The 138296-nt window shown below is 39.1% G+C and overlaps 5 protein-coding genes and 1 long non-coding RNA gene across 12 annotated transcripts; 5 read left to right on the plus strand and 1 right to left on the minus strand.

The window, feature by feature from the left end:
- Positions 1 to 32858: 32858 nt before the first annotated feature.
- On the plus strand, positions 32859 to 35098 carry LOC108888034 (guanylyl cyclase-activating protein 2). Its single transcript, XM_018683835.2, has 4 exons — positions 32859 to 33056; positions 33156 to 33305; positions 34383 to 34491; positions 34611 to 35098. The coding sequence occupies exons 1-4, from the start codon at positions 32859 to 32861 to the stop codon at positions 34736 to 34738; spliced, it is 585 nt and encodes a 194-aa protein (XP_018539351.1). The 3' UTR covers positions 34739 to 35098.
- Positions 35099 to 36236: 1138 nt separating this feature from the next.
- On the plus strand, positions 36237 to 37551 carry LOC108888044 (guanylyl cyclase-activating protein 2-like). Its single transcript, XM_018683841.2, has 4 exons — positions 36237 to 36523; positions 36679 to 36828; positions 37062 to 37173; positions 37285 to 37551. Exons 1-4 carry the CDS (start codon positions 36323 to 36325, stop codon positions 37425 to 37427), a joined length of 606 nt encoding a protein of 201 aa, XP_018539357.1. The 5' UTR covers positions 36237 to 36322; the 3' UTR covers positions 37428 to 37551.
- Positions 37552 to 38850: 1299 nt separating this feature from the next.
- Positions 38851 to 96568, plus strand: si:ch211-210p4.6 (mitogen-activated protein kinase 8 interacting protein 1b). 6 transcript variants are annotated; one of them, XM_051075318.1, is made up of 13 exons: positions 43522 to 43589; positions 46273 to 46450; positions 60655 to 60766; positions 71376 to 71633; positions 77444 to 77525; positions 79232 to 80374; positions 82777 to 82852; positions 84589 to 84761; positions 85567 to 85670; positions 88485 to 88601; positions 91729 to 91799; positions 92195 to 92293; positions 93203 to 96568. In XM_051075318.1, exons 2-13 carry the CDS (start codon positions 46374 to 46376, stop codon positions 93273 to 93275), a joined length of 2385 nt encoding a protein of 794 aa, XP_050931275.1. In that variant the 5' UTR covers positions 43522 to 43589; positions 46273 to 46373; the 3' UTR covers positions 93276 to 96568. The 6 variants fall into 6 exon arrangements, 5 of the variants coding, with proteins under 5 accessions (XP_018538846.1, XP_018538847.1, XP_050931275.1 ...); XM_018683334.2 differs by lacking the exon at positions 43522 to 43589 and adding an exon at positions 43721 to 44794; XM_018683335.2 differs by lacking the exons at positions 43522 to 43589; positions 46273 to 46450 and adding an exon at positions 53216 to 53356.
- Positions 84665 to 115971, minus strand: LOC127143217 (uncharacterized). Of its 2 annotated transcripts, none has more exons than XR_007814482.1 (6): positions 115813 to 115971; positions 115598 to 115723; positions 91708 to 91853; positions 88955 to 89018; positions 85203 to 85295; positions 84665 to 84753 (listed from the first exon to the last, which is right to left on the minus strand). It is a non-coding gene; the product is annotated as an uncharacterized LOC127143217 (long non-coding RNA). The 2 variants fall into 2 exon arrangements; XR_007814480.1 differs by having other exon boundaries at positions 115598 to 115726.
- On the plus strand, positions 87217 to 88290 carry LOC108887791 (uncharacterized). Its single transcript, XM_018683337.2, has one exon. The coding sequence runs from the start codon at positions 87225 to 87227 to the stop codon at positions 88080 to 88082; it is 858 nt and encodes a 285-aa protein (XP_018538853.1). The 5' UTR covers positions 87217 to 87224; the 3' UTR covers positions 88083 to 88290.
- On the plus strand, positions 99305 to 107264 carry LOC108887790 (N-acetyllactosaminide alpha-1,3-galactosyltransferase). The gene is made up of 6 exons (XM_018683336.2): positions 99305 to 99811; positions 102048 to 102105; positions 102723 to 102803; positions 102909 to 103004; positions 105369 to 105506; positions 105960 to 107264. The coding sequence occupies exons 2-6, from the start codon at positions 102101 to 102103 to the stop codon at positions 106642 to 106644; spliced, it is 1005 nt and encodes a 334-aa protein (XP_018538852.1). The 5' UTR covers positions 99305 to 99811; positions 102048 to 102100; the 3' UTR covers positions 106645 to 107264.
- Positions 115972 to 138296: the final 22325 nt, after the last annotated feature.

The raw sequence follows: 138296 nt of genomic DNA on the forward strand, positions 1-138296 counted from the left end.
CATGGTACAACAGGACTTGCTCTTTCTGATATTCTCCAGTTTGCAGTTAAAAGGAAGAAGCTCTGTGTACATGTGTCCAGGCATCCATGTGTGTTGTTGAGTCTCCACAGTCCCTCAAGGTTCTTCGAAAACCAAAGTTGGTCACTGATGTGGAAGTAAACAACTCTCCTGCACAAAGCTCCATGTTTCTATATCTGAAAACATTTAATAGAATCTAGTTCCAGCACTACAGTTTATTAGTCACCAGACTTTTGTGTTGCTGTCAAAGAAACACTATGGTGTCCTTGTTGTTGACTTGACCTTTTTGAAAGACCTTTCTGTTTATTCGTGGAAGGTTCCTATGAATTGCACCATCAGACCTGCTGTACTTCCCTCTCACTGTACAATTCTACATTGTGAAACTACTGCTTGTGGCCAGCTTTTGATTTTGTGTCCTCAAGCCAGCCAGGTTTCCTAGAGTTGTGTAAAGGCTCGGTTTATCTGAGGATTTGACTTCACAGTAAGAGTTGTCTCTGAGTCTTTTGGGGGGAAAAGGATGTTGTTGCAAATCAACTGGGAAAATAACATAAGCAAAATCATATCAGATGCATAAAGTTATTTATGCATCTGATCAGACCAGCAGCATATCTGCTATATGGTTGAATTCCATCTGTTAAAGGGTAGATGAACACACAGAGTGGGGATAAGTTGCAAGAGAATTTAGGCTGGTTCATCAGCAAGCCCCACGAATCACACTACAGAGAAATGTCTAAACCACATGTAAACTGGTTACAGGATAGTTCTTCTGTTGTGGTTTCATAAATGCTGAATTGAAATTCACACTTTCCTCACATCCTCTCAGCTTCATCACAGATTCCGTTGAGTGTATAGGGTTTTTTTTCTCTCTCTCTCTCCTCTGGGATTTGTTTTTGAAAAACACGCCTTCATCTTTTGATGGAACAATTATTCAGACATCCATTGCATCTGCACCATACCACCCTGAAGTTACAAAAAATGTGATACAGTGGCCAAGTAACCCTGAGGAAGTCCAGTAATGATGACAAAGTCAGCTTTGTTTTGTGTTATTTTTTGGGCTACTTACTCCTGATGTTTCATAAATACAGGCAGATAAGATGCAGCTCTTTGTGCATGTGTGTGTGTGTGTGTTTGTGTTTGTGCTTATTAATGCATGGTGGACAGAGTACACAGTTTGTCCTTTCTGTGTTTATAATCACAGTTCACCATGTTCTCTTTTGTGGTGTTTAAAACATTATGTTAATTTACTTGTTAATGCTGATTTTGGAAACAAACAGTAAAATGCCATGTAGGGAGGCCAACTAATTTCATGTGTGAAACTGTGTCTTTGTACTGATGAAACTCACTGCTTTCCAAGTTTCTGACCTTTACAAATGTCTTTGGGTCTTACTGTTGTGTTGTGTGTGTGCATGTGTGTGTGTGTGTGTGTGTGTGTGTGTGTGCGTATTACAAATATTCCATTAAATTTCATTAAGAGTTACTTTATTGGTACTCATGACTCATTTGGGGATAAAAGTCCGGTCTCTACAAGGTAACCCATTAACTTTTGATGTTTGGGGTTATAGTGAGAGTTATATTAGCATGGGTCCTGGGAGGAGTAAAAATGCAAACATGTTTCTACGTTTTTGGCGCCACTGACTTTACTACACCTGCTACATTTATTAATTACAAATTAGATTTGATGCAAATAATTCTGAACCAGTGCTGCAGTAATACACAAGTGAATATGTGCTCAGGTTGTATGATATTTTTACACATTCTGTTGTCTTCCCCACTGCTCATATTTTCTATATGTTATTGTTAATACCATGTTATTAGACACCTTACATGGCAAAAGACAGAAGAGAGGGCCTCCAATCCATGATCATTACACAGACCTGACCTCTGCTACTGCTAGCAAACACACACACACACACACACACAACTTACTTAGCTGACTTGTGTTTATAGTGTCATTTCCAAGAGAATTATTGCTGTTATTTATGCTATATAGATTCAAACAGTTTAGCTCAGACACCATCAGGTTTGACGAGTTGTCAGGAATCACAATGTGACAGCTGTCAGTATGTTTTTTTCTAATTCATGTCAACCATAGAGTGAGATGCTCAATTTGCTAATGACTTAGGACTATCATTGCCAGTCATATCATCCTTGAATCCAGCTCTAGCAGTGTCACATTTTTGTTATCAAGCTCTAGCTTGACATGGAAGCATGACATGTTTGGTCAAATTGTAAAATTGATACCTGAACTCATTAGCTGTGACTGGATTTGTGAGCTGAGAAATGTCACAAATTGTCTTCAATCAAACCAAAAATAGAGTTACAGCTGCTGTCACATGGCATGCAGTGCTTGTCAACACTTGCCCTCATTCAGAGGGACCTTGGCCTTCTGATAAGTTAGCATGTAAAGCTGTTGTCGGTCACCTCAGGCATGCAGTTGCCATTCAATATTCTGTTCTCATTTTGTCCCAAGTGCTGCATTTCAAAACAAGATGTCCATCTATGTGAAGTAAAGGCACAGAGGAGCCAGAACTCAAATCAAATTACCAGAGTATGCATTTAAATTTTGGCTGAACTTCAGACCAGAGAAATAATACCTCTTTTTTTAACATCCTGAGGGGAGTATTTCAGATCAGACAACCCCCAGCTAAAGGGAGAAGACAATGTCCTAATGTCAGTGTCCTAATAAAGGTGTCAGGTATTTTTATTTCAGTGATTCTGAAAATTTGCTGACTGCCCTCCATTAGGAGCAGAACAAATGTCATGTCACCACTATCACCCAAATAAATGGATTTTGTAGTAAAACCTAATAATGTAAGAGAAATTTGTAATAAAACTGCTGATGCTCAGCTGGTATAATAAAATATTCATGTGTTGGTATGCTAAGATTTGCTTGATTAGAATTCATGGCAATCTATCTATTAGATGTTAAGATATTTCAGGCTAAACCAAAGTAAGGGTCCAACAGACAAACAAACCAACCAAACTATCCCCAGAGCTAAGCCACTGGCAGGGCTAAAACCTCTCCTCACGTGTTAAAGCACTGGTGTCCAATTATGTGCAATTGGAGACAAAATAGTTGTCCTTCCCTTCTATTTACCATTATTTTGTTTCATTTTATTTTTTCATGCTGCCTTTGAATGTGATAAGATTGATTTATATCTAAGATACCAGATGAATATTAAAAACTTGTTTGAGGAACACCACAAGTTTAGGTCTGCACAGAGAGCCAAGGCTGTCAGTAAGGTCAAGTAATATAGTTGCCAAATATTTAATATAGCGTTCACTGTTGTCAATTTAACAAAACTTCACAGCTAACTGTTTAGCATCCTAATGCTACTTAATCTTCTCAATGCTGATATAGCTTCCTTTAAAAATATAACTCCAAACTCATTTTAGACTTGTGATTAGCTGTCACACAGTCCTCTGTCACAGTTTAATTTATTCCATTTAATTGCTTTTCTTTGTCAAAGTTACCTCATATGTTTTAAAGATTGATTCTTTAAGCTGTTATTACAGCAATGGCTGAAAAAACATAATCCCTCTGTAAAGTTGCAGACACTTTGCCACAGTCTGCTGTATCTCATAAACCCAGACAGTCTAGCATGAGCAAATTAAATGCATCTCTTGTAAATTTGTGCATTAAATGTCTCTTGACATCATGAGGTTTAAAGAAGTAATTTCTACCATCCTAGCCTTTATAAAGACTCTCCAGCCTACACAGTATTAAGCTGCCAAGCATTTGTGTCTATTATACAACTCCCTCTCATCCAAATAAAACAGTTTTACACTTTCAAATGTACATGCTGAAGTACTCCATTAGTAAGTCTGGAGACAGAGTGCGTCTTATTTGCACAGGGTTACTTGTAAGGAGAATGTTCATTTATAGCCATGCAATTTCTGACAATCTGACTCAGTGAGAAAGTGATTAACGTTTGCTAGCTAACTCATCTGCCAACATCAGCAAACCCAACCATTTGTTTGTGGTTCTGATTGATAACAGTAGCAGTTTAGTAATTACTGTATCAATTAACTCTGTTTATAGTTTCATTTTAGTTAAAGGATCAGTATTAATAGGCTAACTGCTTCATTTAGATTGTCCCACTCACGAATAAGAAACAGTTCTGAAATCTGCTAACCCAGGTTAACCTAGGTCAGCAGGATGGTGCTGGTGCACACCTGCGTGAAATTTTCAGTCAAAACATGCATGTTAGCCACGTTTGCTTAGAGTTAATGAGTAGTTAGTAACCTGCAGGGTTTCAGAAACTCCCATCAATGATGTGACTTCAACAATAGCTTTAACCAGTGCCTATTTGTCTTGGAGTAAACCTAAATGTAGCATTGCCCAGACAGAGAGGTCCACAAGTTTTAAACCACTGCTGTCAGGAAAGAAGAGGCACAGTGACATAGAATAACTGATGGAGAGGTCTGCAAAAAATTTTTGCAAGCTATCGCTAGGGACAATATAGTCTCATACAACACTGGTTTTCTTTAAAATTTCTGTCTGAGTAGATACTTCTCTGAGTTACTATAAAATTGACAAAGCAGCAGATCTTCAGTCCAGGAATACCACTTGAACAGCAGAGTTGTACAAACAGCATTTTCAGTATCCTGAAGATTATTTAGTCATCTCATAGTGGAGGTATCTGATTTCTCTTTCTCAGACCATGTATGTCACCTGGGGTTGCCTTGTCTCAGTGATGATTGATTTGAAGGTGATGTTTCCCTCATTTTTTAAATATATATCCATCATTTTGTTACTGCTGACTTGAATAGAACCTCTGTCAGTTTATCTAGGTAACAATGCCAGTGACCTTGTGAGGAAAACCTCGGGAGCAATTGAGCGAGTTGGAATCAAAACAAGACAATGAAATATGTAAGACAACAGGATATGGCAAATCACTATATTCTATGGAACCATGCAAGGTATTGGAAAATTTATGTTGATATGAATGATGTAGAAGTCTCTGCTGTATTATTTATAGATTGATTCTGATGTCTAAATCTTTAATGCCATGTCCCAAATTTTTATGCTGTTTACAGAGGTGATCACTTTGGATCTTCAAATCTTGATTGGCCCCCAGCCGTTAGCAGCTCTTTGCCAGTGCCTTCCCCCAGTCAATCTAGTATATCCTTGCTTTCATATCAAGACTAAGACAAACAAGATAATCTCTTTGCTGTTGCAAGTCATAGTATGAACATTTTCTCCTAAATCCCTGACAGTAAGAAGCCTCCAACTGCAACACAACAGCAAAATGGTTTAGCAAATTGGCAAATGAGATGAGAGAACATGAGCTGAATGCCATGAGATCACATTGTGTCACTATCTGCTGAAACATCCTCCACCATAACCAAACAGTTTTGCTAATCTGCAGAAAGATGGTTAACTTTTGGGAGGTGGCTGTAAAGTTCTTATGCACTCTTATTTGCAACACCTGGCACATTCCTTCAGGGATGGAAAGATGGAATCCAGCAGGCATCATCACACAAACACAAACTCTAAATTGGGACCTCCAGGATTGGTGGATTGTTGACATTATTAGGTAGCTTTTACACCAGACATAATTTACCAACAGTTGATTTTTAAATCCATTATAATGTTTTTTTGAGCAAAAAATACCCTTAGATGTTAAGAATACCATTCTTCAGTTACATTGGCTCATTTTTCTTTGGATTGACGAAGTCTCCTTGAACTTATTCCTCCAGTGGTTTAAAAATACCCTGGAGAATTGTGCTTTTTGCGCAGTTTCGTTTCCTGACAGCAGACTGCTGACTCAACACCCACTTTTGCCATGCCCTCATGTCAATAACACTGTCATGTCAACACTGCCTTGGGACTAAACACTCAGCCACTCAGAGTAAGACCTTCAGTCATATTTGTTCTGAAATGCTGACTCATGATTATTTAATGCTTTCTCATACTTGCAATTGTCACAAATGCCTGCACTGAAATGCAACACAGATCAAGTATATACATTCATTATGTATATCACAATTTCAATCAATAGTACAAATAATTCAGCATTTATCTATTTTATCTGAGCAGTTCTATATGCTTTAGGTGTAAATTTAGCTGCAAGAGTCCATGTGACATAGCCTATTCCAGTTGCTCACATCTGTGAGTTTGTGCGCACAAACAAATATTAAGATGTCTGTATGTGAATTTTAAAGTCTATATTAATTTTAAAGCCCATCTGTAACTGCCTCCCTCCACACCTTTCCAAAATCATAACTGAGGCCACTGTATCACAATTTTTGTAACTTGACATTGTAACTTGTAACTTGTAACTTTTGTAACTTCTGTCCATGACAGAAAATCCAATAAGCATGTCCACTTCAATGATTGGTGATACATGTGCATAGGTGGGAGAGTATGAAGGATTTTAACTTCCCTCTCAGGCACTCATTCTTTACTCTTCACGTAACTACCTCTGTCACATGTTGTGTGTACAACCAAAGCAACACTGAAAGTGTGTGCCCTTATCCCCATTTGCACAATTAATTGCCCAGGCTTCGCAACTTGCTTTCACCTTTGGCCATTTAGAAAAAGGACACAAAGGGTAAACACCTTTGTCAGTTATGGTTTGAGGCAGGAGGGTAGATATGGACTGGCCATGTTAATGGTCATGGTAGGAATCCCTTTTAATTGACAATGCTGAAGGGTGAAGACTCAGCCAGAAGCTATACTTAGCTCACCTCAGCTGATATTAGCTGTCTTTGGCCCTGTTGTTTAAATCATATTACACCTAAAGATAGAAAGCAGAGGAGAGGATTATGCTGCAGGAGTTTTTTGATAAGTTTATGTGGATACCACTGTGAAGAGTCCTTTGCACCCAAGCAAAATCTTGCTCCATGGTGTAGTGGCAAATAATAAACTAATAAACTAATCTTTCTTCTATCCTCTGTCTACAAGGGGTACTCAAGACCATGGTTGGAGGCTTTATATTGGCATGATGAGCAGTTACTTGGAGGAAAACAGAAAAACGAACTAAATGCCTTATGGATAAATAAAATATCAATGTGTCAATATCAAAGACTTACACCAGCTTCGCATCTGAGATCAGCTTGCATCATAGGTGTTTATATTGTACTTGCATAAAACTAAACTGGCCTAAAATGCAGGATTAAACGTATCCAAGATACACTGAAGTTAGCACACACAATAAAAGCAGGTGGAGGGCAGCTACAAACATGTTTGTAGAGTTGTAAATAGAAACTCATGAAATATGGATGGTCTGGATTATAGATGAGGAAAAAGCAACACCAGGTGTCATTAATTTGTTCTGATGAAAACTATCAATAATAATAACAGCAGCTGCATAAACTCCTCCCCTTAGCTTCTTCTCAGGGAGCTGCTGCCTCTGTTTTAGGGCAAGAAAGTTAAGTAGGACAAAACAGGTGGATACATGATGTAAATGACTTGGTTCAATATTATGAGAGCAAGTAAGCAATAAGGTCATGATATCTCCATGTTACACTTTTCAGGACATCATGCATAAGATTATATCTACATCAGAGAAGCAGTTACAACCTGCCTAGGGAAGGCTGTTTGGATTTTTTATTTTATAATTACTGAATGCCAGATCCCTTTTGGTATTGTTTGATTCAGCTGACATACCTGTTGCCAGACTGTGATATGCCTACTGACAACTTAAATTGATGATTTGGGTTTTGTTGAAGACAGACATGTTTTCATAAATGCAAGAGTACACACTATAAAATCCAATGAAAACTGGCGTGGCATACGATTAAATATCAAATATCTTATCTATTTAAGACAGCAGGCCTGACACTAGATTGTGATTACAAACACACACATCATTTGTGTGTGTAACTTCTACCTCCTGTCATTTTTGATGTTTTCCATTTTGTGGCCGTCTAAATATATCACATGTAATTTGAGTTTTCAAGTATTGTGTTGAAAGTGTTGTGCAAGGCCGCAAGAGTGCAGGACACACTAACATAATGCCAGTATCAAGTGGCAGTTAAAGATTATGCTTCATTATCCTCCAAAAATAGCAAGGTACAGGCTATTTTTTTTTTTTTTTTTTTACGATCACTACTTAACAAATAGAAAAAGAAGGTGAGAAGATGAACAGGTCAACAGTCAAAGCATCCCCAAAAAGTTTAATATAATTTATTTTGGATCTTTCCCCCACACTCATTAGTGTACCCACTGACCTCCTCCAATCACAGCCCAGCTTGCCTACATGTTTTTCTGACTCTGCTGCAGTTAGAATGTGCAGTCAAAGGATAATTGCAATCCATGGTGCAAATAAATCAAATCCACCATCAATTTTTATATTTACCTCCTTGAATTTTATGTTCCGTTCTAGGCACACCCATAAATACATATATATTACTGCAACATGAATGCAGCAGCATGCAAGGTATTTTTCCCTCTCTAAATATTGTGAAGAATACTAATCCTGGTGCATTTTTTAAATATTGAAACAACACATGCGTTAGGTTAATACAGTCAGAATTACACACAAGGAACTGCTGCACAAAAATGTTTATAAACGTTCAATATATCTAATGTTGACACACACACATTAATAGGAAGGGGGCTCATTTTTCACACTTGCAAATTAATGCAGAAAACATGATATCATTCTTCAGCTGATCTCATTAACACCTTCATTGACATACACTTCCCAGAATTCACTCTGAGAGAGGACAAAGTAGAGCTTACACAACGGTTCATCAAGTTTATGAAGCCATCTTGTGCATGTATTGTCTCTCTGACCAGTTACTGTGGGTTTGTATACCGTTTAACAGTCACATCTTGTCTCTGTAGTTGCACATACTCCACCACTATCTGTTTTTGTGCTTCTGTCACACCAGCAAGGCTGAATGTGCCACAATTCGAATTCTAATTCATCCTTTACTCTCTCTTTTAGTCCCAGTCTCTACAACGCCTTGAAAGACTCTTGGGGATCACTGACACTGTATCCAATAACAGCCAATTCCAGTATCAGAAGCTAATCAATATAAGCAGAACAGGATTGCTCAAAGGCTTGACACTACTCAAGAGATACTGAGGTGAGGTGTAATAACAAACTAAACATTAAATCGAAATGGCATATCTATTTCAATGTCATGGTTCACAATATGGATCTGGCAATCAGAGTCACTGCATAAATTCCCATCTATTTCCAGTATAAGGCTTTTTGGTGTGTGCCTCAAAGCTGCAATACCATAACAAATTGGCAGATGCCGACAGTCCATTTCCCCAATTTCCCTCATTGTTTAAAATCCCAAAGTTTGGATTTGTAAATGGGAAAATGTGTTTGTGTGGCATGACCACACTCAGCACGCACTACAAGGTGAGAGAGATGACACTGCAGGTGGAAATCAAAACCAATTACAGCTTTGGGGTATTGGTTTTAGGGGTTTCACAGGTGGCAGCAGTGAGTGGGGAAGAGATGGCAGAAAAAGAGGCTGGATGGAGGGAGCCAGTTATGATGTAGATGGCAGGGGAGGGAGTGAGCTCCTAGAAGCGCCTGTGAAAATCAGTGGCCCCCTGGGAGACCAGCTGAGCTCAATTACCAGGAGAATACAGTTGCAAAGGGAAGCCGAAAGGATACAGCATCGATCTGTCACACACTGACAGTGGGGAAGAGAGCGCAGGCAAAGAGGGAGGGGTGGGTGGTAGACTAGAAACAGAGTGAGAAAAGGAGATGAAATTGGAAAAGAGACCAAGCCAGAATAAATAGTGAAGTAAAAGAAGGTAGGCGTAAGTGAGAAAAACAAATTCTGCTGTATACAGGTGGATTATACTACTTATGTGTATATTTTTTGTCTTAGACAGTGAAGTTTATATTTTTCTCTCTAAAATAACTGAATGATGATCAAGTCAGACATCAGTCTTCATGATCATTGCAAAAAAGTACAGTCTAGATTAAGGTAAAAGAATCATATTTAACTTAGGTCGTAGGTTTCTCTTCTCTCTTCATGTGTAATTTCAAATAACAGTTCTCAGAGTGGACACAACAAATGATTAATGTCTCTACAATTTAGCAATTTTGCATTTACAATTCCGTGATTTTATTTTACTGTTTCATTGCATTTTAGTTTACTCACATTGCATATTTGGTTGCTGGTTGCAACCTTAAGTAACTCAATCGGTTTAACAAGCAATCTCTAAAACCAATTTATAAACTTCAGATTTTTTAATTCTTTGTTGGTTGCTGAATTTTGTAATTGACACCTGGCACTTTTGACATTTTGTAAAGTTTTCTTTTAAAGTGTTTTGCAATTAAAGCTAATTAGCATTTTTCCTGTTTATTGAAAATAATACAGAATTTCAATATATGCCAACAAAACTGTCCTACAGCACAGCAATGACATACTTCAAAGCAGGAAGCTTGTGGTATTTCCCTTTGCGTGTATATTGTGTAAATTATTTATTAAAGCCTAACACTGCTAATTATGAAATGTGCAATCTATTTTCCTTTTTATCCTTATCTAATCAAATGACTCTAACCATCTCATTAGCTCATCCTGCTTCATTGTCTTGCAGCTCTCCACTACTCCTCCACTAATCATGCAGCACCAATTATGTAATGACTTTTACATGACTATTAAAAAAAAACGAGGGAAAAGAAGTGTAAATGAAAATCATGAACCTGGAAATCTGGAAACTTTGCACCTGTCAGCAGGTGCTTCTCATGCACTAATGAGGCTGTGAAAGCAATTATAAGGACTGTAACCTCAATCACTGTAAATGTATCAAAGCATTCTTAATAACTGAACCAAACATGAGAAGTTTTTTTGCCATATTGAGATTAAAGTAACCTTTTAGGATGAAACTGTGGGATGATGTGCATGTGTGTGTCAGTTGACTCATTGTGCAGATAAACTCATTTAAGGTAATAAGGCTCATTATTGCATGAAAAAAAAAAACAGTTTGGCAAGATGGAGAACTGTTGAAACCTGGCACAGGTACAAGACATGGATGTATAAGCAAAGGTATATATCAAGCTCGAGTAAGATAAATACACTGTGGTGGTTGTATATGACCTTTATAACCAGATAAAGCGTTGATATTTGTGATATCTGATCTGTAAAAATGAAAGGAGGAGAAAATTGGTAGAGATAAATGTAACGTGGGAAGTGCGAGACAAAAATATAAAACAGAGATTTTTATGAATTATGTAATAGAGAAGCTAGATCTGAGCAAATCTGTTAAAATACAAGACTGGAGGGGTAAGGTATGGAGATACCACAGGCATCAGATCTGAAAACACAAATGTCAGAATCACAGATGTCAAAGTCATGGCGGTGCTAAAGGAAATACCAGGGAATCACCAAAGTCATTAGGATACATAATCTGGGTATCATTAATATCAGTACCACATTTCACAGCCATACATAGAATATTTGTCAAGGTATGTCATTAGACCTAAGGATGTCAATTGGGCTAGAGGAAAAGTCAGCGGATCACTAAAATCAGTAGGAGTCATTCTCTGGGAATTATGAATGTTTACAATCTCACAGCAATCCATTTAATAGTTACTGACATTTCATTTTCGACCAAAGTGGTGGACCAACCAACAGACATTGCCATCCATAGAGCATGACTAAAAGTATCAATGGGTTGTATTTTCATGAACCAAGTCATCTGGTATCGCAAAGAAATCAGTGTCTTTTATGAAGATTTAAAGAAAACATCACAAAGGTCTCTGTTCAGGATGTGATGCATTTGCACGACTCTTGCTGATGAATCAGAATGTCATGAGTTTGCTGTAAACCCTGAGGCGAAGGGAGCGGCAGCTCGCCAAGGATGATCTACCACTTCCTGATTTGCTGCTGCTATATGTACACTCAGTGGCCTCCAAGAGCTGCAGGATGCATATGACTTGTATTCTGCAGTAACCTGAGCATGATTAATCTTTTTAAAGCCTTAATTTTTGTCTGAAAGGATTCCAGCTAATACAAGATAAACACTGTCCAGGATACAAGGATACAAGCCTCATGTGTTAACAATAATAAGGACTCAAACAGATCTCTCAACTAGTTCAGCTGTCTTTTTGTTCATGAGCATTAGAGAGGCCACAATGATTGTACAATGTGCAAAAGAAATTAATTTTGCTATTTTAAAATAAATGGAGGTGTCGCAGCCGCAGGTGTTAGCTCAGGCTCATTTTCAGATGCAATTATTAGATTGGATCAGGAGGGTGTACGACTAATCATTTGTGGAAAATCAGTTTTCATAGGATTTTGATGGCACCCACAGTCTCAGCAGGCTAAAGCAGCAGATATTCAAATGTTGACTGGTGTGTTTGAGGAGGAGACAGTTACACTTGATTGGTGACTGATCCCCTGCAGCATGTTTTTCTGGCTCTAATGAGGTTGTCTTTTATGAAGGAAGCTGTCAAAACTGTCCCTATTTTTCAAGGATTAAAGAAGAAATGCAGACCCACAGTCAAAAGATCAGCACTAAAACACAATATTAAAAACTGATGAAAATGCACATACACTGCTCTGAGCCTTTGAACACATCTGTCTAGAAATTTAGAATTGAAACACTGAGGAACATGGATACAATGCTGTAACAAGAGGTCTTTTTTAAGCCTGGAGTTTGGGTTTGAATATTACATCCATCAGATGTTGGGTCACTGTTGGTTCTACAAAATTCAAGTTTCACTTGCTGGTCCTGCTACTGCTTTTCATAGGATTTAAAGTCCTGTTGTAGAGTGGGGCTTTAATATTGTAATCCGGACCCCAAAGTTTTGATATTTAAAGGGACACTCCACCGATCGTACATATGAAAGTCTGTTCATGTGGAAAGTACTACTGGTTATGTGTTTTACACCTAAAAAAAAAAAAACTATGGCAGATGTTTTAAAAATATGTTAGTATTAAGTTAATTGATTCTGGTCATTAAATGATCGGTTTGTGTTTGTTGGTCACAGCTAAAAGAAAAATCAGATTAATTAATGTAATGTATGTCAGTCCAATGAGAATGAGGTTCTTCAAAACGATGACTCTTATACGATGAGCAACTGCGCATGCTCCAATTCCAGCGTACACGGAAGTACTTCGTACAGGCGGGAGCGGACCTTAATGCTGCTCTTGTACTTTTACCTCATCTTTTGGGTAAGTAATTATTATACATCAACAGGAATGTATTTAGTTCTACATGATAAATGATAAATAGCAGTTATTAAACATTTCTGAGACATTTCTCAGTTTTCTCTCAGACATGAATTTTGTCATGCACGTTTGTCTCAGTTATGTTAAAGCTAGCTAAATGTTGCTATAGCTAGCCACTCAACCACATTGCAGAATATGAAACCTGTGAGCAGTAGTGACAGTTTAGTGCTTATATCACTGAAACGATTTTTAAGACACTGGCTTAGTGTAGAATCTGCACCTGTATTGTAGTCAGGCCACGTTGATGTTGTAGACACTATAGATATGACATTAGGTTAACATGTCTACAACTTTATACCATTACAGTTTAGCATCAAACTCGGAGAGACAAAACACATAGGAAGCTACAGAGCATTTTAAATAAGAAGAAACCAAAGCAGTCGTGTTGAAGAGTTTTGAGGCACCACGTTAATGTTTAGCCGTAGTGTGTGGGCTAACGGCTAATTAAGCTAGCGGAGTGAGTGAGTGGACGAGCGAGAGTGAGGGAGCGCCGTGTTGGGACAAACAGCTGATCTGTTCGAAGCACGGAGAAAAGTATAGACTATGGATGCAGCAGTGTTGGCTGGTCAGTATGAGGCAAAAATTATGATTTTATGACACTGGACTATCAGCTCCCGATACGAGATCTCTGAAGCTGCTGGGTCGGAGCTGCAATTCTGAAAAGACTAGCAAAAGACTGAAAAACTTTCTGCCTCACAGACGTGACTTACTCCACAGGTACAAAACATCATAGACCAATAAACAAAATATTTATAGGAAAATATGATGCTATGACAGCAGTTAAGCAGCTATGTTATCTTGATTGAGACAAGCAAACAAAATGTGCTTTTCTAATTTATTGCAGGCTGATGTGCATTGTATTACAAAGAAGCAAGTTAAAGCTGTTGTGTAAAATTGTATAAGTGCTTTTCTCTGCCTCTGTAGCATCACATTACTACTGGAAATCATATTTTGGCACTTCTCTTATCTATTATCTTTTTAATTAGGTGGAATATTGCATGTTGTGTTTCTGCTCTTGGATCCTCCACATTACAGTTGAGCAACAGTCATTTGCTTAGTGAATGTAATTATAGGTATTGTAATATTTATTAACAAGATTTATATTACTTCATCACAAACTAAAACAGTGTTCCCATGCTCTCTGACAGACTTAAATGTGAGGAATAAAAAAAGGACAATACCTCTGGTTCTGCTGCATTGTTTTTGATCATTCTTGTAACTGTCCCTCATGAGTCACAGGAATACAATGCTAAATCAATCATTTCAGTCCTGGCTGATAAGGTGATACCCATGGTTGCTGGTGGTAACAGCAAGTGCAGATTTTAACTTGAACCATACAAGAGGCAGATACTCAGGGTTTGTTTTCAGAGAGGTTACATGAGTCATTTTGGAGGGCTCTTACAAATGACTTATTTTATCATTAAAGTATGGCTTTTTTCTTGTCTGTGTTTTTTTTTTTTTTTTTTTTTTTTTAAGTGCACCTTAACACTAAATCCACTTTTTTGATTTGGTAAAATAGTGTGCATTCTAACATTAGTTATTTTCCAAAGAAAACAGATCTGTTAAAAACTCTGGCCAACTATAAATAAATACAAAGCAAAGAAGCATCAGCAATGCAATCAGTATGGGATAAGAAAAGATTGAGAGTGTACAGCTGAAAGGAGAAGTTGTAGAATTTGTAATGCCTCTCCAGTCCGCTCAACCATTTTTCATGTAGTAACCAGAATACTAAGCTATAGTAGTTTCTATGAAGTAGCGCTAAGAAGCAATTGATAGCAATGTATTTGGTTAAGGATGGAGTATCTCTTTCAAGATCTTTTAATTTTAAACATTGGCTGCACAAAACATACCAGATTTGTGAAGCTTATGATGACACCATTTTCAGAGTTCATCAGAGAGGCATCTCTTGTTCATTTTGAGTGTCATTGTAAATTTTATTAGTTTCACATATAGTGTTCTTCTCTGCATACTCAAAGCTAATTCTTTCTCTCTTTGCTTTTATCAGGAAAAATAGAACTGAAGCCCTTCAAAATAGCTTTTTTGATTTGAGAACAGAAGTACCATCCACACAAGGTAAGTTGCTCCCAGGTGTATAAATTTATTAGCTCTTGCTATATGTGTTTTTTTTTTCCAGAGCTCTGTGCTCTTCATCAGAACTTCCTTGGCATCCTAAAGTGAGTCAGATTACCTGGCCTCTCAGGGAAGTGATTTGGACATTCACTGGCACTATGGTATTCATTTGTCTTTTGTTTGATGATGAGCCTTGAGCTTGAAATATTGTGAAGGTGTTCATTCAGTGATATGCCTTGAGGGCAATTTCGAATGTGAAGACTTTACTTTTGTTATTCGTTCTGTATTCAGCACCTTGTTAGGTTTAGGATGTGCTTATTTTTTATTCTGCTGACTTCTCAGACTTTGACAATGATCCTGATTGGAAATGAAAACAGGCAGGTCTGATTCAAAGACACTGAGATTTTCTCCTTACAATTTGTTTCGATGTGACAAGTTTGACACCCTTTTCACTCCACTGTTTCTCTGGAGAACATCCAGCGTGCTCGTTATTTTTCATACCTCTGCTGAAGCAACTCAGCACTTCCCTCAAGGACATGTATGTTATTTTTGTTATTAAATTTTTAAGGTGTATGTATCTTTCATAGCCAAATGTCAACAAAAATAGTCAGCGACTGTTTAAAAAGGTCTGCTACTGACAGCAGCGGCTGGGCACAAATTAAGTGGGCAAATGGGCCTTTTAACTTCATTGCTCATTAAAGGGCTAATCTCCTATTGCATATTAAAATTTGAATTGTAGTTGTAAAACCTTTTTGTGCACAGATAGAATAGCTGCCAGAGACTGATGCACATTAATACAGAGCCACACACTAGACATTAATTTTTTTTCAATTCTAGAAGTTACAGGTAATTTGGTCTTTTACCTTTTATCATGAAAAACCCATCTCCTTAACTAGATAGCTTATATGGTTCTGATCATCTACAAGCCAGAGGTATCAAAAGCATAACTGTACATGTACCTCTTCATGCAATTATCTGATCAGCCAATCATGTGGCAGCAGTGCAATATGTAAAATCAGATACAGGTCAGAAGCTGCAATTAATGTTCACATTTTACAATAGAAAAATGTCAGTGACATCAACCAGTCAGCAGCAGTTCTGCAGACAGAAACACCTTGTTGATGAGAGAGGTCAGAGTAGAATGGCCCGACCTGTTGGAGCTGACAGAAAGGCTATGGTAACTCAGATCACCACTGGTGAGCAGAAAAACATCTCAACACGTCAAATCTCGAGGCAGATAGAACCACATTGGGTTCCACTCCTGTCAACCAAGAACAGAAATCTGAGGCTGTGGAGGCACAGGGCAGGGCCAGGTCAGGCCCAAACACAGAACTAATATGACATCTTCAGATAGGTTGTAAGACTTTGAAGACAGCATGTATTCATGCATGAATGGAACAAAGTTTAACTACTACAAAAGAACCCTAGCTTTTTTCTGATAACAAAGGCAGCAGTAAGTGGGAGGAGTTGCAGTATATTTGTTTCCCACAATTAGAACAGGAGATTAACCAGATTTAGAGTGTGTCACTAACAATCATAATACATAAATATCCTGAATACCGCAGTAGGAATGCGACAGGAGGCTCAAAAAAAAAAAAGATTTGCCAAGTCTGCCAGTGCACTGCACAAAGTGTGTTGCTGTGAGTACACCGCACAGCCAGTACTCCTCCTGCTTAGAATGAGTGTGTGTATTTTTGCGTGTGCAGTGCTTAGTCACTGAGTGTGTCTGTGTGTGTCACGCTGCTGTGGGCCCAGCAGACATCAGGTGATGTTTTGGGCATCCAGAGTGCTAAACAGAAAATGTTAGGTATGCTCGAGCACTGCTTATCACACATGGAGGGAAAATGAGTCCAAACCTGACCTGAAACACTTTTGACTTGAGATTTTTGCTAACTGATCTAACAGTATATATCACAGCATATACATAAATCTTTCAAAATAATGTGTGTGTGTGTGTGTGTGTGTGTGTGTGTATATATATATATATAGATAGATAGATATATACACACACTTACACTTGTTTGGTTTTTTTTTTTTATTGTTCATTTGTGGTTTGTGGTCTTTTCTCATCCTGAGAGCATTATGTTCTTAATCACAGTTCACCCATAAAAAATAATAATTGACTTGTACTGTAAAATAACAGTAATATTTGTAAACTACTGCATCTGAGCCAACAAAGAGACCTGATGGAAATGAAAAATATGGAAGAAACATGCATAACCTGTTCATAACCTGAAACACAGGCAAACAGGTGAAATATGCAGTATATTATGTTTTAATGGCTATATTTCTGTAGTCTTTTACTATAGGTCACTGAATGGCTCCACACTGATAATTAGGGAATACAGCATAAACAAGCGTTTGTCAAAGTGTACTTTTAAGCCACATTGCGGTGTGACTCTATGGGTGGCGATGTCAGTCTCAATCCACCACTTTGATCTTGACTGAAATATCTTTTGGGTAGATTGCTGTGAAATTTTGTACAGATGTTTATGATCCCCAGAAAATTAATCCTGCTGACCTTGGTTATTTTCCCTAAGGTTAGAATACCTCCATCATCATGGTTACAATAAATATACAGTTAAGGCTGTAGAACATGGAACATGGATCAAAAAAACATTACACCAGTCATCAGTCTCCTGTGTATGTCTTGTCTTTTATCAACCCATTCATCCATCCTATCTTTACATAGACTTTGTCATTCCATACTACATCGCATCATAATTGGTACAACTACTTAACAGTAGAATGTAACAATGAGTCATAATAACCTGCTTGCACAGCTGCATATTGGCTTGATTTTTACAGGAAGACAAACTCAAGATGCATTTGTTGACCCCATTTTCAGTTATGAATGGGGGGAACTAGCACATTAACAAAAAAGACATTTAAATTTATTCTATAAATTTCCGATATTCTTGTCTTGCGCTTTGTAGTTAGTACAAAGGTCATGGATCATCAATGTGCATAATGTGATCATTAACATTTAGCATAGCCATTTCATGATGAAACATTACCTAAGACATGTGTTTTTTTTTTTTGTTTTTTTTTTTCTCCATAGCTCAGGCAAACAAAGGGAAAAGAAAACTGAACTAATTTGAAGATCACTATTGGTGTTTCACTTTCTTTTTCTCTCCCATACTCTGTCAAGTATTGCTAAAGAGACACAGATGCACAGACTATACTTTCACTCAGTAGCAAAAATAAGATCTGTATCAGTTATTGTTTAGGGTTATGTTTTGCAAAGAGAAAAATAGGTGCAATGAAAGAACCATTTTCATCTCTGCATGTGAAATCACAAGCCCTCTAGCCTGTCTGCTTTTCATTGCCATTTTATCCCCCTCCCCACCCCTCAGCTCCTTCTGGACCAATTTCACATGGCAGTAATTACAAAAACAGAATGCTTTTGGAGCCACTAAGCTTCTGGACAGGGGCAGATAAGAGAAGGGTTCTGGACTGCATAATGGTCAGGATTAACCTCCCTTTCCCAAAAGCAAGACACTTGACATGAATAGAGTAGATTCCATTAAACAGTACATCACAAAAATCATTCATTATCAGCACAGTAAAACAGCAAATAGGCTCGTCTTGAAACCTCAATGACACCAAGATTCCTGAATATTTCTGCTGGTAATGAGGTAAATAAAATGCAGTTTATGAACAGTAAAATACACTTGATAAAAAGAAGCTAGTAAAGTCAGTAGAGACGATAATTATTGAGTCTCTCCACATCACACACAAAGCTTTTGTCTGAGATTGTTGACAAAATTATCAAAACATCTGAAAAAATATCAGTTAAGTATCCTTTTATCTTTAATATTTATTTTTACTTTTACTTTTCAAATATCATACTTTCAAATATAAAAATGTCAGTAAAAATATCTATAAATCATGTAAAATAAGATAAATAATCACATTCGGATATTCATAAAATATCTGAAAGAATCAATAGAATATATGACAAATATAACAATAATGATAATAATAAAAAAGATGAAAAATGTCAATGACTTTATAGAATATGTGGTGACAGGAATTGTTAGTTCTTGCAAGACACTACAGTGTTCTGCTATATACTGTACATTTCATGTAAAACGCCAAAGCTTTTACAACTGGAGAGATAAAAAGTAAATAAATAAATAAATAAAACATTTGACTCAGTGGAAACCATTGGGGAAGTACAGATGAGAGTTAAATCAATAAAGTCAATGTTCATTCATGCACACAGGTTATTGCTGAACACAGTAAAGATGAGACGCTAACCAGTCGTCCCTTTTCCCCAGGCTTTGTTTTTAAGTGAATCTCACTGTGGGACTGAATGGTCTGAAACAGAAACAGGACTTTGTCTGTGACCTTGGTCATTGACCCAGACTCTGTTTCTAGAGACAAAGGACATGATTTACAGAAAACCACCATGTACACACACACACACACACACACACACACACAGACAGAAGCACTACTGCCCACCCTGTCTGCTTAGCCATGTGGTCGATATTCACCGGTGCATGTCATTGTGTCTGGGGAAAGGAGACAAAGGTTAATGATGGGGTAAAGGGCAAAACCTCCCTCCCCTGTGTGCAGTTTGTGCCCATTCCAACTGGAGAGTAGAACAGGCAACAAACCACAGAGGGCTAAACAGGGATAATAATTGATGTACAGCAAGTGTTTGTGTGTGGATTTCCACAAAATGTCTGAGATAAACTGTAGCGTGGACTATACAATTTCTCATTAGGCAACCAGTATCTGGGTGTTTGACTTAACTGTCCTCTGTCTTATCTGCATTAAACTGGGAACACATAACACAGTTTAATACTTGTTTGGCTGCAGTGATTTTTCCTAGATTATGGAGTGTTTGCATTTGTCTTTGTTAATGGCATAACACAAAGCTTGTTCATGAGTGTAATCTGTGCAAGTCAGTCTTTATACTGGCCACACAAGGTTTTAAAGGGTAATTCTGGTTTATTACAACTCGGGTTATATTTTGGTAGTGGTTCCCATTATTCCTTTCTGTGATAATGTACTCTCCAAAGTTATTTCTGAGATAGAGCAAGTTACCTTACAAGTTACTCAGAAAAAGAAGCTTACTGCAATAAAGCTTTCACATTAAAATAACTGCTACTATGAAGAAATATTGTAAACAAATGTGCTCATTATATCAAAGTGTAATTTATCATACTGAATCAGGAGATAGGGAGGTGTAGGTGCAGATGTGAAGCTATTCTTTTGAAGAAAAAAAAATATGTGTCGCTTTAGATATTACATGACTTTGAAATAAGAGTAAAAAATGTTTTTATGTGCAAAAAAAGTTAGCAAGTTAGCTGGGAAGCCAGCCCAATGTTTACATCTAAAGGAGGATTCATCAAGTGTAATTTTGACACATTTCCTGCAGAGCAAAGTATTTCTAATTAATGTACAATGCCATGTACAATTACTGTAATTAAGTTGTAAATCACACTGGTATGGAAACAAATAAAATTGGATTGTTGACACAAAATAACTTTAGCCAGCTTTTGTCTGTCAACACAGTTGTTGACCATTCACATATTTTCCATGGTTGCTAAGCTTCAGAGGGCATTTTGAGCTGCTAATCATGTTTCTTGCAGTGTAAGTACTGGATAGGTAACAGATAGGTATAAAGAAACACCTACGTATAGTTTAGTTAGTTGTGATACCTCTGTTCTACATTAATGACTCCAGGGTTACAGTGAAAGCAGACTCCAGTTAGAAGCCCTGATGCCTTTAATCCTCTTTAACTGCACCCTGCCTCTCTCACTAAAGAGAAACTAGCAGCAGAAAATCATTTTTCTACTCCACATCCCATCAACAAAGGCTTACATTTGGCTCACGGCTTTGCGCAGTTTACTCATGGAGAGCGTGAATTAGCGAGATACAGTGACAGAGTGAGTTAGAGAGAAAATAACATATCAACAGCTGGTCACAGAAAAACAGGGTGGCATGGCCACTTAATGTCATAGTCACTAAGTCTTTTACTTACACGAATTCTTTGCTGTGTCTCTGTGTAACTTATTTTCTAATTAGCTGATGTTAACCTCAACATCCCTGTCCTCTGTGTCCCAGGGTGAAAATAATGATAGCAACAGTAACTGTTGTTGTTGTCTTAACTTTCAGATGACCAACTGTGAGGCAGATCTTAACACAGGCCTAAAAGGTCTTCTTTTGAGACTTTCACATTTTGACTTTTTTTTTTTTTTAACGTGTTTTGCCAGATGACACTAAATTGTGTTGTGGCATAAACTGAGCCAGATTCATTATTTTTGCAGGATGATGTGTTTTTTGGCTGCCGTCATCAGCCATCAATACAGTGGTTTCCCTGAAATTAATAAGTGGGCTGCATTTTTTTCACACAGTCCTAATATAGGTCTGAATATGGCCTAAGGGAATTAAACAGTTCAGTCTACTGTGGAGAGTGATGCCTATTAGGACTGAAGGATTTTGGGGATTTTAAAATTATCACTGCCCAGAAATAATTTACTCTCTTCCCAGGATTTTTGGGATCCCTTGTCATAAATGAAATGTAATTTTTATGGCTCATGAATTATAAAATGGTTTTTATTATAATTTTCTGATGTTTTTCCTTCCTTATTTATTAGTTTATGTAATAGGATCCCTTTCAACAAACTCCTCTTAGTACAACACCTTGTTGGAAAAAACACACTGCCAATCTGCTAATGTCCTGACAGCTTTGATGGCGCTTAAGACTCATCCTTAGGATTGCTGCAATGCAACAAATTATTTCTCAGTTTACATGTGTGGTGTTTAGAAAAGTACTGAATATTAATTACTCGGATCCTGACAGATCCTGATATATCAAAAAATTTTAATAATTAACAAAGTTACTGCTTCTGGACCAAATGTATATCTTTCATTTTGGATGCAGACATATGTGTCATGGCTGCAGGTTATTAGTAAACTCAAAGGACAGAATCTTCTCAGAATACAGGGCTACTGTTTTCTGTCTCCAGAGTTAAAAAGAAAGAAGTCAGCCAGCTACAGGGCCTTTTCCTAACCTGCCTATCTGTGCCTATCTCTCTCTTTCTCTCTCTATCCTCCAGTGTTGTCCTCCCTGTCCTCTATTTTCACGCTCTCTATGCTGGACCATCACCCATTCTGGGACCTCTCTTCCTCTCCTGACCGTTGGTACCTCATTCCAGATGTTTTGGCTCTGAATCTGGACCCACTCTCTTCCGTGCCTCTCTCTCAGAGGGCATGAGAGGGCATCTTTGTTTCAGTACAGTCTTCAGTACCCAAACATAGAGTTGCACATATGTATACTAAAAATCCAGCTTTCCAGTATGTAATTTTCCTTGAAAATGGGTGCAAATTCAATTACACATGCCATATAGTGACAGAGTAGGTCTGGCAGTGTGGTTCTGGTACCTTCAAATTGACAATTGCCTTAAGCTTTTTATTCACAAACTTTCAAGGGTTTTCAAAAACTGGGCTGATATCAAGTAGGATTTCAACTGGATCCCATGATGAGCTCTGACATTGTCAGAAAAGATCAAAAAAGTGCATCTCCAGTAGACTAAGGACGATCAAAATTGGACCGTTAAGGAATGAGGAAAAATGGATGGACTAAAAACAAAAAAAACAGCTAAATGTATCATATAAATGGGACATAAATGACAGCCACAAGACTTTCACTGTTCTTGTGGAGAATAAGGGGGGTACTTTTTATTACACCAACATCTCAGATTGTGCACTCACAGGAATATATACACTGAGAAGATATAGTATACACAGGAAACAGTTGCTGGCTTCTCCACCTTCCTTCCTTTAAGATATTTTCCACATTGATTTGTTGTTGTTTCTTAGTAAACTTTTAAACTCCCAGAGAATTATCTTGGGTTTGATTCTTAATTGTACATTTCCAGATTTAAGATTTACCTCTGGCAAGGAGGTTATGCTTCTAACCATTTAATTAGTCTCCAACTGTCAATATGATATCTCCAAAACACTTGAGCGTGTTTCAGTGAATTTTGGCAGACATACATACCTTGGGTGAGAAACAACTAATTAAAGTTTTGTGTAAAAATGGGATTACTGCCAGCTGATGAAACATATATATGACTAACAGTGAGTAACACAGATAAAGATGTGAGTCCAATTCCTGAAGGAGTGATTTAGGAGAAGCAATCAGTTGAACTCAAATGTAAAAGATGGAAATGTTGCCTTCAAGTGTAACAGCATGTTAGGATATTGTTCAGCACTGGCCAGTGTTTCTGCTCTGTTGCTTTTTAGTTTGATTTGTCTCTCTGTAGCCTCCTCCACGTACCTATGGGTGTTTTTCCTGTTTTAGCTCAGCAGTGCTGCTGGGATCAAACTGTATAAATGATTCAGAATTTCCTATAGCTCTCAACCCAAACTATGCCTGTAATCCGCACAATACCCCTCACACACACAAAAAAGCCAAACTAACACATTCCATGAACACACAACACCACTCCAAAATAACTGCATTCACAATTTAGAAGGTATCAAAGGTGCTTACTGCCTTTATAGAAAATGAAACAAATGAAAGCAGTTGTAAGGCAACAATGTGCAATAAACTTTGTAATCTTGATCTATTTTGTTGTTGTTTTGTCCACCTATAGAGTATTATTCTCATTAATGCCCCATGTGGAGAAATACATTGCTTGACAAGCCTGCCATGCCTAATTACTGTTGCTAAGCTATGACTGGGGGATCACTGTTAAGCAAATAGTTTTTTCTTTCTTTCTTTCTTTTTTGGTAACTTGGGTCAATGGTCCCTTTAAATACAAAATTATCAATGCAAAATGACCCAAACTTATGGTATGTTTTTAACCTAAACTCAGAGTCTTATAATCAGTAAGACCTTTCCTCTTCTACCACCTACCTGATCCATAACTCATACAGACACAAACCACGCTGTGCACATTCTCCCTTGAGAAAGAAACCCATTGATTTTTGTCCTTTCTGTCACATACCCGGATAATGTTGACAGTGAATGTAATGGCCAACTGGGGAGATTATTAGGCCTTGATAAAAGTCTATATTCTATTGGGTGCTTTTATGTAGGAGCTCTGCAATTCATACACTCAGATATTTTCTTTTTTAACCAGGGAAAGGTTGGAAATTTCATATTTAGTAGTAAATTACCCAGACTATCTCAGGAGAACATAGGTCTCCATAAAGTCTGAAGTTTATTAAGTATATTGTTCAATGTCACCCATTCTGACTGCTGTTCATTGCACATGAGAAATGGGGTTGTGTTAGAATGAAAGAAGGACCAAGGGACCTCTGTTGTAAAGCCAGCAAGAGAATTCATCCAACATGTCCTTGGGACACTTTAAACTGGTGTGTGTGTGTGTGTGTGTGTATGGTTGAGTGAGTGGGTATGCATGTGTCACCAAGAAAAGAATAAGTAAGCATTAGGATCATATGTTGACAGAGCGTTGTGCAGAGAGAAATTAAAAATCAATGTGTCCTCCTATCATCTGTGCTTTTCTTCTCTTTCATCACAAGCAGTGGTGACCGCTGACCTCCACAGACTGTTCATCATTTGATGCCAGGGGAAGAAAAAAGTCCCAAGAAACACTGCATCGACCTTGATCTTTTTTTTTTTTTTTTTTTTTTTTTTTTTTTTTGGTAAATGAATGATGACACTGGCCATTAACCGAGAAATCATTAATCATCAAACATCATCTCTATTGAAACCAAACCATAAAAATAATCAACAGTCTCATCCTTTAGATTTAAACACCTGTTCTTTGTAATTTCAGGATGTCCGTATCAAGGGCAATTCATATAAAAGGGATTATATCTCTCTTATGTAATACAGAATAGGATTTGGTTTGTCAGTGGAGCACTGCAACCTTTCTGACAGTACTGTATGATGATGCAGGCTAATTGGGGCAAAAGGAGTCCACAACAAACTGACACACACAAAGATCTGAAATATTATGGCTTTACAAAATTGTTATGAATGACATTTGGCCATTTAAACATCCAGCAGACCCAAAGCAACACAAGCACTCATTTCAACTCGTGTCTGGCCACCTGACAACTGCAAGTCCAGTAGTTGGCTAGTGCACTGAACTGGGAGATTTGATGGACATGTAGCAAAGCAGGACTATTGATCATCATGAACAAAGACCTCCAGGCTTTCAGGTGTTTCTCATCAAAGCATTAGAACACTTTCAGTCTCTTTTGGTATTTGCCAATTAAGCAAAACCAGTCATTCATTTATTTTGCCTGTTCTACATCTCTGTGTTATTTCCTTGAGTTATTTGGGCTTTACCCTCTGCTTTTGCTGTTATTTCTTTTTGAGTTACAATCACCAATTTGTTCTGAATTCATTAAGTTTAAGTGAACCCCTTGATATTGGTTTTGGGCAGGTTTGACTTTGACTTTTTAGTAGAGCATTTTACAACATTTGTATATGCATGTATGTAATATTAAATGTAATTTAAAGATTTTTCTTTTTCAGCAAAACTAGTGTCCTCTATGTTCACACTACTGCACTCTTGTTTCATTTTTCTGATTTACTAACATAAATAGTGAATGAGAGAGAGAGAGAGGAAGGTTGTTGAATGTGTTGACATGGCAGAGCATTTACATGCCATATATGGGACTTTAATGGCTGTTTATAGGCTTTCAGAAGTAGAGAATTTCAGGTTCTCTCTAGTTGGAGTATATCTGAAAAGGATGCCTCCATTCTGCGAATGCTGTCTCTCACACTGTGAAAGATATGAGCTCTGGGAAATATGAAAAGCCTCTCCAAATTTACAAAGAAACCTCCCTAAACACCTGTGACGCTGACCTTTTTCCAACCTTCCTGCACTGCTCCTTGAAATGAAAAATTTGATAAATAAGTAAGTGACTGTCGCTCTCCTGGTAGGGCAAGATCTGATAAGAAAAAGATAGGAATCAGATGCACCATATCAGAGGGGAACAAAAGGTGGCGAGACATAAATTTTACAACTGTACAGCATGTCTGCCAAGTTAGATATTATCCTCATAATTGATAGTTTTATCAAACAGATGGCTTCATCTCTGCCCAGCTCTTATGACACAAATCTCATGATAAAATACCTCTGACAATTTCATGATCTGCTAATTAAGCTCTGTTACTCAGTGAACAGGTTTGGCTCCGGAACATTATTGTGTGTGCTGTCGTCATGTTTAAGTCATTTTATATGTGTATATATATATATATATATATATATATGTGTGTGTGTGTGTGTATGTATGTATGTATGTATGTAGTGAATTGCTCTCTACAACATATTGAAAGCTTGCTGGTATCAAATAAAAATACAGCCCACTATTTGTCATTTGAACCTTTGGGGAAAAAGAAAGAATAGAGCTTCCCTCTATATTGACAGATGGTTACAGATGGAGGAAGTAACGCTAGCAAATGCAGAAAGCTCTTGCAGGATTTAAGTAATAGATGAAAAAGGTATGATTAATGGAGCTTTGATGCTCCCTCTGATGTGATCTTTTGTCACCACCCAGTGGAGCCCAGTGATTTAGATCTGCGGTCACCATCCAGAATTTACAGCATTATGCAAAAAGCCACCCAAGGGTTCAACTGAGTCTTTGGTGTCTATATACAACTCATTGTCACTTTATCACTGACATCCAGGCATGCTCTGAGTATTTTGACATTGTCTTCTGATCTATTTGCAAATGATTACTTCTCAACATGTAGTTCAAACACACAGTAATGATCATATTGGTTTTCATTCATCTGTCAATAAACCTGTCAGCCAACATCTCTGTTATGACAAGTCCCATACGTATGACACATGATGGCAACTGAGCAATCTCCATCTGCTGAGGGAAAAAAAAACTACAAGCTTCAGTAAAAAACTATTTGGTAGACACAGTTTGTTTTTTGCCATTTTAAATATTGAGTTAGTACACATAAAATTGACAGAAGATTTGAAATGCAAAAACTGGTCTTGGGCTTGGATGCAGCCCCTAATTGCAGTGTGTTACACACCAAGCATTGTATGTGATCTGAATTATCTCACACACACAAATCACAAACCATTTTAGTGCAAGCAGAAGGAGGACATGAATATTGCACTTTTTATACTTTTTGATACGATACATGTAAAAGGCTTATTGTTTTTTTTCAACAGCTGTCAACTAAAATAATGCAGTGAGACAGCAAAATCCTCTTCAGTAAATGTAACTTGTACAGTTCATTTGGAATTATAATGCTAAAATAACAGAATAGTATGTAATTTTTATGTGCAATAATGCTAGATAAATGCATCTTAGAGTATTATGATGTTAAATCAAACTGCACCCACAGAGTGGAGCCCAGAAGTTGCAAAACTGACCCAACATTACCATCTAGTGGACATAATCTAACAAGGTAAATATGCAATACATTTGCAGAGGTTAAATCTGAAACTTAAAACCTCAGTTGATCTTCATATCCCAACACAAAACATCATATGTCGATAAATATGATCCAGATATGTAGGGTGGCTTTCTTCATCAAGGATGTGGAGAAGACTTGTTGAGAAGAGTGAGCAAAGATTTTTCTGTCGATCAGTTCTTCATGAAGGCACTTTATTAGCAGTACTGGGTCAAATGCAATCTGCTCATGCATCCAGAAATACTGACAAGGAAACAGAAAATGTAGAGTACATATAGGCTCAGAAGTAACTCAGATAACACAGGAGTTGATAACCACAAGGCACATAGTTCTATAAGCAATGTGTTCTATGTCTGAACAATAGCTGGAAGACATGTCATACGATAATCAATATATAGGACTGCTGAGGCCCCCAGTCATCATGTACTTTGCTTAATGAATTGGCTATTTTACAGAATATGGAAACTAATAAAAAGCTCAACTTGCAGCCAGTTATAAAATTATACTATCAAAATAACATATATAAATGTCAGAAATAATAATGAGAACATAAAATCTCAAGGAAGGTCTTAATTTCTCTCTATAGTCTATCTGGCACTGAGCTGAAATATACAGTAATTACTAAATTTGGAATTGTAATCTCTTACACTGATTAACAAAGAAAAATAATCACATTACTGTAAGCAGGCTGTCAGGGGCCACTTTAACAGGTGTACAATTTAATGTACACCTCCATTAAGAGGTGTACATTAAATTGTATGTTTTACCACTGAAGTTTATATTGTTTTATATTCTAATATTCTCATTTATTTAAGTGGGAAGGACCAAAAATACAAATACTTCTCACTCTAATGTATTCCAATACAACACCACCTTTACTTAGGATCTCAGTGATAAAATATAATAAAATTAAACATTTGTGAGAATGTCACCAAAAACCCATTAGATTGATTAATAGAGTGTCCCAAATAAAGTGGCCACTGTGTAGTTACATAATGCATTTCTGCCCAGTGCTGATGCTATGAATGCTGCTGTACCCTAGTACATACCTATATAATGTTTGTCACATTCTACTACACATCCCACTCTCTTCCTTCATTTCTATCTGAGCAGTTTGTCTTTATATGTTTGTCAAAATGTTTTTCTGTTTTTTAATTAACATATGTACATGCTTTTCTGTGTCAGCAAGAGATAGAGGTTATATGACCTTAGAAACTATTCTGGTACAGAAAATGATGATGATGATGCAGCAAAGGTGAGCTTCACATTATTAATCAGTGGACAGATAAAAGACAGCAGAGGAAGTGGAGGTCAGACCTCTGTGAGTAGAATCCCTCCACCAAGAGCCTAATGCCTTTAGGCTTATTTGGCTCTGTCAGGTTAAACATAATTGAGGACGAGTACCAACAAATCATGAACCCAAACACAGACCTAACTGACCTCAAGGGGCGTGACCAGACTTCTTTTTTTTTTTTAATTGAAATATTTTATTGAAATATATTAAGTTTTCTTCTTTTTTCTTCATTTTTATTCTAATTAAAGAAACATTACCTTTGTCAAAAAAAAGGTTCGTTCTAACATTTATAGTGGGTTGATTTTTAATCAGTCTATGACCAAAGCACTGATGTATTGGTAATAGTATTATGCAAGTCTGTGGAAACTGTATTTTAAAGGCCAAACTAGGAATCAGCATTACAAACTAGCTTAGGATAAAAATGCTGTAATGTGTTACAGTAGTTCATTGGTTCTTGCTACGCTCTTGTCCTTGTCCAAAATAAACATTAAATATAGTTGTTGACACAATTAAACTATATCTACAGTGTTTTGTGGAAATATATAAGCATCACATTATCACAGAATTGTAATTACCTCATTTTCTTTTTCTTTCTTGCTGTCGTTTCTTTTCTTGGCAACTATACGACATGAATAGAATAACCCCTGATGCCTTTCACTAAATCCTCTTACAGACAGACTAAAACCTTCTCTAAACTTGGCCACAATGGTGTAGCCAATTTTAGATCCAAAGGTTGGTGGGTGATTTTGCTTTCTGACAGTTCAGAAAGTGCATAATGTTGCATGTAAAAAAATACATTTACTTTCCACTCAGTGGATATAGAGAATGATCATGTGCAGTACTTGTCAAATTTCTTCCAGTAAATGTAAATGATACAAAGTAATGCATACTATATAGGGCTGTAAAAGTCACTGACAAGTAATTCATTAACACATAACACTATATAGTTATGAGCTCACCAAAATACAGAGGTGAGAAAGGGTTGCAGTTGTTTTGCAAGTCTGGGATAAATCAATCATATGAAACATATTCTCCACTCATTTTGACTAAATATCTTTTTATATGACATCAGTACACATACAGTGAGTAAATATAGTATTCATAAACTTAGTAACAGTAAACATTATGCAAAATAACAAATTCTCTTTTAGGACATCATTCACAAAAGAACCATCAGGAGGAAGGTCACATACGAACTCTCAAATGAAGATCTGGGATTAAAGAGCAGGTCTTTCTTATTTATACAGCTTCACTTGCCAAACTTGTTACCAGGTCTTAAGAGATTCCTGACCTCAACCGCAATATCAAAGCTTCAGTTAATATCATTAACAAAACCACTCTGCCAGATAAACGTCAGCCAGAGCAGTTGCATGTGTCCTCATCTACATCTTTGTCCACACCAAGAGTCAGAGCTACAAGTTTTATTCACTCAATCCTTTATTCAAACAGGCAAACTTTGAGATTAAAATGTCTTATTCAAGCACATGAGAATATGTACAGTATGAGCACTGACACACACAATTAACATACACAGAACAGTGGTGACATATGAAAAAAAAATATTGCTTAAGTGAAAATCTATTAAAGTGTACAAAAGAAAAGATACATTTTAATTTCAATTAGTCTTTAAAACCACTTTTTCTGAACATGCAGCATAGATGTTCATCTACGGTTATATTAACATTATAATAACTGTATTTAGATGTAATTAGAGAGCAGAAATGATTTGGCAGTGGAACTAGATAAATAATATATAGTGTGTTTCCCTTCTGTCAGCCTAAGAGGGCCACCCAATATTTTCATACAAAACAGAGGAATTTATCACCTGTGATGAAAGTGGTGAATTATGCACTCAAAATATGTATAAAAGAACCAGTAGTATGATCCACTACTTAATTGCTAAAGGCTGTGCAGGTTGCTAACTACCATCAACCTTACACTGCATGGATATGCTGTCAAAGAATAAAGCAATTTAATATGTATCCATCATTGCAAATTCTGTAGTTTATATGTGAATATCAAAGCCATTAGCACAAAGAGCCAGATATACAATATAGCATCACCAAAGAGACATTTAGCTGTTGTTCAAATATATGTTATAGACATCATTCTAGTGGACCTCCTGTTGTGTGATAATCTTAGTAACCTCTAATCAACTCTCAGGGATTTCAATGTGGATCACACTGTTAATACAGCACCCCAAGTACACAACGACCAATGCAACAATGCTCAGTGACAAATGAGACTTAAGCATGAATGAAATCCCAAATTATTCATCTGGGATTATTAAACAGATCAGAGATTTTTAGTCCCAGCTCATCCTGATTGCTCGTGAACGGCGCTTTTGTGGGCAAGAAATCAGTGGTTGAACTATTTTTCAGTGTGACAGAGGCTGCAACATTTTAGCAGACCACTATACAACAACACATTTATTCCATTTATTTCCATTTTTTAAAAAATCTTTTGCATAACCACAAAGATTAAACAACCAGGAGAATCATTTGACACTACAGAATTACAAGGGTTTACCCTGATCCTTGCTGAAGGGCACTCTTGCAGTACCTATTATGAGAAAATATGACAATTTCCTTTCCTACATTCCCATGAAATGCGAATATAACTCAAGGTTTATTGAGTAGTCGTCTAACAAACAATAACAACAACACTTAGCGGTCTGTGTTAGCAGCAGGCACTGCATTCAACAAATCATCCGAAGTGTAAAACGGACTAAGATATTCTCAAAAAGCTGTTGGACATTAATGGTTAATTTGGACACACTGACGGATCCTCTCAATCCATACCTTCTATAGGATTTGTCTCCCTAGCCGATCCACCGAGCTAATGCAATCTAATTAAAAGAGATTGATATACCAATTCCAAATTAGCATGGCCTAGATCGTCTTATCTTCTTTTTTTCTGAACTGAAAAAAACAACACTGAGACTGATTAAGGACAGCAATAGACTTGGACATCAGCCATTTGGCAGATAAATTCAGCCATGTGTCTGTGCCTGCCCTGTGCTGCTTCAAAGTGTTGACTGAATAAAAAGCACTCAGTTAACAGGATGAGTCAGGACAGTTCTCTTGTTTTATTTTATCTGAATAATAGCAGGCTTGACAAAACTAAACAAAAGATTAATTATAAGTCAGGTTAAGCCCACAGCCAGGATAACTGCTCTGAGGCTGTATCTACCGGGGCACGGAATTGTTTTGAGCTAAATGCTAATGTCAACATGCGTATCTGCTTACACATTCTGATGCTAAGCAGGCATAATGTCACCATCTTTGTTTAGCATGTTAGCATTTTAATATTTTATTTATTCATTTATTTATTTATTTTGTTTGAACTGATGATAACTATATGCCCTATAATGATGAAAAACTGAAAAACGAGATCAGTAATGACATATTTCAAAATGGCTTTTTATCATGGATTAAATATTTTTCTGTACATGACCCCATAGAATCAGCACTCAACTCTGTAGCTCCACAGAGCACTTTAGCTTTATTTGGCTCTTTGTTTTGATTTTCTAATCAGCAGACTCCGGTCTCATTAATCAAATGTCCCGTAACAGCAAGCAGCAGTTGTCAGAAAAAAACCTGAATTTAAAAATATATACAAATATACTGTAGTCCACACTATTGAAATGCACATGCTTTAATGTACTTGCCACTCTTATGTGTTTGGCCTAGACCTACATTTAGCTATAAACCTAATTAACTCAGGGAGAGGAAACCCCACCAACATAATACCATAGTAATCTCAAGGCCACTCTAATCACCTGTCTCATACGTAAACTGGAGCTTTGGGATTCCACAGCGTCAGGCCTATAAAAAAACACCTAAGAGCATGAGGTGCCCAATTCAAGTCTGGCCACCCCAATGCAATATAGCGTATCCAAGGCTACAGGACTATGGACTGCTGAATTACAAGCCAGCCATGGGGCAGACACAGCAAACAGAGAACAATGAGGAAATTGATGTCAAAGCACTTCAGGATATGTATAAAAAGTTTGTCATGGAGTGCCCAAGTGGACTACTTTTTCTGCATGAGTTCAAGCGTTTCTTTGGTGTGGACCCAACAGGAGAAGCATCTGAATATGCAGAAAACATGTTTCGAGCTTTTGACAAAAATGGGGTGAGAGAGTAAAAGCTTTTACAGCCTGGCTTACTGTGCATCTTTACCAAAATGTGAAAATATGACCCAGTTTTTTTTCTCATTCAACCTGTTTTTCAGGACAATACAATTGATTTCCTTGAGTTTGTAGCAGCATTGAATCTTGTTTTCCGTGGAGACCTGGAGCATAAACTGCGCTGGTCATTCAAGGTGTATGACAAAGACAGCAATGGCTACGTGGATAGGAATGAACTACGGTCAATAATTGATGTAAGTCTGCCTAAAGGTCAACTAAAACAAAATAACACTGGGGTGTCAGTTTTAGTTAGAATACTAGATTAGAAAAAGGAGATTCTTCTTCATAGTAAGTTCCTCTTTTACAGAGTTGTATTTAGTTTCAAGTTCAGACTGAAGCACTCAATTAAGCAGCTCAGTGTATGATATTTGCAGCATCTACATCTAAGATACAGTGTTGTCTCCCACTGTGCCACTGTACCCACTGTCTCCCCACCTCTGCATAACCAGGCTGTGAACCCCCTCTAGTTGTCCCATATTCACTGTCGATATACCAAGACAAATTCCTTGTATGTGCAAACTTACTTGGCAATAAAGTCTGATTCTGATTTTGATTCTGAATTGTAGGTACGCAAAGCATTAAGGATAATTTTAATGGATGGAGATAATATAGAATGTTTTTACTGGTCATGCTTAAGTGTTGAATTTATGATGAGTATTGGTACTGGTATTCACTGTAGCTACACAATTCTGTCATCACTGTGGTAGCTAGTTGCAGGTCAGCAGATCTGAAAATGTGCTGGTGGACCAGCCATCTCAGGTTCAAGTCTGAACAGAAATATTTGTTTCTCCACTGGATTCCAAATCCTCATTTTACCATATATTTTTTATAGAGATAAAAAGAGCATATTAAAATATGTGAATGAGGGACCTGTACTCATTTTCTGAATGCCAGGTCACTCTTGTGTATTTTAACTGTTAGCATATGAATCTGCATCTTTTCTCTGGTGAATTATTTTTCATTTAAAGCAGTGTATAATAATATATGATGTACATCGACTAAACATATAACATCAGAGTGCTAAAGATGATCAGATATATTCCAGATTTATAGCTGAAAGAGATCAATAGATATGAAACCAAAGGAAACATAATGTTGCAGTACCAATGCTATGTTATTTAAATATATCACTAAATATACTTCAATATCAGTCATCGATTGAGTGTATCATGCAACAGTTTATGCTTAAATGTGGCTGATAAAAAAATTGTCTGTGATGATATGAAATACAACATTTTCTTCTCTTTTTCTCTTTCTTTTTCTCCACCTAGAGCATCTATCGGATAAAGAAAGGCACAAAAGCAGAGATGGGTGATCCACAGCTTACAGTAGATGAGGTTGTGGATCGAATATTAGAGGCTGTCGACAGTGATGGAGATGGTAAGCTTTTAGTTACATGTCACACTGACAATGTAGTGAAAGCACTTTCAATTCGATATTTTGTTGTATCATCAGAAAATATCAGTCCTTCTTCATTTTTTTTTTTTTTTGCTCCACAGGACATATTAACATGGAAGAGTTCATTAGAGGTGCACAACAGGACCCCTGGGTGCTCAATATGTTGAAGTTGGACATGAACCCTGCAGGGTGGGTACTAGAGCAGAGAAGAAGGAGTGCACACTTCTGAACTGTCAAAGCGCATAGGCCTGTCCCCTGTGGACAAAGGGAGAACAATCCAGGCTTTGAATTACATCTACAAAATGTATCAAACACACAGCCTATGCAGCTGCACATTCACAGACTGTGAGAGAAGAAGGAACACTAGCACTTACAATCTCAATAGGACTGTAATAAATGGCATGAATACAGGGGAAAATGTGTAATTATGACATTTTACTTTGTATACACTATTTACACTATTCTCCTTTCATAGTTACAACTATAATAATAATTAAGCATCACTTTAAAAAGAAATCTTAAAAAAACAAGTCACAGCCTTCTTATGCTCTTATGGTATCTTATAAAGTGTCAATATGTAAATAATGAATGATTATAATGTCTGCTTTTCTATTGCTGTGTGTGTATGTGTGTGTGTGTGTGTGTGTGTTTTGTTTTTTACTTTTTAATTTTACTTGGACATATTAATATCATTCTTGTGAATATTGAATTAAAGCCCATACTCTAATGTAATGTTGTTTTACCTGATTACTTCAGTGATAAATGAATCCCATTAAAAAATAAAAAATAAAAGATCTGTTTATGTCCCTCTAAAATAGACCTAACTTACACACTCGGGTCTTCATTAGAGGTGTTTTGCATCATTGTCCTGATCGAGAACCGACACCATTTGATGAACCACCATCAACCATAAACCCCTGGGAATGCCATCATGTCAGTTATGCTGTAGATTCTGTAGTAGGGCTCACTGACTCCATCTAAAGGCAAACTACAGTCTTGCCATCAAGTCATAATAAAACATGGTCAATACTCATAATAACAACATAAACAAAACAATTTGAAGTGTAATTTTCTTTTATGAGTCGAGCACTAATTCAATACTTATAGGGTATAAGTATCAACTCTTCCCATGCATACTCAGTAAAACACAGTAAAAAAACAAATAAGCTGTATATGCACATTAAGCAGAGAGAAAGATGCAAGCAATCAACCAAGTTAAGTACTTATTAATGTCTTTACTAAGCAAGACCAAGAAATACTTACTGTGCATCTGACAAAGTCTAAGACAGATAATTCAGGTTGTTTTAGATGTACAAGTGAGTCAAATCAATAGCTATTAGACAAGTAACCTGACAACCTTAACAGCTACACAGCAATTTACCTGCAGATTTGATTTATATTGTGGGTTACATACACTCTCACATAGGAAAAGGAAAGGGACCTCAAGTCACTATTATGAACTATCATCCCAGTAAGTAATAGACTTAAGTGTACTAATAACCGTGGGTCACCAGAGGCTCAAGATGAGATCAGGCATCAGGATTACTGTTTTAAACTCAGCTTGTTTAAGCCTTGGGCTAAAAATAACACTCTTGGTAGGGGTCAAGCATCACATGAATGAGTTATTACATTTGCCTCAGTTCTAGAGCCCTGAGCTGTTGAAGCAGCCATGAGGTGGACACTGAACTATTCATTGCAGGCAGTCTTCAGGATATTACTCTACTAAAGCATCTGCATTCATTTTGAATACAAAATAAGAAATTCATAGTTTTTACTGCAGTGGTAGAATACTTTGGAATAATTTGTATACAGCATGGGTCAAAATCAGCAAATACAGGCACAGGAAGAAGAACTGGAGTTAAACAGCATCCAGGATCTCTACAAGTCATTCATCATGGAGTGCCCGAGTGGATCTTTGTACCTGCATGAGTTCAAGAGGATGTTTGGAGTACAGAATGGTACACCTGAAGCACTCTACATGGATAGCATCTTCCGAGCATTTGACATGAATCATGTGAGTTACAAACTTGAATTTGAAGTAAAATGTTCAACAATTTGATACCTAGTTTGTGTTCCTTTCATCTTTCTGCACACACTCCTTCTCCCCAACCTAGCCAAGCATATTTTTTTAAGCTGGGGAGTTCAGTAATAATGTTTCCCTGTTTTCAGGACAACACAATGGATTTTATAGAATATGTGGCTGCACTTAATCTTGTTCTGCGTGGAAAACTTGAAGATAAGCTGCGCTGGTCTTTCAAGGTGTTTGACAGCGATGATAATGGTCGTCTAGACAGAAGTGAACTACAGAAGATTGTAAAGGTATGAAGTCTTGATTTCATGTAGTCACACAAACCAGTGTCTACCAGTAATACTATGTTTTATTGTTCACTGGTGTTTTTAATTTGGGCACTAGATGAAAAATGTATCCTCTTGGACCAACTAACCAACTGACAGGCACTGCCATCTGTAACACCATGCTGCATGGCCAAAAACATCAATAGCATTATCAGTACAAGATGATTATTGGTCTAACTCCTGGATTTGTCTTTCAGATAATCTACAAGATAAAGAAAGGTTCAGTGTCTAATGAAACAGGAACAGGAAGCCTCACTGCTGACCAGGTGTGTGATCAAATCTTTCAAGAGGTCGATGTGAATAGTGATGGTAAGTTGATTGCACACTTAAAACCAAAACATCCAAATCCATCAAGAAAAAAAGATTCTGCGATATTTATCTAAAAATATTTAAATCAAATCTAATCTGCTTGTGCTACAGGTCAGATTACACTGGATGAGTTTGTCGAGGGGGCTCAGAGGAGTCAGTGGCTGCAGAGCTTCCTTCATCTTGATGTCAATCCCAGCGGATGGGTCCAGAGGTACTTGTGTGACAAGAAACTCATGAGCACTAAAGCTTACTGAAGGAGCTCAGCATATTCAGACCAGACTGCCAAATGGGAAGGATTGGGAACTTTTGAGGAAAACATAAGTGCTTCGACAAGCAGTATGTGAGAGGACTTCTATTGCCATCTTTGTGGTACTGTGTAAAAAGAGCATAATGGTGACTACAGGATGGACACATTGAACATTTTGACATCTTGAGGAAAACACTTTTTCTGTTTTTTCAAGAATGTGATTTCAAAAGAAATTAAACATTATGTCAACAGAAGATCATTTCATCTGCGGCCTCATATTACTCTGAAAAGTTTGTTCATAACTTATTTTATAAATCATAAATGTTCTTTTTTCTTAAAAAAAATACTGAATGTAACTAGCTATTGATAACTTACGGTGTGGTATCTTTTTTTACTAAAACTACAATGGAGAGAAAGTACTTTCATGTTTGATTTTAATGTTTCATATAGAAACAAAACCAAGAAACATCATCCCTTAAGAAGTCATACAAGTTACCACTCAATTAAAATGGCCCCATCACAGTATGCAATATTTTAGGAATAAACAAACCTAAGGCAGCAGCAACATCTTGTGGGTAATAAAATATTTCAACAGAAACACAGATATTTAACTGCTGCTCAGTAATTTCTCATGTTAAGCATAGCTTACACTATTAACAAAATATTTCAATAGATAAAGTTCTATCCATCAATCCATTATCTATACTGCTTATCCATAAAGGTGGCATAAAGGGGGATGGAGCCTGAAAGTTACTGAGCAGCAGTTCCACCAGGAATGGTTTGTTGGACTGTTCCCCACCTGGCCTTACTGCTCAGAACAGGTGGGGAGCAGTCAATGCTCTCTGCTCAAAAAACATGAAGCCTGGCCTGGGCAGTGCATGCAGGTTTCAACAATAGACCACACCAGCACTCACACTCAGACAATCAGCAGAGAGGTAATATTAATAGTAAAATAAACTTCTGGACTTAACCATACATTTTGTAATTTGAGCTAAACCTGCAAAGACAGAGAAGGGAAATAGTTAACACAGTGAATATGCATGAATACAGTGACAGAAAGAACTACAATGTAAAGCACTTACAACTTTGGCGCCATCTGCTGCTAGCATCAAGAATGACACAGAGGGAACTTTATTAATGAATGGGCCAAGGAACTGCAACAATTATTTCATTTCCCACAAACAATAAGTTGCTATCTCAACATTAAGTAAGAAGCATTTAGTGAAAAATACATATAGTGAAAAACTAGTGTTTGGGCAGATGACTGATCTGAAGTTTTTAGAATAAAAAGTGCTGCACATCACGCGTGCCATTGAAGGCTTGAGTCATTCAGGACAAAGTGCTGTTGTATGGTGAGTTAACTGAGACTGCATATCTTACTTCCCTCTTTCTGTTCGGTAAACTGATGGTTTGCATTAATCATTCACTACTTGTGTAAGCAGCTGTGTCTGTTCCACCCTCAGCACACTTCCTCAAGATATCACCCAACAAGGAAAGTGCTGCAAATATCAATATCAATGAAGAAAATGGCCATGTTAAATGGTAAGCAACCTAACATGCACTTTATGTTAGAGGTCAGTCATTTCTGTTGGGAATGTTGACATGTCTGTGTAGGCCTTCTCTTCATCATGTAGATAATTTTTTGAAGTTATGTCATTTTTAACCATATATTCTGTTTTGTCAGACAAAAGGCTCAACCCAGAATTTATAACAACAACATTTCTAGCAAAAATGAATTCAATTGAATGTAATCATTGTAATGAGAGGATTCACTAGCAAAAGCACAATACATCGATGCAGAGCTTTTGAGCAGCCTTTAAGCACTGGTGAACTTTGAGGGAACAGAAACTGCAATGGAGGAAGCCATATCAGTAGTGGTGTTACACCACTGAATGTTTTGTATGTAACCCTGCGCTGAGTGTAAACTGCACCATAAAAGAGATGCAGCATTGTTTGCAGTTTAGCCAGATATATGCTTGATGCAAAAGGTGAACATGATTCCTACCACAGATACCTATGGTAAAGGATTTGATATATAACTCAGGATTTCAGCAAAGCCATGTCACCATCACAGTACTAGATAAATGTATTCTATGGGACCCAGCCATATTATGCTTTAATTATATTGATGACAGTAACTGTATTTCCATTACTGTGGGATACAAATGACAGTGGTTGTCTTGTTTCCTTTGAAGGTAACAGGTTTAGTGAGTTACCTAGATAACTTTGCTCAGTAAAACTCTCAGAGCCCTTAATCGTAGAGCATGGACTGATCTTATTTTTAACATACTGTAAATCTCTTCATTCACAACACAGTAAACAGTTGGGAGGAACATGACCTGTCAGGACAGAATCTGAAGTCCCTTCCTCGGGATCTCCTGACATATGTCAAAAGTCTGGATTTGCAGAGGAACAAACTGAAACGGGTCATTGGCATCTCCAGATTCACACACCTGACAGAGCTTAATCTCTCCAGGAACAAGATAATGGAGTTTTCTCAGGAAATGCAATACCTGCAGAGACTAGAGATACTCTACATGAACCAAAACAACATTAGATCCATTCCAGAGGGAATCTTCCCCCATTTCACAGTGTTAAAGTTTGTAAAACTCAGCAGCAATCGCTTGGTCAAGCTTCCTCCAGATATAAACCAGTGCACCAGTATCACTTACCTGGACCTTTCCAGGAACTGCCTACAAAACATCCAACCACTAATTGGTCTTACAAAACTGAAGGAGCTCTTGGTTGAGAAGAACCACCTGACAGAACTCCCACCCCAGCTCTTCCAGAGCAGTAACTGTGAGTTGACCGTGTGCAAGGCCACAGGCAACCCACTGAGGTGCCCACCAGAGGAGGTCTGTTCCGGAGGGGTCACAGACATTCAGAGTTATTTCCATCAAATGGAGAAGAACCCAAACACACGCAGTGCCTGGACAGTCAAGACCATGTTCCTGGGCTCTTCCATGGCAGGGAAGTCCACACTCTGCCGCAGCCTGAGAGAGGGGAAGCCTGTGGTGGTGGCAGTGAAGGACCGGACTGAGGGAATTGAGATCAGTCAGATGTACACAGAGGAGGTCCGTTTCCTCTTCTGGGACTTTGCAGGGCAGGAGGAGTACTACCTAACACACCATGTCTTCATCACACCACGAGCCCTTGTCATCCTGGCTACTGATTTAGCCAGGTGAGCAAGTGTAATGATTTTGATAAATCCTTTTTTAAAACAATGGTTCCCAATCATTTTGGCTTTTGATTCTGTAATGGTAATAGGGTAATGAATGAGATTACCATATTAGACTATCATATTTATCCAGATGGTTACTATACTGTCAAATTGCATTACCAAGATACCTAAAAAGAGGCATGTCAAACATATGTTGAACCATGAACAATCATTACTGAGTTTCTTGACATGCAAAGATCATTGGGTAAAAGTGCCAGGAGAAGAATGTCAGCAAACATGGTGCCCAAAGCATCATGAAGAATATTTACATTCTGATGTTAGCACTCTGGTACCACGATGCCCAATTACAGCCTCAGAGAGATGCTTCTATTGGTTGTAGACTCTTAGTAGTAACAAACGCTAATATGCAATGAACCTATGATGAAATTATCTGATTTATCTGATCTGATTATCTGATTTTCAATCAGTTACAGCATTGTAGACCCACAGTCTTTCAATGACCAACTGTGGTTCTGGATAAACAACATACAGTTGCGTGTGCCAGACTCAGTGGTCCTGCTCGTGGGAACACACTGTGACCAGTGCAGAGACCAGGAGGAGGTGATGGAGAAGAAGAAAGACATTGAGGAGAAGGTCAAAACCATGTTGGAAAACAGGAGGATGGTCTTAAAACAGCAGAAGAAAAATCTGGAAGAAAACACAGACCCCTCTCTCTTCACAGACCAGGTGGATGAGCTGGATTGCCTTTTGGAATACAATTTGAAGGTAATGATGAATTGATGGATACAATATCATGTTTTAAACATCTTACTTTTGCACAATATGTAACTTTATTTCTAAATTTAGTGTTGCCTCTGAATTTATTTTCATCTTTAAAATAAGTCATTCCAAGAAAAGCATTATGAAACCCCCCGGCTTGTGCTACTGTCTAATTTAACTTGTCTTGCCTTGCTTATACAGCCTTTCACAGATGCTTCTCCTTAACCTTCTCTTCAGGTCCTGGATCTTGTGACTCTTGACTGCACAAAGACTGAGGATATTGCAAAACTCAAATGCCATATTTTGATGTGCATTCAATCAGAAAGCATGCTTCTGTGTTCTGAGAGTATCTTACCGAAAAGCTATGAAGAAGTGGAGCAAGCCATTCACAAACTTGTTGCACTAGAACAAATTCCACAGCATGGTAAGTAACTCCAAGTACTGCACACTTAATCGTGCTTAATTTAAAGAAAATCTTCTGTTGATTTTACATCTCAGTTAAAATATATTCTGTTTTCTATACCAGGTATTGTTCTACTTGATGAACTGAGTGATTTAATTCTAAACCATGTTAGCCTGAGCAGAGAGAGTCTCCACTCCATCTTGCGATTCCTCTTGCGATACTTGCACCGAATTGGGGTGATCATCTGGTATGAAGACATCAATGTACTGAGTGACAGAGTGTTTATCCAACCTTCATTCCTCATCTCAATGTTCAAGGTCAGCAGTTGATTTTTATTTCCATTAGAGAAAATATACCCTTTACAGATGTATAACATCACTTGTAAATTACACTTTAACTCTGAATTTTTTTTTTTTTTTTTTTTTGGTGAATTTGTAAAACAATATCACAAAATGCATCTATATCCATTATCTTAACCCTGATTTAAGTGTATACTCCTGTTTTGTCTTCAGCTTGCATGTTGTGGTGTAGTATATGTGGAGTAGTATATGTTTCTCCAAATACAGAGCATTGTGAGACATGACCTGGTGCAGCAACTAGAGGAGGTCTCAAGAGACCTTCTCATGCAGGAGGGGGCACTGGTGAAACAAAAGTTCATCTGGGTGGATGACTTGAGGTGCAGAGGGACCCTACACAATGCAGCCATGCGCATCTTGGTCCGCAGAGAGTTAGAGAAACTGGTCGAGGATGATGATGATGATGATGATGACTTGATCAGAGAGGTGGTGGGAACCAAGAAGGAGGAAGGCATAATACTCACCCTACTTCAGTATTTTGAAGTCTGCCTTCCAACTCTTGTTGGAAGCCCCCTGAACCCCCAAGCAGCAGAGTTCATCCCCGGTGTGAAGCAGTGGGAGTCAGCCAGGGTGGCCAAAAGAGATCCGGATGGAGCCTGTCTCTTCCCCATGTACCTGAAGGATGACCTGATAGTGTCCAACAAGTGGGGTGAGAACAAGCAAGATGATCTCAGTGTTCACGTCTACATCCTTCCTGAGATTCCTCACGGCTTCTTCCACAGGTAACATAGCTTGGGACGCATTTTCATCATGTGTCATTTTCTGTACCACAGTCAGTGATTAAAGTTATAGCTGAAACCCACAATGATAGGTCATTTGATTACAATTGTATGTAAATATCAGATTGATCGTCAAGACATGCTCCCTGTATGCAACTCACTGGGTGGGGAAAGAGCAGAGTCTCTTCTGCTGTGGTAACAAGCTGGCTCTGGTGAGACAGAGGACTACAGATGGAGATCCATTCATAGAGATACGCTGCAGGAGACCTGAGAAGGATGAGGGTAAAAATCTATGATCTCTCTTTCACGATGAGACCAAATGCTCTGCATGGCTACAGCACAGACAGCTGTCTTCTCTCCTCAGAATTTCGGTCGCTGTGGGATCTGATCTTGGCGGTGATGTCCAAACTGTTTGTGCTGTCCAGGCAGTGGCCAGGACTCACTCAGCAGGTGCACACACCTTGTCCAGAGAGAGGGTGTCCACACTACTTCACCTGGAGGGACTGGCAGGAGCTCAGCGACACCAACTTATACAACCTGTAAGTAATCACATCGTGTTGTTTCTGTTGTCAGCAAAAGAAGCATGATTTGATTGAAGCTATCAGTGCAAATAGCTAAGTTCAGGTGGCTCTGACTGATATGTGTCCACTTTTAATATGTTATCTTTTGTCTTTTTAAAACAGCGTGAAGGAGGAGAAATTAGTTTGCCAGGGAGGCCATACACGGCGGACAGAACTGATTTTTCCAAAAGGTAAATGAATGTGTGAATATATAAGCTAAAGGGAAAAATTACAAAAAGATGTTTGCTTTGAGTTTTTGTTTTTAATTATTCAACAATGTGGTTTCACTTCAGTTCCCATTTTGCAGCAAGGAGTTTGATGAAATAATCTCAAAGGAGAGAAATACAGCTCCACTGAGATGACCGACTCCAAATGTTCATCTTTAATGGCTGAGATGTCACGTAACCACAGACATTTATGATGATGCCCTACCCATGAAATTTTACCTTGGCAGCAGGATTGCAATGATGACTATGACTGGCCTGATTTGATTTTGGAAAAAAAAAATTGAATGGATTCCAAAACTCTCTCATACACTAAATCACCTGTGGTAACTATACCTGTTACATGCAGACCAGTTATGCCAATTTCAGAAATAAATTAGGTCAGATAATTCAGATAAGTACAGTCTGATACCAACTGCTGGTGTTCACCTTGCTGCTACCTCTGTTTTTCTAGTCTGTGTTTTCCAAGCCCTCTCTTCTCTGTGGGAGCCCCTGCTGCCTTCAAGGTCTCTTCGTAAGGAAGAATAAGAAATGACTAATCGCTAGTGAGACACAGTAACAAAACAATTTTCATAGAGGAAGATGCTTTATTTTTCAAACTTCTATACTGTATGTCCAAAATGTTAGTTTATTGTGAACTAAGGAAAACAGCCTTGTTTTGAGTTTTGTTAAGATGCAAAATAATAATAATATAAAATAATATAGTGGGGTTTCAAAGGTCTATTATATTTTATTGACAAGCATTTAATCCCTTTACTTAAAACAAACAAAACCCACATTTAAATTTTGCACTCAGCCCATGAGGTGGGGCTGTTTGGCCATTAACTAATTTGAAAAGAATCATTACCAAAGTCATTTAGGAGGCTCAAAAGTTTTCCTAAAGTGTATTCAACAAACGGACAGCGCAAGATTATAACATAAAATGCGTCTAGAAAAATACAATTTACTGACCATGAATATTAAATTTCCCTGCTAGGCACTCTACACATCTGAACAAATTTTTTTAATCAGGCTGAAAAACAAGCAAGGCCAGGCTGTCTTTGTAAGTGCCTAAGTGGGGACCTCAGGTAGGGTATGGTTACCTACACTTGAGTGCCCCACACAGGCACTTGCAAAGACAGCCTGGCCATGTGTTTGGGTCCTTTATGCCAGACCAGGAAGTGCTACAATGGGTAAGAACAATGGCAAAATACAGAAAAAAAAAAAAAATAAGGAATGTATTTCTGCAACTTCTATAGACTTCTTATTTGATGGTAGGAAATATAGCTCAGGGGAATGTTAAGTGTTAAAATGTCAAGATTAACCTCTGCATACCTGGCTGATTTTAATCACCTGTGTCTTCAGACTTCCAGCATACAAGTTAAAACACAACTGGACATTGAATTCATGCCAAACTGCCTGTTAAAAATGCCAATCACAGTTTGTACATGTACTGGTTCAGATTAAACAACAAACATTTGTTTTTAATTCCAACAAAGATTGCAACTTTTGTGATTATCTTACCACTCAAAAACTTTGACCTAACAGACTCTAATATCACTGCATCCCTTTGTGGCATGTCAAATGTTGTTACAATCATTGGAAGAGATGGATCCTACTAAAAATGCTGAAATATAAGGTGTTAGGGGTAAAGAAAAACAAAACTAAGTGCCAACAACTGAGGACCAGGCCCAAAAAATTTTTTTTTTTTTAAACCATGTTTAAATCATGCTGTGTGGAGATTAATATGGAAATTATACACTATATTTGTGTGTTTCTGTCTGATGCAGCCTTCAGAAACATAGTACCTTGGTTAACATTTCACTCAGTTTAGCATCATAGGTATCATGCTGTGCATTAGAAACTTCTTCAAACCCACATGAAAATTTCCCCCACTATAAACATTATAGCATCAGTAAAGATCCAGAATCAAAACATATAATATTAAACCCTGTGAAAGAAACAATCATAGATGGATGGATGGATGGATAGATGGATAATAGATAGATAGATATGACAGTCATGACATGCAGAAGGATTGGTTTTCATACAAATAGAAAAAATACTGCACGGCCTACATTCACCCCTATTAGCAATGTTTAATATTTTTTTCAATGTAAACATGTTCTATGGGCTTTTTTAATATAGGTTAGGCAAATTAAAATGCAACCTGTTATCTTAACTATTTTTGTACAATCTGTAAGCGGCACTGTTGTTGATGTAGTGTCTGACGTTCCATATATGGTTTTTACTTTTTTGCAATGCCTGAAGCTCCATGTATGTCTTTCTATTCTTTGGGTTTATGTTTAGGTTAGTAGCCATGAACATATACATATAAGGAACAGGGAGAGGGCCTTTCCTCGTAAATCGTAAAGACGACTAACACACATATATATACTGATGTTGAGAGCTGTTGGGAGAGAGATCCATATTGGCTCGGATCCTCTCACAAGCTACTGCAGTGCTTGTTTTGATGCTGGACTTCTTTGCAATAAACTTCTATATGCAAGTAAGACAGTGTCAGCGGAGATCTTCTCTTCATCATCTTCACATCATCACCATCAAATATACCACATTGAGAAAGAACAATAAGCTACATTACATTTTCCAGGATACGAATATAATTTAATAATTTTTGAACAGTTCAGCTAAGTTGCCATTTTCCCCACAGTCCGCAAAGGCAGCACACTATCGCAGCATCGCCGGACTTCTCAGGTGTCTCTGCCGGGCGGCGGCACAGCGGAGCCAATGGAGGAATGACAAGGGGGCGGCATGGCGGATAGAGAGAAAAGGAAACCCAGCCCGCCGCCTGGCCGCAACATCCAGGTGAACACCCCGGCCAGCTTCAGGTAAGAGCTCCGGCTTTGGGATCACGGGGAGCGGGGTGGTATAGAACCGTCCGCCCGCCCGCCCGCTGGGCTGGAGCTTGTGAAAGAGCGATGAATCTTCGCGGCTCTGCAGAGCCGAAGGCGCTGATGCTGCTGGGTGACCGGAGCCGCTGCAGCTACGTTTGGCTCCGCTCCGCTTTGCGGATAAAAGTCGCAATGTTGTTGATGAGTGGCATGTTTTGTGTTTGGGCGTGTCTGGTCCCGAAGGACCGAGACGAACTGTGTCCTCCCAGTATGTACCAGAACCATGCATTTTTAAAAATGTCGCATACTTTTTGATAATGTGCTCCGATCAAAAAATGCTACTGTAAAGCGGCTTTAGGAGTTCCCGTTTCCAATAATGAGTTTACATCGGCCTTACTGCTTTATTGTGTTTTTCCCTTACATCAGTAACTGTACTTTTACTGAAGGATAGTTTCCCTCTACAGCTTCAGTATGAGCTCGATTTGTCACAAATATTCAGTTTTTTATTGTTGTGGTGTTCATACAGCTACTCGTTCCAGTCCAGCCTTTTATCTGGCGTGTTTGTGGCGCATATTAGTGGTTTTATTAACAGCACTCTAACAGCGTATTAATCTCCAGTCACTGCAATAGGCTATTAGAGGAACTTGGAGTTTCCAGCAGCCTTATCAGAGCTGTAGTAGTGCCCTGCCTCTTCACTACCTTGAAGCCTAGCACAAATCTCTGTATAGAATTAATCAGCTGCATATGGACATGATTGTTTCAGAAGGATAGTCAGTGCTGAAAATTGTGTTAAAGAGCAACAATATAGGTGACCCAGAGTTCATCAGGTAGCTGATTAGTCAGCTAATTTAACAGCTCTAATCAAATTGTAGTGATTTTACACACAAACACAAACACATACAGAGACCATTACAATGGTGCCTGAGGAGAAGCTGTGATTCTTCAGTGGTATTACTGAGTAGATGGAGACCTGTGATCAATATTCCCCAGTGAGACAGGAACAGACACACACACACACACACACACACACACACACACACACACACACACACACACACCCACCCTCAGGCTCAGTCTGTCCCAGTCTCACTAGCTGAGCTGCAAACAGGCTGATCCACAACCATCTTTCTTCAGATTTTCATCAGAGTCGCTGCAGCAGCATTTGATTTATCTGACAGATAAATATATAAATAAACTTTTAAAAAGTGCCTCAGAGTGACATGGAACAAAAATCAAACAGTCTGGGGTGGTAGCAGTTTCAGTAGCATGATGAATTAAAGATACGCCTGTGATCCAAATGTACACTAAAGTGTTGTATCATCACCAAAAACATGAAACCGTACAACTAGGACTATTTAATTAGAGTAATTGGAGACTGTACTGATTGATATTTCAGAGTTGTCTTTGACTAGATAAGGGAAGCCAGATAATCCACCACCTTGGCTTTGGCGTGGTCCCAGAGCAGCCATATGTTGGCATGTTTTCCTCCGTCACCCTCTCCGCCTGTGGTCAAATCCGATGCTCTCCCCAACCTGCTGCTGTTGGAGAACAGACAGTTGATCTGCTACGGTCTGTGTGTGAAGCTGTTTGTGTGGAAATATTCACTGACTAAGATACAGGAGCAGCTCGCCATCAAATCTAGTCCACGGTTTCTTTAGCTTTTTTAATGTGACCCCATTTTGAGGCATCTAAAATTTTCATGACTTGTCAGTAGAGACTTGTTGAGTTTGTGTACAGCATATTTCTGTATTTTAACAGCCTGAGCATAAGAAGAAAAGGAGATTTTTCAGAACCGATGATAAGAGTTTTTTTTTTTTTAAGTCTAAAGCAAAGCCATCTATATAACAAAGAAAGATATTAATATTGCCGTCACAGAAACCTTTGTTGACCTTGTTTGCATATGAAGCAAAATCTTCTCTGATTTAGGCATTGTCTTCTACTCAAACAAGCTCCACTGAATAAATTGTGCATATTAATGTTAGCAAAGATTCAATATACAGCTCTAAAAAGCTGAAAATAACAGATTTCTATTAACAGTACACGGGGATAAGACTGAGGGTTCATAACTAACTGGATGGGGGCTCCATGAAACACTGAACCCCTGTTTGACACAGCTATGATAGAACATGAACGCACCACAGCACAAAACAGCAGCCAGTTAATGTCTTTACACGCTGACAACAGCAGAGTTAAAAATACTGCTTTAATATCATTTCTCAGGTTTATCACCTGTGAAGTGCTGCTGTTGGCTGAAAATTGTGTTTGAACATCAGCGACGTGTGCTCACAGTATCAGCTGATGTTCAGTATTAAAGGGCTCAGATTATGATGGAAAAATAAAATCAATCAGGACATCCTTGCTGTATACTTTTCAGTGTAAGCGCAGTTTGAAAGCTACATTGCTGTGTTTTGGTTGCTAATTTCACTGGGGCTGAGCTTTACAGATGAAGGCTAAGTTTACTTACTTTATGAACTGTACCTTTAAATTCTCCCACACTGCATTGATCATCTGTGGCATGAGAGGGCATAGCAGGAGATTCTTTTTAGCACAGCATTTGTTTGTGCGTGTGTGTGTGTGTGTGCGCGTGTGTGCGTGCAATGCAGCATGTGTGGGGCAACAAGACAGTGTAGGATTGCAGTCCATCCTGTGGTGCATTATGGGGAGGAAAAATGGGGAACTCAGAGGTGAAACTGATCCTTCTCATGCACAATTCAATATTTGTCTCATTTTAAATGACAGTTATGGAATTGCCTGACACTCAAAATAGTAACACGTAATGAATTAATGAATAGATGGTTGAATTTATGAGAAGATAGTTTTTTGTTTGTGATTGCTCTATGTGAAGACATTATACTAATAATTTCACTATAAAATAAATTGGCAACTATATAAAAATAAAATGGTTTAAAAAAGTATAAAATAGATTATCTCATTCAACACTTGACTTGGGAGTGAAGATGTAAAATGTGTTTATTCTGCTGGTTTGTTGGTGGTATGATATATAATATAATGTGATCCTGTCACCTAGGAATTACATTAATAGACAACCAATTGACAAAAAATGAATATGTGATTTTTTTTTTTTATTATTATGTTTAGGCACTCACGGCACTTTGTTAATGTTGGGGAAAGCTGTAGGTCTTGGTTTGATAGAGAAAGTAGATCACAGTGACTTCAATCACAATACACAATGTGATTGTTGTGAACCCTGGACTCTGGAGTCAATCCTGAGCTCTGTATATGACTTATATCATTATGTTCAGAAATTAGATGAATGAAAATGAATCAGACTTATTAAGCATAGGCTGTTAGATGTACAAACCATCAAATGATTAAAATGAAAGCATAGAATTGTCCATGAGCTCTCTCCTCTTTCTTATTCTCTAAGTCACTGACTCTTAGTTTCCTCTCTTTCATCTTTTCACTGCAGCTTCCAAACTGACATGACTCTGCTGACAAGATCTGCTCTGGCAGATGGATTCACAGGGTGTGGGATGTGCAAGGGATGTGAGAAAGAGAGAGAGAGAGAGAGAGAGAGAGAGAGAGAGAGAGAGAGAGAAGGTGGGGGGAGGTTAAGGGGATTTTGAAGTGTCAGTTTGTCTGATTCACTGCGTCTGTCTTTCATTGACTTTGATGTTTTCTTGAAAAAAAAAAAACTTGACTTCAGGGCTTTTCAACAGGATTAGCTTGTAGTTTCATAGCTGACTTTTATCCTCGGAAAGAGAGTGAGGGAGAGAATTGAGCTGATTTGAATTTCACCCACAGTAGAAGCTGACAGAGTGGACAGTAATTGCTCTGGTTGCAGTCCCCCCCCCCCACGCTGATAATTTACTGCTGTCGCTCAGTTCTGCTGACAGGGCACGTTCCACCTGATGGCACCTCCCCTCTGTTTATACAGTAAGCTCTCTCTCTCGCTCTCTCTCTTTCTTTACAATTTTTTTACAGGCATAGCAGAATAATGTAAAACATGCTAAGAATAATTACATAACTTTGATGTATTTTATGAGATTGCTCTCATTTTAATTTGCTGGGGATGGTGTTGAGGGTGAACTAAACTTTTTTTTTTTTCAATTTCCAAAAGAGAATAAGACCATTTTTGGACATATTTGTGGAAGCTGCTTCTAAACCTAAACCCTTAAAGTGAGCAGTCACCAAGGCTGATGTTGCTACAGGAGATGCACAGTCAATTTCTTTTTCTTTTTTTTTCTTTCTATTAGTGTTAAGCTGCTATAAGTGAGTTTCAACACCTCCTACAGATTGCACGTCTCACATTAAAAGCTTATCAAGAATTATTCCCAATAACCTGCCAGGGTTTTAATATTAAACATCTGTGCAGGATATGTAGAATTTTGTTGACAGTAGCAGTTAGATGCAACTGCAATTAATTAGTGAGTGACAGTTATTTGTGTTGATAAGAAACCTAAAGCAGCATTGTGATGAGTCTGACTATGTTGTTATGGCATTAGTGGTGTGGAAAATTAATATTATGCTGAATCTAGACAACAGGTGAACATGGAAGAAGTTTTGAGTCAGCAAATATATCAGCACTGTATTGTGGGGTGTTTATAGAAGAAATAACAACATGTATCGAGATCTGTTTATTTGATTTGAGTGCTTTCTTGGCTTGCAGCAGATAATTACTTTTATTATCTACTGATATTTGTATTTTTTAATGAGTCAAACTGATTAGTGTTGAACTGAGCATGTTGTCCTGACCCTCATGGCTGTCACTGGGTTAATTTGCTGATGAGCTGTACAGGGATTAAGCGTCACACTCACAGTATGGGAGTGTCTCTGTCTTGCCCTCAAGACAAGCATGAATATTCCTGTTTCTCTCAGGATACAAAACAATTGATCTGTATTTGTGTTTTTACAGCAATTTTGCTCTTGTTCCTTAAGCCTGCAGAGTATTTTTTTTTTCTACACTGCGACGTCACGTGTGTAGGGGAAGTATGTGAAGCCAGTGTCATGGTTGTGTGTGTGTGAGCTCTATAGGTTCTGGCCAGTTGCCTCGGTCATGCTGTATGTCCATATGGCAGCATGCTGGTAGCTCAGAGTGTAGAAAAACAGGGATGTTTTAGTGTCTTTGACCTCTATTTAAAAAAAAAAAAAAGAAAAAGCCTGGAGTTTGGTTTTCCCAAATTACAACTTTTATTATTACGGGTACACCTGTGTCAGGTTGTAACAGGGACTCTGAGGCTGAATGAAATGCTTTTGCTGCTATTTTGAGCTTAATTAATAGATTATCTATCATAAGGGTCCAGAGAAACATGATATTGTGGCAGACAGCTGATACATTAGCTATGTTATAGTTTACATAGAACCAAATAATTACCTATTTACATGCACAGAATTATCTTATCAACACATAACGACACAGTCCATTATCCGCTCTGTTTTTTAGTTGTGGTTTGGTCCTCTCCTGCTGAGAAAACATCTGGCCCTTTTGCTGCTAAATGTTACACTTTCTTCACCAGCTAGCAGCTAACTTCATCTGCCTTCTATTTGGTGGAGGGCAGGTAGCACACAGTGGGATTATCACAGTTTGTTTGCTAAAAATTGCTGCTTGTTGCTGCTGAAAAGTTGATGCCAGCCCAAAAATCAAAACAAATTCCCTAACTGAATCAGATAGTGATCTGGGGAGTTTGGAGCCCAGGTCAACAGCTTTGGCCCTTTGTCGTGTTCCTTGAGACATTTCTGAACAGTTTTTTGGTGTGGTGGGAACATTAACCTTACGGGGGAAGGCCCCTGACATTGGGGAGTGTTGTTGCCATTGGAGGGGTGTGTGCTTGCTTTGTGACAATATTTAGGTGGGTGGTATGTGACAAAGTAACATCCAAATGAATGTCAGGACCAAAGTTTCCTCAGCAGAACAGTGCGTTGTAATGAGATAATTGATGTTATTCACTTCATCCACCAATGGTCATAATGTTATTGCTGATTGGTGTATATTTGCTAAAGCCTTAGCAATATACAGTGTTACTGCCCACATACAGCACTAATGCTTTAGTCTATGACATGATAGAAGGAGGTTTAAAGGTCAGCAGGGTTGACAGGTTTAATGGACTGTACAGTTCACTGTGTGTGGGGGTGCACACAATTCCACACACGTGTTGATTTTGAGAGGAAGCTAACCACCTACCTAAAGAAACAAAGACCAGCACGGGTTAAAAGATAAATCTGGTTTATTGCCACTTTTGCTAAACCTCAGAGATTGTGCAATACTATCTTAACTGATAGAGATGGTGGCCAGAACTATGGAAAAAAGTTGCAGAACTGGAATTTTCCTTTAAGAGGATGAATGAAGAGAGAGCGACAGAAGGAGAAAAGGGAAAATTAGGATCAATGGGCCTCATGAATAATTTAGCACAGCAGTGTTTTACAGAGACAGAGAAGGGAAGAGAGGAGTGTCCTCTTGTGCTGATGTTTCTCCTGTTTGGGCTTGCCGTGGCGTTGGATGTTCTGCTAACACCAGCAGTTTCCTGTGGTGTAGTAAATCTGATGCATACAGAGCGGAGTAAACATCAGAGAGAGAAAGAATGAGAGAGAGAGGAGTAGATTATATAACACTATACTCCTCTCCGGCAGAATCAGCTCCCCTGCTTTAAATAATTCCCCCCCCACTCCCCATCTCTTTCGTCCGGATGAGCGATAGCAGCAGCAGGGCTCTGAATCGGACGCCTCTCCTATCGACCCGGACGAGCTGCACCCCTCCTCCCTCTCCTCCGGCTCTCTTCCTGCTCGCTCCTCCCTCTCTCCCTCCCTTCATCCTTCACTTTCTAACCCCCTTGCTCCTTCTCCTCCTCCTCCTCTCCTCTCTGCTGTGGATGCCCTCCTCACTTACAGTATGGACTCGGGAGGGGAAGAAGGAGAGGGTTGGATGGAGGACCAGTGGGAGAAATGGTAAGGCATCTCTTTTTTTTTTTTCTTTTATCTTTTACCGTCTTGCAGTAACATAGCTGTGAGTGACCTTGTGAGTGTGTAACTGCTAACATGCCTTTTCTCGCTATATGTCGTCTCCTGACATCTTAAAGCTTAGGATAAGCATGCCCTTGAAGGAGAACGGATGCATATGGCTGTGTGTGTGTTTGTGTATACAGAAAAGTGGTTGAGCATGCAGCAAAGGTTTATGTTGTATGTTGACCAAAAATAGGACCAGAAAAGCCACAGAGGAGAACACTTTATGTGGTGTGTGTATATTATAACAGTAGCGCTGGTATAAGGGAAGCACTGTGTGGATGAATTAGTGTCTTCAGAGTTTGTTTTCATACAGCGGATGATGGTGGTGGTGGGGGGGGGGGGTCTGAATGTGGTGAATTGGATGGGATGGTTCTGATCCTTGTCCTGGTCCTGTCCTTGTAGGAGGGCAAATTGATGAATGACAGACAGCGTGCAGCCTTGTAATCTCTCAGTGGGAACATAAATGTGTGAATTACTGGGGAGAGATGGGGCAAAAAGGCTCAGGAGATGGTATGCATGCATCTGGTGTGATGGCTAAACGCTAGGCTTAATGTGTATTCAGAGTGAGATGATTGAGTCATAACAGCGCAGCACAGATGCTAGTCTCAGGTAACATGAGTGTCCTGCTTCTGCTAATGCATTAGCAAATATTGCAATAAATAATAATAGAATATTTGGATAGAAATCTGATTCAGTTTTTTACATTTTTGTTTCTTTTTTTTTTCTCCTAGGGGGATTTTGGTCTGTAATTAGCAGCGCATTTGCATTTTCTCCACATTTTCTCTTCAATTTCAGATACTGAGAGCATTTTCTTATCTGTCTTCACCACGCCATGACCCTTTTCTACTGCAAACTGCAGAAAAGTGTATTTTTGCACATTTTGTGGGTCTGTAGGGACGTAAAGCCCTGGTGAAAAATCAGGATTAACTAATCTTCTTTTCAGTGAAAATCTGTTAAGACAAAAATAATGAGCCATACGGTAAGTATATTTGACCTCGCGTTCTACTTTTGAACAAAAACTGCAGTCAATATCTGCAAGCAAGCAGTACTTAAATACAGTGCTGTTGGCATCAGGGTCATTGCTGGATTCAGATAAAGACTAATGAGCTGGCCGGGCCCATCATGGCCTGAGCGCGAGGTCATGCTGTCCTTCATTAACACAAGCAGAGAGGCAGGCCAAAGAGGCACAAACACTGCAGCAGGCTGCCCTGTCACCCTCCACTGTCAGGAGTTTATCCCAAATCCTCAGCGAAACAAACTGAAACATCCATCCTGCAGTGTTGTTGCCCTCTGATGTCATTTTACAACATAGACTGTGGACATGGTGTCTGTGATGTCACATTTCTGAAAGGATATTGTGAAACATGGACTTTATGTTTTGTCAGTTATATAGATTTAGAATAAACCCAAGACACATGCCTCTTTAAGGCTTTATACAGAGTGTAAGCAAGTGATATACCCTGCAGTGATACACCCTGATACACCTTGTCTGCCTGAACAGGAGATTGCATCATCAAGGGGATCACATAGCCAAATTAAAAATCATATTTACTGTCATTAATACCGGAATAGTGGTAGAAAGATCATACATCCTGAGAATGGTATCAAAGTCACTGAATAGCACATGAAATATTAAAATGGCCTCTGCAGAAATGAACTCATGGCTTAAGACACATTAGAAGTAACATTAACTAATGACACTAATGACAAAAGAATGTATATTTTATGAGATATTGGGGGGAGAGTCTATTACAGAACTAGCATTTCTTCAGCATTCAGCATCAGCATTTAGTTGAGATTTTTACATGTTTTACATGCATGCTGCAGTATAAGTCACCAAGAGTGTAAACCATTGCCACAACAATTATAAAACTATAAGGGTTATGCTGTCTTATTTATGTGTCTTTTTAACATATGCAGAAATAGAAAACAGGGCATCTTTTCACACTGGAGCTATACTGTATGAAATGAAAAACAATAGCTGAGGAGCTTGTTTCTTGGATGTTATTCACTTGTGGCAGCTATAGTAAGATGGACATTTTTATGGTTATGTTTTGTTGATTTTGGTAAATTTTTGAAAAAGTTGTACAATGTGAAGGCACAAGTTTTTACATTATCTTTCCCCAATGTTAACCACTGTTAACCAGCAAAAAGCTAACACATGACACATAGTGGGCAAACCTCTTTTTGGTGTCAAAGTCCTGAGCTATGTGCGCTCAACCATCCAACTTCCTTTTAATGACTTTTGTGCGGCAGAAGAAAATCACACCTCCTGACCAGAAAAGAAGTTGTCAGTGAATATAATCTAGGCAGCAACTAAGTTTCCTCTAGAACTTATTTGGCAGAGTATTACTTTTGCATTTGCTGGTGACAGGGCTGGTCTCGACAGCAAGCCATAACTCAAACTATATGAGAATGTTGATAAGATATTTTTTAGCAGTTCCCTTTAGGTGCCTGGATGGTCTTTGGGGTCCTGTGAGATAACGGTGTCACAGTGATGATGTTGGTGTCAGCCTGTTTGTTACTACAGTCACTGATTTGCTGTGTCTCGCTTTCAGTGATGATGACACAGTAGCTGTGTCATGGGCATCTCTGACCTGGACAGCTCAGTCAGTCTGCTGTGTCAGCCTGCATTGATCACTGAGTGTGTTGTGAGTACGTAAGAGAGATGCTGGCAATATTTGGTTCAGGAATACAATCCCAGAGGGAACTACTGTGGATATTTAGGGTTCTTCTAGTGTTTGCTTAGGAAGATTAGGTGGGATTTCTTTTTCTTAAAATGATTAGATCTGTCCATTTGGATGTGTGCTAATTGTTTGAATAAGTATAAGAAAAAGTGTGAGTGATTTAGGGCATCTCGGTGGCCTATGTTGGACCTTAGTTGAATGTCTTCCCACGCTCTCTGTTCCCTTTTATGTCAATATCTTTACTGTTTACCAGCAACATTAAAGGAAAAATGCCTAAAAACTCATTGCAAAAGTTAGTGTGAACGTTTTAGGAGGGCACCCTTGCAGTTGTAAAATTTGTAAAAAAGAAATTTAGGTTGTCTTCACACTTCAAACAATACAATACCTGAGGCTGTTCGGGGAGGTATGGATGTTACTGTTAAGCTCAGGTTTTCCACAAACCTGTCTCTGTACTACCAGAATATGCTGATCTGGTAGTCTCTCAGCGAGCTCTGTTGCTGTTAAACTATTTTATTTATTTATTTTTACCATGGAAAGTTTTTCAGATTATTATTTTTTTCAGTTGCTTGATTAAATGATTTTCAGTTTACCCTGAGAAAAATGCACATTTTGTACGGATTTTCATATGTGAAAACTAATTCACATGAATAGCTCCTACTGCCAAACAATTTTTTTAAAGTTACAGCTTTATGGTGTAGTGTTTAGATGTGTATTGCAACTTTTTTGCTATCATGGACCTTCCTACAAAGGAATCCTCTATCTACACAAATTGAGAAAAAATATCTTCAAAATTTGTAATAGAAGGCTTTCACGCTGCAGTTCTGATGTGACTGTGCAGCCTGTTTGATCGTCAAGCGTGCTCAACACTGTACACCCTGCATGCTACACTGTGATTTCTGAGCCTTGATGTGTGACAATGTAATTTGCTTTGTATTATACACTCTGTTGGTTTTCTCTGTTGTCTGCGTCCCTCCTTACCCACAATTCACTGCAGCAAAGGGGTCACCCTGTCCTGTCCAGGTGGTTTATATCCTAGCACTTAATTTTCTCTGCCCTCCCCCCCGTTCATTTTTGTCCCCATGACTCTCCCCATCCTCTCACTGTCCGCTGCCTCTATTTTCGCTTTCCTCTGGGTTTGATCTAATCTACAGTCACGACACCAGTTCTTCTCACCTCTTTGTTCACCACTCTTTATACTCCCCTCCTTTTTTGTTTTTTGGGTCAGAACCTGTAATTCAGGTTCAAATTAACATGACATACTTAAGGCTTATTGGCTCTGATTGGAGTTAATGCATCTCCTTTGCACTCTTTCCTTTCCTTTGCTCTCATTTCCTCTCCTCTTGTCCACCTTTTTCCTCCTTCCTGTAAGTGATGCTGATAACAGGAGGACATTCAGGAGCATATTGATTTTGTTCCTTTCCCAGGCACCTGTCTGTGTTGTAATATATTGAATTTGTAGTGAACTGATAAGCTTACAGTTTTTGTTGTTTAAAAGCAGAGCACTGTCCCCAGAATAAATGGCACATAGCAACATGTTGTTGCTCAATGCTAGTCATGTTAGAAAGGAGAAGGCAAGGAGAGCTGGAGACATTCTAGCAGAAGTTATTTACTTGAATAAAACAGATTTTTTTTTTAGTTGGAAAAACTTGAAATGGTTCTATGAATGGTTCACTTAATTATATTTATAGAGAGATCTAACAGCATTTGTAATGCTATTGCAATATTATCCCATGTAGCCTATTTAAACATGCATCAAGTGATATTTTAAGTGTTAACTCAGAGTCAAAAGACACCAGAATAAACACCAACTTTGCAGCTCTCCGCAGTATTTAGCCTCTTGTAACTAATTATTATGGTTTTCTGTCTGCACATGGACCAGACAGTTGAGTCAGCCCTCTCTAATCCTCTCATTCTCAGGAGTTGGTGGAGACAAATATCAGTGCAAGGTTTTTACATCTTGCAGCTTTAGATTAAAGCAACAAGCTTTAAAAGAATTTAAAAAATGACACAGTCATTTTATATTTTCCTTGTCAACAAATCGCATAAAAAGGCCAACAATGTATTAATAACAATGCATTAGTCCATCTCTCTATTGCTTCTGACTTCTCTATACTCACTGTGGCCTAAACCTATTCAAAGTGAGGACATAAATCTCTAAAAACAGCTTACAAATGTAGTGCTGGTTACCACGCTTTACCCAGTGACTCTGTTCATGTTAATAAAGAAACATGTCACCCAGTGCAAAGATGTGCCTCACTGATGTGTTTTTGGTCAATAGTGGAACTGTATGGCACTGAGGGGTAAGCTGTATTAGGTTTTGCTACAGTGGCAATACATGTGCATAAGATCGATTCACTGTAGGTCTTTTTTGAGATTCACTGACAATAACATTGACATTTTACAAGTTCAATCCTGGATAACAAATGATAAAATCAATCACTAGTTGGAGGATTGCTTGATGAAGGTACATGCTATCGGGTGACTTCATAATGACTCTTTCTCCAAAAGTCTCTTACTTTCTATCAGGATTCCCATCTGAGATCCTTTACTCTCTACCAGTAGATTGCTGGTTTCATATACTCTCTCTTCATCTTCCTCTCTTTCTCTCTCTTTCTCTCTCTTCCTCTCCATCTTTCACCCCCTCTCTCCTGCCTCCTTCAGGGCCTCATTAAAGAGGTAAACAGATGCTTCTTCTCAGGCTATTTAACTCCCATACCCATCCTCTGACACGTGACGGCTAAAGATGGTCGCAGCTGTGCGAACAATTGCAGGAGGAGACAGCTGCAGTGCCTATGTAGCCAGAAATGACATTAGCATCATGCAGCAACAGGGGGATCGTAGCTGTCCAGGTTCACCTGGTCTCACTGACAGCTTGCTGTTATGCTCCCTGTGATCACTGTCATCCTCTCTTTCCCTCCTATAATAACATTTTCCTGCTCTGTCTCTGTCTGTTATGCCCAGGAGGCTGCTGGGTAAAGAGATAACAGGCGGACATAATTACAGATGGGGAAAACAGAAGCATTCTTTACTGGAAGCTAATTGAATCCTGCCACAGAACAGTACATTTCCCTGCCTGAGACTGAAGTGAAGGCCCAGGTCGCTGCAGGAGCGATCCAGACCTTATGTTCTTCCTTGCAAAATAAAGATGTTAATAATGTTTGTGGAAATCTGGATGCAGTAAACTAAGAAGATGTGTGCCTCCATATGCTCTTTGACAGCACATGGGGTCAATGTGCCAGTAGGAAACTGATGCAGAGGTTGACACTGTGTAATGAGAGGGTTGTTCAGTTTTGACTGAGGTCTGCATGCTATGGAGTACTGTAGTTGTATGCTTTTCTCTTTTGTTGTCAAAGTCGTAAAAGTTGTTCTAATAGGTTCGATCAGTTGGTCAGGCCTGATTGGTGTTGCGTTTTTACAATAGGCGTTCCTAATCCCCAGATGATCAATCCTTCATCATCCCGGGCCATTGTCCAGTACCACTGTCATGCCAACATTTCCACTTCTGCACAATAAATAAACAAATCATGCCGTGACACATTCTGAGCATGTTCACGCATCCTAGAGAGTGAACCTTTCTGATTTCGATGCTCTATGAGCTTTCCTCAAAATTTCACCTTTCCCCACAATATACTGTATTTCACAATCAAGGGAGATTGTTCATTCATGTTCTTCAAAGGAAGGAAAACTGTTTAACTGCTCTATGACCTACAGTATTCCTTTTGTGCCAGACTTTATGTTTTTGGTCCCATTAGGCAGAGCACAAAAAGCAGCAAAACCAACAGCCTGTTTATGAATGTATTCTAGGAACTGTATTCTGAATGAACATTGTGGCCTCTACAGGGCACTAATGAGGCCTTCTGCCCTGTTGAATTATATATACTTTGTCATGCTCTTATTTGTTACAGTTTCTGTTTGAGTTATGGGGCAGAGGTGATCATTTCAAACTTTTTCTCTGTATTTCTGGTAAAGTAACTCAGAAAGTTTTGTCACCAAGTTAGGATTAGCTCAGTCTGCTCTCAAAGCTGCTATGATTTTAGTTACAGTAAGCCCGTAGACTGAGCTGCCATCCGTGATGATGCATTTCCCTTCCAGTCCACCACCACTATGCTTCAGTCTCCCCATCACTGTTGGTGTGTAGCTTTATCCACACTGCTAATGCTTAACCAACAGCTAAATGGACAGGCTGCTTCCCGCTAAATTTCCCCAACTAGCCATATATCTGTTGTTGTCACTGACCAGGGAGAACAACTTAACTCATAAAAAGGCTAAAAACAGTCATCATTTTAAATCACATCCTAAAAAAATGTGGAATGCACTTTTTGTAATAACAGTTTTATGTGGACAATTATGACCAGAGCTTGTGACCCATGTTCATGTGCATCATTGGACTCATATTTTGGCTCAGCCTTGCCCCCCTGTCAGACAGATAAATTCAGTCAACAAGAGATTTTGAGATGTACTTTGGCTGCGGATGAGTGCTGAAGGATTATCATTGATTTTTTTTTTCTTCACCCCCTTCTTCCCCTTCTCATCCTAATCCTCCCCTTCATCCAGGTTGACCCATGACATCAGCCTGGATGAGTTTGAAGATGACGACCTGTCGGAGATTACAGAGATCACAGACGAGTGCGGGATGAGTCTGAACTGTAATGGCCCAGATATAAAGGTAAGCTGCCTCCACAGGGAGTTGGGTCTCACCAGAGTACATGAGTTAAGTTTATATTATTTTCAAGCTGTTTCATCTAACTGTTGACCTGATGTGTATGCTCTTCAGCTGTGGGTTTAGCGGTTGACCTCCCACTGCTTCTGCCCTAGCTAAAATTGAACAAAGAAAGTTAATTTAAATTAGCAGCTTCTTGAAATTACCTGGGAGCCAAACTCGAGGAGAGTTGATATGCAGCGTGTGCACATTGTACTTTCACAGTGAGTCTTTCAGGAGTGATCTTGGGTGTTCCTCATATTATTTCACACCTCTCAGTAGTAAAATTACCAGTTATGTGAGACATTGTCACGTCCTCTAGAGTGTTGTGTATGCTTACAGGTGAGAGCAGATATCCCCCTCAGGAAAGGATTATGCCCTTAGATCTATTAAAGAATGGAAAGTCCATGCACAGAGATGTAACAGAGGTTTACATCAGGGAAGTGCCTTTGTTTACAATCTGCCTGTTTGCAAATCTGGTTTCCTTGTTTGACCTCTGCCATTCAAACATGCTGTAGTCTTCCTGTCAAAATTGTACTATGATTTTGACAGTGGTGTTACATGATTGATTATGATAGTGGTGTGGTGCCATTTTGGGAACTCTGTCTAATATTCTCATGGGTTACTTTTGGGCTATATGTTGCTAACAAACAAGGTCAAAGTTGATGCCGACTGAATGTAGAGAACAGCTGTTCAAGAGTCACAGAGCAGCCCAGGTTATGGTGCTGCAAGGTTTAGCATATTTGCAAAACAATGTTTAACAGCAGCACAAAGTAACACTTCTGCTGCTGGTTTTGACTCATGTCACAAGCTGGGTGACATAGCGGCTGTCTCTGGTTCTGGCAGGCCAATGAGGTCCTCATAAAATGCTTTTGGTGATGGAAATTGAGAGAATAGGGAGAAAACAAAGAGGAGCTGCAGATTATGCCAGAAAGCAAACAAATTATTTCCATTCTTAATGCTCATGCTCATCCATTTAAATTTTGTAGGACATGCGGTCGTCATTCAGCAACACTTTGTCCCAGTCTGAGCTCAACGAGGGGTCGGACTCTCCTCTCTGTGGCATTTTGTCTTGAACAGCTGCTGCATTCAGCTTCCTGGCCAGTAGAGGAAAGAGGCCAGAGGCAGAGAGGCCTGCCAGACGGTGACAGAGACGCTCTATAAAAACCTTGATTCTTATTGCATATGATGGCCCTGCTTCATCCTGGGTATCTAAATAATTCACTCTGAGCTGTTTACTGTTTGTTCAAGACCTCCAAAACTTTGCTGAAGTGGAAAGGTTTTTTGGGTAAGTTCTGAGCGATCACCGTAGGCCTTCCAGCACCCTGGTTTTCTCAAGTTTTATTGGCATAGAAATGAGTGGGTCATTATCAAAACTGGAGCAAGTATAAAATGAAATTCAACCACAAGAGAGAGATGTGGAGTGGTACAGAGGGAGAAAATAAGCGGAGGTAAATTTATCATTCTGTCAGATCTCTCCGGCTGTGTTTCCAGTGAAACCATCATCACCTCCTCCCCCTCCATTCAGCTACGCTACCGTAACCAAGGCAACAGGAGGGTCGAGGGGCTTTTTTCAGTGCCAATTATAGGAGCAGCTAAGAGAGATTTTTTTTTTTTTTTTTTTTACTGTGACTCGTATTTGATTGTTTTAGTGACACTGACCCTGACAGATGAGGAAATTGCTGCGATACTACAGAGTGCTCAGAATATTTTTAGGTTAAAAAGCCCCCCCCCCCCCCAAAATATCCAGGGAGCTAATTATGGTCAAGATTATTGAATGTGAACGCTCTCTGCTGGAGGTGTGTGTGCATGTGTGTAGGGATGCTGATGACTCATTCTCTTGCAGGGACCTCACAGAGATCAGTATCCAAAATAGCTCTTTGACAGGCAAACATGAGACAGTTGTGACTGCACCAACAACAACAAACCATGCGTTTCATTCACATAGTCTTGTCACCCTCAGGACATGAAACTGTTTTGCTTCTGTGTATGTAGAGAACATTTCAGTTAAGGATGTTTTGGAACATTGTTTTGTAGGGGAAGAGCAGGCTCTGCTGGTGGGTCTGAACAGTGTGTTCTCCCTCCATCGCTCTGTCTCGTGTCATTTTTGCTTGCTTGTTGATTGTAGATCATCAGACACGCTAAACACATTTTCAATACATTTTGAAGACAGCAGTTGGCAAATGAAGTTTAAGTACTTGTGAAACTGCAAGAACAGTTTGGATTAAACACAAAATTTAATGAGTGATTACAAATCACCTACCTTAAACAAGATGAGGACCAAAGGTATCATAAGAAGTAATTTGTACAGGATCATAAAAACAGCATTCACCAAAGTATTAGTTGCATCGTCCCAGAAAGATACAAAGTATCACCAGTGAAAGACAAGCATTAAGTCCCCATAGGTAGCACAACAGTTGGCTTCTGTGGTTTGTTGGTTGGTAATGAAGACGGTCTGACTCCAGGATCTCACCAGGAGCAAAAGGAATTCATAGTGGGAATCATAGAAAAGGAAGTGAGGGAACTTTAAGTTTAACCTTACACATACAAAGATTTGGGGGCCATCCAAGCCCACACTGGGCTGCTATTCTGATGAGCAGGTGGATTCTGGGCTCTGATTGAGCATCACTGCACACAGGCCCACAGAAGATAAACATAATAGAAAAGACAAAGTCCCTTTCATGATGAATTAAAGCCAGCAGGAGTTGAATCTCTGGGAACATCCTGAAGGTTAGGGTGGTGATGAGAGGGAATGATGGTCATCTGTGATTGCACATTAGTCTGGAAGACAAAAAGATGCAATGATATTTAAAGAGCAGCATCCAGTAATCCATTGGCTTTAGGAACACGTATAGAAAGATGACTGGCTTGATAAAGGACTTGTGACTTCTGACAGCTTGGGAAAGCAGAAGTGACAGAGAAGATTGAGTGGGAAGAAGTAACAGTAATTTACCAGTAGAGGAGTAGAATGAGAGAAAAAGGATCTCTCTTGTTGAACTTTCTCCAAAGCTTCATTTAAAGCCTGCTAACAGGGGTCTGTATTCTAGATTTTCTTTCTTACCATCTTTTGCATTGCTACATTCTTATTAGGGACATTTTTTGTTTGTTTGTTCCTGTCATGGGGACCTGTTCCCTGTGACTGCTTGGATGCTGGGGCTACAGAAACGGCACAGATACAGCAAAGATAGACTTCTTTTGATATGTAAATATTCATTTGTGCTAGTTGGTAACAAGATGCATCATCTAACTGTGGTGTGTCCATTTCTTTTATGTGTGGTGTTGCAATTAATCTGCATGTGTACCATGTTCTCTGAAGCTGCTGAACACAATGCCGAAAACAAATCCCAGACTACCCACAATAACTGTAGGATTGATTCTGTCATTAGTGTTAAATCCACTCCAGATGGAGGAGCTTGTAGTGAAAGACAAAGTCGAACGACAAATTGCATCACAATGGTTAATTTTTAATTCCTGCTATTTTCAGTCATTCACATAAAAGTGAAGGAAGCTGTTCTTAGCAAATAAGCTACGATAAACCCACTGTTAGCTCCCTGTCCAACACCAAGTGGGAGACAGACATATAACAAATACAGTTAGAGTCAGATATGTTTCTAAGGAATTGGTGGAGGCCAAACCATAGCTAAAAGGATAGAGAGCATTGGGCTGAGACTCATCTCCGATGGGGTGCTAATGGTGTTGCTAACATGTTAGCAGGCTTTGTTTCTGATTATTTCTCCTTTTCTCCTCTGTATAGTTTTCTGAGTTTGTCTTGCAAATTAAAAATATTAAAAATATGAATGTTAATTTTAAGTTACTCTCAGATCATGCAGACATAGAAAACAGAGGAGAGGTTCAGTGAATGAACAGGCTGGGGGTCAGACAGACTGACTTTCTTGTGGCCTGTCTGTCATATTTCAGCTGTCATCACAGGCCTTAGAGACACAGAGCTTCAGCTCTCTGCTTTCTATTTAAAAGTGCACAGTGTTCTATGGAGGCCCGACCTGTTTAAAAATGGAGGAGGCGGTGCAGCTGCAGAATGTCGGGAGAGAAAGGGGTTATGAACTGTGAGCGCTTTATACAGAGCCCCAACTGTATGTACACACACAGAGTAGTGACCTCATCAATGAGCTCATTATCCCAGGGGAGCTGTAGGATGCATCTTGTCTCATCAATAATGGACAGTCACATGGAAGGAGCATCACACACCTCAGACAGGCGTGGTGTCTGCCTCAGCAGGGGGAGGTTTATAGTGAGGGGTCAGAGGGCATATCCAAAGTGGTGCACATACATTTGAAAATGTCAGTACAGGCCAAACAGGGTTCTAATCATATCAGCATTTTCACAATGATTTAAATGCTGTTTCATGGAATCTTATATTTATACAAATACTACAACAGCATAATGAGCATTCTCCCCTTCTCACACACCTGTCTCCACCAGAGTGCCTGCGCACCCCCCCCCCCGAAAAGAAAATCCCTGCTCCCAAAGACTCGGGTACTGTCAAGACACGGAGTTGACAGTTTGTCAGCTGTGGTGGAAACACATATCATATTCAAACATGAATATGATAACAATACTATTATTTGCTTGCGCCTCTTGAAAAGGCCTTTTTTTTTTTGGAACAGTACCCCAAATTCAAGAGAGAAAAAAACAATTTTCATGTGAGTTAGTGTGCACATGTCGGTGGTCATGATTAATGTGGTGCATCTCACATCCAGAAGGAAGCCTAAAGAGATTTGAGGTTACTCAGAGACATGAAATGACAACATGCATCATCACTGCCACTGTCTATGTGTGTATGTGTGTTAGAGAGAGTAAAGTGCTTTTTTCCATGTGTGCAGGGGTGAATGGATTTGATTAGCAGTCATTTGTTTTGTGTCGATGGCTGAAAAAAGCATGTGTCAGGGTGGGGTCAGATAGAATAGGCAATTACATTTAAGTGACTGTGGAACCACACACAGATACATACTACAAAGAGAAGAATCAAGGCTGGTCACCCTAGACTGCCTTCTATTGTCACAATGTGATAGAGACATAGAGACAATGTAAAATTAAAAGTTAGATTGATTAAATGTTAGATTAGCATAAAATGAAGTTGTTGTCTTAACATTAACCAAAATGATTCATCAAACCCATCAGGTTCACCAAAGACAAACACATCACACAACTCTTCTCCAACATACTGTCCCTCAAATGTTTCTGGTGATCTTGCCTTCATCAGGGTGATGCCTGAGGTTGTTTCTCAAGTCACTATACACACAAGGTATTCAAAACTTTGTGACTGTCATGTGCAATCTGAACTTTGTCCAACATTATATACACTTATTAAAACAAAAAATATACATACTTTTTGTAAACATTTGAACATTTTATTAGAACTAATGTTCATTGCCTAACAGTTATGCCATCATATTTGAATTCAAAGTGAATTGTAAATGCAAATCATTTAGATTTATTGTTACTTAAATTATTGATATTTCTGTACTTCAGGGCTTTGATGATTGATTTTATTTTAACTCTTTTAAACAGCTACCTGCATTAATAAACATTAGTAAAACCGATATCATTAGCCTAGAGAGGAAGAGGAGTAAGATACACAATGGAAGTGAGCACGGCAGATAGAGAGAGAGAAGCAATACAACAAGTGCGAGGAAAGGGAGATATGAGAGAGAGAGATGAGATACAGAGGGATACATAGCAAGAGACAGGGTCCAGCAAAACACTCACGAGAGGAGAAGGAGGTCTATTTCCATGGCAACAGTGTTTCTCTTACCTACTGCACGTGTCAAAGCTGAAAATACATGCAGTGTTGGCGCATACACACACACACACACACACACACACACACACACACACACAGCCCCCATGGATACTGCTCACGTCATCTAATCCACACATGGTAACAGCAGAGAGGAACCTGCTTCATCAACACAAACAGAAACAAGAGAAGCCCTAATTCTCCCTGGTCCTGTTTAGAGCATCATTTACTGTCATATAGGTGCTTACTTACATTCAGCCGTTTGCAGATATTCATGCATTACTCATGCATTATTCATGTACACCGGCATCCTGTCTACTGGGACTTATCAGTTTGATCAGCAGCATGTTATTATCCACGGTTTCTATGGATTCATTTAAAGCTGCAGTACTAGATTTATTTTTTTTATTGACCACTTTGAGGCAGCGGCAAATGTTGGAAACACAATGCTGAGATTTGACACTTTAAAGATTTGTTATGCCCCGTTATGTGTTAACAAAGAATTACATACAGACAGGGAACAACATATGCTTTCATTTGGGGTCATGATGAATGCAAAATTTCTCTTTTGGTCACCACCAACTCCTGGGAAAAATATCTGTCTCTTGAGCTGCAAGACATTCCCTTTTGTCGCTGTTTGGACTTGCATATATGTAAGTTCATCGAAGCTTTTTCGATGCTACCTGCTCCTGGAACCTGGAAACAACTTAGCATTCTTAGTCTTTTTTGCACAAGTCTTATGTTGTTACTTTCGATCTGTTGATCTGTGTGATTCCCCTGCTCGGGCTGCTCTGATTGGACTAGAGCCGAGCATTACAGCATCTTCAGGGCAGCTGCATCTCCTCAGCCTCTTCATCGTCACTGAGCCCCTCGTCTCCTAGCAACAGGGGCCGGGGCTCTCTTAAAGGGGCCAGTAATAATTAAAGGTCACAAAGCACGAGAGGAAGAAGAGAAATTTGTATACATTAGCAGGTTTTGATTTTCATCAGGTGAAAAGGTGAAAGGAAAGAGAGATGGGCCAGAAAAGGTGAGAAGAATTATGACAGGAGAGAGGCTGTCTTGTTATCAAAGGCATGGAGACACACAGTGGAGGACACAGGAGGAGGAGGAGGGGTGACAGGACCATCTTCTGACAGCTCATCAAACAACAGTTTATGGGTACTTATTGGATGGATTGATGATTGATAAGCTGGTGGATAGTACGAGCAGGTTGGGCAGAAAATGGGCAGATAGATGCATGATGGATGGATGGATGGATGGATGACTGACAGATGTATGATTGATGGATGAAGGGATGATAGACTGATGGATATATGATTAAAGAATGGTAGCTTCAGAGATGGCCAGATACATGGATGGATGGGCAGATGGATAGTTGATTGGTGGATAGATGCATGGGCAGAACTGGCAGAATGGAGAGATGGAAATAATGCTGAATGGATAAATGGATGATCGATAAATCGACAGATGAATGGATCAAAGATTTTATAACCATGGGAGTTAAGTTAATAAAAGACCAATATATAATAGAGTGAGTGGACCTGTCAAACAGCAGCAACTATAAACACTGTGCACATGTCCCTGACAATTATTAACTTTTGCTTTTGCAGATGTCCATATTTTCAAGAGAGTGTTTCTTTTGTTTGACATTTTCATTCATAACCTTCAGTCAGGTTTATGCCCAGGGGCATTTTCAGTGTAGCACATCGCATAATGTATTTACCTGTGAGTGATGACCAACTGTGCATAAAAGAACAGGTAAATACAACATGGTCATGTGACGTTTCTGGATGCTACCATACGACAAAGGCTGCCTGGATGCTTCATTACAAGGCAGCATTGCTGGCCTACATTTGGAGAAACATCTGAAAAGGGACAGGTTTTGTATTGGTATTTAGTCTAAAAATATGGATTTTCAAGGACTCAAAAGAAATGCAGCTTCACAAACATGTCCCATTTTAGCCCCAGTTCAAAGGTTTTTGGCTTTTTAGCAAATCATTACAGCCGCTCTCTCTGCCTCCCTCTTTGTTGAGTGAAGAGAGAGACTCCTGGATATCTGTGATTGGTGTCTTGCTGCATACAAATGTGCTTGAAAGCAACACCTAGTCGATGGAATTGGATTAACCTCCATCCCATTCACCCACTGTGGGTTAGCTTACCAGCTGCAGCTGCACATACATATTTATACCCGCTCTTAAATACTCTGCACATGCTTTTTGCCTTGGTTTCACTCCTACAAATGATTATTAGTTAGGATATTAATGTTGTTCAGTGAATGAGGGGGGTTTGTTTACCTCACAGCTCTGCCATCACACTTCTCTCCAGAAATAGACCAGACTGTGGTGAATGTGGTTATCATGGCAGCTGAGTGTCTCTTAAAGGCTCTTAAAGGAGAATTACAGTTTTCTTTTGAGTTTTTTTTTTTTTTTTTCCTCCCCACTTGACTGTGATCAGTAACTGATTATCTCTGATTCAGGGCTGCTGTATACAAGCTAGATGTTTTGCTTTGCAGTATCTTTGCTAATTCATGTCCCAGTATGTTCTGACTTATTTGTAGAATTAGGTGATTATTCATTATCATGCACTGCTTCACCTCATGAGTAAGATAAGAGTGCAAGAGCTTGCGTGACTAGATATAATTGCATGTTTCATATGGAGATAATAATTATGTGTAATAAGTTCAGTCCGGGGCACGCCTACTGGGCTTTGAAGACTGGGTCATGGACTTTGGAAGGTTTTATGGTCATATATATTTGGATTATGCTTCACCATGACTTGATTCTTATGCAAAATTGCTAAAATTATTCACATTTTTTCAAACTCCTGTCAGGCAGTAAAAGCCTCTTAAGGTGTCACATGACACTAAAACTGGATGAATGAAAATGTAATATTTCATTAAAAGTTACCTTAAACCAATGCGTGATTTAATCGCAATGTAGGTGTTATAGTTCTTATTAAGGCAGCACATGCATATTTTTGTGTGTTTGTACTGTATTATCTGTTGTTTGTGTGTTAGTTTATACATGTGAAGCAAATTATAAAGACAGTAATAGGCTTAACAGTGACTCTGGTGTCAAAGCATCTACATCAGCTGAATTAACGTGTCCTGTGTGTGTGTGTGTGTGTTGGGGGGGGGTTAGGGGGCTGCAGGGATAGTGATAGTAAGTGAAGCAGACTGTACTGGCCCAGTGCCCTCTGACTTACTGTCGCTCAGATGATGCTCACGTTTGTCACTTGCTCTGATTTCAGCCGTACTGTAAAAGACAGTCAGTGAATCTCTGCTCCAAGTTAAACAGCAGTGCTCCAGTGGTGCTGCAAAGCCACTCATTTGATTACAATATATTTAACATTTAATTTAAATGTTGAGGATCTTTACCAGTGCTGTTTTGAGGTGGAAACATTTGGTTGTAGCTGATCCATCCATATGCATAGAGTGGTATATCAGTTCCCTTTGTACCATTGTGCACAAAAACTAGCTTGATTCCAGACCTCTGAATCAGCGTCCACATCTCCCTTATTTTCAGCAATTCAAATAGGTATGGTGTTGGCTAATTGATGTCTGTTCCCCTGCCTTAAAACATTTGAGCTAAGTAGATCTTTATTGTCAGGATTAAAAATAGAAACTCCATCTGGCTGTGCCAGAGCAAAGAAAACAGCAGCAGAACAAGACTGTGAGTGTAAAGCTATGCTAGCAGCTCTGTGAGGCTGTATTTATGCATGGCAGTGTTTTGAGCTAAAAGCAAGCATCAGCCTGCTAGCAATGACATGGCTGACAGATGTATAGCAGGTATACTGTTCACAAAGTTATTTTGGCTTGTTAGACTTCAAACTTTTGCTAATTTGAACTGAACATCTGAAACTGATTGGGATGCCATATTAGTTTTGCAGGCATTTGATCCTTAAAGTAGATATTAGATAACTGAAATTTTGAAATTCTTTTCATCAACTGGGGACAATGAATGAATGCATATTTTCTGAGAAATCATTGACATATTATGGTCAAGAAAACAAGAATGTCAACTTCATGGTGAAAGTAGGGGAAAGAGCAGGGGATCACCAGGGTCGGCAGAGTGCATCTTCTGGGGACTATGAATTTCTGTACCAAATGTCATGGCGTCAAAGTGGTGGACGGACATTGTCACTCCTAGATCCACACAACTGACGTAAATAGTCAGACAAATTGCAATAAGCAAGGATAATGTCAACACAGTTGCTGTGAGTAAACGTACAGAAATAAGAGCTCTTAAATATTTCTATCAACATGACAACCATTTGGTTAACTGCTCCTAGCAACAAACCACTAGTGCAGCTTCCATGTTAGGTGAATATGATGTCAATGGGCCTGATGCGTCACTCATTACTGACTGGTTATGGCAAAATAACAACACCCCCTCAACCCCCAAATAGAAACTGGCTAACATGAACACAATGTCAAACTAAATAATGATGTAAAAATGAAATGGTAGCTCATTCTGATTATCAAGCTAGATGAGAAGTTGAATAAAACGATATTTAAAAGCAGTATGCATTAAAAAGAGACAAAAATGAAAAAAAAAGCTGAGAAAGAAAGGGGAGTTTTTATTCTTACTCATTACCACAGTTAAATGCTGGAATGTAGAGAAGCTGAAGCTGGAAATACTTTCTGTCTCTGCTCGCTGCTTTAAGCTGCTCAGTGTTGGCAGTGATAGTGTTACAGTCTAGAGACAGAGCAGCCTCTAATTGGCCAGCTCAATCTCCTCATCCCATCCACATACACTTACTCTCTCCCTCTCTCTTTCTCTGCCTCGACTGACGGCGTGTTCTCTCCAATCCCTGCAGGGCCATGTGAGACGAGGAACCAATAGCATGTCAGGGAGGGCAGAGCTCGGTGCCGTTGGCCAGCTTCAGGCAGAGATGCTGCATTTGGACCTCATAGACGGTGCTGACGGTTACCGCGGTGACAAAGAGTCCTCGAAGGCATCCGCCATCGCACCCCCGCCAGCCACCAAGGACCCCGGAGCACCTGTTACCATGGATACCTACCGGCCCAAGAGACCAACGACCCTTAACCTCTTCCCAATTGTGCCACGCACACAGGTAAAGCCTAAATTAACCTAATCCACACACACGTGCAGGTTGTAGCAAATAACCAAATATTGATCAGTAAGCAGTAGATTTTTTGTCTGTCCATCCTTGTGTGTGCCTGTCTGGGTTCCTCCTCACACACAAATATGTAAAAATGGACTTATGAATGAAGAACCTGTGTGACATCACCATTGGATTCATTACAATTCTTCCTCTGACAGGATGTGTTTACTGGGATGAACAACAGCCTCAATTGTTAAGACACAGAGATTTTTTTTTTCCCTCTTGGTGCCCGTCTCTGTTTGTGTTTGAATGCTGCTAGAGCTCGTGACTGTGTGCGTCTTCTCACACGCCAATCTTTGAGAAGACCAATTTCTTGAGTCCTCAAGATGGAGGACATTTTGTCTTCAAAGGGCTGTTTGACGGCTGCTTTTAAGCTTAACGGTAGAGTCAGGTTTAGGTTAGGGGCTGTAGAATGTACAGTATCATTTCGGGTCCTCGCAAGTATAGACATACAAACATGAGTATGCGTGTTTGGGTGAGGCTGTGTGTGTGACAGTGTAGGTATGCATGAGTGATGATCAGTGTTTATTGATTTCATGTTTGTACAGCAAAGCTTGTGTGAGAGAGTGTGTGTGTGTGTAAGAGTATTAAAAGCAGCAACCACCCCTCTTCCACCAACATAGAACAGATTCTGTCCCTGTTCTGAGGATTTCGACCAAAAATAAATTGGTTTGAAACCTCAAAAGTCGGTTCTGAGTTGGAACCAAAAAACAGCAGGTTTTCAAGTTCAAAACCTGATGACATTAGTGGGTGTGTCATATTCTACAGGTTGGAAGGAGTTTCATGGTGCAACGCCCTCTATTGATGACACATCCGTGATTACAATGGTTCCACGCAAAAACTGGTAGAAACACAGGCTGGTTCAGTAGATAGCAACAAGATTGGCATCATTTGTCTGTGGCTTGAAAAGTTCTAACAAATCACTGTTGGGAAATAATAATAAAATCTTTTTTATCATGTGACAACACTATGGTTGAGGTTTGGTGAGGTTTAGGCACAAAAATAGACATGGTCAGGTTAAGAGAAACATCGTGATTTGGGTTAAAATGACCATGATGACAACAGTAAGTTTAAGGTTAGGCAACAATTATGTCTTCATGATTAAAAAAAAAACAAACAAACAATGAAAATAAAAATACGTTTACTGGCAGTAGGCAACAGGAAATGAATAGCGATCTCCAACTTCTTGTCGACCCATCCATCCACCCCCATCCTCATCCTGACGTTCTTCCTTACACGCTTTTTAAGAAAGTCACCTGACTTCCTCCTTTACTCTCGTCATAAGTTCTACAGTCCTTAAAAGGCTTTGTCACCTGAATGTAAAAACGTGGTTTGGAGTGATGTGGTGACATGACTGATGCTGTCATTGTTCTTGGGAGGAGTGTCTCCTCACACACACCTCATTCGCGCAAGATGACAAAACATAATCCTTCTGTTGTCTTGTAAAACACTTCTGAAGAGTAATTCGGGCTTATTACAGCTTAGGGTCTTTATATTTGTCAGTTATGATAACACTGTATTCACTTAAGTAATTGCTAAGATTGTTTCATACATACATACATTATCCTACATAGCCAGCAGACAGAGCAACATTAAATAAGTAAAAAATTATTCACTTAATATTGCTCTGGACTCCAATGGGCTCCATTAACTCCTGAGAAAAATATCTGCTAGATTGCTTGTTGCTAATGTCGTCTGTCTGCCCCTAGTTCTGGCTAGGTGGTGTACAGAGGGTTTATCATGACTTGTCAGGTCAAACAATCTGCCTGCTGCTGCTGAAAACAAGGTTGATTAGAGAGGTGAGAGTAAACCATGCAGTACATCCAAAATAATGTGCCTAAAGCTCTGTAGAGCTGCAGAGTAATTCAAGGGCATTGAATAACTGATTCAAGGCAACAAATTGATTGATTGATTTTGGTATGCTTTATACATGTCATATTCATTTCTGAGATTGCATTAAAAAAAAAAAAAAACTCATTTATACCTATAACTCTGAAATGCCTGAATGGTAATACTCATATTATGCAACATATACTGTGATGTATATGTTAGTGAGTTTGGCCATGGCTCTGACATACACACACTCCCCCACAGTGAAGGCTGTCAACATGATCAACCACGTAGCGCTATATTTGTCTGCGCTTTGTTCTTTGCCCAGTTTCCATGAGGTGGAAACAAGCCTACTGTACTTGCTGCTGTGCCTTTGTTCTTGTGTGTGTGTGTGTGTCTGTGTGTGTACGGGTGTGTGTTTGAGCTGTCAGAACTGAAAAGCATAAAGGAAATAATTGCTCTGAAGCATTTTTCTTCTTGGGAGGTCTTCTTGTCTCCTGGGACCTTGTTCACTCTTTTTATACAGCTAGAAAAAAAAAAAACAGGAAACAAAATCTGATTTCAAATATTTCACTGTTAAACTGGTGATGTTTTCCTGGAAGTGACCTTTGCGTGAACCTTGACATGAAAAAAACATCTCATTAACATAACATCCATCAGCAGCAGATCCTGGGGTCAGATCACTGAACTTCTGGAATTTAGAAATCTTAAGAGCTAATGGTAAAGAATGGTGTCAACTTCGTTAAAAAGGAGATTGGAAACAATCTGTTTTGTTTTGTGAGTTTGATGGATAAAATATGTGTTTGTTCTGCAGTAGTACAATAGAATAATGTTCCCTCAAATCTTAAGGTGATACTTTAGTGCGACTTCAAAGTGCACTTTTCTCAGTAACCGTTTAAGTGTAGCCTCTTAAACTGTACGTATGAGTGTTCAACAGGTATGTTGGACCTCAATTCAGAGTTAAAGAATATTTTAATCAAATAAAATGAATAGTGCTCAACAGATTTGGCATATTCCAGGAGATAGTATTGTAGTTTGTTCTTTGTTGACAACGCTATCTCTCAACCAGGCTGAACTACTCCAGTTAGCAATTCAGCTAGTGGTTTCCCAGAATACCTTTTGACAGCCCCAGTGGCATAAGGTAGCTCTGCAAAAGGCTCTGTTTGTACTAAATACACTACTATCAACAGATCTGCACCATACAAGCTGTGGTTGTATTGCATTCTGGTCTATTTCTTGCTCCTGTGGGTGTAGAAATTGGTCTGCCTGTTTACTCTTCTTCCAGGGATTTTACACATAAGCTAAGGAAGTGATTTTTTTTTTCTTACAGCCTCACAGTTTAACTGTTGTTTTACCTTCTTAGTGCAGAAAGACGTTGGTCCATGTCTAAAATAAGCAGACAAATACAGTCAGCAACCGAATAATTGAATTGATTCTTTTAATGATGATTCTTCTCCATTATACCTACAATCGAGACACTACTACAGCTCTGCCATCTCCAACAGAGCCGAAAACTGAGGTTTAGTCAGTCATTGCAGGCAAAACTCAAATGAGATGAGATAGATGAGTGCTGATGATCTCCAGGCAGTTTTCCTCAGACTGAGTACTGTAACAAGAGAAAGAGACACGGCACACTGGGTGACTGTTTCCAGGTCAGTGCATCAGTAAAAATGCAAAATATACATTTAGCTCTGCACCATTTGGCAGCGAGTGACAGAGTTCTGTGGTTGAACAAAGGCATCTCTGAATGCTGATCAGGGTTAGAGCTGTCAGGCTTTTTGAAAAGCAACATTTTTAGATCTAGTGATCGGCCTTGTGCCGGCATTTTGTGCCGAATAATTAAATGAAGAAAAATCCCACGAAGACTCAAACTAAACCCTGTTTCTCTTTCGGTAAGGGCAAGACTAGTGGCTAAAACACTCCCCATTATAATTCCAGCTTATTCCAAGTTTGATCTTATTTTTGTTGTAAACAATGTCCTGGGTTAGCCAGACTTATTTAGAAGAGAAAAAAGAAGAAATTGAGGCAAAGAATTGCTTCAGTCTGTCTGATCGTCTGATGGTTTGCATTTCTTACCCTGTAAGACGTCACTGTAACAAATGTCAGTATGTTCCCAGATCTCAGCAATTACTTGGACAGTATAGTGTTGTCATTAGTAATGTCATTAGAAATGATGGATAAAATTACAAATATAACAATTTGTAATATATAACAATATGTAATAATTTGTGGACATAATCCACAAAATATATATACAATATAGTAGTGTCATTGTGATTTCAAATTTTGCAGCTGTTCTGTAAGTACATGTAGTGTCATGTGTGTGTATGTTGCCTACAGCCAAACTGTGATGTCTAGTTGACAAGGTCGTGTATTTTCAGAGTCACATCAGTGTAGATCTTAGTCATTAATGAACACACACACAAATACTCACTCACACAATATCACTGAGTCACTGCCCCGAGCGATGATCTTTTTGTAAAATAAACCTTTGCTCTTTGGATTGATGCTGCCGTCTCCCACCTGCTGATTCACTCATTACCATGGCAACAGCTCCGTCTCCGCCTGGTACGTGTAGATGGGAAGTGAGTCATGCGGTGGGCGGACAGAGGAGGGGGAGGACATGATCTTATTTTGGACGACACGTCGTTGTCACAGGAGTTTCCAGTTCTCCTTCCGTCTCCCTTTGCCATCACTGTGTCTGTCTCTAGCTGGGTATCCAACACTTTTCTGGCGTGTGTGTACCACTGAGTCAGATACCGAAAGCTGGCACCAGACGTTAGTCAGATTTGGCATTTTATCGTATTTGATATGGCAAATACATGTTTATTTATACTTACAGCAGTGATGGAGCAACTTTATTCATTTGTTTGGTACTGTGTTTAGTCCACCTGCCAAATCTAAGTCCAGTATTCACTCTCTTTTAGCTGTGTTTTTGGTCTTGACTAACACCTTATCAGTGAGCTGAAACTCTTAATAAGGCTCTGTAAAGCAGGGGTGAGCTGCAGATGCAGGTGATAGTCTGCTGTAGTTGATCACTACGAGCAACAAAAGTCATGAATCATATCATCACTAGTATTAAATTGATTCAAATCCAGCCCCACTCTGTCTTTCCCTCTCTTCACCATTGACTTTTCAGAACATTTTGGCTGTTTCGCATCCTCAGTTTAATAAGATTCTGCCTCTGTTGTGTATGTGAACTTCTGTCATGAGAATGTTTTGGTCCCATGCACTTGGTAGTTGGCAGCTCACTGGTTGTATCAAAATCAGCATTAAATGATTTTTATCATAAGGTGTGTGTGATCAAAGAGTAACTTTACACAACCTTCAGTGATTCCACCATCATCCTATGTAGTTTTTTTTTTTTTTTTTCCTTTTTTACTGGAAAACATTTTCAAATTGAGAGATGGAAGAGTTCTGTAGGGCACTGACATTTTTTCAAATGCGACAAACAACAAAGGAAAAATAAAGTATTTGTGATTTGGATGAACTGACCCTTCTTTCCTTGAAAGAAGGAAAAAAGGCTTTTGAAGGGTATCATGGTTTCTAGAAAAGACTCTCTTATCTGTGAACAACTCCCCCAAAGCAGCCTAAAGAGACTCCAACTGTTTGTGTGTTAGTGTGTGTGTGTGTGTGTGTGTTCCCAGTAGCTTGGGTAAAAGGTCTGGTTCCCTTTAAATGCACACCACGGAGCACAGACAAAAGAATCCCTGCTCATTCAACAGAATAAAAGCTTTGTGTGTGTGTGTGTGTGTGTGTGTGACAGAGAGGGAGACAAAAAGTTGTGTACATTGAGTGTCAGGATCCAGAACTCACTGACCAAACGTCTCTCTCTCTCTCTCATCTCTTTTTCTCTCTGTACTTTCCATCTATCTTCCTTTCTCACCACTTCCTCCTTCTTCTCTTCCTCCTTTTCTGCATGTCCCCAGGACACATTAAACAACAACTCCTTTGGGAAGAAATACAGCTGGCAGGAGAAGGTTTCAGGCTCGTCATCGCCTCTTAAAACAGGTGAGTTTCTTTCTAAGCTCATACTTAAATTGAATTGTCAGATTATTTTTTCTTTCATGATTATAACTGGGATGTGCAGATGAGAATGTTATTTCTGACGTTATTCATCCTTGTGCTACTAACACAGCAGCTGAATGCCTGTGTGATTTGCATTGAGTCTGACAGCTTGTGTGTCTCTCTGATCCTCAGGGGACAGTGTTAAGACTTGGATTAGCTTTGCTGGGCTAAGTGTGGCTAGCTGAGGCAACGGTATATGTGTGTGTGTTAGCCAGCTCGGGGGCTTAGTTAGCTGGGAGCTGTCGTAGCTTGTTGAAACAGCTCTTTTTAGAGCACCATGTGAGGAAAGACTTAAACTCACTGGCAACAACTCATCACAATTGGATTAAGTAAGTCACTTATTAGCACAATTATTTTAAAACTCAACTTGAACAAAACCTTCAAAAAATCTGGATAAAGTAACTTGCATTCTGTGTTTCATTTAAGCCATGGTGGCAGAATGCAGAATGGAAGTGTTAACACATCATTCTGTCATTGTTGACTTTGTACTCGCACCAACTAAATTGATATCAAGCCGACTGCTAAACTGAAATAAGCTGTTGGATTGATCTAACAAATGAAGGACACAAACCATGCGTAGCTAATGTAAAAAAAAATATTTCTGATTTTATTTTGATGGTTAGACACATAGATGATGTACAATTGTGAAGAAAGCTTTACAGAGCATCATTAAGATAATCCAACTATTTGCAACCTTACAATCTATGACAATATAATGACATACAAGAATGGAAGTACCAATTATTGAACATTAGATGGCAATATGTCAGGTTTCATAGACTGCATCAGTTATTCAAGCTGCAGTTTATTAGTTCTCATCAAAGTTAGTGATATGTTCATTCTACAACATGCGAATTTCAAGATCATAAATGAGGTTTAAAATAAACCTGACATGAGAATTATTATTTTCTTTATTTTCAGAAGTTATTATTAGTTTATTTGCCTTCATTGTCACAGTTGAAAAAAAGGTCTTTTTAAAAAATTCTTCACTGACCTAAGAAATCTCAGACCCACTGTGATAAAACCTGTAGATTTGCTAATGAATACAACAAGTGCCATTCATATGTAAACTACCAAATGACATCATATGGCCTGACAAATGACCTAAGACTTTAGAAGTATTTTGTTTTAAAGAGTGATCTGCCAAAATTTTGTTGAAAATTAGAATCAAAAATACACTGTCTTGAATTGGCCTCCCTGCTCCATAAATGCTGAAGAATTAACGTGGCGTTTGCTGTCCTGCAGCTTCAGACGTCAGTGCTGCATCATCCGCGGTGAAACCATCATGCTTGGATTTCCTGGCGATGGATTATGACATAACACATCAATCACCTTCTTTTAGCTGCACTCTGAATTTGATGAGTAATGGGGATTTAGCTGTGTAATCCTAACATCCGTTACCTAACCATTTCTACTTTTCTCTCCTTGTTTGTGCTTTATTTTATCTGTCTGCACATCCGCTGCCATGTCTGCCTTCATGTCTGTTTGTGCGTTTGCTTGTCGGTCATGTCTGCGTTTCGGCGTCGTGTATATTTATTCTGCGTGTGTGTCTGGCCTTTGTGCGTGTTTGTGTGTCTGCGTGTGTGTTTGTGTGGCTGTGTGCATTTGTGTGGCTGTGTGCATGATGTTTGCATCTGCTCTTCCTCTAGGTGAGCTCACCCCTCCACGTGAGCACAGCTGCCTGAGCGACGAGGACAAGGTGCAGGGTGGGGGAGCGCAGACCAAAGACCGCGGGACCTCCACCGACGCCCCCTGCAGACACAGCCACACCTCGGGACACTCGCACAGCTCGTCTACAGCGGCCGTGACACGCTCCAAGCTTCAGGAGAAGCCACCCGCTCCCCCACCACCACAGAACTACACACCAGCTCCTCTTTATCCAGCAGGGAAGGCAGATGGAGGTGGGCACCACCGGGAGAGGATCCGCTACCACACGGATGTTCATCTAGAGCCCACAGAGGAGATTTATCTGACTCCTGTGCAGCGTTCTGCCGACCCCCTAGAGCCTCTCAACACGCAGGACCGGCCTTTCCTCTCACAGCAGACTGAACAGGGCCGCATGTCCATCAGCTCTGACACTGAAGGCCCACCTCCTTACCAGCCCCTCCCAGACCGGACAAACCCCTCCATCTATGAGGAGGACGAGGTCTACGTCCCCCCACCTTCATATGCTTCCTGCGTAGAGTCCCTCATCACTCCACCCAGCATGGCCCTCTCAGCTCGCTCCTCCCTTGCACTGGACCTCAGCCTAAAGGGGGCAGGGACTGGGGCCGGGGCTATGCTGAGAGCCGGGTCATCGGTGGAGTATGTGGACGCCACAGACGAAAGCTACTGTGGAGAGGATGAGGATGTGGACAGGATAATAATGGACGGAAGGATGAGGAAGGGGGGAGGAAAGGGCAATGATGGCGGCGGTGGCGGCAGCAGCCGAGCCGCCCCGGTAAGGACTTCCATGAGCTCAGAGGCCAGCGGCCTTTCATATGACTCGGTCAAATACACGCTGGTGGTGGATGAGCACGCTCAGCTTGAACTGGTCAGTCTCCGGCAGTGTTACCAAGGCTACAGCGATGACAGTGACTCGGCCACCGTTTACGACAACTGCGTCTCCTCTCCGTACGAGTCGGCCATCGGGGAGGAGTACGAGGAGGAAGATGAGGAGGACGGGGCTCGGATAGGAGGAGTGAGGAGAGAGGCAACAGCTTGTCTGTCTGAAGACTCCACTCCAGAGGCAGACCTGCACTTCTCCAAGAAGTTCCTCAACGTCTTCATGAACGGACGCTCTCGCTCTTCCAGTAAGTCATTTAACATAATATTTAGTATGTCATTTTGCATTTTTGCTTACCCCAATGTGACATGTACAGATTCAATAATGGAAATATACTTGTATTAAACCTGTAATGGCCATAGAAGTCAGCCATATCACCCAACCAAATTAGTTTTTTAAGCAATAATTATGAAACTGAGGGGGAAAAAAAGAGACAGAGAGAGAGGGGAAAAACATTGATTGTTTGTTTGCAGGATCAAGAGAATAATCAAAAGTGTAGGATTTGGTTTTGGTTTGGTTTTTGTTCACAGACAAACTGTATGCAAAAACTAATGCAAACTAATACACTCCTTGGTTTGTATATGAGGTAACCTCCCTTTCAGCTATTTTCTAGACAGTGTGTTCCATCATTTTACTCACTCTGCCCTATTTCTGAGACTTTTTAAAACATTGATTTCATTTTGAGGATACATATCTTAATCCAGACCTTTAAATTCCTGTGAATGGTGTGTGAAACAGCCAGCAAGCACATCAGCAAGGCAAGCTGTTGTTCTGTGTAATTCCCTTTAAACATACAGTAACACAGCAGTGAATGCTGTCTAGCCGAATTGGCAGCGTGGTGGGAGAGGCTTAAAGCGATGTGGCTGATGAAGCAGAGCCACAGAGATATTCAGGAACTGGAATATTCTCGTACAGCACTGATCATTGTCCACATGACTGATTAAATCCTGGGCTTTGTGACCAACACTGTGTTAGATGTAACTTTATAAAAATGCTACAAATGGAAGATTTCATTATGTTATGTTACTGTTGAATAATGTCTTATTATTGAGGAATAATATTTTACATTGTTTTATCATACTAGCAGTTCAAAGATGGACATTAGTTTGTTTCAGCATGTGATTTACTTGAAAGTTGGACTAATTTAGGCCATATCACCCAGCTCAGCTTGTTAAGTCTTGTAAATGAAGGCTGCAGTTTTTGTGCTTTGTTAGTACTGTTATCAGCATTCTGACAGCAGCATGTTCAGGGCAGAAACCCAGCTGGACATTTCAGTGGCCTGCTTGGTGGAGGAACACTGAGCCAAAAACAGTTTGCCGTTTCCTGGATTTGCCTCCAGTCCTCTCTCTTCTCCTCTGCTGTCCAGACCAATCACATTCACAAACAAGTTCTAAGCCTTTTTCCAGGCATTAAAATGATGGCAGTCTCAGAGAGGGTGTTTAGAGTAAATGACACAGGCAGTGGGTGGCTTCATGAAGTACAATTTTCTGTACTCCGCCAATTTAGTATGGCGCTAAATAAGGATCAAAATCAGTGCAGCGGAACCAGAGGTATCATTTTCATTCTGTGCATTCTTCTTCCTTCTCAAAATGTGGTACCTACCTTACCCATAATGCATCTCAACCACCAACAATTTAGTTGGAGATTTGGATGTGGTAAACTAGTACTGGCTAATCTTGCCTCAAGCACCAAAGAGCTAGTAAGCTCACTTCTTTCTAATTTTCGAACTTATTACTGCAAAAAATAATTGTATCCTGTCTTGATGATTGTTGGAGAATTGGCAGAAATGTGTAATTTATGATGTGGCTGACCTTTTTTGACATGGTGCAAATGTTGGTCTGAACGTTACCTAAAGAATCTGCAAGTGTGGGGGTCAAAATGTGAGGTACAGAAAATGGAAAGTCTTCATCTGCATAATTATGAATCTTCTCAGTGTATTTTTAGAAAAATGTGTCAAATAATCTTTGAGGTTCAAGAGAAGTGAAGAGTTTGAACTAATTTTGGTGCTAGAGGAAAGATCAGTGAGTCTGCTTTCCCAGACTGTATCTTTGTGCTTTGTGCTCCCTGTAGAAAAGAAAGAGGACTGAGGAGGGGCAGGATGGTCTTTTGATGGAGGATTGTAGGATTGTAAGCCTATTGTCACCTTAGGAAAACAATGAAGCAATGACCCATATTGCGGGGTATATGTGTGTGTAAAGCAACCAGCAGTAATGAGCAGAAGGGAAGATTCATGTGAAAGAGACAGGGAATGACAGATTAGCCTATAATGTAAGCGTGGTCATTTCCTCTAATAGTCCTCGCCGTCCTCTTGGATGCTTTCCATGTGTTTTACTGACTCATTAGAAACACCACAGCAGTTTTTCTGAGTGGTGCAGAAGGGGGTGACAGATGTCTCTAGGGAATGGTAAAAATACATAATGCTCATTTGTTTCACAGCTAATTAAACTGTGATTCATACAGTAGGTCCTAAAGAATGGATGTATATATAAGTAAATACTATGTGTCCTAATTGTGTGTTTGTCAGTGATGGACTTGTTGCATTTAAACACTGATGTCTTTTAATCTTTTTGTTTCAGAGCCGTACACTCCACATTATATATTTTTTAAATTTTATTTCCTCATGTCTTTTCTTTTTTCTTGATATTTAAGGTGCAGAGTCCTTTGGCTTATACTCGTGTGTCATAAATGGAGAGGAGAGGGACCAGAGCCACAGAGCTGTCTACAGGTGAGGAAGAACTACACAATAATCATCCTCACCATCACATCCACATCCACATCATTATCTTCATGTGCATACTAAATATAGCACCATGACTACAAACATATGTAAATTTAACATTGTTATTCACTGTGGCTACATTTTGCTCAAATCATCAGTCAGGGAATCAAATTTGTTGACTCAATACCATGGTTACATAATATAGACTATGAAGTACAAAAAATATACAATATAATTATAACAGAACTCTGTAGAAATTAAGTATGAATAAATTAGTTAAGCAAAGATAGAGCATTAACATATAACTTTAGATTTATTTGACTGTAATAACAGTCTAAACATGGCTATTTAGAGGTAAATCTTTGTTTCCTAATAAGTAGTTTAGATAATATGTCTAAGCTCAAACTCACTACAAGTCTGGCCTTTTCAGTTCTTGTATGCGTATTCTGCAGCTTCAACTCGACTTTGAAGTCGAACAATGCTAAAATTATCTTCCAACTTTTGTTAGGTTGTTTCTCTTTGTGGCACACATGATTTTCACATGCCACTGCATTTAAATTTTTATTTCGATGTGTTATGAGTGATAAATCAATATGAATTTAAATTGAATTTTCCTTTAACATGCTCATCTCTGCCAGTTTTTAATATTATTATTATTATTATTATCATTTTTTATAGCTGTTAGAGCAGAAAACACCTAATTTCTGCATGTTTCCTCAGTAACAGTCACACTCCAGTTGGCAGCTTGGACTTACAGCTGTTGTTGAAAACCTCAGGCTGATAAATGCATAGGGAAGGGACAGACAGAGCAGCAGTGCAGTCATGTGAATAGCAGCATCTCACTGCACGCACAGATCATATGATGATCCAGGACATTATCCATGCATAGCTGTAAGCGAGGGTGGGGGGTGGGGGGTGAGGGGGTTGTTACAGTGTCTTTTTAATCAAATGGGTTTCTAGTTTGCATGCCTATAATGCCCATAATTCTATATTTTTGTAATGGATCTACAGCCATTAGCATTACAACCGACCACCCAACACCAGGCTAGACTATTATTGTTTCAGGTGTTATCTACAGCTTAAGTATTGAGAATTAAATTTCTGTGAGTCTTTGATATATAAAACCCAGATAAATTCAGGAATGCATGCTGATCAATCTATACACAAGGTTTCTTTTCTACTAAAAGCTGACACTGAAGATGTGTGTGTTGTGTTTAACCTATGTTCTGAGTATTAGCATAAGGCCTGTAGGCTTGAGGGAGATGGCAGCTGTAATCAGCTTGGATTCACAAATGTCTTTTATCATTTGCAACTAAAGTAAACAACTTCTGTAAGCTGCATGCAACAAAGGTTAAGTGCTAAGTGTGCTAACAACAAAAAGTATTTTGCCATATTTTGGTGTCTTTCTAAGTATTTGTAACTTACAAATGCAAACAGAGTCATGTAAGAAATTTCTTATGTATAGATTTATTTCAACACAAAATTGGGTTGCCATTGGAATCTGTTATAACTTTGTGAACCAAAGCAAACTAAGTTGTGTTCTCTATGAAGAAGTAAGCTACACATTTTTTCAGAGCCACTTTTTAAGCTTACAGGAGGTGAGTTGTGGCTACTCAAAACATAGATTTCAGAGCAGTGTTCCTTTAACATCCATTTGTGATACTGTGTGAGGTGGTCATCCTGCTCGTAAAAAGCCTGAGTGTTCTCGTCGTTCTCCCGCGTAACTAAATCTGTTTCAACAGGTTTGTCCCCCGACATGACGATGAGTTGGAGCTGGAGGTAGATGATCCGTTGCTGGTGGAGGTGCAGGCAGAGGATTACTGGTATGAGGGCTACAACATGCGAACTGGTGCCCGTGGGATCTTCCCCGCTTACTACGCCATAGAAGTGACAAAGGACACAGAGAGCTACAAAGGTAATGACACTGTTAGTAAAGTAGGTGAAATGCCCTCTTTTGGTTATGGAAACATCGAAATTGTGCTCGAGACAATTGAGTCAGCATATTTTTCTGTACCGTTCAGTTTCATCGGTGCTTCTAACAAGCTGAGACATGATAACTGAGTAGTAAACACAGTAAAATTCAACACTTAACAGTATTTTACCCTAGAATGACTTAACCTAGGCAAACAGCTGTTGGCAGTGTGATCCAATGGGCAATAGTCCATGTCAAATTAAGTCTACTAGAGTGCTTGTTTTTGCCACAGACAGGCTAAGATTGTCAATACAAGTGAATTTCAACATTGAGATACATGAGGAAAAATAAGGTTCAGGTTCAAAAATACTGGAATTATCCTTGAAGTTACAGTGGCATATAATTGACAAAAAGTAAAGAATGAACAAAAGTCAGCTTGCTTACTGTAACATATCCTGATGAGAAACCCAGATGGAGGTAACCCCAGGGAGAGTTATGTTCTGCTGGTGAAACTCCTCTCTGCCAGTGTGTGAGCAGCTGGTGACAAGGAAAATTAAATGATAAATATACAAAATGAGTAAAAACACAAAACAAAGTCATAGTTGCAAAGACTGTCATGTATATGTAGCTAGTCACATTAGAAGAGACAGTACTGAGTGTAACCTAACAGAAATAATCCTTCTGTTGCTGTGGAAAACAAAAAGAAAATGTATTTTGTCTCTTTAGAAGGAGCCATCAAAATCATACCTGTATCTTAGTGCTTGATAAAACTGGTTCTTATTCTATAATGTTGTTTATTTCCTTACAGTGAAGAGCAATGAATGGATGGACAGATACCGGCTAAAGTTCCTGGGGTCAGTCCAAGTGCCCTACCACAAAGGAAATGATGTTCTGTGTGCAGCTATGCAGAAGGTATAAGGCCTATGTTGTGCACAATTGTGTGTTTTCCTGTGTAAAGCAACTGACTGCTATAGTGGAGAAACATTAAGGAGAGCCACATCAACTGTCAACCTGTGGACCCACCACCTGCGGGGATAGGCTTCGGGGCCAGGTGGCAGGCAAAGGCAGGGCCCCAGGCGTGCTAGCTCTAGGGACATGGAATGTCACCTCTCTGGCGGGGAAGGAGCCTGTGCTGCTGCGGGAGGTGGAGCAGTACCAACTAGATATAGTTGGGCTCACCTCTACACACAGCATGGGCTCTGGAACCAAAATCCTGGAGAGGGGCTGGAGTTGCCCAAGGTGAGAGGCGTCGGGCGGGAGTGGGGATACTCACAAACCCCCGACTGAGTGCTGCAGTGTTGGGAGTTTTCCCCTGTGAACGAGAGGGTCGCCTCTCTGTGACTGAAAATTGCAGGGGGTAAGGCTCTAGCTGTTGCGTGTGCATATGTACCAAACAACAGCCTTCTTGGAGTCTCTGGGTGGTGTCCTGGAAAGGGTGCTGGCCAGAGATTCCATAGTTCTGTTGGGGGACTTCAATGCTCATGTGGGCGACGATGGGGAAACCTGGAAGGGCATGATTGGGAGGAACGGCCTCCCCAATCTGAACCTGAGCGGTGTTTTGTTATTGGACTTCTGTGCTAGTCACAGTTTGGCCATAATGAACATGTTCGAGCATAGGGTGGCTCATAAGTGTACATGGTACCAGAGCACCTTAGGCCAAAGATCGATGATCGACTTTGTGGTTGTATCATCAGATCTGCGGCCATATGTCTTGGACACTCAGGTGAGGAGAGGGGCTGCTGAGCTGGACTGGGGATGTTGTTGAGCAGTGGAAAGAGCACTTTGAGGAACTCCTAAACCCGACCAATATGTCCTCTGTGGAGGAGGCAGAGCCTGAAGACTCGGGGGAAGCCACAGCCATATCTTTAGCAGAGGTTACTGAGGTAGTTAAGAAGCTGCCCAGCAGCAAGGTGCCAGGTATGGACGAGATTCGCCCTGAGATACTAAAGGCTCTGGATATTGTGGGGCTGTCATGGCTGACATGCCTCTGCAGTGCCGCATGGAGGTTGGGGACAGTACCTGGGGAGTGGCAGACCGGGGTGGTGGTCCCCGTTTTTAAAAAAGGTGACCGGAGGGTGTGCTCCAATTATTGGAGTATCACACTACTCAGCCTCCCTAAGAAAGTTTACTCCAGGGTGCTGGATAGGAGGCTTAGATTGATTGTCGAACCTCGGATTCAGGAGGGACAATGCGGATTTTGTCCTGGCTGTGGAACAGTGGACCAGTTTTTCACTCTTGCAGGATTGCTGAGGGAGTCATGGGAATTTGACCAGCCAGTCTACATGTGTTTTGTAGACTTGGAAAAGGCCTATGACCGTGTCCCCTTAAGGGATCCTGTGGGGGGTACTGCAGGAGTATGGGGTACCGGGGTCGCTGGTGCGAGCCACCCGGTCCTTATACAACCAAAGTGAGAGCTGTGTCCACATTCTTGGCACAAAATCAAACACGTGTCCGGTGGGTGTTGCCATGGCTGTCCCTTGTCTCTGGTCCTGTTCATGGTATTCATGGACAGGATCTCAAGGCGCAGCTGAGGTGAGGAATGTGGCCTCATCAGACCATGACCTTCAGCACACACTGGGGCGGTTTGTAGCCGAGTGTGAAGCAGTGGGGATGAGGGTCAGCACCTCCAAATCTGAAGCCATGGTCCTCAGCCGGAAAATGGTGGATTGTTCCCTCCGGGTGGGGGGAGAGTTGCTGCCTCAAGCGAAGGAGTTTAAGTATCTCGGGGTCTTGTGCATGAGTGACGGGAGGATGGAGTATGAGATTGACAGGCGGATCAGTGCGGCATCAGCAGTAATGCGGTCACTGTACTGGACCACTGTGGTGAAGAGGGAGCGGAGTCGAAAGGCAAAGCTTTCAATTTACCAGTCGATTTACGTTCTGACTCTCACCTATGGTCACAAGATCTGGGTAGTGACCGAAAGAAGGAGATTGCGGATACAGGCAGCTGAAATGAGTTTCCTCCAGAGGGTGTCTGGGCTCAGCCTTAGAGATAGGGTGAGAAGCCTGGACATCCAGAGGGAGCTCGGAGTAGAGCCCCTGCTCCTTCGTGTCGAAAGGAGCCAGTTGAGGTGGTTCAGGCATCTGGTAAGGATGCCTCCTAGGAGACTCCCTTTGGAGATCTTCCAGGCACACCCAACTGGGAAGAGACCCTGGGGTAGACCCAGGACAAGTTGGAGAGATTATGTGTCTCTTCTGGCCTGGGAACGCTTTAGAAACCCCCAGGAGGAGCTAGAAAACGTTGCTGGGGAGAGGGATGTCTGGAATGCCCTGCTTAGCCTGTTGCCACCGCAATTCCAGAATAAGTGGGAGATACTGAACTGAACATCAACTGTAGTCCCAGAAAACTTTGGTAAAGGACTAATGGCACAAAATAATGATGCAGTAATACAGAGGAACTATGACATGTTGCGTTCTTAACAAATCTTAATGGTCTTATGAGTGTGAAGCAAGTACAGAAATTAGTGTAAAATGATTTTAGAATTCATTTATGTAATATCTCAAAGAATAGTAGCATTATTCTAGCTTCCTTCCTTCCTGTGAATTGACAGTAACTTTACAAAATCAAAGCTTTATATAGATAGAGATATAATATAGAGCACTGGCAACATAGTTAAAATTTTAGTATCACTTTCATATTATTATTAGTATAACACTGGGTTACAAAAGTCTTAAGAATTTTGAACTATTTACATTTTAGGAATCATCTTTGCATTTGTTTTCCAGATTGCCACCAACAGAAGGATGACAGTCAAGTACAACCCGCCTTCCTCCTGCATCCTGGAGATCAGTGTGAAAGGCATCAAGCTTGCAGTTCAAGAGGATTATTATGCTTGTGATAGAGTAAGACAATTTCTGTTCCCTTTTCTGTCTAATAAATGAAGTGCAGCTTCATGAGGTTTTGTCAAATGAAAGCTCATCTTCATACCAGAATCCACATTTTAACAATTGAGGTATGTCACCCCCATGTGGCTGCCAATGGACACTGCAGACAAAAATGTTTGGGAAATGTTTTCAAAAGGGGGAAGAGCATAAGTATTTTCTGTGGTGGTCCTGAAGGTCAAAACATAACTTTTTGGAAACCACTACAGCATTTGGGAAAACATCACAACATTTCAAAAAATACTAAAAAGAATTTGGACATTCAGAAAACACAGATGATTTATCTATTAAAAGGAAGAAAAAAAAAACTTTACCTGATGCTTGCCACTTGTTTCCACTTAAGGCTTTCTACCACAGCCCCCCTCAGCAATCTGGTACCTGTGAGAAGCAAGTCAAGAGGGGAGAGGGATATGTTTGAGAGTTTGATTTTTGCTAGGCCAACACCAAATGCAGACACTCAAAGGGCTCGAAGAAAGTTGTTAAGCATCAGTCAGACCAAACAGGTCAGGCTGACAAGACGCCTGCTGGGTAATTTGAGGGACACAGATTCTATTCTTGCTATGCTTATTGAATTTTGAAGTCCAGCACCAAATGCAAACACTGAAAGGCTTGAAGAAAGAGTTGTTAAGAATCAGACCAAATAGCTCAGACTGATAAGACACATGCTTGGAATTTCAGAGCACATGGGTTCAATTCTTACAAGGTGCAGTAAATTTTGATGCCCAAAGTGAAGACTGAAAAGTGCTCTAAGTGAACATCCCAATACGAAGGGACTTGGTGGCATGGTGGGTTCATGAGATGCCTGCAGTGGTGCGTCTACGGTTCGAGCAAGAGAACAATCCCTCACTGCAAATAGTGTTGGAGGTCAAGAGTTCAACAACAGTAATTAAATACACTACTATATTACTACACTGAACTACAGCTGGACTCTAAGACTGCAACAAAAACAGGTGACACTGCTACTGCAACTAACAAATTTTCAATGAAATAACCAAAAAGAAACACAAAAGAGTAGATGAGTGATATCTGCAAAGTCAGTAGTGTATGGAGTGGCTGAGTGAAAATGTACTGTGTGGATATGCAGCCCTTGAGAGAGAAGTGAACCAGCAGAACACAAATGCAACACTTACTGCAAACCATAATACAACAATTCTAACACTGTACATAAACTGTGCTCTTATCAAAAGTAAATAAACTGATATTCTCCTTGGTTTCTCCCAACAAGGCCATTCTGCCATACTTTCAACTCAGTAACACACAGTGCCTGGAGAAGCAAATTTAAGAGCTTGAGGGGAAGGTCAAGAAAGGAAAATGGGAGACCAGCAAGTTGTAAACAGAAAAGAAAAAAACAATAACATTAAGAACATATGGCTCTAGACCAGATGCAATCGCATCAGCACCCAACCTGGCTGACTGTGGCTCAAGGCCTCACATTAGCCTGTGTAAGCAGTGTTTTCTTATTGACTTGTGGGGCAATTTTGCAACACTCAGACTTGTGATTAATCAGTGATACATTTTCTCATGAGGCTTACTGAAGTCAGGTGCTCACACTACTCTGCTTTTGGTCTGTACAACACCAGCATCTGTAGACATCACAGAGGACTGAACACATTCAGGCGACACCCTCACAATGACAGCTATACCCAATAACTATACTCAATTGGCAACACAGGCCATTAAATCACACTCCAACATCAACTTATGTAGTGAAACTGCAAACAGCTCCATGCCACAAACAGAGACAAAATCACCAATCACTCTCCTGATCACTCTCCTGAGAGAATGGCAGCACTGAGGGCAAAACAAATGAATCCAAGGACCCAGTGTCCCTCAAAATCTAAAATGGAACCCTTACAGAACTCCCTATCAATTACAGAGAACCATCTGACACAAATGATAGGTAATCTGATAGCTTAGCCTGGCTGCCTGCTTTCACATCTACGCAGCCACAAGACACAGGAACGGGCTGAATGGAGCAGCCTTGGCAGAAGTTTTGATTTTATGCTCATTAATGTAGAGGGCAACATTATTCAGCAGAGAATTTTTAAACTGCTAGGAGAACATTAAATTGCACAAGTCATAAAATGTTTTAACTTCAAGAGCTGTACATCATCAATTAAGTTGGGTAACCAGCTCCCTTGCAAACTCCATTTGAGTCTGCTTAACTGACCTTTCCCACTTTCTGAACCTTTGCTTATAAGCTTCTGGTACTTGAACACAGCTGCCTTAACTCTGCCTTTCACTCACCAGAAGGGAACAGTAAGCAAGCTGAGCCTTGCCCATTAACACACATTGCAACAACAGCACACAGTCTGCATTAGGGCAAGTCCTACTGTCAGCTACATGCTCAACAAATGTGTTGCTCTTGCAAAACTTTGTTTACACCACACCATAATTAAATGCTTCTAGCAATAATGCTGTAGTTTTTATTGAAACATTGTCTTTTTTAAAATGTCTTGTGTTTTGTGAAATGGTGTTGTTGCTGTAGTTTCCAGTTTGAGTACCTCTAAACTTTTCCTCACAGAGAAAAACATTTTTTGACAGCTGTAGTCACTTGTTACTTTTCAGATGAAGGTTATACATGCTGAATTTTGATATGTATGTATAGTTCCACTCTAGGTGGTCTTATAAGCAAACAGTTATTGTTACAACAAAACCAAAACACATTTGCACAGTCTGTTGCTGTTGTAGTGGAAATTATCTCATCCCACAGTGTCAGTGCACAAGTTTAGCTCAGCTAACGAGATGGTAGAGAGGACGGCCTTTACTCTGTAGAAATATTAGCATTATTTTCAATTTGGGTTGTAAGTGTCTGTCAGCTGCAAAAAAAACCTATTTCAAATCTAAAGAAGCACCTACAAGCTCAGCACAGGTCCACAACACTGGTGTCATATAAAGTATTTTCCCTTCAGAGACACCATTACATCTACTTATTTGTTTGGTTAATGGCAGTAAATTTAACAGTGCACATAAAATGTACCATTACTTTTTAATTACTTTTTTAAAATTTCTTTTTAATTTTCTGATAATCTTTTTTTTTATGTTAATCAAAGCCATTTATTCTGACCTTTTTCTGTGTCCTTTTCAGAGTAATGAGTGCAGTCATTTCTTCCAGTTGAAGAACGTCTCCTTCTGCGGCTATCATCCCAAAAACAGCAAGTAAGTAAAGGCAGACAGCATGAGGCACTGCTTTCAGGTGGGGACTATCAGGGTCTGTTGACAACAAACAACCAACCAAAAACAAAATTATAGACTAGACAGTTAATCAGCATTTTTCCTACTGTCTCATTTCGATAAAATAAATACTGTCATAGTTAGTTTAATGTTGTTAACCTTTGCTAGTGTTCATCTGCAGAGAACTAACAATAATTCACCACAAAGTGTCATTTGAAATCAACAAATGTGCCAGACCTCCAACACAGACCTGACCTAACTCTTGACTAAGTGTTTAAAAAAAATTAAACAGCGGTTTACTATTAATACATGGCAACAAATGAAGGTGCTGACTATACCTCTATGGAGTTTCCAGTCTGTTTTCTCTGTCTTTTTTGCAGGTATTTTGGTTTCATTACGAAACACCCAGCAGACCAGAGATTTGCCTGCCATGTGTTTGTGTCTGAAAACTCCACTAAACCTCTTGCAGAGTCAGTAGGGTGAGTTGAGCCTGTGAGATGTGCCCTTACATACACTGATCAGTCGCAGCTGGGACCAGCCTAATAATGTGTAGGGCTCCCCTTACGGTACAATCAGAAGAACGCTGAATCGTAATGAGATGGTCAATGTTTTTTCACTTTATTAGTCAGTGGTTTTAATGTTGTGGCTAGTCAGTGTTGCAAGATCTACGGTGCATTCAAAACATGGTACCACATAATGATGAAGCCTAAACATAATTTTAGACTTCTTTTTTTAATTACTAAAAAGACATTTATGGTCACAAACTTTGAGCAGTGACTGAAAAAATGATATCACAGATACAGGCTGCCGAAATGAGTTTCCTCCATAGAGTGTCTGGGCTCAGTCATAGAGATAAGAAAAGTGTGGCAAGTTACACAAAAGTGCCTAGAAATTCCAATAACATTACAAGAAAGTAAAATGTAGAATGTATTTAACTACTTGATACTGCATCAGTATTTTCTGGTTAAATATTCTTCTTAGATTGTAGGGATTAAAGGATTCTAAGGCCAAAACTGAAACCGCAATACAAACAATCACAATTTTGTCCAATCATGATCAAGTGATCAGGCCTGTGGTAAAGGTTTAGTCACCATGAATATTTATTCAGCCCAGACATTGTAAGGTTTTGGTGTCAGCTATGTGAGATGCTATTGACATAACAGGCCCACCCTAAACACAATCAAGTCAGCAGTGGGAAAAAAAAAAAAAGTAAACACAAAACAACAAGGTATTAACTGATCTGTCACACCCCTGTTTAACTGCTTTACCTACAAAATAAAAAGTATATGTTTTCCAAAGTTTTCCAATAAGTATATGCAATGTATTGCCCAGAGTGTGTACTTCTACATGAAGTCTGGAAATGACTGTTACATATTTTTGTTTTTCAGGAAAGCCTTCCAGTTGTACTATAAAGAGTTTGTGGAGTTCTCGTGCCCTACAGAGGACATCTACCTGGAATAGCACTGCCCTGCCTTCAACCACAGCGCTGTACAGTACACTGTATCATAACATAATGTTGCATGAAGGACAGACATATCTAAATTAAAATAAATAAATGAAAACTAACACATCTGACAAACAAACAGGAAAAGAAGGTTGAAGTATTGGATCAGCAGTGAAACCTTTGCGCAATAAGAGGAGATAAAAATGTGCCAAAGGCAGTGTGCTTTGATAAAAGTAAATATGCAAAATGGAGTCAGTGATCACAGGCTATTCCACGGAAAGCACAAACAATGTATCACCACAGCCTTGGCAGCGCTAGTTAGCCTGTAGCATTGTCTCAGCAGGTGCAACACGGAAAGACCACGAGCCACACTGGACTGCGCCACCATGTACTTGTCAAAAGAAAAACAGCAGCTAAGATTTGAAAAAAAAATTAACATGATTAATTTGCTATGACTTCAGATTTTTACAGTCTGAGCATGAGGAACATATATATTATTTACTAAATTACATCCTCACACTGAAAATGCATAAGTGAAATAAAAATCTATGTAGGAATAGTGAATTCTATCCTTAAAGCACACCTAATACAAAGGTGATTCACACTGTTAAAAAAAAAAAAAAAATCCACCCTGTAACACTGTAATACAACTATCTACAGGTGATGTTCTTTGCATTTTGGGGTCTGTGACTAAACCTGATATCAAACCCAAACATTGTGATCAGTTGGATGAGCAAGTTTGGGCATCTATGCATGATCTGCCTTATGAGCTATGTATGCAGCAAGGTGGGGCTCAGTGCAGTGCAGAGGCACAATGTTTGTGCTGCCATTCACCAGTGTGAGCCAAGTAGTAAGTAACTGCTGAGAAATTCAAAACAAAATCAGTCTGGCAACAACCAGGTATTTCAGTTTAAAACAAAGATGAGTAAAAGCTTAAAAGTGAACCAACTGATTACTGATTAGGCTAATTTAAGTATTTACTGGTTTCTTCGTCCTCTATAGTATTAAACCAAGTATACTTGTGTTTGGACTCTCACTTTGAATGTATCAACTTGGGCTTTCAGAAATTTAGACTGGCATTTTCTGATTTATGGAGCAAATGATTAATTAATAATGAAAATAATCATTTGTTACCACATTAGACCCACTGATTAAGATGGGTTGCTCTAAAGTGAAGTCAAGGAGATGACAAAACATTCTACATCCAAAGGAGCAGGCAGGAAGTACCACAGTTTCTATGCCAGCGGACAGTATGGGCAGACAAGTTGGGACAGACCAAAACATTTCAACACTGAATCACAAGAACTCTTGAAATGCACTGAAGATCATTTGTCCATGACAAAAAAAGAAAAAAAGCATAGTGTGAGGTTGTATGAGTCTGTACTTTTCCTTTCAAAATTTATAACAGCTTCTATTGGTACTGTAGTCCTAAGATACAACCACCCAACATTTTCCCAGTAAAGCCTTATCCCTAATTCCTAGTCTAATGCTGACACACTGCGCTTCTTTACTGTGTGTTCTAACATGGTAAGAAATCAGTGACAAAGAAGTTTAACACCAGTTAAAAATAAATAAATAAAAATCTGGGTTAGGCTCTACAGTGGTAAAAGATGTGGACTGACATACAGATTATGTGGTATCATGTGGTGTTCTAGAAACTTGCTCCTGATAGTTTTGACATCAGAAATATTAAATGCTCTCTGTGCGGCAGTGATAAGATAATAAGGTTGATCTTCAGAACAGTATGTACAGGTGCTGGCAAGGGAGCAAAAGCAAAACTCTGGTGTTTTCAGATCTTCACTAGTAGTGCCTCTTTCTCATTAGATCATTGTGACCTTCCTCACTGAACGTTATCACAACATTTTAAGGGATTGCCATTGAGTGTGACTGCCACTGAATTTAAGTTTTTGAATGCAGACTGAGATGTAGAAGTATGTTTGGTGTATGCTGCACTTTTTTCACTGCGCTAAACATACTGTACTGTACCTATGCTGCTGAATTCCAGTTTTTCCTGCCGTATTTGTTTCAGAACATGCCAGGTACAGTGAAATGGTGCTAATACAGAGCCTTTATGTCTGTTACCCAGATAAGACGTTACACAGACAAGACCAAAAGAGTCAGCCCAAGCCAAGTAAACTAATCAACAAGATGTAAGTATATAGAAGGTCCAAATGCACGTGTCAAAAAATATATATCTTAATTCCATTCTGTTGATACAGCTATGTAGCTAATACTCTTAAAACACACGTGATACTCACAGGTAACAGTAACTGCTGGCTAACAGTTACCAAATCAGCCTTGCTAATTACACAGGAGCAGAGCTGTAGAAGACTTGAACTTAATAACCACAGGTTCGTCGTTTCATTGATTAGTCAATTGACAGAAAAATAATCAGTAATAATCGTTTAAGCAATCTTTCAAGAAAATCAGCCAGTAGACTTGAGATTTGATTTTGAACTTGATGAATTTTGAGGAGGCTACACTTTCTATGGCACATCACTGCCTCCTCTATAATACTCCTTTTTTTCTGAGGATGTTTAGGATCTCTGTTATTAAAATGGACTTGATGTGACCACTGGTCCACACTGGTTGCACCAAATTCACCAATACTGCCAATACTCCTCATATTAAAACTTTTCAGTCGTTTACAGACGTGTTCTGAACGAGGACCCACATGTTCATAACAGAAAACCAAAGGAATTCCATATCATTTTAAATCAACACAGGTACAGCACAGTTGTTTTGCAGTGAAAGACAAACTGAAAGTGGGCTTCCTACATCATTTATCATCATTTATTTAACACTGCTTTGTAACAGATGAATTTATGTGATCTGTATTTGACAGGAGATAAAATGTCTGTGAAAGAAAGATTAACTGATGAAGGATGTGAAAATGACCAATTCCAGCCATCTCACCAGTCCCCACTATTTGTCCCTTTCACAAAAACTATATATATATGTGTATATATATATATGTGTATATATATACATATATATATATATACACACATATATATAGCAACAAAAGTTGTCTGCTGTTGCTAATCCAATCAAAGCCATTGTATTTGCATTAAGATACCAACACTGATTTTTATATAAGTTCCCATCTCATCAGGTGGACAAGAGAAAATGTACTGTAGTGGGGGCTATACAAAGGGTGTAAAGACATGCCATATATAAATAAATAATTTAATATCTGTAATTATAAATATTACATTGTATTGATTCAACATGTAGTTTGTGAAATTTCTCTTTATTTTGGAATTTTTTTAGGTGTGAATTATTCTTTATTTAAAAATTTTAATGCAGATTTCATGGTGTCCTGTCATTATTTTATTCATTCATTAAGTATGAGCTTACATGCGCGCTCGCGCGCGCGCGCGCACACACACACACACACACACACACACACACACACACACACACACACACACACACACTTATATCACCATAAAAGGACCTGTTTTTTTTTTTTTTTGTTTGTTTGTTTTTTAATTAAAATTTACAGTACTACCTACTGTAGACTCTTTCTCTTCCCACTTTTAAGGATGTTAGCATTACATAGCACACTTGTTTCAAGTTATGTTGCATTGTACTCATGTGACCATGACTGTGGCTTACAATCTCAACACACTGAAGTCACAGCCACAGGTGATTTTCTTTTTTTCTTTTTTTTTCTTTGTGATGTTTTGCTAAAAGAGAAAATCTTGCTCTGCAGTTTCAGCCATTATGTTAGGCCTAAATTGTATGCAACAGTTATGACAGGGAATGCTGCTTGATAACAGAGAGCCAAAACAAACAGCCCTCTTTTTTTTTGGAGGAAGTTAAATCTGGATAAAACGACAGCATAGGCCATTCCAGAGTAACAAATTGTTCTGTTACACTTCTAATGACAAGAGAAATGCACAAATACCAGCATTATTGTTATTTATAAATGAAGTCCATGATGCAGCTTCAGTGGGGCCCCTTGGAAGAACTGAGCCAGCACTGCCCAAAACAATAATTTCTCAAAATGTGATAGAGTGATAGTAAAAATATAGACTCTTTTTTAATATCATTGTCCTCTAGTGGTTCAAAAGACAAGGAAAATGCACAAACAAAAGTGAATACTGTTGATTTATTTTAACATCTTGTTGAACGGCTTTATTTCCTTACATCAGGATTTGTTATGTTTCTGTTAGTAGTATTCATCCTCAAGATAAGGTTGATAAGGATTTTTGGTGTCAGGCAACAGAAGAGGAAGGACAGGCCTCTCACCATTATCTGCTGCAACACAACGACACAATCAGATGGATGGAAAAAGGAACCCAAGGACTGTTTCCGCAAACCAGTAAAGAGCATTGTGCCCTCTCAGTTTTATCTGTGCTGCCTTTATTCAGCCTTTATTATGGAAAAGCACCTTGTACTTAGGAGTCCATAAGTAACTACAGTAAACCAAGTGACTTACCATCAGTAAGGCTAAGATGCTGTTTGAGGAAGCTGGGGTCAAAGAGCAGCTCAAACTCTGCTGTATTTTCATCAGCTCTGGAAGAAGACAACACTAGATGAAAATAGAGTGACAGTACCCCCATCAACACTGCAGAGATGGCAGAAACCAGTGTCTACAGTTACAATGTTTGCAACAGAAACAGTCCAGGTCATTCCAGAGAACAGAACAATGATGCTGCTACATCATTACTCCAATTACCCTCCCTCCTAGAAAATGATTATACAAACAACTTCTATGTGTCTCACCAGGTCAGTGTTCACTTGCATAGTTGACAGCAGCACACACACTGAATGATACATAAAGAAAAAAGAAAAAAAAAACTACCTGCTCAGTACAGGTGCAGACAGACCTCCTCCAATCACAAGAAGGGCAAGAGTGAGGAGAGCTAACATGTCTTGACTGATTGTGTCTGATCAAAGTACCTAGAGTAAACTACTTTATCAAATCACAACAAAAGCCATCAGATTCTAGAAGGAGTTATTATTTTTGTCCATTGTTTTCAATGTAAACACCTTTACTGGTATTCAAGTTCTGACTTAAATTGCACACCTTCACCAGCAGAATACAGACAGATTTTGAAGAGATATTAGTGATTAAGACTTGCTATATTAATCACATAATATTGCTGACCATGTCCTTGTTTCTGAACATACAACCTGCTCTGTTTAGGTGCATGATGACATAATACCCAGTATTTCTTGAACTTCATAGCTTAATTTCTATGTTAAGATGGATATGTTTTGTAGTCACTGTTGTCTGGTTAGGGCACATGGTGCTGCAGTCCTGTGTTCATTCCATTTCAGTTTTCTGCTTGTGGTTATCTTGTTGGGTGTGTAATGCATACGTGCTAGTATTGCTGTGTTATTCAGAGAGTACTCTCCTAGAATTACTTTCTGCTTTTTATTCTATGCATGTGGCAAGGTGACTAAGTCTGTCTTCACTGTCAAGGTTTGATAAGGGTTGGTATGTTTTTCCAGCAATACCTTTGCATATCTCTCTCTCTCTCTATAGATGTTGCATATATACACACACACACACACACACACACACACACACACACACGATATGATTAAAGTAGTGTTCTTACTACTAATATTAAGTGTTATTAATCTTGTTCACGTATGAACACTGCTGGTGTTCTTACATCAACGTTTTAAATGATAATGTTACCTACACGTCTTTGCTAAATATCATTATGAAATGTAACACTATTTACACTAGTGAGACTACTGGTATAGACTTTTGGAAATGTTTCTTAGTAATCAAGTAAAGCTGTGTGGATGTTCATCAAGTCATGCTGTAGGCATTTTGCAGTAACACTGAGTTTTTCTTAGTTGTCCTGATTAAGTCGCTAAGGGCCCAATGGTGTCTCTTCGAATGTTAAATCTTTGGTAAATCTTCTTATACCCAATGCCCTTCAGTTGCAGCGCAACAATTTAAGTCGATTAGTTGTGACATCATAATTAACACGTGCCCTCCACTCAAGCCAAAATAATATGTTGTCATGTCGAGTCATGTTTTTTACACTGTAGCATACAGATACACTAGCTTGACCTCCCAAGCTCTACTCATCAAGAACACACATCAGACTAGTTCTCAGCAGTGTCTCTTATCTGTGCTGTGAGTCTAAAATACAGAATCTAAAATGTATCTGTTGGCTTATCTGTTGTATATCTGTTGACAAATGCCTTACTCCTCCAGTCCACCTACTACAGTGCATCATTACAGTGACAGTCACAGCCACAGTGTTCCTTATTTATTTTAGGTTGTGTGAAATAATATAACAGGGCACACAAAGAAAACATTGATATGCTATACAATGAACTTCCTTTCTGATCTTCCTGGTTGGTAAAAACACTGCATGGCACATGTATTATTGCTGAACACCTCCTCTCAAACACACCTTAAAAAAGGCCATCCACACTGAACTTGATAACAGGAGCCACTCCCCTGTGAAGTACCTGACAATACCAGTATGGCACACTGAGGGAGAACGCTTGCCTAGTGATAATAGTCCTGTTCATGTTGTGTAAATTTATACCTGTGAAAACAATCTGCACACAGGTAAGGCATCTTTTTCAACTATGACTAACTATGATATCTGTCACTCATTTTGAAATAAGTTTTTGTTTATATATAACCATATATAACATTTCCTTGTCTTGGAAATGGTCATCATTAAATACACTCATTTGTTGTCTTCACCTGCATATTATGACTGCTAGTATGAGACGTTGGTCAATATAAAATAAGCTGCTGCTGTCTCTTCAGTTCAGTTGCCATTTGAGAAAGCTAGATGAAATAGAATTTTTCCAAATCATTAAATATATTTACAAGATTGTAAGTTAAATTGTGTTTGGTTTGAGATGGTAACCAGTACTCATTTTAATTTAGTCATGGCACAGAGAAAATCAGTTACAGACTGTGAAATACGCGAGTCACAATGTGTCCAACCTCGTATTGATTATTAAAATTATTATTTTACAGTATTTCTAAAAACTATCATAGTTATTTGTAAGAAAACGTTTATATTTTTATTTCTTAAACAAATGCTTGGGCCTGAAAACAGGTTTTGATCTTTGGTTTCATTCTATAGTACAGTATTGTATTGTATAATAATTGTAAAAAAATAAAGCTGACTACTTCACGGATTTTGCCTATCGCGGGTTCTTTTTGGAACGTAACCCCCGCGATAAACAAGGGTTCACTGTATTACAAATGATATCACTGGATTAATGCCGTTGTTCTGTGTATATTATGCATGTTATGTGTATGTGATAATTATTTTAATTATAATACAATGATATGTATTACTAATTGCTATTATTAAATAAGAATAAATATCAGATATAAATACCAATACTAACCTCACTACCGTCCCTTATTTTTAAAATTATCCTATTCTTTAGCTGTGTCTAAAATGGGCAAATTGCATATTTGGTGAAAAGAAGTATACAAGCCTTGTAGCGAACAGACATTAAAAACTGTTGCATGATTATTATGCTTTAGTTCTTTGTCCTGTTGTTTTTTGACTGACTGCATGACATTTGCACCCAGAATGTTCAGTGCTATACATTCTTTTCTGTATCTGTGCAGTGTTTCATGTGCCACAGGCTACCACACAACCCTAATGAATTATATTTCCACTTCCACACCACCTTTTATCTTCATCTATCCACAGTTATTGTTTGCAACGGGTGGCTTATCCAAAGGTTGCATTATATATTTCAGACATTGACTTTTGTGCGGCCCTCTGATGACTTTTCCATGTAGATCTTTGTACTTTAATGCTGCATGATGGAACGGTGCACCACCACTCCTATTTCAGCTAAACTTTCCTGCAGGTCCTCTGCAGTAATCTGGGGGTTTTGCTTTGCCTTTCTGCCCAGCAGACATGCATTTTATCTATGTGGTCTTCTGCATCTTATCCTAACTTAGATCAGATCCTGCTAATTGCCATTTCCTAATGGCATTTAAGACAGTGGAAATTCACAGACATCAGTTAGCTTCATTTTATTAACTATTGGCATCAGAAATGTCATCATCTGAATAATTCCTGATGAAATTCTTGACCTGCCTGACAAGTCCTAACAAGTTAATTGAGGTCTGACAAATTAACAAAGTTAATTGTAAAGTGTTTTACAAGGTGCCCAAACTTATGTAGATACTACAATTGCTATATTTTTCAGTCAATTAACATTTGAAGAAAGATCTGTTTTTTAATGCCTGTTTGTGGGTTACTACTCCCTTTAAAAATAAACAAAATATAGAATTTGCCAAGGGGTGCCAAAACATTTACAGACAACTGTTGCATTATATTTACTGTCCACCACTTTATTTGTATTTTAGAATTATATGCACCATATGGGGAAGTAAAACTTCCCACAATGTAATTTTTAAAATATGGCGTTAATTACTACAGTCAATTGTGAGATCACTGCTACCTACTGAGGAGGTCAGCTCTGTCGCGTAACGGCAAAAGACGTCACACGTACATCTTACATGACAGTATCGTTTTGAACCCCGTCGCAAGACTCAAAAGTTATTTTGAAAGTAAATTTCCCCATTGTGGGACTAATAAAGGATTATCTTATCTTAGGAAGCTATTTAGTGTCTATTGCATTGGGAGTTGAGAATGAATTGCAGAGGAAGTGGTCTGGGCGCAGTTGTTGTGTTTGTCTGCACCTCAGCTGGAATTTCTTCTAGAAAACAGATCAGGTCATGCAAAACTAATGATAAAAATACCAGTTGGCCTGTGTAACTTATTTTATTGCTGTGTGTAAACCTCATTTTCTTGAAGGTGCCGTTTTATCCACTAGCCAGCAAAACCTGTGGAGGCAGGTTTTCACAACTATGAGGTAACCATCTCTCACCTTTCAGCAATACCTCTGACATTTTCTGTGACCAAATTAGTTAGCTCACTTCACCCAAGTCACACCCAAAACAAATACCGCTGTGGTAAGACGTGCAAGAATATAGTTTCTGGGAGTATTGAGTTATATTACATTTTAAATGCACTGAATCTTTTGGTATTATACCACTTTTCATTAGTAAATTGGATGAGGAGATAATAAAAAACAGGTGAATAAGCTTTGCCATATCTCTGCATATTCAATAACACAAGTAAAAGAGGGGCACCACACTGGTGGCAGTACACCAGTAGCTGAGACAAGCCCAATGCAACAAGGTCAAGTTTAGCAATAACTGCTCTTAATCCCTAATTTAGCACTTTATTTTTTCTTGTCTTTATTCTGTGTGTTGTTGGTTTCCTTGCTTTCATCATACACCCTTTGCTCTATTGTGGACTTTTAGTGGTTATGTTTCATGATTATGTTTTTATGCTGCCTCTCTATAAAAGGTATTTGCGGGGCCATAACAATCAAATGAACTGATCTATCATACACTGCATGTAATTTATAACCATATAGATTAAACTAAAGGGTTTCCTTTTTTGTCTGATTTTGCCTGCTTCCAGTGGGCTCATTCACAAGGCAAGAAGTGGTGGAATCTTCTGCTGCCTGGTCTTTGTTTTTGGCTTGACTTCCTTATATTTAAGGTAAATACCAAAGGTCATTTATTAGCCAATGCAATTTATTTTCAAAAATAACTTAATAATTATTTTTAGTCCAGTCTGATTATGACGGTCATTTTTCAAAATTAGATATTTAACGAGCTTCATCCACACACACAACCTGCCAGTGGCCAGTGAAGGAAAGCTGAGACAGAACATCAACTTAGACAACACGCTGAACTTTGGGTAAGAGATCTGAACATTTACTTTTGGCTGCATTGGTTCAAATGTCAATTAATTCAAAGAAAATATTTAAAAACAACACACTCCCATCATTTTCTTAATCAGAATAGAAATGCAGTGTTGATGATCTAATCTTAATATATATACATGAACATACTTTATTCACCACAGACATTATCCTGTAAATAGGGATGGGTGCTATAGTATTGTTTGCGATATACCAGGGAAAAAAATCCCTGCAGTAAGAATTAGTCATCCCGTGATAATCACTATAAACTCTGGTTGATAAAATATTTGTGTGCGCACTTTATTTCATTTGCTTCTATTTCCTCCTTCATTTACTTTAAATGTCATTGACTAAAACAACATTAAATGACACAGTCAATATTACTCAGGCTTCCAAAATCATTGTGAAAGCTCAGGAACACAGACCCACACACAAACACATATCATCTCCATTCACCATCTCCTATAGACCCCTTTACCATGTCAGACAGAAGCACTGACAATGTGAATGCCTCTAGCAGCTGCAGTGTTTGCCATGCAACGCAATGCATTCAAGTCCCACATTCATCCTGACAAGCATTGTTTTAACTGGTCACGTTATAAAGTCGATTACATACATACAAGAAAATATCTTGCTAAATGTCTGACCTGTAATGCAGATGAAACCCTGCTCATGGGAAGGCTTTCTTAACTTGTGTTTACATTTGTCTCAAGTAACACTAGCAAGAAATGAATGTGAAGCAACTGAGCAAAATGAGTAAGCAAAGACAGTGGATGGGTAATCAAGCACAGCTTTTTGGGTGTTGTTTACTCACCGAATAGCCACACCCTGTGCCTATATTTTGTCATTTCACTCAGATTCTCACATTAAGTGTGATATTTTCCTTTTTATTCACGCAAAGCACAGAGTTGCCAAGTAGGATCACAGCATAAATATGAAGGACAAAAAATGACATAAGTATAAATAAATAAATAAATGTAGAAATAAATAAATAAATGTAAAATAAAGACAATTGGCAATGTAACATACTATTTCTACATTTATTTATTTAATTATTTCTACATTTACTCATTTATTTATTTCCGTATTTCCACATTTATTTATTTCTGTATTTCCAAATGTATATGCAAATTAAGTGGGGTCAGTCTGAAGCCGGATTGGTTATAGCAATGTGGTCCATTCTATTACTACTCCCTTGACTTGACTGCTACACGGAAAGACACGAAAGATCAAAACCTTGTCTTCTCTGTAACTTAAAAGACTTTCCCAGTAATCATTTGTCACCTGCCTGTGACTGCTTTTACTAAACCAGCACATTCCCATCAGTTTCTGTTATTTTAATGTACTTGACCACCTTGTCATTTTTTGTCCTTCATACATAAAAGGTCAAATATATCAGTAGGAAAGGAAAGTTACATAATACTAACAGCAGGTTTGCATAAAAGAAAAACAAACTCCTGGTTCCATTTACAGAGAGCATGAGAAAGTACAGTATATATAAATTTCCCTTTTTTTCTGCAGCAGTTGTGCACTGCCTTGGTAAAACCTATTTGGACTACACTGTAACTTTTGTTTTTGCATTTGAAGTTTTGGTTGAATTTCAGTATTATTAAATAAGGCAGCAGTTCATCAATTCATTCATCAATTCAAAAGGGATCAGAAAGCTGAGAGAGCATACTTTATTGGTAGATGCTGAAGTTTCTCTGAGAACAGATCTAAAAGCAGTGTAGTATCTGCATTTTTTTTTTTGTTTCATTTTATTTATTTAAGGTGTGGGCTCTATAGCAAAGATTAAAATGATCAGCCAAAGTGAAAACATTACAACCTTTTCAGTTTGTCATTTAGTTGAGAAACAATGGGTTTGTTTGATGAGAATGAAAGCGAAACTATGAGGAGAATTGAGATAAAACATTGATCTAAAATTCAACAGGCACAAATGCTTGTGTTGGTTGAACTGTCAGTATGTGTTTGTGTTTGTGTCAGTGTGTTAACAACAGGAACAAGCATATACTACGTACTACTATTCATTCACGCATTTTTCCTATCACTGCAGACAAATGACACCTCTCACTGAAAATGTGTAGAAACCAATGTACAGAGAAAGAATTTGTCATGAACAGCTTTAAGGCCACTGCTCAGGCCAAAGTAACTATGGAAAAACGAGGCCAAATTATATACATATCAGACTATTTGAGGTTTTTTTTCTAATAATAGTAATTCTATTAAATGCCAGTAAACCAAAAAATTAACAAAACAAATATTACAGTAGTTCAAATCATTATTATGGTGGACATGACAAAACATACCATTTTGAGAATCAATCATGGTCACTTATAGACATAATCTGTCTTTCATTTCAGGGCCAGACCGGGGGTTCCGACATACACATCCTGGAAAGCTCCCATCATCTGGGAGGGGATGTTTGACCCTAATCTTTACGACCAAAGGCACATCCAACTCCAGTCATCTGTGGCCCTCACAGTGTTTGCTGTGGGCAGGTGTGTTTCTCCATGAACATTGTGACTGCGAGAAAAACAATGTTTTCATATTGACAGTTCAGTTTGAATCTGGGAGCACTTAGCCTAAAGATTTGATAATGTATTCACCAATATTTCACCAAACCTGAGTGTATATCAAGAAATCTGAATGCACAAGAACAATGTACAAATGTACATCATTTAAGCCCAGCTTGATGTTTGAATATTTGTTTCCTAGGATGGTAGAGGAGGAGGTATGTTTGTTAATAATTTTTGAAATAACTATTTCTATTTAACTCTCCCTTTGATTGTGTTCATATTGCTCCACTGGCCCATCTCATCAGGAGTGGGGACTTGGCTTCAATCTCAAAAAAAGGACATACAAAAAATTTAAATAGTCATTTTTGGGCGTGTTTTTCCTCATCACCATAAATGACAGGAGTGTAACTGCCTATCCTCCATTTCTTTCTAAAGGTACCTAGATGCCTACCTGAAGAATTTCCTTACCTCTGCAGAGCAACACTTCATGTTGGGATTACCAGTGACATATTACGTGTTTACAGATCTCCCAGAGAATTTACCAAACATCGAGCTTGCTCCTCAGAGAAACCTGAAGGTTATCCAAGTGGAAAAGCACTCCAGGTGGCAAGACATCTCTATGATGCGGATGAAGACAATATCAGAAGCCATAGAATCAGAGATTCGTCACAGCGCCAATTATGTCTTCTGCTTTGATGTGGATCAAGAGTTTAAAGGTAGATTCGGCTCAGAGGCTCTGGGGGATTCTGTGGCTTTGCTCCATGCCCACTTTTACAAACTTCCAAAACATAGGTTCACCTATGACAGAAACCCAAAATCCAAAGCCTTCATGAAAACTGGAGATTTCTACTACCATGCTGCTATCTTTGGAGGATTGTGGGAAAAGGTAAAGAATATGGCAGATGCCTGCTATCTCAGCATCATAGAGGATAAATTAAATGATGTCGAAGCTCTGTGGCATGATGAAAGTCATCTTAACAAGTACTTTTGGCTGCACAAACCAAGCAAGCTTCTCTCCCCTGAGTATTGCTGGGATCAGAGTATTGCTGACAAGAGGGACATTAACATCACTCGCCTGATATGGGCACCAAAACATTATGACACACTTCGTACGCCTTAGAGTGGCTAGAGGACCAATAAACTTTGTGAGAAAAGTGCAAGATTGTTTACAACAGGATATCAGCACCAATCTCCAGATTTGACAATCTCCAGATCCACACAGACCACAACTATTCGCAACACAGTTTACAAGATTTCCGTGGCTCAACGCAGCAAATACAGCTAGCTAACATCTTAAATCAACTTTCTGTGCAATTTCCACAACACAGGCATTTTACACACCATGCACTCACACTCCACCACTAACAAAAAGGGCATCTACAATCTACACACAAATCCATGATCTTGTTTCTTATTGATTCTATGGGACTGGTAAAAGCTGTCACCTAAAATATTGTACATCCATCTCTTCAACAATCAGAGTGGAGTGATTATGTTTAGCACTTAATTAGACCTGGGGAAAAAGCCATTGCACTATAAAGCTGTATACACCTTATTTAATATACTAAATATATGTTACCTCATTCCACAGAATATACATAATTGTTGTAATCCATAAATGATTCAAGAGTTGCATTTGCATTTCAGAAAACCCAAGATGTAAATTTTATTCTTTTATAAGACAGTTTTGTTTTAACTCACACTGCTGATTGCTGTAGTCTTGACTGAAGAGTGTACTGAAGAATGTATACATTCCAATAAAAAAAAATAAAAAAAAAGATTTCTATTGAAAAGTACATCTAATCATTTGGTCCACACACACACACACACACACACACACACGTATTTATTTATTTCACTTCAGAAATTAGTTTTGGTGTTTTTTATGTATATATTTACTACAATTAACATGTTCTCTTTTTTGTGGGCAGTGAGGACACAACCACAAACAACAGCCACAGGAAGTGTTAAGTTTCACTGACAGAAGTTAAAAACCACTTAGGAGTATTTCATCCTCTAACTTTCAAATAATAGCTTGCACAATATTCCCATTTTACCCCAGCCCTGGCTTCACTACATTGTCCCCTATCACATTTGAGATTGAATTTGAGATAATGATTTACTTATTTACATAAAAAGATATGATTTTCTATGCTGAAGGCCTACTGTATTGTACTGCATTAGATTTCACTGATAAACTGTCAGCTTATTAGAGGCAGGTTTAAAGTTGAGGCAAGTCTGTTTATATATTTTTATTTCATCTGGACCTCACTAATAACAATATTTACATATTTAATACTCTGCACAAAAGCTTCACATTTCACAATGTAAAATTTGTGTACTGCTGACTGATTGATTAATGATGTTGACATGGACAAAGGTCAGATAAGCATTTGTGTAACCATAGAGTGAAATGACCTTTTATCTTGCGCTACAAAGACACTGAAATTTTTTGTAATGGGGGAATGTCTCAACAACTATGGGATGAGTCGCAATTTAATTTGGAACATATGCCATCAAATTTTTAATTCACCTTTGCAGACCCCAGAGAAGAAAATCTTAGTGATTTTGTTGTGGTTTTGGAGTGAAAAGTCTTGACCACTGCTGGATGGATTCCCATTAAATTTGGTATAGACATCATAAGCCTCACTGGATTAATTTGTAACACCTAGTTGTCACCTAGTGCTATCAGGAGATCAAAATGCACTTTGTCCAATACTTTGGTTTATGACTTTGTTGCCAAAACAAATAGCATTCCTGTCAGCTTCAACTGTACTTTGTGTGTAGCAGAGTCTGTCCACATTAATATGTCTAGCATAGGTTCTGATCAACCTATAGTAAATGCAAAGTTGAAAAACATTTAAGACTTTAACTGTACAACAGAAAACACTGCTTCAGCCTTCAGCAAAATTACATTTTTCACAGGAGGAAAATACTGTCTAGCTCACTTTTAAAACAGTACAGCCTGAATGACCTAAAATTGACTTAAGCACTAGCTAGCGCTTATGAAGCAATTAAAGGAACTGATACCAATAAAACATTTGAAAAGCTTAATTTATCCATGTGTACATCAGCTAGCAGGGTTCTTCATCCCTGCCTTTTGCTGATGCATTGCTACATTTCTCTTTATCTCCATCTCTCTATCTCTTCTGTCTCTGTGCTTCAAACAGACAAATCACAACCTAACCAGATAAACCAGATAAACCACATTGCACTAGCTAGATAGGTTTGTTCACCGTAAATGGTGTGCAAAGAAATGTGCCAGCAAGGATACCATTGTAAGACAAGCAGCATCTAAACGAGCCAAACTGAAAACAACTACACCAAGACTTCTCTACCTCGTCAAACTGGTTCGTTTCATTGGTCTGGCAATTTGTCCCACCATCTTGACAGTCCTCTTTCACAGAGTGACTTGTATACAAATTGAAAAATACTGACGTTCAGTTTACATATGTATAAATACAAATTTTGATAATGTGTTACAGCCCGGCTCGACAACTGTGACAAGGAAGGGAAACAGCACAAGTTGGCATGTTAAAGTGAACAATTGATTCACAAAAAAAGGTAAATTATTAAACCTAACCAAACAACACATGAGCAACCAAAACTAACAAAAAGAAAACAGCAGCTGCCACCAAGGTCAGCCAGGACCAGGAACCATTCTCCCAGCCCCCCACCAGACTCCAGACTGAGGGTTAATATCAGAAGGATCACACACTGGACCCAGGTGTGGCTCAATCAGCTGATAACCCTCCACCCAACACCTGCAGCAAGAAAGAAGTACAAAGAAAACACAACAGGGACACCTAGTGTCCAGGTGGAGAAGTCGTCACAAATGTGTGAGTAGTAGATTATGTAAAGTATGTATTTATTTATTTAACACAGTTGTTGATGTTTGCAGGTGCATGCAAAGCATTCCCCATCAGTAAATTAAATTAGATGGGCACATTGTATAAATCATCAAAACAAACCTTTCAAAACAAGCTACATCACTCAATAACTAAAAGAACCAAAAATTGCAGAGGACAACAACCAACCAACATGTATTCATAAGGCTGATTACTAGCAGAATTTTAATACAATTTCAATTCAATTAGTATAGTGGCGAAAATCTTCACTTTGCAGTTAACATTAACATTTTAATTCTGATTCTAATTTTGGTTCTGTGGGTAGATGGGACTAGTCCTCTAGTCAGCGAGAGAAATTTAAGGAGACACTTGGCATGTGTTCACAAGTTCACAAAGTCTGAGAGTACTGAGGAATCAGAAAACGGTAATGTATTCATTTTTCATATCGGTCGATATCGATATATATCTCTATATAAATCAAATCACTATTTCTGTCGAACTTAGAGGTTCTGAGATGTGAAGATCCCATAAGATCAATTTTAGGGCTGCCCCCTAAATGTTGTATATTTGATGCATTAGTTGGAAAGACCCCGATTCAACTCACAGAATGTCAGTGGACAAGTTGTTACGCTCTTTTTTTTTTTTTTTTTAAATCTGCCTCACAATTCACACACAGAACACCACAGGAACAACAGGCTGTTAACTTTACAACTACATCTTGTCTTAAAACGACCAAACCACAAAACTGTGGAGTTAGATATTTGATGAAAACGGGAGGACAGAGCGACAGCGTGAGGCAGGCAGTGTGAGTCGCTCCAATTCTCTCCATTCCGGTGTCAGGGGAGAGCTGTATGCTGGTCGCGAGAACGGACACAGCCAGAGCTGAAACCAGTGATATGACGAGTTAAAACTGGCTGATGGTGTCAGAGAGATAACGGAGCTGTGACCAAGTCTGCAGTGTCTCCACTATACATTTTATAGTGGCAGCCCAAAACAGGAAAATTATTACCAAAATCCTATTATAAATTTGCAAAATACCCAGTTGAGCTAAGAGGGAGAGAGAGAAAGATGAAACAAAGAGAGCAAATAGTAGCCAATGTTAAGTCAGATTTGTATTTTGTATGACAACTCCAAGCTGTATCTGTCTCAACCGGCTCTCTGTACCTGTCAATCCTCTGTCATTCGGGGGTGTGTCCGTTGGGGCATCTTCTTCAGTAACACTGTCGCTCCAGTTTTAGGTAACATTTTCTGTCCTCATTTTTTTTCAATCCTGTGCAATCCTGTGTTAATCCTGCGCTCTATGCTGTGTGCACAGAGGTAGGAAGTGTGCCCCTAGCTAAAGAATGGAAGATGATCGTGTTTTTCCAATCCTGGGACAACAAAATCACAGTCTGGTCTAGTTCCAAGTGAATTATGCAACACTTTACATTTCATTTGTCTGGCAAATAAATGCTTCACATGGAGAAGAAATAGTGTTTGCAATTTCAGTTATTCAGTTCAATTAGTATAGTGGCAATAATCTTCACTTTGCAGTTAATAAATCTGAATGAATTAATCTATTACCTACTTTACCAATTAGTCCGTTAATATGAACAATTCATTTTATCCAAACACAGTCATTTTGCCTTTTCTGGCAGTTCATCATCCAGAATAACGCCTGTTTACTTGAGGTGCTCATGCAAAGCTCTAGAGCTGCTGTGGTATGCCATCAAAACTTTGCACAGTGTACAAAGCATTTTTGCTTTGTGATAATTTGGAGTAATCTGCTGCAGCCGACATTTTCTAAAACTGTAGCACTCACAGAAGCTCCAAAAACTAGAGCCAACAATGACATAATGATATAGAAACTTCTTGACAGTGGTAACATCCGATCAAAGAGAGGGAAAGAGAGAGAAAGAAGAGAAAAGATGGACAGATAGATTTAAACAAGGTAAGATTTTTATCAAATTATTGATAATCACTCTACTCAAACAAAACCTGACACAAACACACAAACCAGCTTCTGTTTCTGCAAAATATTTCACCATCGATGCTGGACAGTACAGTACTAACAAAACTTTGTAGCCAATCACTCACAACCACCCCACATCAATCCCCTTACTCCAGAAAAAACAAACACACCCAAACTTGTTTTTACAAAAATCATTCAACCAACAATGTTGGTGAGCAATTTACACATTGATTTTATTCTTCTTGTAGAGGCGGACGAATGAAATGCTGCCAAATTATTGCAGTATTCTTTTTTTAATTAACAGGATGTAAACTACCACACACTTTTTTTCTATTCTGACAGGTAGAGACTATCATCAAGACCTGTAAAATAAATTGCCAGTTCATGTTTCATGTTGCAATTCAGTAAATCAAAAAGACAAGTGAATGGTTTGGTCCAATGTGCAGCCTGAAAATAGTACCACTTTCAACTTCAACTGAGTTGATTCAGAATTAATCAATTCTCAACAAGACTTCAAGAACTTAAGAATATTTTCAAGTCAAAGGAAACATGATAGAAGCTCTGAAACTTTTGTTAGCTCAAGTTTGTGAGTAAAAGTGATGTGGAATTTGTACTTTTGTATTATTCACTTCAAGTCTTTTATAAGTCCAAATATCACATTTAGCGGTTGGATGAATTACGAAACAGCCCCAGTTACTGCAGAAAGGTGACTGTGAGGGCAGGACACACACAATGCAAGTTGTTGTATATTTCTTAAAAGTTTTATCTCTCTCTCTCTATATCTCCCTCTCTCCCTCTCTCTCTCTCTGACAGTCTTTACCAACTTTCTCTCCAAACGTGGACTGGAGAAATTCTATCCCAACAAGCTCACACTTGGGTGGAGAAACTGCTCACTTTCATCAAACACAGATGAAGAAAATGATCTGTTTAACCTTGATCTTTACACCGACACTGACTCTGCAGAGGATAACAAGGTCAACCCTTCTGATCTAAATGTGCCAGTTTTCTGTCCCACTCCTACTACCCAGTGGCAATAGCAGTCAGTGTACCCTGATGCTTTGGGCTCCGAGAGACATCAAGACAAGAGTGGCATCCACATGATTTGTCTCAATCAAAAAGGTTTGTGGAAGACAATATTGTCCCTACCATACCATTATTTTTCAATTTGCTTTTCTTTTTCAAGGGTCAACTGCTACCATTGTATTCTTGGACAAAGTCAAATAAGATGAGCACAGAATGTTAAGTTGATTTCTTTTCAAAATGTGAAATGATATATATGTTGGTCTTATTGCCTGTTCAGCTTTGTAATGGAGATTTGACAATGCCTGATGAAGATCTCTTGTAGATCAAAATGCTTCATTAAAATTACTAGAAACTATTAGCTCAGTGTGCAGATCTTTTGTCTAATTTTAACCTATACTTTTGTGAATCAAGTTTCCTTATGACTGTACCAATTCTTACAACATCTTTGGTCTAAAAAAGAATCCCATAATTTTCTGAATTCTCAAAATCCAACTGTTGTTTTTATTTTTTGTGTTTAACTTGCTGCATAGCTGTGCACCAACACAAGGTTTTTGTGCTTTAAAATCTAAAAGCCTTAAGATTCTGTTGTACTGTCTCTACAGTACCTAAATAATACAGAAACCAGTCTGCCCAGCTCACCCTTGGGTGGCCCACCCCACTGCTCAGCATGAACCACCGGTGTCATTCAGCTGACCTCAGATCAGCTTGGGCCTGTCTGACTGAAGGCAATGATGCATTATTCATAGACTGCCACCATCTGGTGCATCAGCACACCCTGCCACCTTAGCACTCACCCTGTCAAAGACCGACAAGCCAGAAAAGGGCAGTATATCATCAGAACAGTTCTTACATCAACCCCCATAGTTTACAATCCAGGAGAAGAGGTGTTTTAGTTTAAGGATCTGTTAACTAACACCAACAATTTCTAATTTTGGCTTTCATGTGAGAGGGAGGTTTAAGACAAAATGTGAGCTTGCAAGGCACTTCCTCTGACTGACAGTCATGCACCTTAACAAGTTCAGCCACTAAATCCCACTTTCCTATTTATAGTTTGAATACACAATAGAGCACAGCTTCCCACTTTTAAAGCAAAGCGTGAATGCCAGGAAAGAAGAAAAGGATTACTACAGCTAAGTGCAGTTAAGCCATATACCACTTGAGGGGGCTAGTGTCAAGTCTACCTTTGATACCACAGAATTAAGCAGTCATATTCCACTGTGTCTGACATCACAGACTCCCTTCTGTATCATATCCTGCAGGATGGTGTCAAATAATCTCATTGTTATAAAGAAAATATTTGTGTTCCTCCTATGGATCTGATTTGTCACATAACTTCTGCAGCTCCATGGACTCCTCTACATCTTTCCTCTCTTCCTTTCTATCACTCAAGTCATCAGGCAAGTCATCTTCACCTTTAAAGATGATTTGGTGGAGAAATACTTCCACTGGTTGAGTTTGATTGCACTTCTACTTTTGACAACACTGCAAACAAATCTCAATCTGATCAACAGTACAATGAGATTATTTTATCTTTTTTTCTTCTCATGATCAAAGGTAATTTTTCTTGATTCTCATTCTATGTGATTTATTCTGTCCTGATACTGACACTGATTTCTAGAAACAGACTGGTTTGTATTAGAAACATGAAATAATCTTACCACACTGGCATAATTGACTTTTAGGGCTCAATAATAAACAGACAAAACTTAATACAATGCACTGTATAGGCTGCACCATAAATAGAACATTCTACACAAACTCAACACTCACTTATCACTGGAAAAACACCACATGATGGCGCTCAAAGCACACAAAGAATACAATAATAGGACAAGGAGCACAAAGTACTTTCCAGACAAAGGGAAAAGCAAACAGTAATAAAAAAAGCAGAAGGAGATTTGTAAAACAGCAATATTTAAATGTCCATGCTAGTAATTTGATTTGGTTTTGTTTTTATTCGCTTATCCAATGACAGACAATACATTGTTCCAACATGTTCAGCTAACACAGTCAATCACAGTTATTTAGCCACATCAATGTACCAGCTGGATTATTTAAAAAAAAAAAAAATCTAAACGGTTTTGTGTCTTGGATGACTAATTGAGCTTGTGATCATGTAGACAAAGCACCAACTTGAAAACTAACATTGTTCATGACTGTAGAGTAATGATATGTCTCGTTCATCAGAGGATCGTCTTTGTATGTACTTGGAAGTTCACCAGCTAGCTAAACCATACGATAGCAAGAGAGCTTTACTACAGAATAAAAAGCAGCTTCACTAACTCCTCTTCACTGAGCTTTAATCCAACATTACTGAAAACTACCTCTGTCAACAAGCAGCTCAATCTGCAGAACATATCTCAAATAAAGCCAAAGACACACAACACTGTTAAAAATTACAAAATTCCTGCTGTGCTCACATATAACTGACATTCTTCCAGTAGTTGTCATGGTTGGCCTGTGCATCCTAAATCATGCATTACACATGCAAAAGAAAGGGTTTGGGCATGGTGGTTCCCAATATCTACAGTCTTAATTAGAGAAACATGACTTCTCATTTTTGTGCCCTAATTTCTGCTGAAAATAGAAACAGTAGAGGGAAGGGCAAGGCAACACAGACAGCATCTGTTTGATCATGATGTATAAAAAATAAAAGCTAGTGTTAGCTGCTTTCAACTGGTACTTCAGCATTTCAATTTTGCTGACATTATTCTAGTTGTAAATAAGAAGAGAATTATTGTATGTGTACTTTACATGGCTGGAGTTACCGGTTACTGTGCAGATTCAGATTTCAGTGAGAAGAGGTGAACTCTTAAAATATGGCTCGCTCAAAAATCTCACTTCCTAATAAAGTGAGTGTATGCTTGGCATTGCATCTGCAGATCTCTGCTTACTTACTATGACTAATGGCCATTTATTCAGTGCAGTTTAACGAGACAAAATGGATGGAAAAAAAAACACAAGTAGTTAGCACAGGCCACAGATACTGACAAATGACACACAGTCAACAGGTAGCTGAACAATGAACAGGCCTACAAACCTGGTGCATTTCAATGCACAGGTACGACCTGACCCTGATGAACAGTATACTATAAAACACTGGCTAATGGTATATTCAAGCAATATAAGCTCCGTAACATCAACAACACAGCAAATAAACAAGTCCACGGTGGGACATAAAGCATCATTTAAGAGACACTAGCGAGCAAAGACATACAGACAAACAGACAGAGCGAGTATAGCTGACTCACATTATTTGACGCAGAGGTCTTCTCTCCTTAGGCGAAATGGTCCACATTCATGTCATGTAACGTCCCAATGCACTTCTATCAGGCCGGTATTTTTTTTCGTGTGGTTGCTGACACCTCCACCGTACGCTGCTAGTTCACAAACGGATATAATTAGCAACACTGGCAAACTAGCTGACTCTCCCGGTTGTTTCAATTATATGATGCTGATAACTTACAGATATTTAGTTTGTTCGGAGGCCAGAACTGCTTCGAAGTTTCTTTTCCAGAATCTCGGTTTCGCAGTAGCATGGCCGTGAAAGCGCTGTTTGTCTTTCATGATGCTTTGCTAGTAATCAAATGATGCTAACCTCACCTGGCGCACGTTGACCTTTGATTGTGTGCCTCAGTCACCGCACAGACTGACGGGCATGTGGGGGCGCTGTTTCACGCGCTTAAACATATTTAATGGAAACTGGGGCGACGAAAGATTTTAAATTCAATTTAAAATCGTTATTGACCCAAATTTTTGTAGGATTTTATGTATGTGTTTTGGATTACTCTTTATGATACAGTCTGCGAATTACCGTGGAATTTTGTTATACGAATCAGGTACCAATACCATACTTATCATTTCCTGCTGGTTGAAATGTAGGTACAGTAGGCCTACTGGGAAACAAAACTGAGGAAAAGTGTGTTACAACACAGATAATGTGTGAAGCCTGTACATTTATTAAGTATAGTGGAAAGAAACATTACTATGCTCAGCAATGGAATAAGAGTTGGGTATTTTATAGGAAAGGAGTAACCGATTAATGTCTATTGTCAGGGTCCTCCTCTATAACAGCCACATGGAGGACAGATTATCTGTAAGCCTTTGCATTGGGTTAATGTTTGACATAGATCAGTCCTGTATAAATGCATTGGTGTACTCCAGATATGACTGACAAGTCCTTCATTAATCCAAGTATCCCTTTTATTTAAGCTTCTAACACCAAAACCACATGTCTGTATTCAAGATTTGATCAGTGCCCATATAGTCTGTCATAAATTTTGGGAACATAACCCATCTGTTTTATATGTTTCAATAACCCCTCTCTCTGAGTATTGAGAGATTTTCACAAATTCCAAACAGTTTTAGTAGCATATACGAATGTGAAATATTATACTAAAATTACTTCGTAGGTTCTGCAGAATGTTAATTTTAATTCCAGCATTCTACTGGATTGCAAATGTGAGGATAAGATTTTTTTTTTTTTTTTTTAATAAAAAAAAAAAATTCTGAAGCAGTTGTTCATCTTTTCACTGATGATTATACCAGGGGAGTCATGTGTCCATCCAAGGCTTGGAAGTACTTGGAATTGACCATCACCTCACATTGTCTACGGAGAAACGGAATAGGACTTTTACCTCCAGAAGGGTGGGCGGCCAAAACACCTCTTCCTACTCGCTTAATCTATTGTATTTTGACAGATGGAAAAGCTATGGACAAATCAAGTGCAGTTATCATAGTAACGTGAAAACATGCACATTTTAAATACTGAGGGAAAAAAATTGCTTATCTCAATGTGTGCTGCTGAAATGACATGACAGGCAGACTGAGTAATCACAGCTAAATACAGTGACTTCAGCTGCTGGTATGAGAATTATAGCAGAAGAAGGAAGGCGGGTCCTGAAGAATCCATGGATCACAGAGCTGACAGCATTTTCTTGTAAATTCTTAAACAGCACCAGCACAATAAATCCTCAGCTTAATTCCTTTGTGATGTGTGTGTGTGTGTGTGTGTGTGTGTACAGCATATGTGTCAGAGAGAGAGAGAGACAGTTCAAACAAGGAAATGCAAGGCACTGAGCTCTTCCACAGGTGGCTTTTAAGAGCAACCTGACATGTTTAGTCATTTATACACAGGCTTACAAAACCCTTTGTACCACAAATTATGTTCATATCCGAGTATTTCACATTTAAAAATATTATTTTGTGGGACAGGCAAAAAGGAAGGAGGACAAATATTTTTTAGGCTATAACTACAACTAAAATACACAATAAAGACTGATAGAGAGAATTCACAGTATTTCACACCAAATAATTAACCTTTGTTTTCTGCTGCCATTGGATATTACTTTTTCATTGTTTGGGCTCCCACACACCTCAGTGCTGAATGTATAAAGAAATAATAATAATGATAATAATACAATATATTGCAAAATTAACATATTTTTTTTCCCACAGATCTTTCAAAAACCATTACTTTTTTTCTTTCTTTTTTTCTTTTCTTTTTCTTTTCTTTTCTTTTTTTTTTTTTTTTTTTTTTGCCAAAAAGTAGTTCACAAACAATCATAACATTCTATATAGTGCTGTTTGGAGTAGGCAAAAAATCTGAACACATTTAGATATTGTATGGATACACAAGTGCCTTAAACAATGACACTAAATGTCTTGTGTGATACACTTAAGCAAAAAATATATTCCATGTGGCATCACATTTCCTCTTCAGTGGTGAGTGGTAAGTGGAAAAACCAAAACTATGCACATTAACTTAGGGTTTGGATTTGGTTTCAGTTTTTAGAAGCTATGATGGCACACAAACACAGAGACACCCAAAAGGACAATGCATGTTACTCCTTTGCATTTAGCCTCCCAGCCCTTACTGTGTCAAGTGTGTCTTAAAAGCTTGAAAACTGCATCTTGAGCAGCAGAAAAACAGCCGCCTGATGGAATTTATTTACAGATTTAAAAAAAACAACTGTCACCTGTTGGTTTAAGCAAGCAGTAATCAAACTCCTCCACTGAATGGTTGAATAGTGTGAAGTGTTCTTACCCAGAAAGGCTGTTAATGTCTCCAACAGGCCATGTTTTTGGAAGCAGTAGTTTCAGGTTTGGACGTGCTGACATCATTTTGCACTCGTGTTTTATGAGAGGTGACATCTATGTTGAAACCCAGCTACGAAAATATGGAGGTGAACTGGAATTACACAAGCCACTGGCACATGAAGTCAGGAGTAAGTGTATGTACACCTGCATGCATGTCTGGTAGTTTAGCACATATACTTAAGTGTTTGTGGATCTGCCAAGCCTCCCTGTGCCCTTTCCCCCATGAAAAAGCTGCATTGTTAAAAGCTCTTTTGAGTGGCTCACTCAGACTAAGAAGCAAATATGAATGAAGGTGTGAACCAAACCTAAAGGTACTGCAGGCCTTCCCCTTTTGCTTTCCCACTGATCCATTGACTTTAGCATCCTCAGTGAGATTGACGTTCTTGATTCTGAGTGAAATGTCTTAACAACTATTGGATGGATTTCTATAAAATCTATCTGATTGCCTAAATTTCCATATAGGCCCATCTTCAATTCAAAAATTTTGTATGTCCAGCATTTTGATTTATGACTAAAATTTATGAGATTACTGAGTTGTAATGAGAAAATGTTAGCATGCTAACATTTACCGTACTATATCAGTATAACCTAGGTACCACACATCGACCGCCTTCTCTGGTCAGGATGTAACATGTCTTCCTCTGAGATCTTGTAGAAAGGCATTGTTAAGGAGGCATTTCAGACAAAATTCTCAGGACAGAAAGGTTTAAAGGAATAACTGTTGGTTGCCTCAGTTATCCTGTTCTCACTGAACTCAGTTCACACACAAAAACAAAAATGTCCAAGGCTTCCCAGTGGCCTACAAAAACCTAAAACTAATCTAAAAAGAAATTCTTGTGGATTACTCTGCTCATTTATTCCTTTGTAAACTCTAATAAGACACAAGAATATAAGAGAAGAGCTTTGTTTGGTGAAATGAAGGGCAGATTTTATGGGTTTAGAGGTTTTACCCCCCTGACTCTCACACCATCTTTGACTTTAATGAAAGTTGCTTTCACAGAGCCTTAAACACAATGGATCACCCCAGCCTTGCATACCCTTGTGAGGATATATGTCAAAGCTGTAACATCATACTCCAAAGTATCACTTTGACTCTGCACGGGTCACATTCCTTTGTGATGGTGGAGGACATGTGAATAGATTTACTCATGTGAGAGGGAGAAGAAAAGGAAGAGGAGTTTAAGAGAAATGAAGAAGAAGAAGAAGAAGAAGAAGAGAAGATTGCTTTAAAAAGAGAGAAAAGACAAGAGAGAGGAAAAGCAGAGTTATGAGAGCGAAGTCTACCGACAGAGAGCACCATCTGGCACGGCTCATCCTTCCCATCATACACATTCCTGTCTGACACGCTCACAAAGCACCATTGTACTGAGCCGAATCTGACTCATATCCTCGCTACTACCTAGCCTATAAGCTATGAAGACATACACACAAAGATGCACACACACATAGACTCACACACATACTCGCACACATGTTTGGCCTTGAGCCACTTCCATTGTGCAGAGTTATGGGCTGACAGTTTTAATACCACCTGTAAATGATTCTCTACTGTACAGAGGTGTGAACTTCAAAAGATAAGTAGAGAAGAGAGGAGGAGAAGGATGGATGAGCCTTGATATAGTGTTGCTCTAATGTCATTTGACCTATGGTCGAAGGTGGCACAAGCTCAGCGTATGTGTGAGTGTGTGTGCATGGCGTACTGCCCTCTCTCCCCTCACCTGTTAAGCCTTCACCAGTCAGTCCTTTACACATAAGCCAGTGCACTCACGTCGTCATGCCCAGAGAACCAGATACTTCAGTGTTAGTGGTGGTTTGGTACAAAAAACACTCATATTATTAGTTTTGGGGAGGAGAAGAAAAACGGAGAGCACAGAAAGAAAGGCAGACGGAAACTGCATGAGGGTGATAAGTAAAGAATGAAAAATAGGAGGAAGGCAAGAAAGTTCTTAATATCTCTATTACAGTTCTATTATCACAGAATCTCCTCTCAGATTCCCTAAAATGTGGGTCTGTTACCTAGAAAAAGACTTCCACCAGCTGCAGCAATATGAGGACAATACAGCTCAATGTCACTGTAACTACTGGACAAGAAACATAATGTGTACAGTGTGTTCAGTGTACAGTACATTGTCTATTAGATAACACTATAATGATTCCCAAAGCTAATAGCTGTCAGTCAGAAGTGATGATCTTTCATTCTCACTGTAAACCAGCAGGGAGAGCTCAAGCGTTTACTTGGGGGGGAAAAAAAAAAAACTCATTTACTGAAACAAAAATCTAATTTAAAAGTTCTCTGAAAACTAAACTGAAATAAGATGAGTAATTTATTAATTAATAGTTAAACTGCAAACCAAAAAGTAACTGTCTAGTGGCCTAACTTTTTATATGTTTGAGATATCATGTGAGCTAAACATTTAACAAATAGATTTATTATGGATGGATTATGGATTAACTAAATTACTTTGCTACTGGCAGAAAACTGCTAACTGAAAGTGCTGATACTCATGCCCCAAAGTCAACAACAACAAGTTTTCTTCATTGACGTCATGTAAGCTTAACTTCAAAGCGAGTGAAAGGTTGTTTTCTCCTCATCCCATTAACACTTGAGCAGGCACAATAAGCGTTTTGCTCCACAGTCATCATAAAAAGAGTGAGCAGGGTTTTTTTGGGGGATAGCTGCACCCACAGAGTCCAATGTCCCCGGGGCAAGAGGTGTGTGTCCGCTAAATGGGACAAGAGAGAAAAATCCCCAAATTCCCCCTGTGAATGGCACGGAGTAATTAATCTCCAGCAGGGGTTTGCCCTTCTCTCTGACATATGAGTGACATGCAGGTTCTGTGTGTGTATGTGTGTGTGAAAGGTGTTTCATTGCCTCTCCCCCAGGCCTGCTCCATCATGGCCTCTTCTTCTTTTGATGTTTTCCCTTTCTTTTTCTTTCCTCTTTTCTTCCTCTTTTCTCTCTGCCGCCTGCTGCGCTCAGTGTCCTATTATTCTTCTTCGCTTTCTGGTCTTTTCCACTGTAAAATAGATCATACAGTGAACGTATGCATCCAGAGTCAGAGCTGACAGTAAGCTGATATGTATAGGTGAGATACAGTGCTTGTAATGCTCAGGGGCCTGTGCCCCCCCCCCCCCGATGTGAACTGTTCTTTTAATGGCAGACAAGTCATTGGGCTTTAAAGCTGCTCTAAGCAATATATTTACATTAACATGCGTAGCTTGACTTTATGGTCTTTTTATGGTGTTTTCAGCAAAAAAGCTCTGATAAACCCACTGTACACTCCTTGTCCAGCACCAAACAGTAGACAAACACAATTTATAACTAGCTGGTGAATATAGTGGAACATTTAGCTGCCACAAAATTCAGTTAATGCTTGTTTAATAACTTAAATATATTCATGATCAGTTCAAGGAGGTAAATAGAGTAACAGGTTTCTAATTTAAATGGAATCAGTTTGTAAACTGGTAAACTGGGCTAGGGAGGAACCATGGAGTCAGTTTTCTAAGTCTTGTACGCCTTTCGGTTCTGGTTGGAGGAGGATTTTGTGAAGATATACTACAACTTCCTTTGCTCAAATACAAACTTCCAGGCAACAAAGTCACCACAGAACCTTAAAACAAACAGGTGAGGCAGCTGTGCCACCCAGAGCTGGACTGGGATAATAATTCACATCACTCCAGACAAATCTGCTCACATTCACAACAGACCATGAATGCTATAAACTCCAGAGACTATTTCCTCTGAGATCAAATCAAGACCAGTTTGACTTCTGGTGCATACCTGGAGTTAGACTGAATGTGCCTGGAAAACTGGTGGATTCTCAAAACCTTTAAATGTACCCACTCAAACACAGTCATGTGTGTCTGCATTTATCATCTGTAAATACTGGAACATTTTATTTCCCATAATTGTGCTTCTTTAAATAAAATCTTACTGGTGAGGTACGGTGATGGCCTATGGGCCGTAACTTGAGAAGCAGCTATTTGTGAGTAACACTAAGTGTGTGTTAGTGCTGCAGAGGAGGAAGGGAGGAAAGCCCGCCACATTAATGACAACCACACTTATGTAAAACTCCACACAGTATTTATAGAGTCAGCTGGGCTTCAGAAGGCCACAGTCGGAAAGTCCGCAAACCACCAGTCATGACACACATACACAGATATATAAGCACACACATGCCCACTAAATATAACAAAAGAAAGTACTGTATTTCAAATTAATCTGTTAAATGGCTTTTATCCATCACTTCTCAGTCTTCATTATGTACAATATACAACAAAAGACTCCTCTCTCCTATGTATCTGTCATCATCTTTAGGTGCTGTGTCTATTATTTGATTTGATTTAAATTTTTATCTTAAATTCTATGTTTAACACGACTAGTGTTCTTATTGCTGAGCTGACCTGTCTTTCTCAACCAACACATTTCAATGCACCACTCATTGATCCTCTGTTAACCTAAATATGACTGATAAAACTGAACTGAACTAGATGCAGAAAACATGCATACATACAATATCAGTATTCTTTAAAGGGTCCCAGAATCTTGTTTTGACCCCTTTATGACCTTTTATCCCTAAACTTCTTTGTTGTGGCAAAAAGCAAAAAATTGTGTTTCTAAAACATAAAGATATCACAATCATAGTATGAGATACAGTTCAGCTTTACTTCACAGTAGCTGATAAAACTATGCATTTGTCCCAACTGTGTAAATACTGGTTGTTATTTGAGTGTGCAGGACTTTCACTCTAAAATATGACAAAATGAAGTACAGTTAAAATGACAACAAGCAGACTAAACGATTTGAGCATGGTGTTGATGTTGGAAAAATGGTTCTGTAATGATGCTGGTACAACTAGGAACACATGTTTTCAAGATTTATATTTAAAAAAGAAGTTGCACAATTTTCTTTTTTTAACAGTGGCCTCAATACTCTGTTGTATTGGCCTCATCATTGAAAAACTATACAGAGTTGGAGTGTAAAATTGCAGTGTTCCATACTTTTTCCTGATCATGCAACACAGAGATGTGAAGACATTTCTTGTACAGTCACATCATACTTAGCTCATGTTATTGCTAGTATATGGTAGTAAATGCACGGTGTGTCACTGTGACTCAGAGTGGACCCGGCAGCGCTGGATAACAGAATCAGCCCTGCTGGGTATCTTTGACCTAATAGTGACCTCACTATGACTTCAGCCTTTCTCCGCCATATTTACCAGAGCTACATCTGTGTTTACAGAGCTGCCAGGGAAACTGCTCTCACAAATATACACAACATCAGTGCTGACACATCTGTATCTGTATACATTACAGAGGACATGGAAAAAAATGTGTACAACTCCGCTGTAAAGAGGGAAGGAAAGTGTAAAACTATTCAAAACTGCCTTCATCCCCTCTGTTCTCCTGTCATGCTCTTTTTTTCTCTCTGGAATACCAGGAAAAAAAAGAGTATGGTAGATACAGTACGTCAGTGATGACAGTAGGCGGCGCTGTAGTGTGTCACAGTGATGGCCTCAGTGCCAAAATGTGCCATGTTGACCCCAGGTGTTTGACGGCTGACATTTGGGTTTAAAATTTTGACCTTTCATCATAGTGTCCTCATATGGCCAATTACTGTAAACGGGGCTGCTGGATGTGTGCTGGAAAATTAATGTCAATACACTGATGGCTTTTCCAAGGTGAGTAATAGATTTGTGCCATTTAAAGCCATTTACTGTTCTATCACTCAAGACCCTTCGTTGTTCACAATAAAATGCATTTACATACACCATGTCAACACAAACTTCTCACACTGCATATTTAAAAATACATCACAGTTTTTTGTGAAATATAAAACATAGGCACTGTCCATGCATCACATTGCGATAAAGACCCAAGGTCTCCTTGTTATAAAGAATATAATTCCAACCTTTTGAAGTGGTAAGGTCCCTGAACCACATTAGTGTTACTGCATCGTGTGTTACTTTCTATTATCAGATAATTTCACTTAGTTCAATCATCTGCTCTCCAACCAGTATCTTCATTCTTTGAGTGTCTGGAGTCTAAAAGCCAACAGAATTATCACCAAGAATTGCATCAGGGTTTAATATCCTACTCATAAATCTCATAATGAACATGATCATGCTTGGTCTGTTTATACCCTAATATGTAGATCATAATTTTAAATTAGTAAGTAAATATTGTAAATAACTCAATATGCAGAATAAGAGAGAAGTCATTTTATCTTTAATTGTAGCTACCACGGCAGGAATCAGACTGATGCACCAACATCATATCAAGGTGTAATTTAGACTGTATATGGGAAGTCATGGCCTGATGAAACCAAAAAGACAGCATCATCCACAAATTACAGAGATGCCACCTTAATGTAACTGAACCAAACACATGTAACCAGTGAGTGAACATCACAAACTAGAGAGGTGACACAACTATAAGCCCAGCACACATTTCGGACACATCCTCAACTTAAAAACAAGAACAACAAAAAACTCTCTGTTTGAGCTGTATTTGTATTTGTGTTCAGTTTTGGAGGATAGTTGCGACAGATTCAAAAGTTTCAAAGAAAGTTGAAGTAACATAACAGTCCCACCATCTCCATAGTCCTGATAGGTGGATGATTTAATTATTGTCAGTCCAGACACTTCCTCAGATGATAAAATATGTTGCAGCAGTGGGAGGTCCTCATAATTGGCCAAACCCGATGGATGGTGATGAAACAGGGTTACGAGGGGATGTTGTGTATGTGTTTTTCTGTTTGTGTGTTGGGGATGGGGGGTGGGGGTGTGTGTTCTTGCATCGCTTTCTGTAACAATCGGTGACAAACCTCTTATTTGTATTTGTATGTGTGTGTATGTATGTGTGTGAGTGCGTGTGTGTGTTCATGTGTCTCTTGCAAGCTGTTGTTAAAAGAAATCTGCCTCTGTGTCAGTTATATCTCTGCTTTTATCTTTATAGGTTTTTCATGTGTCTGGGCCTCTCCAGTGTTTATAACAGTGAAGTTCAGTGAAGTTAATTCATGAATGAAATCACCACAATCTGTGTAATTGAAGCAAAATAATTCTGCTGACATTCAACCTCGGTAAACTCTGACACACAAATTCCCACTGTCAACAGACACAGTCGAAAGTTAAAACAAGAGGAAACGATTATTTCAGCTGCGTTCCACCATTCAATCCTGTATAAAGGGGGATTTATAGTTGTGTGTTTACACTGTAGCAGCGCCAAAGCCACCGCGCACCTCCTCAAAAATGTAACTGCACGTCTGGACTACTGCAGCGATACTGAGATACCATGCGGAGACTGCGAGAACTTTGTTCTCTGGCTTTGGCCACTTGTGTATTTCCCTGGAAGTTTCCTGATGTTGGTAGAGATTGTTGAGAGTGAAGACAACGTTAAGGGAGATGGGAAAAAAGCCTCAGAAAACCTGCTGCTCACTGTGATAGCTACTGGCTACATCCATCTAGCAAACTACAGAGTGCTGAGAGTCAGAGATTATTATTTTATAATCAAGTTCATCCATGTTGTAGTGCAGAATCGCAGATCAAGATGTTGTCAAGATGAATAGATACAACATCAGACACAACAACACAGTTGCTAAATACAGCAAAATCTGAAACTATTGTTCTGTGTGAGGAAGACAAGTAACATGCTGAGCCATTTAACACACACACACCCACATGCACTCGAGCTGCATAAACAGTAATGCTACACCGAGGTAAATGGGTTTCACAGTACACTGCTGACAACTCCGACTCCACCAAAGCCCTAACAACATATTTCTTGGTTGTTTTTTAAGATTCTCAGGTGACCGGCAGCAGGATGTGCACGCAGTAACATGACTGGGAAAGCTGTCCACTTGTGCCTCATTGCTGTCCTCCAGAGAACGAATAACCCTCGCTTCAGCCATCCATCCATCCATAATCGTGTTTAGTATTTTAGTATTTCCACACTATAAATCTGCTTTTACAGCTGGGATATCCATTCATACCTCTGCATGGTTTTAACAATTTACAGTTTGTTGCATGAGCGAAGAGAATCTATCAGCAGCACCTATTTGTGTGTGTGTGTGTGTGTGTGTGTGTGTGTGTGTGTGTGTGTGGGCGCAAAACTCAAAGGTTTATGGTAAGGCTCAAGGTCTTTTGAAGCTTTTCAACTCACTGTGTTCATGTGGTTCCACACTGAAAACTGATCAGGTGTTGACTGACATCAGGAATCAGCAAGAGCACAGCTTTTTGTATGACACCTTGAAGAGGACTTTAAGCAAAGCTACAGCATTAGTTCCAGGGACACTCTGAAGTGTTTACTTTAAAACAAGCACACGCACACAAGCACTATGGCAGCATGAAATAAAAGCAGCTGCCCCATGTGAACCACAAGGACAAACCAACAAAGGAACTAAAAATCACTGAAGGTGTTTTGACAGTCTCTTTCTCCACCTCTCTCTTTCTGTTTCTCTGGCTTACCTATCCATTTTGTGACTGTTTTCTCTTCTCTCTCTCTCTCTGTCTCTCTCTCTCTCTACACTCTGCATGTCAGCTCCCGCTGAGCTGCAGCGGCTGCCGGCTGCAGCACAAAGATGGGTAGTTTTGTCCTGTAGCCTGACACCTGGGAGGCAGATTCAAGCTGCCGGAAGTTCAAACACTCAGACAGACTTGACACCCCCTGAGTCACTGGGACAAACACAAAGACTCTGCAAAGACAAACCTTTCTCAGCTTCTCTCTCCCTCTCTCTCTTTCTCTGCCAGAGGTGTCTCTGTGGTCCAACCAGTTTTATTATCCTCTGCTCACCTTCCTCTTTCCTTTCATCCTCCACTTTCTTTAAAGAAACACTCCCTGATGTTGTTGTTGCACCCAGTTGCAAAATGAAAACAAAAAGACAGAAACAGCACATACTTTAACTTGTTAATTGACACATTATTGTTCTGAAATGAATAGTGTGAAAATGAAGTGAATGGCATCAAACACTGACCAGAAAAAAACGTTCTGCTGTTTAAGTTAAAATGACAACATCACTGATAAACTCTTGACTTGTGCTGTAAAAGTTTTCAAAATGAAATGAAACTGGGACTGATTTGTTTTTGAAATTGCTGTCACAAGCTTCCAAAATGTGTTTTTTGTAGCTGGCAGCTGAAAAAAGAGACAAAGTGATATCAGGGTGTTGAACTTCCGAATGCCCTCAAATACTGAGGGTTCTTGAACGCTGCCTCAGCCGATCGATAGAGGAAGCTGAAACAAAATAACTTGTTATTTATAAAATTCAAGTAAAAATCAGTGACAGTTGATGAATAGCCCAGAAAAATATTTTTAAAACAGATATAAAAGTGAAACAACAGAGAACAGTTACAGTTTTGTGATAATTTGGCACACAATATAAAAATAAGTGATTAAGAGAAGTGAATGTGACAGAGTGAAGACACACAGTGAATGCATTCAGTATGCTTCCATGCAGGACACAAGGGGTCACTGCCTGGTTTGATGAGTGAAAAAATTATATGAATCATATACTGCAGCCTTTTACTTTGATTTTTGTATGTGTGTGTGTGTGTGTGTGTGTGTGCATGGCATCACCAGATCCCTTATCACTAACAATCAGCAGCTTTGGAGGGCATCCATCTGTCACTGTCAGTGAGCTGCAGCTAGCCTCCTTACTTAGACACACACACACACACACACACACACACACACACACACACACACACACACACACTCTGATGTCCTGGTTGACAGCATCACACTTTGTTGATGAACTCTTGAGGCAGACTGTCCTCAAGTGACCTTTTCCAAAGAAGTATTTTTTGTCATTCTGTCAATCATTCCTTTCAGTGATGACATCAGTTTTCTCATCAACATGCAGTACATGCTGAGATCAACAACATTACAGACTGTTAACAAATCTTTCGTTTAAACCAGTTGTCCAAACCACTTACTTTAAAGTGAAGATGAGGGTACAGTGCTGTGCGGTCATACATTTTTTCAACAACACCACAAACATCAAAAAACATTTTCACTTTGATTTAGAGAAAATCCAAACCACTTGATCTCAATAATTTGATTTAGATCATGTGACTAAACTGCGGAGATGGTTGAGAACCTTTGTTTGTGTTACTGCACACTGTTTGCCCTTGACACCATACTAGAAATGCTGTGCAACCCCAGATTTCAGCAGTGAAGCTTGTGGATAAATGTTATTACAGCCGATGGGAATGAGGGACAGAGACTGCAAACATAAGACCAAGGTTGTAGAGGAAAACACAGACTTGGTGGTAAAGAAAGTCAAATGAGAGCAAGGAGCAGTGACATGTTTCTTTTTCTTTCTTTCTTTCTCTTTTTTTTATTTTCAATTGATTTATTTATTTGGTGTTTTCACAACAAGAAATCAATTAGATTCTTTGCACAAATACTGTATAAAGGATGAGAATAAAAGATTAAATTGGTCTGAGTTTTTTTTTTTTAAGTCCTTGAAAGATATGAAATAATTTTATCCAATTATTTGGCCAAAATAATAATAATAATAATAATTGTACCAATAAAACTTCTTGGTATGGAGTTGGAATCATTAAGATTGAATGTTCTGGCTGGTCCAGTATGCTGGATGACACACTGTTCTTTTTCTTAATAAAAAGGTTTCCAGTTTTCCTCCAGTCACCCACATCAACCACCCACCCACCCCCACCTCGTACTGCCACCATACTGTGAAGACAAAGGTGCTGGTCCCATCTGAATGGTTCCCGAGCATCTGAGTAATTCATCAACAATCACAATAACAGGCCACTGAATAGATTGCACTCTCTGTGTGTGTGTGTGTGTGTGTCTGTGTGTGTCTCATGACTCAGTGAGTACATCTCAGTGTACAGCATGGAACAGGCAGACTCTGCCAACCAAATCTTTTTTTTTTTTTTTTTTTTTTTTTTCCCTGCAAACACAATCCTCCAAAGTCAGGGGGATTGACAGGGTGTTAGAGAGAGAAATGAAGCAGCCAGTCCAAATCTCTGCTTCTACAGTTGTTGCATAGTTGGTTGGAAACAAGGTGTTGTGAAAACAGTATACACTGTTCCACCTTAAAAAAGGTGGTACTGTTTATCTATTAAGTTTTCATTTGTAAATCCATTATCCAAATACAGGTATTTCTTTTTAACTGGTAGACAACACTGTTTACTTTTCTTCTTGGAAAAGCAGAAGACCTTAACACAAGTAGGCCTCCGGATGAGTAAGTCTGATTCACATGTACTGTGAAGCAAATCTTAATGAGCTGGGATTCCTATGCTCATCTTAATTTATTTTAATAATAAATGAATATTTAATTTCATTTAATTTTCATGTGGTAGAAAAAGACATTTAAAAAAATCCTGGATCGGTACCAAAAGCTGGTTGTTGGAACGTAGTATGTCAAATTTTAAACAAACAAATAAACCAGCAACCTCCCTAATGGAGGCTAAAATACTTCTTTCACATGATGTGGTAAAGAAGTTTCTATTCAGAGAATTTCACACTAAAACAAATGAGAGAGGACCCTAAAAGAAATATCCTGATCCAAAACAGATAAACTCTCCAAACAGAAATCAAGCTTAACATGACTTATTAATGTATATTTCTTTTGTTTTTATATCTAAAGTGTAAAACCTGTGTATGTCAAACTAACAGTGTGGTAGCTGAAAAATGAACTAGTGTCTTACATAAGAATAAATAAAAGACATGGTCATGTTCAATAAATCAGACCAATTGGAGCATGATATTAAGCAGGTTTGAAATTAAAAATAAAACACAGTCAACATGACAAAATGAAACAGGTTGTTTCATTTGTTTTCTGTCATGTGGAAACACTTTTTCGTTCTGAAGCAAATGACTTGGTAAAACTTGATATGTGGTTTAGTCAGGATGCCCTTGATAACATGCATATACATGTTTGTGTCTGCCTATGTGTGTGTGTGTGTGTGTGTGTGTGTGTGTGCACCCAGTGATTACGCTCCAGCTGTTGCGTGCTGGACAGTTCCAATGGCATTCTTCACCATATATCTGTGAAGGTGCCCCCCACCCCCCACCCCCCCAAGCACAATTTGTCCCTAATAGCTTATCCCCCACCCGTTGTCGTCGTTCCCATGACACTAGTCGCCTTTAGTCCCTGTCGCGCTCCTCTGTCTCTGACCATCCAGCTCCTCATTGTGATGTTCTTGCAGCAGATGGGGGTCCTTTCAGCAACATCAGCTGGGGCTTCGGCCCACCAAGACATTAGTCATGCCTCCGGGCTACCAGGGACACAAGAAGGCTAATTGGAAACAGATCACACACACTCACACTTGTGATCACATTTACACGTGCAATCACACACACAGACGGGCGAACCCACATACAGGCCATTACACACTCTCTCACACACACACACACACACACACAATCGCACACTTAATTACTCAGACCCTCACGGTAATACACTCTCTCACAATGCGTCACACACACTTGCACTCTCTGTCTTTCAGAGGCCCCTCCGTCTCCCCAAAGGAAGCACCTCAGGGTGAAGGGAAGGGGGTCAGTTTATTGTTTCTTATGAAGAGCATGTGAAACAAATGAGGGACTCCACAGACGAGTAATGAGAGAGGGATGGAGGGATGAAGGGACAGAAAGAAAGAGAATCCTCCACCTCCATTAATGTGGCTTTTCCTCTCTCTGTATAAAGGACAGCTCCATCCCGACCACATTGTGTGAAGTCAGCCCAGCGTGAACCCTTAATGGCTAATAGCGGAGAGCACACACAATCCCCGATCTGGCTGCACATCAACTCTGCAGCTCCCACAATCAGCTAACTGCCTCTTAATTAGCTCATCAAGCCGTGACAGGTGGTTACACTTTAGCCATACAAAATTACAGGTTATGTCCAGGCATGTCAAAAATCTGAATCATGGTAGTTGTGGACCAGGTGCAAACTTCAAGTGGTTAACAATTCAACTTAATTCCTTCTTTGTCTTTCACTTTTTCTTCCCAGGGGCAGAGGTTTATAACAACAGTTTGATGTCAACTGGAATTTCCACAGTCGTCCCACACTGCAGTGAGCTTTTAAAAACAGTGATGGCGCCTACACCAATGTTTCCTGGCACAACATACACAAAGCCGCACTGAGTACAAATCAGTCACAACAGCTGACAGTTAGAGACAAGTAGAAACCTGCAGGTGCACTGATTTTACTTCATGTGCCATCATTACCACGACTACTGTCATTTTTTGTTTGATTACTTATGGGGAATCAAACAGTCAAAGCAACCACAGTAGGAGTAGGAACTCAGGATCCTTGTCTGTGTACCTCTAGCTACACAGGCAATTGTCAACCCAGTGAAGCACAATCATTTTATGGGTGCTAAGCATGAGGAGCCACTGGTGGTTGTTGCTTGTAAGAGGCTTATCTCCACTAACTGGACAACAGTCCATTCTTGCCCAGTTTTGTGCACATTTACAGACATTCAGCAGGGTCCAACAAAGAAGCAAGAGAGAGTTCACTGTTTTTTTTTTTTTAGGTTTGATGACATCCAGGGCAAACATAATGTAATTATACTGTATGTCAGCTCCAACACTTGATTAATATCATGATAATACTATGATATTTTTGGACACAGTATTGTAGCATGAAACTCTGACTTGACCATCCAGTAGAAGACATTAGTGGAGCGGCAATTGTCTCCTTACCTCCTTGTATGATCAGTCACAGACGACAATAAATCACATAAACTTGAAGCTAAAGATTGTTTGTCTTCTTGTTGTGTCACATTGCTTGAAGTAGCCAAGAAACTATTAACTTTAACTCTGGGAGGCCAAAAATGGAATATTACCAAAACATCTCAGCTTATTTTACACTCATATGATTTACATTTGGGTAAATTGCAAAGAGGCGAATGATCCATTTCAACGAGTGCAAAGGGGGAGCACCAACGCCAAGTTAGAGATTGTTATGTGTCACTACAATGAAAGCACTGGGAATATGAAGAGCAAGTATTAGAACACCAAAGCTGACTGTTCCAGGCTAAGACACCAGACAGTCAATCAAAAAACCTTCTTCTTTTTAAGCCTTAAGCTTTAAAATCTGACAGTGAAATTATTAAGACAAAACTGTTTTTGTTAATAAAAAAAAAAAAACTAGTATTAGGGAATGTATCGCAAGTGACCTCAGCACAATTTGAGTTTTCTCTGATTATTAGAAGCACTGTAAGTGTATGCCACTTGTACACTTTGCTCTGTTTTGAAAATTTCTGCCTGAAAAATTAATGATTAAATTATGATACAGCAAACAGAATCAATACATCAGTCAGGGACAGCAGAAAGATAGCCAGGAGGAAGCTCGAGTGCTGAACCTTGAGATATGTTGAGATATGTTACTGAGAGTGCATACATATATATACTTTTTTTTATGGGTAGTTGCTGTAAACGGAAGAGCGGAACAGAGGATGTGAATGAGGTGATGTGCATGAATGATATGGTAGTGGATGGGAGGTTAAAAACTGCTGGGTTTGAGCCAAGATGACTCCCAAAATCTTTGCCTCTGCTTGGGTTTGTACATTTCCCTTTTGCTGCCAGACGAAGAAGAAAGAGAGGATGTCATTCAGTATCTGCCAATTAAATGATGCCCTGGAGCATGCCTCCCTAACACGGCTAATTTGTGTATATTCAGAGGTAGCAGTTTGGCGGCAGAGGCAGCGCTGGCGGAGGCAGGTGGGCGGCTACTGTACCTGTTCTCCGGATGGGCCGACTCAGCGGCAGCAGCAGAGCGGGGGCAGCTGTGATGGACAGCGGCTGATTAGGGGAAGTCCAGAGCAGGTTGGGTTTGCTCTGATGCCCCAAGGCTTTGTCAGGGAAGAAAACATCTCAGCCTACAGTGCAAACACGCCCCCTATTACTTATTTATTTGGTCTCTCTGGGATGATGTGTTGACAGTTGAGGGCTGCATAGAGCTGTGATGAACAGGATGCTGTTGTTAAGAGCTGATTCAGTGACGAACCACTCCATGGTCCACTAGGCTTACCTATAATGCTGAAAATTGGGCAATGAATGACATTAAGGGGGGTAGAGGAAGATGAAGAAGAAGGGCCACAGACACACACATAAGAAAACAGAGCTCTGAACCGTGCTGAGGCTGACTGGACAGGTGTCATGTCATCACATGACTGTCAGCTGAAATCTGTCGTGAGGCTGTGAACACTTTCCTCCTCAGCAATCACTAATACATTTGGTAACACAGTGATACTTAAATCTTCTGCTTTGCATATATATGTCCTTTGTATGTATACTGGTGTCAGGCACACAGAATATTAGTATTTCATATACACTATTTAATATAGTACAAAGACATGGCAGGTACCCTGTACTGTAAGGGATGGCATTTTGAAAAGACTCAATAGAATACTTGCTTCAAAAGGCTTTACAATCTTTATAGCACTCAACACTGTCTTTCTTTAGATCCTTGGTTCAAATAAGGGAAAAGCCTCCGCCTGCCTCCCCCTGAAAAAAACTATATGAAGAAAAAAGGAAGCAACCTGAAGAAAAGCAACAGAGGAAGGATCCTTCCTCCAGGGCAGACAAGCATGAAACAGATGTAAGATACCTTTGTAAGATATACAGAGAGGACAGACATAAAAAATCTTTTACATTACATTTAGATATAATTAATTTGCATCAGTAAATTAATTTGTATAGATACATAATGATGTTTGAATGATCAAAATAATGAATGTATCTGCATACTGAATGCATTTGCAAAATCTCCCCAGCATATTCAATTTGCTTTTCCTGCACCATCTCCTCTTGCAGTACAATATCTGCTTGCACAGCATAATCATCATTTTTATTGTTAGGCACTCAGAGCACTTGGTTAAGGTCCTAGTAAAATATTAAAAGATTTAACAGTGACTGTTAAATCAACCTAACCAAACCTAACCACACAATATGTGAATCCCAGCCTCTAGTGTCAAAGTCTTGTTCTGTGTATGCCCACCATCCACCCAAACTATCTACTACGACCTTCAAGTGTCATAAGAATGTATTACTCCATTCACTAAAAAATCTGCCAAGCAAATAAGAATATCAACTCAGATTAAGGGTTGCAATATCTTGCTCAAGACATTCCAAGTAAATTATTAAATATGATAAATATTGCCCTGTTGAATACTGTATGTTTTATATATATAGATATATCCAGAAGCACTAACAGGATTCAGATGTGAAATATACCCTTTGAACTGATGGAAGGCTTTTAATGTGAAACAGATGCAGGAAGTGTTGAGTTAGCATTAACAGCAAACAGCAACAATAGCAGATTATCACAATTAATAGTAGCAGAGCAGAAAAGAGAGAGGCTGATAACTAAAAAATGGAATATATATATATATATATATATATATATATATAAAATAAGGTCAATAATGAGGTAAAAACAAATGCTTTTCCAAGTATTTAGGAACTGATGGTACAAATAAAAATATTTAATAAAAAAAACGAAAGAGTTTGCATCGATATGTATAAACAAAGTAGGGTGTCATGTAAATCACTGATATACTGTATATTTCATTGTATGTTTGAAGGCAGAGGTACTCCAGCTGTGGTGTAGCACTCAGAAATAAAGAGATGAGATAGTGAGATAGGTTAAGAATAGAGTCACTGTTTGAGCTCATATATAGCCCTGAAATGTCATCATCTTGGAAATACAGAAACAATATTGAAGCTTCATGTTCCTGTTGGCTCTCCTGACATGTTTCATATATTGATTTCCTAACCTCTTCCTCAGGTTATATCCCTGGAAATAAACAGAAATCACTGCAGTCAGGTCTAGGTGAGATGCTGGCTGCTGTTACAAATGCAAGCCATATATATTGTATATATATATATATATCCATGTATTCACTTTGACTTTAATTTCATTTTTTAATAATTTCCATTCTAATAAAACACAACTAGGCTGTGATGCACTACAAACTGTGCTGCATTTACTGAATTAAACATTATGTAGTCTGTAAGCTTTCACAAGTTACTACATTTGCTCAGTGAACCCTAAGATGTTAATTTTTTACAGCTATTACCTTTGTTTACATCCAGCTTTCATGGTTTCAGTCTCTGGATTAATAATGTGGGAGATGCATGCAGGCAACAGAAATATCATGGGACTAATATAACTGTAATTTATGACAGCAGTTGCTTTGAGAGCAACCACTTAGGAGGGACTCATATGCATTCAATCAATAATTGCATTATGCAAGAATATTAAGAGAGAGCATTCTTATGGTGTGCAAGTAAACACATAAACTGAATTATTCTCCTAATCAAAGTAAGAGCAGGAATTACATTAGGCCTGTGTTACACATTAAAGCAGAATCACTTATTCTATTACTGTGAAGGCACCACATGGGGCCAGTGGAGATTATTTGAACATCCACTCAATGCTGATGTGCCTCCATTTGTCCCTTATTGGTCCCTTTTGTAAAAGTGACAAAGCTGAATTTCTGTACAAGTATGTGTGTGTTACTCACTCATTATTGTTCAATTAGTGTAGGGTCAGTGGGTTTTTATACCTGTTCTATAGGTGCAAAGATCTAACTTGTCACATGAGCAGTCGTAAGACAAAAGAACCACACTCCAGGGAGAAATATGAAGAAGGTCAACAAAAGCAAATATAATACATGACAAGTCGAGCTATCTGAGAATAAGTCAATAGGTAACGGTCAGGGGTTATACCGCTGTGTGGTCATAAATATTTATGCAAACTTAACCCCTTCTTGATCAGATTTAGAGAGACACTTGAATTCCTTCTTCATTTCTACGTAACAGATTCCTAAATGACATATATGTGACTGTGCATGAAATTGATTTACAGACTGGGGACTTTCTCTACAAATGACACAAACACAATGGTTACAGACAAACAAAGTAGTCTTCTAGTTATATAGATATTTTATCCCGCATAGCTTCTGTTACTGATAGTGATAGTGAGGGAAGCACAAATGGAGCATGAAGCTACTGTCATGATGAAGCAGTTTTTTAAATGGATATCTCTAATCATACTGTTAATCTAAATTCTAATTTAATATGTACAGACTGACTTAATGGAATTAAGAGTAGAAGGTGTCCACACACTAAACAGATGCTCCCGAAAACACAGAGAGGTGAGATGATCATGATTTTACTTCATAAATCATCTTTTGGGAGCATCTATTCAACATGCAGGCACCTTTTCCCTTGAGATCGTTCATAATGTGCAGAATAACAGTAAAACTCACACTCATTAGCAGACACTACCCCCACACTACCTGCCTCTATAGCTCCCTATTTATCCTGAAAGGCAGTTATTGCTTGTTAATTCTCTGATAGCTCACCACTGTAAAAAATATCAGAAGCCTTCAGCTATTGCTTCAGTCATGTGACCCTCGTTCTGTTTGTTTATGGAGTCTCCCTTCACAAAGCAAAATCTTCTTAGTCTACATGCCATCCATTACGACCATGCAATGTAGGGACATGTATTTGCCCTTAAACACACAGCAATAGCAAATAATATACACATGGTGATTGAGCAGCCATTACGCTGCTGATGCCAAAACTATTTGGCCAAACAATGGTCCAAATTCAGCATCCCTGGCTCCCTGTGCCAGGCTTGTGATGAACAAGGTCCCAGAATAGGTTCAGGTATATAGAATTTTTGAATCTGACAGCAACCCAATGATGCTCTAGGTGCTGCTAACATGAGCTCTTCCTCCATCTAAATCAGCCCACACCTTTACAAGCTTGTCAAATCTGGCAGCCATGTATGGGCCAGAGCTGAGTTACACATGATCTACTCTGGGTCAGAACATAACCAATTGCACATTGACAGTCAGACAGCAGACGTTAATCTCACTTGGCTGGCTGGTGAGGTTAAATCATTATGCAACTCTGATCCAGAGTCTACAATGGATGTGGATTCGAATGAAGTAAAGCACAAAAGAACTGTTTTTTTTCTCTCCCTACCTTCACTATTTCCTCACCTTGGCTGGTGGAAACACTAATTAGAGTTTTATATTTCTGTGCATGGAGGCAGCAGAGCCTCCCCATAGAGCGATCCATGCGTTCATTAGTGATAATCCTTCTGCAGCCCCCAGAAACGGTTAAACTAAGCTTTGTTTTCCTGCTCAGGGTCAGGGGAGTTTGACTCTTCTCTCCCTTGTCTATCTCTGAAGCAGATAAACTCCAATTTCCTCTCATTACCCAATCAGATTGTAAAAACCACCACAGGGGCAGATGTTTCCTGTAGGGCCACAAAGAAAAGAAACAGAAAGACAATGAGACAGAGAGGGACAAAGAGGGCGGTCAGACAGACTTCTCAGGAAAGTTGGAGGAAATCTGAGAGAGGAATAAGTGATCGCTGACCCTGACTTTTTAAAAAAAAAAGCTCCAGAGATGTACAAAGGACTCTTACAAACACCAGCATACAGGTAACACTCAATTTACACATAATCCTTTGTATTCAGCCATCAGTCCAGTGGCACTCAGTGCAATGAAGTGGACATAAATGAGCAGCAATACAAGAGGGGAGGAAGTCAGAAAGGAAAGAGAGCATTATCCAAAGAAAGGGAACGAGGGAGGTGAGTACTCCTTAAACTTCAACTGGAGACCCTCCAGTGTGATGACAGATGAGAGGAGGAGAGCAGGGTGACGGACAGCAGAGGGATTATTTCCCACTGCCAAACCACTGTCTCCTCACACTCTCACTGTAGACGGCAGACAGTTTATGGTGGAGACAGCGGAAAGAGAGTTTAACTGGCGGGGCTCTAGACAGTAGGAAGCTTCTTATCTGGGACGGATGGACTCACAAACACAAACTGTTACAGTTAAAGCAAAAGTTATTAT

Source organism: Lates calcarifer, linkage group LG2 (assembly GCF_001640805.2).
Source record: "Lates calcarifer isolate ASB-BC8 linkage group LG2, TLL_Latcal_v3, whole genome shotgun sequence".
Lineage (NCBI taxonomy): Eukaryota > Metazoa > Chordata > Actinopteri > Centropomidae > Lates > Lates calcarifer.

Excerpts from the sequence above, each read along its gene's own strand:
- LOC108888034 (XM_018683835.2), top strand. The coding sequence starts at position 32,859 with ATGGGGCAGACACAGCAAACAGAGAACAATGAGGAAATTGATGTCAAA. Across the intron at positions 33,306-34,382 it reads AACTACGGTCAATAATTGAT|AGCATCTATCGGATAAAGAA; the intron begins GTAAGTCTGCCT and ends TTCTCCACCTAG. Across the intron at positions 34,492-34,610 it reads TGTCGACAGTGATGGAGATG|GACATATTAACATGGAAGAG; the intron begins GTAAGCTTTTAG and ends TTTGCTCCACAG.
- LOC108888044 (XM_018683841.2), top strand. The coding sequence starts at position 36,323 with ATGGGTCAAAATCAGCAAATACAGGCACAGGAAGAAGAACTGGAGTTA. Across the intron at positions 36,524-36,678 it reads GAGCATTTGACATGAATCAT|GACAACACAATGGATTTTAT; the intron begins GTGAGTTACAAA and ends CCCTGTTTTCAG. Across the intron at positions 36,829-37,061 it reads AACTACAGAAGATTGTAAAG|ATAATCTACAAGATAAAGAA; the intron begins GTATGAAGTCTT and ends TTTGTCTTTCAG.
- si:ch211-210p4.6 (XM_018683330.2), top strand. The coding sequence starts at position 38,938 with ATGAAGAAAATGGCCATGTTAAATG. Across the intron at positions 41,785-41,886 it reads AGAACAAATTCCACAGCATG|GTATTGTTCTACTTGATGAA; the intron begins GTAAGTAACTCC and ends TTTCTATACCAG. Across the intron at positions 43,121-43,202 it reads GAGACCTGAGAAGGATGAGG|AATTTCGGTCGCTGTGGGAT; the intron begins GTAAAAATCTAT and ends TTCTCTCCTCAG.
- LOC108887791 (XM_018683337.2), top strand. The coding sequence starts at position 87,225 with ATGGCTGTCCCTTGTCTCTGGTCCTGTTCATGGTATTCATGGACAGGA.
- LOC108887790 (XM_018683336.2), top strand. Across the intron at positions 102,804-102,908 it reads TTGACTTCCTTATATTTAAG|ATATTTAACGAGCTTCATCC; the intron begins GTAAATACCAAA and ends TTTCAAAATTAG. Across the intron at positions 103,005-105,368 it reads GACAACACGCTGAACTTTGG|GGCCAGACCGGGGGTTCCGA; the intron begins GTAAGAGATCTG and ends CTTTCATTTCAG.